A 113,528-nucleotide genomic window follows, 5' to 3' on the forward strand; every position below is an offset into this window, starting at 1 on the left:
AGTCACATTTCTGGTTTAAAAATGCTAACTCCCTCGGTATCTGATGGGAAGTGTGAAGAACGATTGCAGGATATGATGGGTTTAAAATTGTGGGTCCATCATTATTGTTGTTGGTGTGGTTGTTTTGGCTGCACAGGTTAACTAGTTTTTGCATTCAAATCATTTATTGTTTCAATTGTGAAGTGTTTTCATTGTTGAAATAGTGTATGATTCTGTGAGTTACTGGCTTTAAATCCTTGGGATGTGTTCTGTTTATAATAAGAAGAAACATAAAGTTGAGGTGAAGTTTTTGAGGAATGGAATTTCATAAAATATCTGAAGAATTTTCCCTCAGATTTTTGTTTCTTTCCTATTTTTTAATAAGCCAAACAGAGTTTTAAGAGGAGAAGGGGGGATGAAGAACAATTGAAGTATGGTGCATGGTTATGAAAGTGGAAGATGAAGAATTTTCCCTCAGATTTTCGTTTCTTTCCTATTTTTTAATAAGCCAAACAGAGTTTTAAGAGGAGAAGGGGGGATGAAGAACAATTGAAGTATGCTCTGTCTACCAACAAAAGAAGTATGGTGCATGGTTATGAAAGTGGAAGATGATTTAATTGATGACTATTGACAAGAAGATTGGAGATACGCATTAGTGCTAGTGGCAAACGGAGGATCACTGCTTAAGCCTTACGAGGCAAATTAGCTGCGCATGGTCCAACTCTTCACATCCCTTAGCTCCTAACAGAAGCTGTAGCAGAACATTTCTGCCTGTAGCACTTTTTTGGGGGGGATTTTAACCTAACATCGAATGCCCTGCTTACGGTCCCAACTTGCGCCCACTTAGCTCTAACAAATCCGTATTTTGAACTCTGTGGACACAATAATGGGCTTTGGTTTATGCCTACTAATCAGCTTCTGTAAGAAAATCTTGGAATGCTTCAAAGTTCAGAAACACGTTATTTGGAGATGATAAGAAGCTGAAGAGAAGCTAATAATTTGGTGAACCAAACCTAATTAGCACCTTATTTCTGCAGTCAAATCCTTATTTGACATAGAAGAAGATTGTACATGTCTACACTTGCATAAAGAAGAATATCCACTACTGTTGATTGTGGTGAAATCAATCATTCAAGCTCACAAGATAAGGGAGAAAAGATAAACAAACATTGTTTGCTGGGAAATTGCATACTTGATGGGTCCGTCTATCCTTTCTTGTTGCCACTGTTCTGCGTAGGCCAAGATTGTTAGGACACAGACATGATGAGACCCACTTGTCTACACTTGGCCAGCAACTATTATCGGGTTTCCACAGTAGCAGCTTCAATTCAAGACCTCCAAGAAATTAGATAGGATCCAGTATGAAGATCCCCAGATATCCCTGAAGTTTTGTCTCCCATCTAATAGGCTTATGAATAAGGAATTAGCTTTAATAGGTATCAATCCTCTCATCTGTTATGATCTTAATGTGTTTCTGGTTTTGTTAACAGGAAATCAATTCAGCCCCACAAAGTGAATAAGATTTCTATTTGTTAACAGGAAATCACCCACATATTTCCTAGTTGCTGACAAAAGTTGTGGGCCAATCTTCATATAATGGTCCTTTGCATCAAAACAGGTTTCAGTTACTATATCAGAAAGTTGATATTGGAAGTTTTCATCTAAGCTCACTTTGGAAATAGTACAAATACAAATATATACAATATAAATACATACAAAATAATACAAGATATAAATTTTTGCACTCTACATATTTATATTTGTATTCCTTCAAAACTGAGCCTTAGTTTCGAACCTCCTTTGCTTAGTGTATCTCATTTTATGGGACTTTTAGTTAAAGGCTTTCTAATGAGTTTTTAGGTAGGTCAGGCCTGCACCTAGTAGTTAGTAGTTACAGCTTAAAAGCCACTGGTCTTAATGGCGGGAAACCACCATCTCCTTTGTCACCAAATATTCCCATGAAGCTCCAAGCCAATCCGAAATTCCTTCAAAAGTTCAAATTATTATATGTGATTTATAAAAAGGGGGACAAGTCCCCAGTGTCCTGAGTCCTGACAAAAAGAAAAAGAGAAGAGGTCCAGACTCCAGAGATGAGATCCCAAATCTTGGGTGTCATTGTGTGAAAAATGGGGACTACAAACAATCAAAATTCAAACATACAAGGTGAGTAGGTGACTGCCAAAAAAAAGGTTTCAGTGCCTCGCTGCCTTGAGGCGTGACCGAAGAAGCCTGGAAACACCTAAAACTCCTCCAATCGTCCTTTTCTTCTTCTGACGACGTAAAAGGGACACTTGAGGCCTAAAGCCTTCCCCCTGCTGAGTCAATTGGCTGCAGCCATTCATTATTCCCCAAACCCATCAACAAGCAATATCACACCTCTCTTCTTCTGTCCAGATATTACTTGAAAAGAGTTATAGCTTCACCTTCCATTTCCATGCCCTCCTCCTCCTCCTCCTCCTTCTTCCCTTCAACTTAACCCCAATCAAATCTTCCCCAGGACCACTTTGCCCCGCCCATTTACGTTGCTGTTGCTGTGGCCATTATAGCTTTGCTGCTGCTGCTGCTGCATTAAATGCGGCTTCTCGTCTTCTTATTCTTTAATATTTTCCTTGTGAAAACTTGAACCAAGTCCAAACCATAGAGCCCACTCTCCCTTTCAAATTTCAATCCATCCCAGATGACAAAATCCTTTCTCACGGACTCTGCATTTTGGTTTCCTTAGAAGAGAATTGTTACGCATATGCTGGTCCCAGACTCCCAGTGATTTGTTAGGATTATCCTGCATGGCTGCATCCATTCCAGGGTCCAGAGACCTGTAGGCCAGGCCAGGTTTTTTCTTTTCTTTTTCTGGGTACGGCCGATCCAACCGGTGGTCCGATCCATTCGATATTGGACCACATGTACCATAAACCGTATTCGTCGTCGTCTTGTCTTGCTTAATCAAATAAAGATGTAGCTGTGCAGATTCAATGTTTGGCATTGCATGAGATGGTGACCAGCTAGAATTAGGACACGGACACATTGGATACTGATCGTGTGGTGCATTCAGAAAATAATTGAGTGGAACAGGGAAAACGAGGGCAGTCATTTGGGGCACATCCCATTTTTTTTATAAGGAGGGTACACCCTTAATTATGAGACAACAAGTTCATCATTTGAAAACTCAGAAGCGGCCTCATATTTCTTACTTGTAGCAATGGCGACAACAGGGTTTCATTGTCTTTTCACCCACCAGGGATTTTGCCTGGTTTATCAAAAATGGGATGTGCCCAAATCAATCCAATGACAGTATGTCAATCATGGATTCACCCATTCAGGAGGAGTGCACAATTATTAGACTCACGGAGAGAATGTGCTTGGCAGCTAAGTCCAGATATCTGTGTCGGGTTGATAAGATAAATCAAACTTGGGTCCTTTCTTTTACAGAACGGAATCCTATTCAACCAATATGGAACAGTTTTAACGCTCTTAGCAGAACCCGAATATCACTGATTGCAATAGCTGTAGCAGTTCAGTATCAGAAAACACCATGCACATGCTGGCAGCAGCTATATATCTGCAGAGTGCAGCCCATCAGAGGGCAGGTTGGGTCTTAAATGTACCAGACCCGAATGCAGGGCTGATGCTGTAATTGGGTGGGTGTTTGGCATAGATGCCGTTTTTTGAAAAAGTGGCACCACGTAGGTACCACATTACACATAAGAGAAAGCGGTGCTTCAAGTAATGCCTTTTTGTTTGATATTATTTTTCAAGAAAAAAAAATGTTGCTTCAGACCATACATTGAAAATTAGGAAAGTGTGGTATGGAGTAGCCTAAATTTAAAACGGTGCATTGCTGCCAATGTTACAACAATGTAGCGTCATCTTGGATATTGGATAATATAGACCATGTTGAAAATATTGCTACTAGCACTGATATAAACAAAACTAGTATTGTTTTCTCAGAAAACAGCCTATGTGGTAGCATCGCTTCTAAACAAAAAATAAGCACCGTTTTCTCCACATGCTCAGCACCATTTTTTGAAAAAAAAAATGGTGCAATGTTCCCAAAACCAATGTCAAACACCTACTAGGTCTTCTGTTAATACTCTAACTCAATAGATTGGGTTGAATGAATTCGCCTTGAGTTTGGCTTCAATCAGAGTAAAGTCCATTCGAGCAACCTTTACTGCTTTGCATTGAAAATATCTCTGTAATTATGTGTTTTATTTCATTGGAAAATATTTTCAAGGCCAAGTTGTAAAAGGCTGTTAGAACGATATGAGCACAAGTTTGCCCTGATGGAAGCTGATCTCATCTGCCTTTAGTCAAGAATCAAGATAGTCCCGGTCTTTAGCCAGGCCAGGCTTGAAATTGAAGCTAATAAGACCCAATTTTAACTAACAGGCCTTGAACCCTGCTAATTTGACAACAAATATTCAGAACTGACCCCATTAATAGTTTAATATAATTGAGATGAATTGGTTCGGGTGTGTTGGGTTGACCCGACGATTGACAGTCCTAGGGCAAGAAGAGCCAAGTATGAATCATGTTTATGTCTTTGGTTAAAAGGCTTGACATCGACATTAATTTCTAGAATAGGCATCTATAGATAGAAATATTGTCTCTGTCTGGACTCTGGGAACACTGGCCCCATTGGGGGGGTGTCCGGGTGGAGAGAGAGAGAGAGAGGAGGTGGGGGTAGTCTCATTTCTATTGTTGCCTTTTAACCTTTACAGCTGTATAAGGGAAAAGAGGAGAAAGAAGTAAGCGAGAGGCAAAGAGGAGGGAAAAAAGTGATAAGAAACAGATTGTAAATGAAGAAGAGTGGGTTAGTTTTAATAAAACAAGAAATATATATGGATGAGAGATTTGAGGGGAGGGATTTTGGGTTCCATCATCCATGAAATGAGGACTGGGTCAAAAGAGAGTTTTTTTCTTTGCCTTCATATTATTCGACAATTATTGGGTGGGGACTAAGCAAATCTTTTAGCTTTGAATCGGGCTGTTGCCTGTTGTGTTGAAAATCCAAAAGCCAAACCCTCAGACCCAAATCAGTCGATCAGATTTACATTATAAATACATATCTACTACACCTACCATATGCCATATCGTCTGTACTACGTTAAAGCTATAAAAAAAAAATGTAGGACCCGAGACATCCCCACAAAATCAAAAGATTTTATTGTCTCCCAATTTCCCAAATTCAAAATCCCCCTCTTTAACCTCTTGCCTTTTGTGGGTTTCTAGTGGGTGGGGCACTAGGATTCTCAGGAAACCGGATTCAGTCACTACAAAACCCGTTTCAACAGTTATTATAGCCCTTACATCGAAAATATCTACTCATAAAATAAAACACAAAAGTATGATAAAATCTTTATTAATTATGTGCTTCGCTTCTTGATGCTTGCTTCAAATTTTGATTTTAACACCCACTTACACGCGCGCCTGCTCGCATATAATGCATACAACATATTCAAAAGACACAAAGCCCGGAATTTGTATGTTGTGTCTCATACTCTCATGGCTGGCATCTGGACTGGAGGATGAAAACAAATGTCCGGAAAAAAAAAAAAAAGGAATAAAAAGAAAAACAAAAATCTAATCTCGCACATTTCACCTATAACCACATCTAAATTATTAATTAACATGTTTCTTTAAAGAAATTATTAATGAGAAGTTGGAGACCAAACGGACAATTTAGCTTGAATTTGAGTAAATCAGATTGTGACCTGTGAGGTACATCTATATAATCAAATCAAAAGACCCAAAAAATGAAAACCCGAAAGAAGCTAGGCAGACATCAGTGGGGCGAGATATAAATGATACAGTGGGTTCAAAAACAACTTTGGCTCAGTTTGGAAAGATTATAAATACAAATATATAGAAAATAATATAAAATACAAAGTTTTATATTCTATAAATTTGTATTTATACTCCTTCCAAACTGAGCCTTAATATTTTGTCCCAAATGAGTAAACCTGAAAGAAGTTTGTTAGACATTTATATTAAGAGAATTAATGGAATGTTTAACATTTCACTGAATGGGATGCTTCACTGCTCGTATTTCTCTCCATCAGAATTCAGAGATATGCACAATATATAGATGCTTCTTCCTAATTATTAGTAATTACCAGCAGATAACCATAACCATGGATTGACATTGATCAGCAATGAATTTAATGCAATCTGTTTGGATCTTCCAGCTGTTGGATATTTGATCGAACCCATTTGGCTGACAGCAAAAGGTTTCCGACAAGGACTAGCAATGAATGAAGAAAATAGGTATTATAACAATTTTGATCTGTACATTTTCCATGGATAGCAACCCATCAGAGAAAAGTGTCCCGAAATCAAACAATCCAGATTAATTGAGACGTACAGAAATCAGAGCAGTGAGAGATGGTTGGCCAGCGGACAGTGGGCGGGAGGGAGGGGACCAAGTCACCAAACCAAATCAATTAACAAACAATAGTTCAATACAAATATAGAATGGGGGGAGCCAGAGGCCCGGACCCATGCTCTTTCTGTGTGCCCCAACCCCAAAAGGTCTAAAATGCGCATGTCGTATCCAAGCGCAAATTAGAAGATTAATGGAGTAGGCAGTAGCTGGGGTCGGACAATTTGTCAAGGAGCGTTTCACTTTACTCCACCACACTCCTCACCCAAATAGTCCAAGCTACAGTAAACACAACATAAACATAAGAAGCACTATAAAAACATGGTTGTGGGTGGGTATTCCGTATCGCATTCCAAATCTAACCTCTTCACGTTACATATCAAAGATTGAATATTTTAAGTGCAATCAAATCGAGTTCGTCTTTTCATCTCTCCTAATATTTATGTTCAGTTAGTTTAAGATTATGAAAGCTGTGAATCATGGTTCCCATTAGTTCAAAGTGAGAGAAGAGCACATGCACCATGCATGTGTTCTTGTGGCTGTGGGTGTGGGTGTAGACTGTGGTCTGTGTAGAGTAGGGGTATATTAATTACTATTTTACTACTTCGTAGCAGCTTACGAACACGACCAAGTCCAAGTGGGCTACATTTATAGAGAGAGAGATCAGATCTCTCAAACCAGATCTAAAATTAAAATGGTTTCAAAGTTAAAATGAGGTGGGTTAAGTTGGGTTGGGCGGGATCGACTGGGAGACTGGAGAGGACGGACACAATAAGGAGAGACGCTTAGAACGAGGTCAAACCCAAAATAAAAAAGTTTCAAATAAAACCAAAACTAAAACCCCAGTGGCCGACAGCCCGTTCCACCCTCCACATGCAAACAAAACTCATCCCATGAATTTCCTTATTTTCTTCTTTCTTGTTCCATCCTTTCTCTCTCGCTGACTTGATTTAACGATTCGCGCGATTGTGATTTTAGACACCCACCTCCGTCTAGATTCTAGAATTCCATATCAGGTAATTTTATGAGATTGAATTTCTTCATGTAATACACAATAAGCAAATATGCAAGTCTGCAACTTATATTTTTATACTAAGTAATAATATATGTTCATGAACACATTACTTGAAAATTCTCTGAGACTAGTAGAGATAATTTATAAGCAACTAGTCTTTCATTGATGCAGCCATGGTTCATTTTCCGAGCAAAATGCCAGCCATCTCTGCTTTTCAATCTTCCTCCCCCACCTCGTCTTATCTCTCCCTCTCTCCAGGAGACGATGGGGACAATTGTCTATTTAATCTTCTCGTCTCATATGATACGTTTACTGGGCTTACACGCTGGAATTGCAGAGATGGAAAGCAATTTAACTTGCACTTAAACAACATAATTTCATGGAAAGAGAATGTACGATAGCATGGGTCTGATGAAATGGGTAGATTAAGATTGGATTAAGAACCGAAGAGGATGGATGGATAGTAATAAAATGGGGAGTAAAGAGTTCTAACTAGGGCTGCTAAGCACGTCCACGATAACTCGGCTGAAAGGACGCAAACCCATCTGCTGCTCCTGGGCTCTGCTCTTCTTAAGCAGAGGCTCCGGCGAAGACGAAACTGATGATGCCACCGCCCATGAATCGTTGGAACTGTCGCAGCTGAAAGACACATCAATGACGCCGTTTGGACTTCCCGGTACGGACAGATACTTGCGTTTTCGACTGTGGTTGAGACCTTGGCAGCCCGATGTCAATTCCCGGATGAGTTCATAGCAGTCATCCACCATGTCCTATTTGAGTACAACGAGAATTGATAATACATTGTTAATGGTTAATCATGGTGGGTGGATGCTGAAAGATGGAGTACAAACTAATCCATCCACAATGTCGTAAGATAAGAGACTACCAACCTTGCTGATTTTCAGGACTCCCATGAGCTGCTTTTGATATTCGATCGGATTACAGGGCTCAACTTCCTCGATAACATGCAGCATTGTAGCAGCAGCCAAAACAGAAGGAAGATAACGAACAAACCTCGAGTCTAAAAAGCAAACCCAAGGGTCATTCTCATTAAATAAAATGAATTGGACGAGAACAAGATAGGCCGTTCGTTTTAGACCGTATCATTGTCGTTGTAATGGAAGACAGAGATCGTTCAAATGCTTGCTTACCGGCAATGACGGAGAGGAGGAGTTGCTCGCAGCTCCTGAGAAACACCCAGTGAAGATGGTTCTTCAATCCCAGCCTTCTTATTATGTGATCGATGAACGAGAGTGGGGTCACGGGATTCATCTTCCACTGAAGGGTGGAGAGCACCAAGAGTTCCATTCTCTGAATAGTTTTCGCCTCGAACACATACTTGGTGTCCTCCACCTGAGCAAATAAAGAAAACATAGATCAGAAACCGAGACGACCAAGAACCCCATCCGACTTCCGGTTAAAAGGGGAAAAAAAATAAGGAAGACGAATGATGTTGCAAGACACGTACTTGCAGGTCTAAGAGAAGGGGAACTTGGGTCTCTTCCACCTTGGCAGCCAGAGAAAGACAAGCCACAGCGGCGAGTTGGGTCATCCATGGTTTGTCTCTCTGGAAATGGAAGCTATAGAAGAACCTATCGAGATAGTTAACTGCAAGAACACCGGTGAGAGCAGAGAAGGCGTAATGGGAATTGACCCTGAGAATCCAGTTCACGGCCTCCCGACGAGCCGACCCGACAGAAGGGTCGCCAATGTCGAGGTTTCTGATGAAGTGGTGATTCTGCTGTTCTTTGGTAAAAAGAGAGAGGAGCTCCTCGTCTTCCCAAAACAGGTCTTGTTCCAATAAGAATAGAGGGAAAAGAGATGGATTCGCTGTATTGTTTTCACTGTTTTCGCCCTTTTCTTCGTCTGCTGTAGCTCTTTCTTCTTCTTCCTCCCAACCGTTCTCTTCGCAATAGAGAGCATCGAGGAGGGATAGGGGGTTGGATTGTTGTTGGTGCTGTTGTTGTTGTTGTTGTTGTTGTTGTTGAGCCATCTTCTTCTGAGAAGAAGAGGTTTAGGCTTCTGTTCATTCTACAAAATAGAAGAAGAACCACTTAATTTCACACCCAAAGACATATCTAGAAAATCTCTCTTGCTCGTTCTCTCTCTCTCTCTCTAAACAGAGAGGGGGACTCAAATCAGTAAAACAAGGGAAGGGTTTTTATTTTGGTGGTTTTTCAATTTTCACGCCTGTCCTTTTTTTTTATATTGCAACAGTTTTTTTATTTTTATTTTATGTTTTTTGGTTTCGTTGGCGGGCAGGAAGTGTAACGGCACACAGACCAAGCAGGACCCATGAAAAGTTTGAAAACCACCCCGCTTGGCATTAAAAAAAAAAAAAATAGACGTTGCTACTACTAAGTTCTACCGTTCTACGTCTACGCTACTTAAAGGGGAGAGACTAGAGAGAGAGAGAGAGAGAGAGAGAGACGCTAACGAGTGTATTATACTGATTTAAAGGTCAACCGTAGTAGCAAGTAGCAACTAGCAAGCGGTATAGTATTTTTGAACATACTGATTGATTAGTCTCGTCGCTCGTTCTCTCACCCCAACTTTTCCCGGTTAGACCTCCGGTTTGAAGAGGGAAAGCCAAAAAGGAAAAATCAATCACCCGCGCTCTCTGAGAGAGTGAGAATGAGAGAGAGAGAGAGAGAGAGAGAAGAAGGGAAGTGTAGACGATTTCCTCTCTCACAACATTATTGTTGCCGTCTTGTCTGCTTGTCCAAGCCTGAAACAGGGGCCGTACGCTTTCCTTTGACATCTCTATTTTGATTCAATTCTATTAAACGTTAATCAATATAAAATGGGCACCACCCATTAATCAATTTTTACTTCATCTTTAGTTAAATTTTTAACTAATTATATTGGATGAATCCACGAAGCAAGACAAGAGTTAATGAGCTAGCTATACAGCAGCATACAACAAGCACACAGACATACACATACAACTTAGTGTATGTTTTGCCAGTAGTTCTTCTACCCAGTAGTTCTGTTTTGCCAACAAAAAGAAAAAGTTGAGGATGGATCAACTCATCAACCTATACCAGCCCAATTACGATCAACCACTGACATTGTGCTTGTTATTTGTTTTGTTTTGTTAAAGTTGTTTCTGTTGCCTTGGGAGTTCGTCTGCTGCAATCTGCCGCATTAGTAGCTGTGGCTCCTGCTGCTACATCTCTGTCATTAAACAAAAGAAATGAACCAATTAATGTGAGAGAGCCACCTAACTTTATCACAGACTTGTCCAATTCATTGTTGTTTCTTTCTTATACATCTGATTTTCTCATATTCTCTTCCCCAGTTTCTAAGAAGTATTCAGACATGTTTTCCCATCAAAACCCAATACCAAGTTCTGGAAATTATCCTGTAATTGAAATCATTGGAGGGATTTTTGCTATATGGAATGAGGAGTGAGGAGTGAGGAGTGAGGACCACCCAAGGCTTACCAGCTGATTTAAGAAGAGTTGCATGGTGAAGACATAGATTACCTGTAAATTTGTACAGGTCCGGTCCTCCTTTGTGTCCAGGGCAGCCCCCCCCCCCCCCCCCCCCGTGGACCACTGATCTGGTCTGTAATAGTAATGTAAGCAAATTAAATCTTTGGATTTTTCACCTTTTTCTAAAGCCCATATAATCATCTTTAGAATTCGTCATAACCCTTTCACCATCCGTATGCATGCTTCTCTGTGTGGCAGTAAGTACCCTTTTGTTCTTCTCTTTATTAATAAAATTCAAAACAGGATAAAACCACCTTCTGTTCGTTAATCTGTTGAGCCTTCGAACTTCAAAATCCAAGCAAATAAATGAGATTTCTGATCTGAATATCTGATTATGGATGAGAATTGAAGTGGGTCATCTTTTTACGTACCGGATCAGACCAGTTCTGAATTCTGGCGATCCATGCCCTCCTTTTCCCATCATCATCAAGGCGGGTTTTTTTCTTTTTCTCTGAGGATAATAAAGCTCTAGTGTATATGTTACTTGTAAAGGAGTAAGGAGGGGGGAAAAAGGTACTCCACCAGAAATATAAAGCATGCGCTGGGAAATGAAATCATGGGGCTATTGCAATTTTGACTTACTTGCCTTGTTTTCTTCTTGTGCATCTGTACCTCTGTGTCTCTTTTTTCATATATATATATATATATATATATGAAATTCCTGGCTTGCATGTGGACTATTGAAGTCGACGAAATTGGATTGGGTGTTGGCTCATGGGTCATGGCTGACTGTGCGTTCACGAACTCCCCAAGACGATAAGTCGGTGATCGATCGTATACGATTGAGAAAAATGGAAGGAAGAGGTAGAGGTTTGCCTTGTACAAAACGATCGAAATCCAGTGAATTGTCCATACAAGGAGGCAGGAGCTAAGGTAAGTGCATGCACAAAGCTAAAGTCTAACTAAAGCAATTGGATTCCGATTTCCTCTGGAATTGTGCAACTACGGAGCCTGAAGGATACATACATGAATAGCTACGGTTTAGCTATGGATGCATAGCTGGAGCTAAATTTAACATCAATCTCATGCAATCCAACCCCACTAGCTTGGCTTCAAGCGTAAGATGCCTAGCTCTCAGGCCCGGACTCTTATGTATATATATATCATTTGTGCATGCATGGCAGATTTTATATCTTAGTTTGCTCTAATTGTACCACCCTATTAATGTGTCTTGTCAACGCCATGAATTGCACTATTAGACTCTTGTTAAATTAAACCCCACTGAATTATTATTTTACTCTCACAACTACATATAAAACCACAGAAAGATTAGATTTAATTTAGGTGTAGCTATATAAATCCAATATTAGTGTTTTAGGAGGGAGCAGGCTAGAGCAACAAAATCTAGGGAACTGTGATCGAGCTCATGTATGAATATGAACCACAGACACAATATATAAAACATGGGTTTTTGTTTTAGTATTCCATCATTAATTATGTTTTGAAAAAACGTTCAATCATGCATTGTGTATTGTGTATTGTGTATTGTGTTGTAGACTCACAGTTGCCGTGGCTCGTGGCCCTCGATTAAGGGAGTTGAACCCGTATATGCGATTCTGGAGGAGTGAGGTGTCCTCCACGAAGGGACAGCCTGCTCTACCTACCTAGGGAGAAGGACAGACCAGGACAGCACGACCCATTACTTAGAGCTCACTTTAATTGAAGTAATTAAATTACAACTATAATGGATTTTAATGTGCTTCGTTTGCTATGTTCCACATTATGTGTCCGGTCCTTATTTGAGAGGGTTTTTCATATTGTTGCTTCTGGTTTTGTGAGATGGGACCCGTAAAAAAGAGCCTTTTAAGAGTGTCGAGTGGTTTTATACTGGACTGCATTAATGTGAAATGCTGCTCCCAAGATTGTGTATAATGGGCTGTGAATACATCAGTGTATTCGATAGGGGTTTTCATAAGTAACTGAATCAAACCCAATGAAATCGAATAAAAAATTGATTAATGGAATCTTCATTCATTATTTTTTAAAAACCAAAGGACCAGTTCAATTTTCCATTAACCTAAAAAACAGATATTAACCAAATCAATATATGCATTTTATATAAAGATATAAAAAAAAAAAACAAACAAAAAAGTTGAAGAACCAAACTGGTCAAAAGTCAAAACTGGTCAACCAATCAAATAGTTGATTCGGTTCAAAAACCTAAAAAATTTGAAAGACTGTTTTGGTTTCAGAATCAGAATTTTGCCCTCCCCTAGTGTTCTACACCTGTGGGGGGCAGCACATCCAAATTCTAATGAAGAATCCTTTTGATGGTATATATATTCAAAGCAACTAAATTATATGTAGGCAATTGAGGGCCTGTTTGGAAGGGGTAAAGCTTTCTTTGAGCTTCTTACATTGAATTGTTTGGTAGTAACCACTAAGGCTATGTTTGGTTTGAAAGAAAAAGTAGGGAAAGGAAAAGAAAGGTATCTAGGAAAACATCTACAATCTTGTATACGTTTCCTTACCTTTACCTACATTTTCCTTCAAATCAAACATAGCCTAAAGGAAGCTTCAGCCAAAGAAAAACATATTTTTAAGTGTAAGATAGTAGTTATTTTGGGCTTTTCTAAGGCTTGAATCAAAGATTGTTCATAGACTGTGCAGGTAGGGTGCACCTTTCTATTTTTTGGCCAACACAGGTGGAGTGCATCTTAAAGCGAAAAGCTACTTGGAAAGCCTCTCCCAAGGACCCAAACAGGCAATCAACCAAAATTTATGCCTTCCCAAAGGGGAAAGGCTTGGCTGTTTGTAACAAACAGATTGAATACTTCCTATACATGACACTTACCATGTTTCAGTGCTTTCTCAGTCACTCAGACTAGAGACTGAGCGAGATAAGGTGTCAATGGCCTATGCTGAACAAATAGCCAATCGATATCCTTTGCCACCGGCTGTATCTATGTACGCGTCAGTCTTCACTATACGAGTTTCTTTGAGGCCCAACCTTGCAAAATAAACAACTCTAGCTCATATATATCTATAATAATTAAAGCAAGATTTCTCCAAGTAACATACTCCCTCAACCAGCAAAAGAGTCACGAGTCATCAATTTCCATCTACTCAAAGCTTGTTCTCTCTACCGCCAAAGCTATCAATATCCATGAACATAAATTTGTTTGTTTGATGGTTTTCAAAATCGGATTGGACCGAATGGTGAGATCAGAAAAACTAGGAACCGGTTAGGTGATCAGTTCTGTTTTACCTTAAAATCATTATTTCACTAAAAACCGTTAATTTAATCAATAAACTATTGATCTGGGCATTTGAACTGTCTAATGATTTTGATCGTTTTCTATTTTTTTTTATTTTTTTTGTTAAAACGGGATATTCATTCAGTTCAAACAATAGAACTATTTGAGCCAAAAATCAGACCCCTGATCGGTTCGTTGTACAATTCGATTCTATTGTTATTCCTTCACAAAATACATTCTTTTATCGCAACATTTCTTTGCTGAGCCTTAAAATAGACCCAACCACCTTCAAAGCTGCGCAAAGATACGTTACTTTAATATACAGTTTTTTTTTTAACTTATGCATTAATTGTAGGATTTATATCCAATTAATCCAGACGGGGTTCGTGTATTGATTATTGAATGTCATTAAATAAATTAAATTGAAAATGATCAAAATATTATATATTATTAATAAAACATACTATAAGATGACTTTAATATTATTTATCATAAATAAAATGAATTGTAAATAATTTCTATGAGACCTAAGCATACCATTCTTTAATAAACATACAATGTTCAACCCAAATTCAATGATAAAAATAAATATAAATTTCATAAAAATATAATCAAATCATCGCCTTAACCAGATCAGATTTAAATAGAAAGGGCTATCATTATAAGTGAAAAGGAAGTGTGTCAAGGTCAGTTGGAACTTAATTTAGAAGTACACAAGAATGTCACATCTGCTGCTAACATGAACTCATTAAGCAATGGCAAGATAACAGCAAATAAAAGGGTTTTGGTTTCTTAATTCACGACACCTTACAATATAGGGTTTCGTGTGATTTATACAACTGATTGAGAATACAAAGATCAAGCGTAGGATCTAATAATGAAACCTAGTGAAGAACTATATTTACCACCATACATCCAAAGATTTTTTAGAAAGATGTGATGCATCAGTTGTTTTGTTTTCGGAAAAGACCTCATGAGGATATGTTCAGTTTGAGCAGTTCGATGCACGCATCCAACACTGTTCCAGACCTTTATGCGACTGCCGCTTCGCCCAGGCTTAGATAACAAGAAGTTGGCTTTTCATTTCCCGTGATGTCCTACTCCACCTTTCCTCTGCTTCTTTGCTCTTAGGTGGTGTTTGATAACTGATGAAATAAAAGTTGAAAACAAGAAAAAAAATAGAAGCTGAACTGTAAAATGGTTTTATCATATCTCAACAATTTAAAAGGAATCTTCTTACTTCTTAGCACATTGAATTCAATACCCATTTGGGTAATTAACAAACAGTCCCTTAATTTGAGGCAAAAGTGACAAGGAAAAGAGTTTGACTGGTCTAGCATTCCATATTTATGCGAATTTTCAAAGAAAGCCTGACTAATAACTCACACAAACAAGATAATTAAAAACTCATAAAACAATTGAAACCCATCGGTCAGGATTTTCAAGTCAAAGGCATGCGAAAGACTGAAGACAAAATTATGGTTTGTTTCCTCAGATAATTCTACTGAAGTATTTCTTTTCTTTCTAACGAGGTGTATAGTTTGTAACTTGTGTGTGACGTCTCCCACGATTTTACCCATACATGCATGGGGCCATGACTATCAAAATAAGGCATGAATGTTAGTGTAATGCATAAGATTGTCATGGAATCGAACTCTCTCTCTCTCTCACTCACTCTCACTCTCTGAGAGTGTGAGTGAATGACTTTAGGTTAAAGTTGTAACTTTGATTTACTTCCTTTTTTTGGGATTAAAGCTCAGAAGAATCTATCGTCAAAGAAAAGCTTAGAAGCGTCTTAATAAGTCTTAACAAAAAGCATCGAAAAGACGCATGCATATGTATGTCTTTAGTTTTCAGTTGGGTTCCTGCTTGCTGCCAAAGTCCAAAGAAGATTTCGAAAGTAGAGATGTAAAATATTATTCTCTTTCGCTTGTTCATTCTTTCTTTTGGTTGAGATTAGATGGAATAGATGTGTGAATGCACTTTCCGATGTGTCTCTGCAAATTCATCAGATTTTAAAGACCTCTCCCTCTCGCTTTTATGTACCCAAAAATAGGTTCCATCTGATGTTACTATTTCACAAACATCGCAGGCTGGGCAGAGAGAGAGAAGAGTAGAGCGTAGAGTAGAGACTGGAGAGAAAAACAGGTCACCATGTTTTTAATTTTTCCATTCTCTTTTGGCTCTTTGCTTCTGATGTACGAAAGTAGGTTTCAGTACCTGGACCTCCATGGAAATTGAAACTCTGCGTCTTCTTCGCCCATGGAGACGCGTGTAACGCTTCCTAGCTATTTTGATACTTCATTCTCCCTCCTCTTTCTTTCGAGGGCTCAACCAACGAGGCATGCTTTCTATCTAAAGACAGAGAGAGAGAGAGTGAAAGAGAAAGGGATAATGGATAAAGACGACGGAAAGGACCAATAAGAATATCTTATTGATCGATGGATAAAGAACGACGGAGAGAGAGAGGAATGGTGATGGCTAATGGGGTGATGACTGGGTGATATACAGCCAAACCCAACACTCAAGACCAACCGATCTAAAAGAAATGCGGTATACTACTATTTGTATGTCTATATATATACACCATTCAGAGGGCTACAAAGCTACTTGGCATCTTTACTCTTTCTTTGTCGTAGAAAAAAAACAAAGCTTGCCATTTATACACTGTTCAAACCACTCTTTGCATCTTTTCTTTTCTTTTTTTTTTTTTCTCTTCGATAGAAAAATCATTCCTTTACATCATAACCACAACAATCACGTAACCAACACACCCCCAGCACAAACAGCTGTCGCTACTGGCTAGCATTTATGCCCTGTTATATTTTGTCAAAGTCAAATACCCCTTCCCGCCCCTCCGGTCCTTCTACAGTTTCATTCATTGCTCCAAACTTTTCAACCGTGTTGATAGAATCAAAGCACACACCAAACTATTCTTCTTGTTTATTGTTTTTGTTGGTAATATACTAATATTCTTGTTTATTGTTTAGCTAACAGAGAAAAAAAAAAGACTAATTTTTATGTTTTTATCTCATCCATTGTTTTAATTACCTTAAATTTTTGTTTCAGATATAACATGTTAAAAATTTTCAGATTTTGACAATTTATTTTAGAGCTGCGAATGGATCTGGTCTGGAGACTATGGACTAGGGCAGGGTAGACACGGCCCAAATCTAGACCCATTTTGTCAAAGTAAAAACTAATCTTTTTTTTAACAATATAATACGGCCCATTTGATGGTGTATGCTTTTTTAAATAATAACTGTACAAGAGCCATGCATATGTAAGTAAATCATATATATATATCCTAATAATTTATAAGAATGCTTGTATATGTGAGCTATGGCTCAAGTAGCTTTGCCATGTGGACATCATAGTAAAAGATTCCTAATGGAGTATAGGAGATACATAATCTTCCAGGACCATGGGCATCAGGCATCACAAGCTGCCAAACACAAAATTAACCATGTCCTTGCAGGCACCTCCTTAACAATTGCCACTATTTGTCAAATTAGGTTGGGCTTGTCAACCCTAATCTAACCCGAGCTTTGAACTCCCAACACTAACCCCTAACCCAATCCAATGGTTTGGGTTGGATTTAGGTTGGCCCAGTTTTGAAAAAAAAAATGGTCTTTCTTCTTAGGTTTATTTAGAATTAACCAGTTAAGATTAACTAGCTTTTAGCATTAATTTATATAGGAGGACAGAGCTGTGTTTTAGGAGTGCCATACATAAAAGAAACTGACAATCTTAGCCTTTATATTTATATAATTGTTGATGCACGGAAATACATAAATACATATTCGTGTGTGTGCGTGTGGGTATAGACATTTTAAGTATGGATTTGGGTAGGGTTACCTGAGGGCTGAGCTTAGGCTCAACCCTAACCCTAACCTGACCTTTAACCCAACAACAGCACTACCTAATTTGTTTCACCCAGGTTTTCAAGATATTATTAAATAAAAAAAAATATTTGTGTAAGTACAAAATACAATAGATTCAAATTTTCACGTAAAATTCAAAAAAGAAAATCATCACGACATAATGGCTGAAATTTCTGAAATTGAGAACCTTGATCTCATTCATCATCTTTATTTCCATGTACCTATCCTAAACCTAGACTAATTAATTGATGGGAAGCGATCTAGTATATATTTAGGACTGTGACCCAACCATAAACACCATGGCTCATCTAATCTAGGTAAAGTAGTTAGACGAAATAATCAATAGAGAATATAGGGTGTGATTTGTTGGGTTGTTCAACCATAGTAAAGTATTCCATAGTCCTATACACTATGCAATCGATGGACGATGGACTCTTGATGACAGTATTACTAGTGATATGGAAATAATGGAATAATAATAATAAATCCCTCAGGCCTCAGACTCACCCTGGTAAGTTCCATCCTTCATATAGATTGGTTTGTTGTTGACAGTTCGGCTTTGGAAAGTTGGTAGTACACTAATACTAGTGCTGACCCCTAAATTTCATCAAACCAGTCCATTAGATGCAGTTTTTCGGTTTTTGGTTAAATTGATTCGGTTAATTCGATTTTTGATTAATTCGATTTTTGGTTTAAATTTTTAGAATTAGAAATTTGGTTAATCGAATTAATCAAACTTTCTATTATTATATATAATATATTATATATTATATGTAACATATAATGTATAATATTTTATATATTTATATATTAATATATAATATTTTATATATTTATATATTAATATATAATATTTTATATATTTATATATTAATATATAATATTTTATATATTTATATATTAATATATAATATTTTATATATTTATATATTAATATATTAATATGTAATAATATATAATAAAATATATATTATTAAAATTTGGTTTTAACTGAAATAACCAAAAATTTCGGTTTCAGTTATTTCGGTTTATCTATAATTCGGTTTTACTTTTTTTAGTTTGGTTTTTAAAATTTTGATTTATTTGATTCGATTTTTAACTGAATAAACTGAATGCTTACCCATATTCGCTATTGTGTCCATTCTCCATTGGGAGTCTAGTTTATTGGATTCCTAGTGAGATTTTAAGAAGAAAAAAAAATTATTTTTAACTTACACAAATCTAAACTGTGAACGACAAAATAAAAATAAAAATAAAAACTTGGACATCTATGATGAGAACTTAGAAGAAGATACATGGGTAGCTGGGGAAATTAGGTGTGGTTGATGAGACCATCATTTTTATTTACTAGGGGAGTTTGGACTGGAATCATTTCAAAATTAACAATGCTCATGTCATAATTTGGAGAGTTTGGGCTGTGTTTGGCACTGTTTGCCAAATGACAAATACCTTTTTTTAATTTTTGGGTAAATTTGGAGGCCAGGTAACCATGTCATGTCAAAATCTCTTGTTGCTTTGTCGTTGTTCCATTCTTCACAAATCACAACCCTCTCGAAGATAAGAAGGTTTGGATTTTGGAATGTTGGGGGCGGTGGAACTGGTCCTTCATCCATCCATTTATCGGGTATGGACCCCCCAGAGTTGGGTTGGGCACAAAGAAATTCAACATCTTGTGTCCTTGAATTTCTTACAATGACCAGATTGGAATTTGTATTTGTTGTTGTGTGGTCTGATTACTCCCAGCTGGAGGGTGATTTGACTTTTAATCGAGCAACGAGCTGAATTTATCTGTAAGACAGTGGATCAGAGAACTCGGGGTGGTTAACTTGGTGAGGTCGCTCCGATGTTTAAGTTAATATACTGCAATGCAATCTGAATACTTGAGAGTTTGAGAGCTTGAGAGCTAGGGAGTAGAGTAATCACGCATACCTTTGCCTTGAGGTTCCCGTCTTTATATACTAGAGTAGTCGTGGGTCCCACGAAAGAGCTCCAGGATCTCCGGGGTATAGAGATAGGATCCATTCCGCTTCCGAAGGAATACCACGTAGATAAGGCTTATCGTTTTACTTCCGACTCTAGCGGAGCCGGGATGAGTCCTTATTGTGATTTCGGAAAAGTCGGAGTCTATTAGCTCATCGTGATCCCTAAAGATTCAAGATCTGTTGGAGAGACCTCTGGAGTCGGTTATGTAGAAATTCGGGTTGTTAGCCCCGATTTAATATTTCGATTCTTTAGTTTCGAACTGGATTGGATACTGAGGTGTCTCGACGCCGAAGTGAGTTTTGGGCCGATGTGGCTGAATACCTGAACTCAAATGTTACAAACTGGGTTTGCCAGGCTGAGCTGTCATCCCTTAATCAGGTCATGTCCACATATTCCCTTCTCGCTAGGTCGGGCCAAATCACCCTTCATCAGTATTCGAGTATAGATTTCAGTCAACTTGCTCCCCCCATGTTTCGGTTTATACTTTATACAACTGCTGCACATCTAATGTTTTTACACTGCATCTGGATCCAACGGTATTAAATTCGCTTTCCGGATCCTACCCGTTTTACATTTCCAAATTCCAATAGAAATATCAAATGTAGATTCTAATCACTAGTCACTAGATCCGGTTCATGGGTAAAATCCTGAGTGGGGCCTATTTTATGGACTCAAGATTGTGTTGTCATTTATCAACAACTGGGTGTTTGACTTAGTTGCTTTGTGCTCAAATATTTTTAATCCCCACATCTAACTTTTAGCGATTACTCAGCCTCAGCCAAACAATTGAGAATGAAAGAATTAAACTATACTTGCCAATTAAACTGCATTTACGTATTCCACCCCCCATTACAGGGACATGACATACAAGAATCAACAATATCGACGAAAGCAAAACTCCATATCTCTCTCTCTCTCTCGGATGTCCATCTGATAACTCTGTTTTGTCTGAACCCCAGAAATCCCGCCAGTCGGCCTTTCTCATGAGGTCATTTCAATCTGAATCATTGATCGGATGATGGACCACCAGATATCATCTGTGAATGTAATTTTTCTAACCATCATCTCTTTTTGCATGTCCTTCAATATTCATCCTGGATTCCTTTTAATCAATACATCCAAATTAGAGCCCAAACCGGACTTATTTGGCTAACCTCTTGTGTACATACTGTACAGAGGAGATACAGAGAAGCAGACGATAGATACCTCAATGTGGAAAGAGATGAAGGACGACCCAAGCAAGAGCAACAAACGTTGGTTCATCTAGTAGTCAATACGTAATCTGGCCTCTTCTCTTTTATCTCTCAGCACGTTTCCATCACCAACAGTGTTTTTGTTACATACGAGACATATTTTCTAAAATTTAACTAAGTTGGTAGCCGGTGAGCTACCAACTTAAATGTTGTTGTGGCCTGGCCTCTGACATCACGTTGGACCCAACCAACATAATATACATTACAGGCCTTTCCCATGTACCATCGACAGAGAAAAGGATGCAACAAGCAACACCAGCACTCTTCCTTTTTCTCTTTTGATTTGGCTCAGACGGAGCCAAAGTTGAAACTAGACTGAGAAAAAGCCTAGAAATTTCCAGCTTCACGTTTAATTAGACATTTTTTGTTCTAGAATAAAACTTTCTTAGAAAAAAATATAAATCAAGATATAAGGTTGAAGGGTCGAGCTATAAATGTCATATATTAGTCTCTCTTGAATATGGTGGAATGCACGCCATCTGTTTGATCAAACTTTTGGCCAAAGTCGGGTTAGACAGACCCAAATCCAACCCACCTTAGGAATAATAACCATACATTCAAAGGCGATGATGGATGGATGCTCATTGCCCCCCAAAGCCCACAACCCAATGTCATCGTTGCTTCTTGTAAAATGGATTTGCTTATCTTTCTCAGTCTCACAATGCGTATGCGTGCTCTCTGTGAGTGAGAGAGAGAGTTCAACAACATTGTCAATGGGGTAATATAATACATTTTTTGTTTTTGTGTCATCCACTTCAACATCAACAAACAACAGCACTCACATGACCTTTCAAAACTCGACGATCATAGCTCCGTTATCTTGGACCACAAGACTACTACTCCACACTCACCTCGATCGACAAAGTGCCCACCTCAGATTGACTCTTTGACTCCCATCCCTATTATGGTCCCGTGCGTAGGATCTCGTTACGGGTCGGTCCACGGTGAGAAAGCCCTGCTTTCCTTTGCGCCTTCTCTTGTATCCAGACCCTATTGCGGAAACTGAATGGGTGATTTGTCTAAGAGACCACCCGAACTCTTCCTTGGGATGATTTGTCCAAGAGACCACCCGAATTCTCCTCACTCTTTTCTTGACTAGAAAACTGAATGCCTTTATTTCAATTCGTAACTCCTTAAATAGGAGATTACAGATGAAAATTCCTAATTAAACTCAAACTCCAACTTGAACTCAAACTCCTAATTGCCTACTCCTAATGGTAACACAATTCTTACTTAAGATAAGATAAAGATAAGGATAAGATAAGATAAGGGATAAGGAATGGTGAAGCTGGCGGCGAGTTGGCGGGTATAGCTGATGTGGTAAGATAAGTGTGGGCCCACCCTGATGAGCGTGGCCCCGCCCTACTACTGCTGCCGGGCAGTGCGCGTGTCTTGCAATGTTGCTGCCGTGAGGAGCGTGTTGCTGCCTAGTGCTGCTGTCGTGCGGTGCGTGTTGCGCGCTGTCGGGTGGTGCGTGCTGTGCGCTGCCGGGCGGTGCATGTTGTGCACTGCCAGGCAGTGCATGCTGTGCGCTATCGGGCGGTGCGTGCTGCATGCTGCCAGGCAGTGCGAGCTGCGCGTTGTCGGGCGGTGCGTGCTGCTGTGCACACTGCCGGGCGGTGCGTGCTGCTGGGCGGCCCGTTGTGTGTGCTGCTGCCTATGCCTGCGCTGCCGGGCGGTGTGTCCATAACATCACACCCCTCCTGGACTACGAGCTTGTCCTCAAGCTCGAATTCCGGATACGTGGCTTGGAACTCTGCGAATGGATCGAACGGCTACACACTATTTCTCAGTCCACCAACAGTATGAACAACAGGGTTGTCCCATAGCTCAGTGCATAAAGCTGGTTCCATTCTTTTGCATCAATCCCATTCACGATGCCCTTCAGCTTCCAATCAAACTCATTTATTATTTGATGCAGACCCTAGCCACCTCCTTTAGTTTCCAGCTCCCAGGCGTAACCATGGCTTACAGTGACTACGCAATCTGCTGCTCTCAGGCCAGCTGCAAGGACATTGAAGTGTTCCCTACCTCCTGGGTCATATAGTTTGAAGTAGTTTTGTGGAAGATCCACATAACAAAAATCACGTACTGGACCACGACCTCGGTGTGCTATGTTGTGGATCACAGGAATGCACCGGGTATACTTACAGAAGAGAACCTTAAGAGCAGCCTTACCGAAGCGAACCATGCGTTTTAAAATATCCCCTTGGCCTCCCCCATATATATTTTTCTCAATATTACGGAACATAGGGCTGTCTATGAACACAAAATCCATGCCATCAATATAAGCTTGAGAGAAAGTTACCTCCATATCCTACCCATCCACCTCATATCTCTTGTGCACTCCTGTTTCTTGGACTTTTACATAGTTACCCTCCCCGGCCAAAGGAGGAGGCTTTACAATTTCATCCTCCGTGTGTTGGTTATGAAAGAATTGCTCGCAACGGTATAGCCATCCCAATGGGTCGCCGCTGCCGCTGTATGAGGAAGACTCCAAATGGCTATCCTTGGAAATAACTGCGGCTGTCGAGGTAGCGATCTGCTGTTCGCTGGATGCCTCCGCCCTGTCCGGACGGCAACTGTTTGTGTTGGCGATTCCCTCAGAACTCCCTTCTTTGTTGGAGAGGAATGCTTCCAGCAGGCGTCGCATCTCCCGGACATCTTCCTTGACTTCACGAACCTCCATGCTGGTTTCTACTAGCCTATGTCCCAGTTCGTTGACCTTGAACGATAGCTGCTCCATATCGCCCGTGACGTTTGGCTCTGATACCAAATGTTATGGTTCCGCGCGTAGGATCTCGTCACGGGTCGGTCCACGATGAGAAAGCCCTGCTTTCCCTTGCGCCCTCCCTTGCGTGCAGACCCTATTGCGGAAACTGAATGGGTGATTTGTCTAAGAGACCACCCGAACTCTCCCTTGGGGTGATTTGTCCAAGAGACCACCCGAACTCTCCTCACTCTTTTCTTGACTGAAAAACTGGATGCCTTTATTTCAATTCGTAGCTCCTTAAATAGGAGATTACAGATGGAAATTCCTATTTAAACTCAAACTCCTAATTGCCTACCCCTAATGGTAACACAACTCTTACTTAAGATAAGATAAAGATAAGGATAAGATAAGATAAGGGATAAGGGATAAGGGATAAGGAATGGTGTAGCTGGCGGCGATTTGGCGGGCAGAGCTGATGTGGTAAGATAAGTGTGGGCCCACCCTGATGAGCTGTCATGTGGGCCCCACCCTACTGCTGCTGTCGGGCGGTGCGCGTGTCTCGCAGTGCTGCTGCCGTGAGGAGCGTGCTACTGCCTAGTGCTGCGCGCTGTCGGGCGGTGCGTGCTGTGCGCTGCCGGGTAGTGCGTGCTACGTGCTGCCAGGCGGTGCGAGCTGCGCGTTGTCGGGCGGTGCATGCTGCATACTGCCAGGCGGTGCGTGCGGTGCGCTGCCGGGCTGTTGTGCGGCGCTGCCAGGCGGTGCGTGCTGCTGCCTATGCCTGCACCGCCGTGCACTGCCGGGCAGTGTGTCCAGTGTGTCCATAACAATCCCACCCCTGTCCTTGAAAGTAAAACCTCAAAACTCTTTACATCCCATCAAATAATAGACCCTACGTTTTACACGCTGCATAAGAACATTGGATACGTGGATCCGGATCCAGCAATTCGGACCCACAGGCCTGTTGTGTTGTCAAATCCCAATATCTGAGTTGTTCATTTAATCGCCCACCCCAATACAAAAAGGCGTGCATTTCTAATATCCAAATCCAAAAGAGATTGAGAGAATTCGACTCTCTTACCAACCCAAAAAGAGACGGAGTTGAGAGTGAAGTGGGATATGTCTTTCATGTCCGTGTTTTAAAAGCGCAAGGCGCAAGATATCAATTTGCGCATTAGGCCAAGGTGCAAGGCGAGGTGTATGCATTTTTTAAGTAAGCCGTAAAAATATAAAAAAAATAAACTAAAAAAATAAAAAATTCAAAAGAAATATATTAAATATAATATTACTAAAAAATATAAAGTTAAATTTTAAAATAATGCTTTAAAAAACCTATTATCTAAAATTAAAATACATAAACATAAAATGTAAAGCATATTCAAATGAGAATTTAAATATAAAATCCAACATATAAAACATTTTCAAGCATATAAAACCTCTAATCTCTTTTTTCACTCAATTACAGTACTTCACATAGCTATGTAATGTAAAACATATTACATTCTTGATTCTATGAGCTTCCTTTGTGCCACGCCCCTCGAGGCAAGTCCAAACAAGTCTACATTAGGTCTTAATTCTTAGTTTTCACACAAAAAATAATGATTTTATAGTTTTAATTGTTTTTTAATAATACATTTTATTAGGATGAATGAATGAACAACATTACCAAATTGGGGGTTCATTCATTCATCCTAATAAAATACATTATTAAAAAACAATTTAAACTATAAAATCATTATTTTTTGTGTGAAAACTAAGAATTTCAGACCTAATGTGGACTTGTTTGGACTTGCCTCGAGCCCCCCGACCCAGCCATTATGTTAAAAACAAAAAACAAAAACGTCAAATTTTCAAAAGGCACACGCCTGGGCTAAGGCGCAAAGAACATCAAGCGCACCAGGCGTACGCCTTTTGAAAGGGCTGCGCCTAGGACCTAAGCGAGAGCCACATAGCCTGAAATGCGCCTCACCTATGTGCCTGAGGCACGCCTTTTAAATCACTGTCCACATCCCACCTAAAAGATGTTCTCAATGTCAAAGATTAGCTGTGAGAAGCAGATGAGCAATTGTTACAGCATAGTGGAACCCATGTTCCGTGATTGTCACTGAAGAAAAAGACTAGTAAGCCTACAGATCAGACTCGCCTCATCAAATGTGTCCATGGATCATTATTGTGGGCTTTGCGAGGTGGCCCCCATCCGGGCAACCTATGAGCCATGTTTAGTTGGAGGGTTTCACTATGATATGGAAACGATATGATATCCAAAAAATAATTGATCAATAAACTGGAATCATAAACGTGATAGCAAATCAGGTGTAACTTATCGAAATTCATGGGTAGGTTTTGATTGGTCAAAACTCTTTACATATCATATCTTTCCGTATCATAGATTTTTCCTTTTACAGGCTTCTCCGATACCTATACATTATGGTATGGATATGCAGATCAGATTAACATTATTTTTTTTTATTTTTTGCCATAGTATTTCTATGAATTCACATCATTTTTATTTTTGCCAAAACATTTGTATGAATTCTCGTCTGATGGTTAAATGGAGCGAAATTGCAGTTGGGTTGTTTGCGGATTGTAATCGTGATGCATGCCGTTTGGCACTCTTCTTTACCTCAAAACACAGTATCGTCAAGAGTAGTGCAAACGATAATTCCTGATGAAATTTCAAAACCAGGGAAGTCAGAATAGCAAGGAGAGGGTTGAAATTCTGCTTGAGGTTTAACATCTGATCTTCTATTGGTATTGGTATTATAGCCAATTTACTTTGTTTTTTTTTTTGAATTCAAGTATTCTGTGCGCTTCATCTTGAAGATTTTCTATAGAGAGGGAAAAGTCAGATTGGATAGTTCAACCATCTAAATTCTAAAAGACTAGAGTAATATATTTGCAACCAAGCTCATATTAGACCGGTACATCCGTATCTTTTCTACTGCTTGTACAGATCCAACTGTAATCAATACAAACTACAACCTCTTCAATCAGAGTAGACAATTGGCCTGCTTGGCATACTGCATACATCAAACTGCCTCCAGCAGATAATCTGTTTGACAGTTTGCAGTTCATCAAATTTCTCGAGAACCTAAAGGGTAATTTGGCCTAATTTGGCTAGTTTGCTGCACCTGCTCAGTGCTAACAAGTTTTGAAAGAAATTAGCTAACTATATTCCTGACCAAATTTAGATCATATTCTTGCTGATAAAATAACATAAACCAGATCAAAGTGATCATTTTCAATCAAAAGAAATTGCATCAACAAAAGAAAATTGCTTGGGATAGATGAAATTGCATGTATGAATCATTTCCCTGCAATAGGGAAAGATAAAATTCATCAAGAAGATAATCCAGTGATCTTCTAGCTACAATTTTTATCATGTTTTTTTTTTCTCAGTTAATAAATGAACAAGAGCATCCAGTACAAGGGCTACGCTACATAGGCAATAGATTTAAGTAGCATCTGAGCCATGGATAAATAGCAGGGTTACTCCACCCACAAGACTGATGAACTTCAGTAACTGACAGTCAAACCATATCAACCAAACCAGAAGGATTCTCGTAACTGTTAAACATATCACCACCATAACCTTTGTAACAAATAAATCTATTAGCCACTTCCACGTTTAAAATGTTCTCGAATGAACCTCTCTGCATGAGATGGGTACTTATTTCGAATGTATTCTCTAAGACACTTTTGATAGGAGAAGTCTATCCACCCACCATCTGTTCGTACCACAAACAAGCACCTTGAGTGTCTAAATTGAGGATGCCGATCAACCTTTGGAAAGGAAGAGACGAAGAGTCATTAGTTTGTTAAACAGCCTAATACTGTACACATATTCAACCTTTTTTTTTCTTCTCATACAATACGATCAGTTCTATCAATATTCAACCTATTTTTCTTCTCATACAATACAATCAGTTCTATCAGCTTTAATTGGCTAGCTAGCTTCAATTGATCAGGATCTCGGAGGCAAAAATGGCATCTTAGCTAAATGCCTCTCTTTGCAAGACTTAATCTTGTTTAATAACTAGGTTAATCATTCCATAAAACTCACAACCAATGTACATGCAAAACAATCCATCAAAAGCTTTAAAAGGTAAATAGTAGCAGATTATGTCATAATCGGTTGGTGTTAAGATAGAGGGAAAATGTAAACCATAACTATGCTGGCAGGAAACTATTTCAGATAATGGCCGCTTTCAAGTTAGAAAACCAACAACCCACAATTGATAATTTGAGGACTTGAAAACTTCACCCTATCAATTCATGGACACAAACAATATGTGGGACCACTTTGACTCCACTCTTTGATGTGTTTAGGCAAAGTTTACTACAGAGATTATTTCCTCTCTAATACATTTCTAAAAACCCCAAAAATAAAGTAATATATAATTTGAAAATAAGACCATGTGGAATAATGTTTGAGCATATTATAAAAGGAACAACTGCCCATGCTAAACTGGATGAATGACTACCTCAAGTGAGGATCATACTGCATCTCCAGTAAGCCCTATATGTATGCAATCTCTTATTTTCCTATGTCTTGCTACCAAAAACAACAATTGTATGTATGGTATTGGCAATACTTAACAGATTTATGGACAACAAAAGAGGATTATCTTAGGTCAGTGAGAGTTGAAAGCACAGTAAAATACAAATTTCAAATGAGCCCTCCTGCTACTGTGAAGCATCATGCCATGTTTCCACTAGAGTTAAGTCTGTTAAAAATATATAGCACAGATGGTGTATTGGCTTGAAGCTTGACTGATTTACAAGCACCCTAATAAGGAATTGTAGGTTTTCCATGCATAGTTGCAAATATACATTTACAACAGTATAGCATTAAAATATGAAAAAAAAATCAACAACCAAGTTATACTACATATCCAATGAAAGCCTATATATGATTTTTTATTGATTATATAGGATGGTATTTACCATAATAGAATCAAGGCCACATCCAATTTTATCTTCAGAATGTGGATGATAAGCAAGAAGCTTTTCTACCACAGCCTTTTCATCTTCATCTGTTAGACGTTCTCCATCTTTATACCTGGCAGCAAGCAAATCTGTCAAACAGGGTAAAACAATATCTGAAAGCTCCAAGTGGATGATTCAATTTACACAGGAAAAAAAACTGATAGAGGTCAAGTTTTATGCAAAACCTTCATAAGACAGAGATCACCCCCCACATATGATACTTCTTTTGCAGGTGACAGATAACTTAAGATTGCAATAAAAGAAAAGAAGAAAAAAAAAACAACAAACTTGAAACCCAATCCATTTGGTTTTGTTTTTCTTGGTAAAAGTAAATTATTCAGAGAAACTCCCTCTCACACAAAGGAGAAGGGAGATCAGCAGAGGTTACAGAAGAGAGCCAAGTGAGCTGAGGAGAACCCACAGGACAGAGGGCTATGAGAGCTTTTTGGGTAATACTATGAGCTACTCGACTAAACTCTCTAAAAACATGAGAAAACTGAATGCTGACAAAAGAAGCTGCCAAACTGATAATGTCTTCCAGGATGGGGAAATGTGGAACTAGCTTGCAGAGCTCAGCATGCTTGATATCACAGATGAGAATTTGTGTGTACTCCACAAAAAGAGAACTGATCTTGGTTCAAGTCATCAAGAATAAACAATAAGAGAGTGTAGAAAGAGTGTAGTTCAGGCGTGATATATTAATTTTTCTTTTCATATGTTCTGTATTTTCTCATCAAGTCCTAGGGTAATTGATTCATAAGTGTTTGATCACATTTTGTGGAAATATGCTTTCTGCATTGTTTTCCTAAGCAAAGTTAGCACCAGAAATTGCATATCTCCCTCACACTCTTTATGCTAATTTGGAAGTTAAGACCCACACAAGAAGTAGCACCCAAAACAGTTAGTAACTGAATGTGCATCTAATCAAGGTCTTTTGATGCAAATCAATGCAGCAGGTTGAATTTTCAAGTTTGTTGCACTTGTCTGAATGAAGAAGTCTTTCAAATCATCTTCATTTTCTAAAGTTAGGTTTTATCCGATTGCACATTCTATGAACGCAAGATCACAGGATTCTCAGTTGAGGTAATTTTGGGTTTTCATATTTACTTGCAAGATGAGGCATACAGCTTTTTGAAGTGAGGCACAAATTAAAAAAAATACATGAAAATGCCAAAAAAAATATTATTTTTATGAGTAAAAATAAAAAATAATATTAACTAAAAATGCATACTTAAATTTTAAACTAAATGTTCTAAAAAGCCTATTTTCTCAAATTAAAATGCATAGACATAAACATATAAAATATATTCAAAGTGAAAATGTAAAAATATAATTAAACATACCATCTAAAACATATTTAAGTGCTCAACAATTCAAGCACATGAATTATTAGCTTTTTTGTAAGAACTGAAAATTGGGAGGACTCTAAATTATAACAGTTGAAGGCAATTCCAGATTGGTAATCAGGTGGATGCAAAATCAAAGAGTAGGCCCATGGAGCAGCAGGTGTACTATAAGAGAAGTGAACAGAATTGCAAGAGAGTTGAAAGGACAACAAATGGTTAGGTAGATGCCTTGGCAAGACAAGGGGTTAGTAGGGAGCAGCTATTCTGGGGCACCACAACAGGAGTCTTAGCTAATGATGTAAATTAAGGAACAGTCTAGTTTGGGGGGAGGGGAGGGGAAGAGGGGCGAGTTTCAATCCCTGATGCAAGGGATGCACTAGCACTTGGCACTTGTACATTATTCATCATTCTCAATTTTGATTTTAATTTTAATAAAATTTTTTCATCCATCAAAATAAACAATTCAAGCACATGAAACTTTCAATCTCTTTATTTCTTTCCTAATCACGTTACTCTAAAAAGTGCACAATTCTAACCAAGGCGCACCAGGTGCACACCTTTGTAAAGGAGTTGCATCTGGGCCTAGGCAAGGCGCAGGCCTTGAAATGCACCTCACCTGTGCACCTGAGGCACGCCTTTTAAATCACTAGTTGGAGCAAGGTGTGTGAACTTACAAAACTTAGAGGACTGGAGGTAAGAGATATATGGAGGCAGGTCATTTTACCTAAATATAAAAGCTCTTCATGTAGTGTACAACGTGAAGAAGAATAAAGAAATCCTACCAATGGTTGTTAAAAGGTAACATACATAAAATAGGTGATGTTGGCTGCCCAGAATTGGGAAGCTCATTTGGCTGAACATTATGAGTTGAAAAAAAGGTCACTGTTTGGAATCGACAGTTTAGAGGATATCTGAATGACTGAGAAATTGGACCAATGGCTGAGCTATTGCAGAAATTTCAGAATGTGAAGCCTTGCCTCAATGAAAAAGACAAGATGGACTTCGGACAGGTCAGGATCCGTTTCTGTATACTCATTTTTTAATAAAATGAAATTCATCAACAGAAAGCACTTTCCCTTACTCAAAGGTATATGGCATCCCTCTGTGCCATCTAAGGTGATCTTTTTAGTTTGGAAAGAAACACTGGGCAATTGCCTAATGACAGGTAATCTTGACAGATGGGGTATGATGTTAGATGACAATGATAGTCTGCCAAACTCTACATTTCTGGAATTTATTAAAAAAAAAAAAAAACCTCTACATTTCTGGAATCAGCCAATCATCTATTTCAGAACTGCCATGTTTCTATAAACATCATCATCATCATCATCTAAGTCTCCCAACTATATGGGATCGGCTACATGAATCCTGCTTTGCCATTCCATTCTGTTCACCATCGGTGTTCCCACAATCTTATCAAAGAAAGGAGAAGTTCCTACAAGGTGTAGGTGATGTTCTTAGGGCTTTAGAGCAGATCAGTTGAAGCTTTCTTCCATGAATGATATCTGAAGGGGGTGAGGAAAGGGGATAGAGTTGTTTGAAATGTGCTACCTTCACAGTCATTTGGATTAAATGGAGCAAAAGAAATTCACAAATCTATTATCTATGAACAAAATATCAGTTCTGATGATATTAAAACAAGGAAAGTAAAGGGTGTCCTGTGTTCATGGCTGTCAATAAACATGGTTTGCAGGGGAGTTCCTTACTATTCTTTTTTTTAATGCCAAAAGTGTTATTTGTGAACAGGCAATCTTTTTGATACTATTTACTTTTTTCCCATTGCACAATGCCTTAGTGTACAGGAGTGCAGATTTAATCTTTGCGATATATATTTCTTAATACAACATTTGAAAAAGAAAAAATAAAAGAAAGAAAGATAAGAGGACTCGAGTCGAGAATGTTATGGGCAACATCAAATATTAAATAGGTCTATGACAGATATCAATATGCTTGCATCATTTCTGATTTAAGGCAGGTAAAAATTCAGAGCAACTTTCCATTGTTAACAAGACAACAATCATTGCAGTAATAGTCACTAAGCACCATTAGCCCATGATACAGGTCAATGTTATAAGAAAACAAAAGTTATTATGATGGGTGATGAAAATTATTGAAAACCTCTATTTTCTGAGATGCCTAGTGTCGACTTCTATAGTGGTGTAATACTGTCATGTCACCATTGACCACCAAGATTTTATCAGGATAGGTAAGGATTCCCATTCAAGAAGAAGCTAAAGCCACCTGATAATGGCCCTAAAGCTAGCTTGACCAGATTCTACCATCAACATAAAGCTAGCTGCAGCCTCTTTTGAAGCATTTAAGATCCTAATCAAGTTATACATTTACTGACCCAATCTAGCCATAATCCAAACCCTGCTATCAGCCTTAATCCTAGCTTCTAATCTGTTCATTAACATAACCGGATAACCCAGATTCAGCCTTCCTTCAAACCCAATGAAATCCTTCTTGACTATCCTAATTTTCAGTGATTAAAAAAATACATTTAATTTCACCATGTTTAAATATGGCTGCAGCATTACCTTGAAATCCAAAAAATAGTATATTTCTCCTACATCACCCTTGCTATCAAAGATATTTAAAAGCATTGAGACACTTCTTGAGAACCCAAGTTCTCTAATAGAAAAGAACACATCTTCCTGGGGGAACAAATGCCATTTACCTTTTGCAGGAGAAGCTATTACCCAGTGGTGATCCACCAATCCAGGATCTTGGGAGCAGTACACTGGAAACAGATTAACCTTTTTGGCATTCTTTTGCATAAAGTGGCTGCTCTCTCAGACTGAATTTTGCACCTGACATGCTTGTTAACCTGGGATTTTACCACTGCACCAAGCGAATGCCTGATAGGAATCAATCAGCACCCTTGAAGACATTCTAGAAAGAAGGCCTTATAACAGGTCCTGATATGGCAGAGTGGTGGTACTTGGGATTTGGACTGAATTGAAATGCCAAGGGTATTTTTGTCATTTTCTGTGGGGTCCAATGATAGGGTTTAAATTGTCTAATTATAGTTTGTTTATGTTTAAAATTTCAGTCATTGCATAAGTAGGATTAGAATTACTGAGTCTTCTTTGAATTGAAATAGAATATGACGGCTTAGCTTGAATCCTACTAGGATTATTGAGTCTAACAGTTTTACTCCTAAGACTATTATGAGTCTAACAGTTTGACTCCTAGGATTATTATGAGTTTAGAGTCTATAAATATGTATGGACGTTTTTTTTTTTGATGAATAATAATAAATTTATTGATTCAGAAACAAATTTAGAGTGAGTTCATACATCATCCCAGCGAGAGGCGTGAGCTGCAGCCCCTCCTTGAAACTTACAAGTAAACTAGGAAAGAAAAACAAGAATCACAACTGAGCCCAAAATAATTCTTTCCTATTTACCCCTTGCTTAGCTAACATATCTGACAAAGTATTTGCTGATCTCCCCACCCACTGTACAGTGACCAACATATTCCTTGTCAACCAACTAAATTTCTTCATTTCATTCTTGTATCGCCACATAGCCTCTTCAGAATTTTTCAACCAACCCACCACCACTTTGGAGTCCCCCTCAATTATTAGTTGTTGTACCCCCAGTTGGTTTGCAAATTTCACCCCTTGTACAGCAGCTAAGGGTTCTGCCCTGATGGAGTTCCCAAATCCCAAGGGACCTGAGTAAAGCAACAAAATCTCTCCCTTCGCATTTCTCAAAGAACCCCCCATTCCGGATAAACCTGGATTACCCATGCTACTTCCATCAAAGTTCAACTTTAGTGAGCCTTCGGATGGAGGAGACCAGCTTGTAATTGATTTGTCCTTTAGAGATGAACACCTCGCTATTGCTAACCAATTTCTCCAAAGGTCATTAAAGGAGAATTGATGAATCCAAGGTCTTCAGCCAATGTATTGCCCTATTTAACACACAGTCTTTCAAATCCTGACTGCTCCTTTCCTTTTCTTGAAAGATTCTAAGATTTCTTTCTTCCCAAAGAGTCCAAATCAAAGCAGCACGAGCACATCTCCACATAATTCTCCCTATTTTTGTAGGCCAATAAAAGGTAGAATGGTTGAAGAGTATGTGAACTTCTGCTGGTAGACTCCAACTACCCCCAAACAACGAAAGTAGCCAAGCCCAAAGGTCTACAGAAAAGGGACAAGATATTAATAAATGGTAACAATCCTCACCGTGAGCTCTACAAAGGATACACCAATTAGGAGAAATACAGAGGAAAGGTCTTCTCTTTTGTAGGTTATCTAAAGTGTTAAGTTTCCCATGGAATACTTCCCAACAAAATGCCATAATTTTTGGGGGAACTAGCCTACACCAAATTTCTTTTGACGGAAAGGGTTGGTGAGTAGAAAGTTGAGAGATGGACTTGAAGAAAGAAGCACAAGTGAAGGTTTCATTGGGTCTAGGAGTCCAAACCCTCTTATCTGGCTTGGAGGGATCCAAACAAACCTGATTAAGACAACCAAGCAAAGCAGAAAGAGAATCAATTTCATCATCCCTAAGACCTCTACGAAACCCAAAATCCCAAGTAGGATCTAAGGGTGTTCCCAAAGGTGAGACAAATTTTGAGACCACCTCTTTTTTGTACGAAGAAATAGAAAAAAAAACGAAGGGAACAAATCCTTTAACGGTGTGTCTCCTACCCAAATATCCTCCCAAAAAAGGACAGAGTTGCCAAAACAAACTTCATACCTGATAAAATTGAGGAATTGAGGAAGGGTGTTGTGAATAGCCTTCCAAGGTGCTGCTAGGTTAGCTTGCCTCGATACACCAGCATCCCATCCATTCTCTGACCTCCCATGAATACTTCCCACCACCTCATGCCACAATCTCTCTCTTTCCAAAGGCCATCGCCATAACCATTTCCCTAACAGGGTTTGATTTTTTCTAGTTACCCTCCCAAGTCCCACACCCCCCTCTTCTTTACTTCTGCACACAATTTCCCGATTAACCAAGTGATCATTTTTTTCTTGTCCCGGCTCCCATAAGAAATCTCTCATCAACTTCTCCAGTTTCCTAGCTTCCCTAACTGGTATCCTAAAAACAGACAAATAATAGGTAGGTAAGTTAGCCAAGGTAGCTCTTATTAGGGTAATTCTCCCTCCTAAAGAGATATAATTCCTCTTCCATGAAGCTAATCTCTTCTCAAACTTTTCTATCACTGGGGTCCAAAATCTACTCTCCCTAGGATTTGCCCCTAAAGGAAGCCCTAAATATGACATAGGCCAAACAGAAGTGGAACACTCAAGACACTCCGCAATAGCCTCGACCTCCCCTACCTCCAAATTTATACCTGCTATGCAGCTCTTTTCTAGATTTATTCTCAAGTTAGAGATACTTTCAAAACCTTTTATTAGCTCCTTTAGGTTTGCTACCTTTTCGCTAAGACCTCCTTCACAAAAGATCATTAGGTCATCTGCAAACTGAAGGTGGGTGATGGGAACTTGGTGTCTCCCTATTCTCCAACCCCTAATGGCATGTTCGTTGTCAGCCTTAGTAATGATCCTACTAATCACATCAGCTACTAAGGTAAAAAGGAAGGGTGAGAGTGGATCCCCTTGCCTGACACCCCTGCAAGTTGGAAAAAAGTCCCTCACCATACCATTTACCAGAATAGAGTAGTGACAAGTACTAATACACCCAAAGATCCAATTACACCACTTGTCCCCAAACCCACAGTTTTGCATAACCTCTAATAGAAACTTCCAGTCCACCAAATCATAGGCCTTTTCAAGATCCAATTTACAAATGAATCCTCTCTTACTAGACCTTTTCATTTCTTCCACACACTCATTCGCAACTAAAATCTGATCTGTTATCTGTCGCCCTTGAATGAAAGCCCCTTGTGTTTCACTAATGATAGAAGGGAGGACTATTTTGATCCTCAATGAGAGCACTTTAGCCAGAATTTTATAGATGCTTGTCATCAAACTAATAGGCCTAAAATCTTTTGGGTGGTTGGCATCAATCTTCTTAGGTATTAGGGCCAAAAAGGTGGCATTAATTACAAGGCTTATAGTGTGATTGTCTGCAAATTCCTTAAAGACTTCAACTAAATCCTCTTTCACCACCTCCCAACAGTCTTGATAAAAGCCCATCGTAAAGCCATCTGGACGTTTTACACAAAGGCAATGAAATATATTGAGTTTTCTTCAGCTTATGCTAGCTATGGTGAGTGATTCCCATGCCTTAGAGTGAATCTAGGCACCCTGTGAGTGATTCCAGGTATTTTCTCTCTTCTTTCTCTTTTATTCCTTCAAGAAGCCATTACAGCCATAAAACTTTGATCAATAAGACCATTCAACATTCTCTAAGGACTAGAACTGAGCTGGTCCTACATCAATGCCCCTATCCACCTTTTGCAGGAGAAGCTATTACCTAGTGGCGATCCAGAAATCCAGGATCTTGGGAGTGAATGAGCGATACACCGGATACCGACTAACCTTTTTGGCATTCTTTTGCATAAAGTGGCTGCTCTCTCAGACTGAACCCTGGAACCTGACATTCTCATGCTTGTTAACCTGGGATTTTACCACTGCACCAAGCAAATGCCCTTGATATCTTGTTCTTTTGCTCCTAATATTTGGAATTGGGTCTTTATGTTGCTTGGGTGCAAGTGGAACTTGCCCTCTGAAGTAAATTTGCTTTTTGATCCCTCAGAAGCCTTGCTGAAGTAAAGGAGTGCATAATGACAAGAACAATCTTTTGGATGAAAACTTCAAACCTTTTTGTGAAGTATCCTTTTGACAATTTTAGGAGAAATTGGGCAGAAGTGGCATCCACAACCTCTAAAAAGAATAGATTACAAACAGAATGGAGACCCCCTCTGGAGGGAGTGGTAAAGCTAAACTTTGACGAGAGAAGTCAAGGTAATCCAAGGCCCTTGGGTATAGGAGGGGTTTTGAGATATAAGGAGCACCATCTTATCCTTATTTTCAAGACCAGTGGGAGTTGGCAACTCTACAAGGGCTGAGATACTGGCAGCAGTACAAGGAATAAAAGGGGACTCTAAGGTGGTAGTGGGTTGGTTGTCGAATCCAGAAACAGTCTTTCGAGGCTACAGGGATCTTCTCAAGAAAGTTAATTGGCTTATAAGTGTAGAGAACACTTATGTGGGCCCCACAGCTGTGGTCCCCACTGTGTTCGTATGACAGCACATGTAATCTTTGTTAGTTATATCAGTGTTAGTTGGTAGTTATTTCAGACAGCTTGTTATTTCAGCTTATTAGTGTTTTATTTGCCATGTAAGCATTAAGGGCAATTCTGCCTTTTTCTACAATTAGTGAACATAACATATAAATATTAAGAGTGGGGCGGCAGATTCAATCTATCTGTCCCTCTCCTTTCTAAACCCTTGTGTACTTCTGCTTCTCCTCCTTTTCTCCTTCTTTTCTCCATCCGAAACCTTTTTGGATTCAAGACTGACTGTAGTCTTGTTCGACTACTATAACGAACATGTCAATTAGATTTCAATGGGTTAGTAGATCGACAAATGGCTAATTCTTTGGCTAAAGAAGGGGTATCAAGGGGTGGATTGTTTTGGGCTACCTTATAATTATAATTCTATTTAGACTTTAGAATGTGCTTATATTCTCAGTTTTAAGGGGAGGTAACATCTCGTGCCTCCTCTTAGGGTGCTTGTACACTTTTTCTATTCTTAATAAAACTGCCACTCATTTATCAAAAAAAAAAAAAAAGACCTTGCTAATGTAGCTGAAATAATCAATGTTCTGAGAACCGGACCGGGCATAGGACTAGAGAGGGGAGAGGTTCACAGGTCAGAGGTTCAACCAGGGTCGAACCGAAGGTCAAACCATGATGACGTGGCATATACATATATATACTAGAGGTCATATAAATATTATATGTAATATATTTTACATTACAACTTTTAATATACTTACATATGGTGCATTGATGGCAATTGGTAAGTTCCTTAATTTTTAAAGAAAATGATTAGGGTTCAAGTCTCTTAATTTACATTTTCTCTAAACACATGCTTAATAAAGTAATATATACAATAAAATAGTCATTAATTAACACAAGAGGTAGACTAATGGTAATTAAGCAATATATGAAAATAAGAGGTCATAGGTTCAAATTTTGATGAGCACATTTTATACTTTCTATTAGTTAAGGACCTAGGCGGTTTCATGAAACTGGGACTGGTTCACTGGTTTTCCGGTAAACCGGCCGGTCAGCCGGTTTTCACCAGGTTTTTAATCAAAACGATTATTGGGGTATGACCGAACCAGCTAGTGTCCCAGGTCCTGGCTCAACCGGTCCAACCGGCTGGCCCGGCCCGGTTTTCTAAACACTGGGGATAATAAACCATGTAGCTACAATGTCCTTCCCCACCTCAATAAGTTAGGAATAAACTTTTGAGTCATTAGCATATATCTATTCTTGGTACATTGAAACATTAAATTGAAGCCTATCCAATCATGAGTGAATCATATTTCAGTAAATATGTCTATATCCAATTATTATGAAAGCTTTGTGTAGAAAGAGAAATGAATAATTCAAAGGCCAGGTATTGACATTGTATATGGATCAATTACACATTCCAATTTGATGACAAAACAGTTAAAGATATATAGGAAAACTCCCTACAGACATCTTTAAATTTCAGCCTTAAGCCACAAATGCATCCCATGGCTACTGGTCCATTTTCCAACTGATCGAAGACCATGCCCAGTCATTATAAATTTGGATGTAGAAATAACAACAATTAATTAAAGTCAGGTGTTGAGGTTGTAATGTATCAATGAGGCACTCCAGTTCAATGCCAAACTATCTAAAGAAAGATGACGAGTTGGGTTCCAAATGACTTTTATTGAGATGTTAAATATAAGAAATTGGCAGGCATTTACTTCACAATTGTGAAGCATAACTTAGCTCATTGCCAGGGTCTTCTCAATATATTTAGGGAAAACGAATGCTATCAATTATGTGATGTTAGAAGCAAAGTATTCTTCAAAAGACCTTTAAATATTCTCTGGACAATGAAATTCCGAAATAAGTTAATTAACATTTAACAGGAGAATCTGCATTGGAAGTTATCCTTGCTATTACATTGTAATTTTCATGCTTAGTTTCATAGAAGGGGCAACTTTCCACTCCACGGTTAGTAAGCATCAGTCACAAACACAATTACCCTCTTCTGGATGTCTCATACAAGTTCCAACAAAGAAGAAATGAAGATGAAAGCTAAAATCCATGGAAACTCCAATTTAGCATAAGTATCCAACATGCTTTGAGGCAATAAAACGTGAAAGCACAACCATTTCTGAATCCACTAATAAAGTTAACTATGGAATTGTTTAAAAGAATGTATACTTGATTAAATATAAATTGGATTCGTGAATGTTTAAAAAGAACCTAGACAATGGCATAAATATTGCTGCGAATGCACCAAAAGTTGTTCATCTCCCTGACACTGTGCAATAATATGATGGCTCTGAAAAATTCTATAACTCGTCAATATTGCTACTTCAAAAAGGACATACTTGAAGCATTTTAGAAAATGCCATTACCATGATTTCATTGTGGTCCAAGAAGCAATGAGATAGAAGGTTAGCATTATTTAAAGAAGTTATTTATTGCAGAACAAACAAGCATTCAGTTGGTTATGCTATAATAGAGGTCAAAGTTCATTCTTGCTACGCTACGATGAAGACTCAAACTTCCTTCAGTTCTGATTATTTTCTAGAGCAAATGAACAGAGAAGAACAGAGCGATTCCTCTCTTTGACTCCTTGGACCCACTCTACCTATCAGAGTAGAACGGTATCATTTTCTTTGAATTCCCAGTTATTTCCTACTTCCGTGAAGGTTTTTTTTTTTCCTGTGAGTGGTTAAAATTTTCTAAAGTCTATCCTTTCTTTTCCTAAGAAAATGGGTCAGTGAGAAAATTCCAAAGTGGCTTTTCTTTTCTTTTCTTTCCTCTTCTACCATCGATTAGAGGAGATTGTGTCATATACTATTCATCATGTATTTCTGTTCAGTTCCATCCCAAACGAATCGGTGAGTGGTCAGTGACTCAAATTACGCGTCTGTGAGACCTCCTGTTTGCTCTGAATTATCGGTTCTCACTGACATTTAAATAAAATTGAAGAAACAAAATAAGCGTCAAAAAATAGGAGGGGGATGAGGAGAATAAAAAATTTAGCTTTCCGGGAAATTTACTTGTTAGAATGGAGAATCTCCTTGGTAAGAAAAGTGATGGGCTCGATGTCTCGAAGAATCTCCGCCTCTCTATCTTTCCACCGCCTGTATCCGGGGTCGTCCAACCGAGAGTGCCGTAGCGGTTCTTTGGCACTCCAATCAGCTGTGCGCTCTATCCCGGGGATCTCATTACTGTGTGGCTGACACGGCTCGGCCGCCGCACAATAAGACGGTCTGCCCACAGCGGCAAAGAAACCAGAGGCGGAACTGCGTTGTTGGAATCGGGTATAGAGGAGGGGGATACCTCTTAGGAGTAGCGGGGCGGCCATGAATGAGAGTAGGGAATGGGGGAGCGACAGTGTGCGCATCCTATGGTTTTCCTTCGTAATAGAAATTAGAAAATTAAATAAATTAAAGTAATGATATAAAATTTTACTTCACTTTTTTTCAGGGTAAGATATAAAAACCTCCCTTTTCACTTTCGCAGAAACGATAAACCTCCCATATAAAAACCTGCAGTTATATCTCTTTTATTATTGTCCTCTAAAAAAACCTAATGCATTAATTTTCCAAAAAGTATTTATTACCCTTATATCTAATTCAGATGAAAATTAACTAAAACAACCCAGGAAAAAGTATTTTTAATTAAAACAGTAGGTTTAGTGAAATTTAAATGGGAAAATCTGATATTTTGATTTTTGAATTATATTGAAAGATGTCTTTAGTGAACTGTAAGGGCAATTTTATAACTTTGAAGTCTCCATTTAGGATAAAGATAGAAAGGTCGTAATTGTAGACTTTTTGAAATTATAAGCGAGGTTTTTGTTAAAAGTGAAACCTCAAGGGAAATTATTATGATTGTCAAACATTTCAAGGGACGTTTGTATATTTTACCGTGACAATCCATGTGCTTTATTGTCAAACATTTGAAGTACCCTGTAATTTGGTTCGAGTGATAATTTGGTCCTCGAAATTTAAAATACAACAATCTAGTATCCAAACTTTCAAAATGTGACAATCCAGAATCCGAATTTTTAAAATGTGACAATCTAGTATTTGTCGTTAACTAGTCCGTTAATCAGCCGTTAAGTGATATTTGAAAAATCAAGAATGCCCTTTGAATGTCATCTAATTCTCTTTATCAACCATCCAAACGTTGACAAAAATCTGAAGAGTCCCAAATCGTAGCATCTTCTATTCAAAAAAAAAAGTTGGTGATTGTTTAAAAGAATCTATAATTTGGGACTATTTATTTTATTGTCAATGTTTTGATAGTTGATAAAAAAATTAGATGCCATTCTTAGGGCATTTTTTACTCTTCAAATATCATTTAACGGCAGGTACCGAATTGTCACATTTTGAAAGTTCAGGTACTGGATTGTCACATTTTAAAAGTTTAGGTACTGAATTATCGTATTTTAAAATTGGGGGACCAAATTATCACTCGAGCCAAAAGTACAAGAATTTTTCCTAACTAAAACACTCGTATACTTCGCATATTACTAAGGCACCCTCTTATGGTTTGCACTTTGAATCGGTTTATTTATTGTTCTTTCACTTTGATGAAGATGCAATTTGACAATTTTAGCCATGGCTTCTATTACCATAAGAAGTAAATGTCTATTTTGCTCCTATTTAAATGAGGGTGACAGTGGATTAGTCGTCCCTCAAAAGCCTTAATCAGAGAGGAATATCCCTTCAAGGATTAGGAAAAGAAAAGAAAAATAATATGCACGCATTTCATAACGCATAGTAATATAAAGTGGTTGGGGGCTTGGGGTGGTAGATGCTAATTCGGATCTCCTACCCACATGATACAGTAGTTCAAACAAAACTGAAACAAGTTTGGTTTAACTAACATGGTTTTAGTCTTTGAGCAAGGGGCAAAAAATGCTTAGCATTGAAAGTACAACAAAACAAAGAAACAAAAAGGGGAAGGATACAGTGGGCTCTAGTTTGGTTTCGAAAAATAGAGAAGGGGAGAATAAGGGGTCGGAGGAGAGTGTGCATGAGAGGACTGCTACTTAGATGTTGAGCGAGATTTCGCTTAGGATGGATGCTATTTGGATGTTGGAGAAGAGGGAATGGTGGGGACAAGGTGAGAAATGTCAAGTAGATGTTAATAGGGGTTTAACTTGCGCAGGCCCCAACCTGAAATTTTATATGGGCTGGGATAGGGTACAACTGGATCGGATTCGAGGTCTGGTCCCATTTGGTTGAATTTGGATCGCCTCTGTTCGAATTTTCGTGTCGGATGATAGGATCCAGTCAGGAATCGGATCACCCCTATCCGGTCCGATAAGATCCATTTTGTGATATATGTTATATATTTATTTGTATAAATATATATATAATATATATATGCTATTTATTTATTTATATTGTATTTTTATAAATTTGTTATATTCTTTATTTTTTATAAAAAACATGTATATATGATGATAAAAATAATTAAAAAATACTCATATTTCTTTGTTTTTCTTTATTTAAATTGGTATATTTTATTTTCTTTTAATACTTCATTAATTAAAAAAACAAATCAGGTTGAATCAGATCTAAAGATCCGACTTCTCGATCGGATTTGAATTCAAATCCTTGCCTATCAGATCCAATCGGATCCCCTAGGATTGGGCTTGGATTTTCGGTCCTTAGGCAATGCTTAGGTACAATAAATCAAGCTTCTTTGACCAAACTGAGCCGCCCGAGTGAATCAAATTACAATGTGGACTAGCTCGGGTTGGGAAGATTGGGCTTGGGCCTTAAGCCCAAATTTTAGGGTCAAAACTGAGGCCTGGGTTGACCATAACCCTGACCCAACCCACCCGACTTGCACCGAAGATAAAGTTTTGAGGGAGTGAGACAATAAACGCTGGGAGTAACACTGAATAGGGGGAATTGAAAAGGGGAGAGGTTGTTGAGATGATGCTTGTCTAAAAAAACTAAGATGATTTTTGTGGTTATGTGAAAATCATAAAGAACAATGTTACTAATTGGGCATGCTACACATTTCTTGTCAAGCCCAAGTTTTGAACATTTGTATGATTACGGGTTGCAATTTTTCCTGTAAAATCGAGGCCTCACCCTGCCCCAAATGGGCTGGGTTTTCCCTAACCTTAAACAAGGATAAGGCGGAGATAGGGAAAATATTTTTGCCCCAACTTGAGGATGGGGTGGAAACTGGGAATAGGATTTACATATAATTCCCTGATGATAAACTTGTAAAATATTCATAGGTTTAATATTAATTTTTGAAATACTTCTAAGTCCCCCCAAATTTTTAAAACATATGATAATTCCATTTTTATAATACCCCAAATTACCATAATTCAATTCTTAAAATACCCTAAATTCCAATAATTATATTTCTAAAATACTTTTAAATTAGATGTATTTTTAGGTGGCTGTGTCAGGGTGGGAAAAATTCAGGAATTCCTCATCTTTGATGGAGAGTGGATGCCCCACCCCATTGCCATTCCTATGTATGATTAGAGCTCAACATCTTCTTCCTCAATCTACACATGCATCTACAACTTTTGTGTTTGGAAACACTTTTTTAGCTTTAAAGAAGAGTAATACCCCTAAATTCCCATAATCTAATATTTAAAATACCCCTAAATTCCCATAATATAATTTCTAATCTATTCCAAATATGATGTATTTTTAGATGTTAACTTGGGACGAGGAAAATTCAGAGATTCTTTCATAATTTGACATCACACATCTCACCATGAGACTAGGACCTGCCATGTATGAGATGTGTGATGTCCCGTTGGTAGGGTGTTGGAATGTGCTGATGGTAGAGTGGGTGTGAGAGAGAGAGTAGGAAATGCTTTTATTAAGAGTCGCATTTCTTTTTCTAAATGAAAAAAACAAACGGTTATTAGCAGCCAAAAAAAAGTAAACCGAGTGTAAACTATAATGGAAACTATAGGGAGGGTTTTAGTTAATACGATAGAATATTGGAGTGTCTAAATGACCCTTTTTGTTATTTAAAACTTATTTTCCATTACGCCACTGTTATGGTCATGGTTTTTAAAACCAACCCATGACTCAACCGGTTGGGGGTTTGGTTATCGATTTGAATGGTTAATCGGCCGGTTCAGCGGTTTATTGACTAAAATCAATGATTTTGAGGAAAAACGAAACTGGTCAGGTGACTGGTTCCCGGTTTTTCCGGTCCAACCATCCAGTCCGGTTCAATTTTGAAAACCATAATTATAGCTGTGATCATTAAAAATTGTCCATTTAATCCTTTTTTTTTATTTTACTAAGTAATTAAATATTTTCAATGATCAAATTAACCCTGTTTCCCTATTAAGTAGTTTAAAAGAGAAACAGGTATCCTTCTATCCTCCAACCCAAAAGTCGGGAGCCCATTGTCATTTGGATGAAGTGATAACTCCCAACTCTCATATGGAGGGTATCATAAACAAACTTCATCATCTCACAATTTTCATGCAGCGCAAACTTAAAGGGACGGGAAGTATGCTAAACTTACAAAATCCATTCATCTCCTAATGTTAACCAGCGGTGCTTCGGAACAGGAGGTTTTGAAAAGTATGGATAAATATAATAAAATTGGAAAAAAAAAGTGAAAGTGAGTTTTAGATAATAATTTTAAATTAATTAATTAAAAATAAAAAAAAAATCATAAAATAAGTTGTGGATGAAGGCATTTTGGTCTAGATATAAAAAAACCAACATAATTTACAAATCTGGGCCTCTGTGAAAGTAGTAGCATGGGCCATACGGCCAATGGGCCGAGTTGAAAAATGGTCGAGAGTACACGCGCACACACAAAAAAAAAAAAAAAAAAAAAGAATGAAAAACTTGAAAACAATGAGTAAGCTATAGGATTAGAGCAACCCAGTGAAGGGACCATTCTTTTTAGTTTTTGTTTTATTTTGAATATGACCATTCCAATATGAATAATAGATTTATGCGGTAGGTGGAGATGCACATCTCATCCTTCCTTATCCACGGTATGGCCCAGGGCCTCTTCATATGTATATCTTCTCCGTATGAACGTTTATTTTGAATTTGACCTTTTAGCATGTTGCTTTGTTTGGTGAAGGAAAAAGTAGGGAAAGGAAGATAAACCTTTATAAAATTTATATAAGATTTTTCATTTTTTCTTTCCTTTCTCTACCTTTCCTTCAAATCAAATATAGCCTAAAGTTTAATTCAATACTATCAAATGCCATCTAAAATTGATATAAAAATTTGCAGTTTGAAATGTTTCAGTTATTAATTATTTCATTTTTATGGTAAAAAAACTGTATTTTCAACATGTATCATTTTTTTAAAGAAAAAAAAAACTTATCGCATTTTTTCTGTCGCTCTTTTCAATCCCACTTTTTCATAATTAACATGTTAAAAATGGGTTATACTATTTGAACATAAAAAAACCCAAAATAATCTATCATGACCTTGAAAATTGATACATATTGTTGCTGTCAAGGATGGGGCCGAGGGCAATAAGGTAACTTTGTTTCTTTGGCTAAGGCCGATGTGTCCAACCTGAGAATAAGAGAGAAAACGCTAGAGGCCCCAGGTGTTATCCCAGGGGTGGAGACTCCGACAGTCAAGTTAATCAAGCGTATGAAAGGGTCGAACCAAACTTGAGACGAGGGTTCAGATGAAATCACTAGATAGCAAAAGAGCTAAAGAGCAGTAATGAACAAGATGGATTTACCTTATGCTGGTCACCCCCTTTTATACTTAACTTTGCAATGGAGTGGTTAAGGGTTATTAGGAATGCCACGTGGTGCAATCCTGGGCCTGGCTATATGCGCCTATATTGCATATCAATGTATCATACAAGTTGGTATGATACAAATTGATAATTTGAAGTTTTTACCATGGTTTTCGGGCCTTACTAATCTGTTTAGAACCTTCCCACTACTTCCAATTTTCTCTTAATTTATATCGAACCAAACATATTTCATCTTAAAAATTTAGACTCCACTTTTTGTATTGATACAGACATTTACATTTACCGTGTTCAATGTTTGTAAGACTTACATTGGACACGGACTTGGAAAGCTTGCTCGGTCATGGGTTGAATACATGGTTTTTAAAATTGGACCAGACAATGAACTGTTTTGGGATCCGGTTCTCAGGTCAAATGGTTTAATTGTTTGGACCAAATGAACGGCCCGCTTTGGCAGAAAAAAAAAGGTTAAAAACTGTTGTCTGAATTGATAATTCGACTACTCAGTACAGCAGCTCATTGACTAAATCAATGGTTTTTGGTCAAAAAGCAGTTTTAGGGTGAAACAGAACCAATCATGTGACTTGTTCCCTGTTTTTCCAATCTAACCATATGGTCCAGCCCGGTTTTGAAAATAGTGGTTGGATAGTTCAATTATTGGCTCAAATGATTCAACCGGCTGGTCCGATCCAACCAGCTGACCTGTAAAACACTCTTATTCCTCAGCCCTTTTTGGCAAGACAAGGAGAATATTTCATTAAAATTGAAATCCAAAGCACATCAATTGGTTATTTACAAATAGGACTCAATAGAAAACATTTTTTAAAAACATCATATCGGCCGGCATGTTTCAAATAATATACCCATGACTTGCTTGGACTATAAGATTGACATGGAGCCAAAAATAAAATGACAAGAGAACAATAATACCTTGCCGGAAACAAGATTCTTTCCGGAAAGAACCATCAGCTGATAGATTTGCTTAAAATGGGGATCCATATCAGTTGCAGTTCCATTGTTTCATTGCCCCTTAGGCTCAGTTTCGAAGGAATACAAATATAAATTTACAGTGTAAAAACTTGTGTTTTGTATTTACATATTTATATTTCCATTTAATAGGAATATAAATACAAATAGATAGAAAATAATACAAAATACAAGCTTATAAATTTATACTCCTTCCTTATGAGTTATGAAATCTCCCTATTCCACATGTGATCCATGCTAAAGACTTCGCAAATTGATGGAATGTTTGGCTGGAGGAATCATTTGTCACGTCAGTTGATTCATCAGTTTGTGTGAAAAGTGCTATTTTGTAAGATTATTTTTCTCAAAAATAATAGTACTGGTTGATTGTGACCGGAATAAACGCATAGTGCCTACTGGCTCTCAATTGGTATGGTATTTGGTTGGTTGCAGAATCTCACTGCCACCACGGTTCGGGGATGGGCTACCATTATGATTTGTGGTTACGTTAAAGGTGCAAGCTGGTTTAGGTTTTAGATCAATTTAAGCCCCCTAAAGCCTCAACTTGAGGTGAAGCCTAAATTATCTAACTTAAGCCAAGTCCAAATCCATATTAAAGTGATATTTGGCATCGATGATGATTTTTTCTTGTCTATTATTTAGAAATTGGGGATTTTTGAAAAATCATCAAAAATTGTTGTTTAGTATCATTTATGTCATGTAAGTTGATTTTTAAGAAACCGGTTTTGAGTTTATTTAGTATTGATATTCAAATGCCAATTATTTTTGTATTAGAGTTATCATTCAATATCATGTTGGATGCCATGTCATCCTCAAAAATCTAGAATCATTTAAAAATTAATAAATCATCAAAAAAAGGTGATCCCTAAAAAGGATTGTTTCTAGTAATCGATTTTTGGCTGATTTTCCAGAAACCGACATAATCGACCAACCAAACATATATATATATATATGGGAAATCATCATCAGTGCCAAACATTACCTATTTGATGCATTGGGGTTGGTCTATTAGCTTACACTAAAAATTCTAAATATACACACACACACACACTAGCGAGGACTTGTGCGATGCATGGGCTTTGTTAAGTAAAAGTTAAACAATATACATAGGAGTATATAATTATTTTATATTTTAACTTTTTAATAACCAATCCAATCGAACTCAAACTCGAGTTGGTCGATTTTCTAATATTTCCGATCGGTTTTGGTTTAGCAATTTCTCAACTCGACCAAGTTAGGTCAGTTTCGATTTGGCCATTAATAAGCTAACCAAAACTGAACTAACCCGACCATATATATATATATATAATTTTTTAATACAAAAAATGAAAAACTCACATATTTCTTAGTCTAAAATATTTTACATCATAAATTTTATTTTTTTAATAATATCACTATAATTTGTTAAATTTAAATTTAATTTTTTGAACAAACAAACCAAACTGAAAATAGATCCAAACTGATACAACCTGAGTTGACAGGTTTTCAACTAATGGTCAATTGTATTGGGTGATAAACTCCCGACCTAACCAAGTTAATTTGGTTAGCGAAACAACTTGCAATTGAATTGAACCAATCCTTTAACACTTCTAATTTCAACTAAATTAATAGTCTAATGACTCTAATATCTAATAAATAAAAATAATTTAATTTCCTATAATTATTGAAGATTTATTGCAAAAACACACAATTATTGAAAATAAATTTATAATGAAAATACAATAAATACTGAAAATATATTAAATTAGTTAATAAATAGTATAATCTCAAATAATAGTTTAATCTCTAATAAATATTAATCAATAAATTATAAAAAATACATAATTACCAAAAATAAATTTATATAACAAAAATATAATAAATATGACAAATTAAATTTCAAAAGTTAAATAATAGTTGTTTAATATCCAATAAATGATTATTGAAAACATATTTATCAAAAATACAATAAATAATTACTGAAAATAAAATAACTATTAATTTTAGTGTATATATATAATGAATGTACACTGTTATTGTAAAATTATTACTAACAAATACTATTTTTTGAAAGTTATTTTTTATAATTATTAATTTATATAAGCGAAGTTAGTTATTTGCAATACTATTTAGTTATTTAAAATTTTTAAATATTAATTATTTAATTAATTTAATAATCCATAAAATTATAATTAGTACTATTATAACATAATTTGTCATTAATTTTGTAAATTAATAAATTATTATTAATATGAAATTTATGAAATCTATTATAATTATTTTTCTACTTTTAAGAATTTTTTAAATTTATTACATAATTTTGTTATTTAAACTATTTAAATTTTAGTCATGATATATTTCATTATTTAAATATTTAAATAATATGTAAAATATTTAAAATTTTCATTATTTGAATTTTATTTATTTTAATGTTATTATGTAATATTAAATATTTTGTTATATAATTATTTAGCTATTTTTATTGTTTTCCCATTTAAAATTTTTAGTTACTGAAATATTTAAATAATGTTTTATTTTTTAATGTTAAATTTTTAATATTTGAATAACATTTAAATTGGATAATTCATAAAATTATAATTTATATTGTTACTACATAATTTCATGATGAATTTTGTAAAAATATAGAATTATTAACAACTATTATAATTAATTTTTGTATTTTGAATAAATATTTTAATGTTAGTATACAATATTTAAATGATTCTAAATTTTTTTAATTAAAACTTTCTTTAGATGTATGTAAATAAAAAGTGGGGGAGAGGATAAGTAAGAATTAGAGATAATTTATGAGGGAGTCTCTCTATTGAAATAAAGATAATTTAAGAGATAAATAGGAGTTAGAGATGATTTAGGTGATAAATAAGAATTAGAGAGAATATAGGAGAAAGTGGTGGTACTTGGGCTATACATTAGAAAAACAAATCCCTCTTTCTTTATGGCTGTTAGAAATAGTTAAGCCTGTGTTATTTCCTTATTGATTTAATGGGTAATTATGTAGAATTAAAAAATAAAAAATTCAAAAATACATAAAATTAGGAAGGGGGTTTGGAGAAAGGAGAGGCATGGTGACATGGACTCTAATTCTTTGTTTGAGAAATGGTATAAAAGCCATTTTATTATAGCTTTAATGTCACCTTTAATGGCTACTAAAATGTCCATGATTGTGTATTTAATCCATATCTAATGGTAAGGTTGAAAATGTAACTTCAATTATTACATACCACCTCATTTAATCCCCTCTCATTAAATCTTATACTTAAATTATTAACTCCCATCTTTTCTTATTAAATTAGATCTGTGTCAATATTTTTGACAATATAAACCCATATATTTTAAAACAGACTCAACAACAAAACCATTTTTAATCCAAGTGGTGGCTAAGCAATTCAACTATCTGAATCAAATTGATTAACCTACGAAATCATAGTTAGGTAATAAAAATTTTAAAATAGAAATAAATATAGACAAAATTAGACACATTTATTAATCAAATTAAAAATAAGTGTAATAAATAAGCATTTTTTTTATTGGTAATGAAAATGAAATACATAATTTAGAACTGATCAAAAATAAAATTTTGGGTAAAACATGTTAACCTTTAATGACATAAATAAATAATAAAAGTTAATAAAATATAAAAATACATCAATTTTGAAAAAAAACACGTTTAGGCACATGTATAATATCATATATTCATTATATTAAACAAAAAGTAAGTGTGACATATTAGAATTATTTGAGCAAGGTTTAGCTTAATGCTTTAGTTGTTCAACGGGTTGCGGAACCAATGATAAGGTTTCTCGCCAGTATTAAATACATGGGGCCCGCATCTTTTATAGTGGGGCCCATTAATTCATTATTGGCACGGAACCTCGTTATTGATTCCACAGCCCGCTGAACAGCTAAAGCGTTCAGCCAAGGTTCAAAATATCGATATGCCCGATATGCTGGTATGGGTGTATCGAGCGAATCAATACTCCTTTTGGTGATTTTTTTTTTGCCAACTAGTTAAGGGGAACCAATTTAGGTCTTCGCCACACCCTGAACTGGTCAGACCACCGATACACCCATTGTAGGGGCGTATTTGTCGGGTGCCGGAATGATACGTATCGGTCGATACGCGCCGATACGTGTCGATACTTTGAACCTTGCGTTCAGCTAATTTGAATTTGAATTATTTTTACACACAAAAAATACTAAAAAATTATAGAAAAAATTGAACACATCTATAATTCTATATTTACACTACTATTAAAAATATGAATAAGATTGTGGAAATTTCTTTTGACTAAAATACTCATTTTTGAATTTAATCCCTATTTAATTACGAGGTTTAAATTGTAAATTAAACTACTACTTTTCACCCCATTAAATTCCTTCTATTTAAATCTTACATCTTTTTGATAAGTAAACAAACAAAAGATACACAAAAAAGATTAAATATTACAAAAAGAATAATCTAGCCAAGCAAGTAAGCCTATCAATGATACTTGAAACTTTACAACTTTATTCGATTATCACATATTTAGATGAGGTGCTTATATAATCAGATTTGGATTTTCAATCCACATCCGATTAATAATAAAAAACAAACAAAAAATAAAAATAATAATATTACATAAAGAAGAATCTAGCCAAGCAAGTAGACCTATCAATGATACTTAAAACTTTACTACTCGATTCAATTATCACATATTTAGATGAGGTGCTTATTGTAACCAGATTTGGATTTTCAATCCGCATCCGATTAATAATAAAAAACAAACAATAAATAATAAATAATACATAAAGTTCATAGGAAATTGTGGATACATTATTACTATTTTTATCATCATCTAGAATTACTACGTGCACACTGATACTATGTCTTACAATATGTGTCTATCTATATATGCATATATATGTAAATAATTAGGTTGAACATGGATTGGGATAAGTTTAGGCTTGAGCTTAGGGCGGGTTTAGGTTACCTAAGGGCTAAGCCTGAGTTCAACCCAAAAAATTAAAAATCCCAAACATTTGGACTCAAGAATAAAAATCCAAATCCAACCCATATAAAATTTCAGAGTGGGTTGATCCAGAATCGGATTGGGCCAGATCAAGTTGCACCCCTAGGTTCTATAGCCTAAAGCACACAAAATTTAATTTTGAATCGATGCCAAATTGTATCATTAACATTACTTCTACTAACCACAGCTTTTACTTGTACAAATCAATAATACCCAAAATTCCTCAAAATCACTTATCTTTAAGGTTGTGTTTGGTTTGAAGGAAAAAAGTATGGAAAGGAAGGGAAAATGTAGGGAAACCTTTACAAGCCTTTTGGTTCCCCTTCCTTTCCCTACTTTTTCCCTTCAAACCAAACATAGCCTAAAGGAAATGAATTTGATAAATTGATTCCTCCAAAGTCCAAACAGCGACCTCCTATTTTGTTTGCAAATGTACCATTTACTAAGGGTGTCAATGGATCATTTTTGGATTGGACCTCGTCCAGTCCAAAATCAATTTGGACAAATTGGATGAACCAACAAGACATATTGGATTGGACCAATCCAATCAAGGTATTGATTAGATTGGATTGGATTTGATCCGTCTACAACAAATGTATATTGGATTGGTGGATCAAGCCAATATCTGGTCCATTGATATAAGATAAGAATATATGTGTCAATGGACCGGGTTTGGGTTGAAACCAATCTAAATCAAAATGAATTTAAACATATTGGATGGTCCAGACATTGAATTGGATTGGTCCAAATTGGTCCAAAACATTTATTGGATTGGATTGGACATGGTCCATTTATAGTGGACTTACATTGGATTGGATCAGATTGGACCAAATCTAGTCCAATTGACACCCCAAGGCATTTACCATGCTGATTACGATAAAATCCATCACCAAATGACAAATTGAGAGGCAAGTAAGGGTGTCCACGTTTCGGTTAACCGAACCATGGGCAGTTTTTGTAAATCGAACCGGTACCACCGGTTAATCGGCCCCGTTGGTTTCAATTTTTGACTGGTTCCGTTATTCGGTTTTTTATATTTATAACATATATTATATAAATATATGTATAATATTATATTATAAATAATAAATGATATATAATATATTATAAATATTAAAAAAATATATAATATATTTATAAATAGATTATTACAAATATAATATATTTATATATTTATATATAATATATAGAAAATACATGATATATATTAAAAATATATATAAAATATACAAATAAATATATATACTAATCGATTTAATTAACCGCTGTTTTTTGTAGGTTAACCAAAAACCAAACGGATCCTTTAGTTTTTCAAAAATACCAAACCCAAATCAAACTGATCAATTCGATTAACCACGTTTTTCGATTTAATTTTCTTAGTTTGATTCGATTTTTCATGAACACCGCTAAGGGCCCCTAGCGACTTGTAATGCTTCATGATGTTGATGAATTAGGAGTGTAATATCCCCGAATTATGCATTATTCTGTCAGAAACACGTTTGGAGCAGACCATATATTGATTTAGGTGTTTTAAAGTACTTTATTTTTATAATTGAAAAGGGCCATGTTCCAAGAAAGACGTGACATATCAGAAAAAGAAGTATCATGCTTTTGTTTTTGTTTTGCCCTTTGTTTTTTTTTAACTTTGCAATGTGCCTTGCCACACTCAATATCTCAAGTCTCAAAGTCTCTTCTAACACGGTGATTCAAGAGACGTCAAAAATGTTGATTCAAGAATCGGCATCCTGTCCGAAATTCTAGGCTGTTGTCGTTGCTTAGAATCAACATTATCATTTTTATCAAGCACCACAGCCAAAGTGTTTATGTAGCAATAAGCTACATCGATGACTGACATGATGTTCTAAAGGCCAAAGGGTCATACGATCTTATCAGTGAAAGTACACGAATACCCTTACGTTGTTATGATTTGTGAAGCTAAATGGCGAGGGTAGTAGTAGTTAAACTAAGCTTTGACCATTGACTACGTAGTTATAATGATGCTGTAGTATGGATTAAATTAAATTAGAAATTCCTATCTATAACCTCTATGCACCATTCCTGGAAAGCTGAAACATATGGCGTTTGTTTGACTACAATGAAATGAATTTCGGACGGAGTGGAGGGGTCATTAGACTTGTCATCTCGAATCGCTGAAGATTGAAGAATGGAGAGCACCAGACGGTGGGTCCAGACTCCAGACCCCTCTCTCTCTCTCTCTATATATATAAATCTCACCTACTGTCCTATCTGACTGTCCGAAAACGAGAAAGAGACTGATAACGCCCGCCACGGCCACTGATTGGCTTAAAGCTCTCCTGCTTAGAATAAGGGAGGGAAGGGGGTATGACAATTTACAGAACACAAAATACAGATTGATTGGAAGCTGGAACTAGGAAGAAATCCGCGTTAGAAGTGAGAGAGCACCAGCCAGCCACAGGCCAAGGGCAAAGGTGCACCGAGACGAGACTTGTCTCCTGGTGGTGCTGAAGACGCGCCCCTCTTAGTTGACGGGGCAACTGCCCACCCATACACACACTTTCCTCTCTCATCATTATCTCTGAAGGGGCCCACTTTAGTTTTCATTTTCTTTTCTTTTATTCGTTTTAAAATAAAAAAATCAAAATTAAATTCAATTTCAAGTCCGTCTGTGCGACAGACCAAGATAGCAAAGAAGGAAAGGAGGAGCCCCTGCTCTGCGCAGCGAATAGGAATTATAGGATAACAAGGGTGAGGGTGCGGACGCAGAAAAACGTTTCTACTACGATCGCTGTGGATGGGCCAGTCGTCTTCGACTGCCGGAATCCCATCGGCGTCAGACCGCCGCGATACCAACTACAGCCATCGCACCAAGAATAGATCCACGCCTGTTATCTCGCCGATGCAAGTCGAGCTGAATCCCGAGATTCCGAGGAATGTCCCAGGAACTTGTGATTACATTTCTGATCTGCCCGATGAATGCTTGGCCTGCATTTTCCAGTCCCTTGGCTCCGGCGACCGTAAAAGCTGTTCTCTAGTCTGTCGGCGATGGTTTCGAGTCGAAGGACAGAGCCGACACCGTCTATCGCTCAAGGCGGAATCCGATCTACAATCTCTGATTCCCTCTATTTTTTCTCGGTTTGATGCTGTAACCAAACTGGCATTGAAATGCGACCGACGATCCGTCAGCATCGGCGACGAGGCTCTTGTCCAAATCTCTTTGCGTTGCCGAAACCTTACACGACTCAAACTTCGCGCTTGCCGTGAGTTGACCGACGCAGGCATGGAGGCCTTCGCTAAGAACTGCAAGGGTTTGAAGAAGCTTTCCTGTGGCTCCTGCATGTTTGGTTCTAAGGGCATGAATGCTATCCTAGATCACTGTTCTGCTCTCGAAGAGTTGTCGGTGAAGCGCCTCCGTGGCATCACGGATGGGACCGCTGCCAAGCCTATCGGGCCGGGTGCCGCGGCCTCGTCCCTCAAAACTATATGCCTCAAGGAGCTTTACAATGGCCAGTGCTTTGGACCGCTTATCGTCTGTGCCAAGAATCTTAGGACCCTAAAACTATTTCGTTGTTCCGGGGATTGGGATAAGCTTCTGGAAGCCATTGCAAATCGAGTTACTGCTTTGGTAGAAGTCCATCTCGAGAAGCTCCAGGTTAGCGACCTTGGCCTCGCCGCTATCTCAAATTGTTTGGATCTGGAAATCTTGCACCTTGTTAAGATTCCAGAGTGTACAAATGCGGGCCTTGTGTCTATTGCTGATCGCTGCAAGCTCCTGCGGAAGCTTCACATTGACGGATGGAAGACAAATAGGATAGGCGACGAGGGTCTTATTGCCATTGCTAAACGCTGCCCTAACCTTCAGGAATTGGTTCTAATAGGTGTCAATCCCACTTCTTTGAGTTTGGGGCTGCTTGCAGCCAATTGCCAGAATCTAGAGCGATTAGCTTTGTGTGGGAGTGAAACGATTGGTGATGCGGAGATATCGTGTATTGCTGCCAAATGCATGGCACTGAAGAAGCTTTGTATCAAGAGCTGCCCTGTCTCGGACCATGGTATGGAAGCACTTGCTAACGGTTGTCCTAATCTGGTCAAGGTGAAGGTCAAGAAGTGCCGGGCAGTAACCTCCGAGGGTGCGGAATGGTTGAGAGCATGCAGGGGGTCATTGGCTGTCAACTTGGACACTGGTGATGTTGAACATCAGGACGCCAGTGCTAGTGATGGTGGAGCCCAGGAAAATGGTGCCGAGTTTCCTCCAGTGGTCGGCCAAGTCAATGCTGCTGATATTCCATCGAGCAGTCATGGTCGATCAACAATGTTCAAGTCGAGGTTAGGCATTTTTGCTGGGAGGAGTTTCGTAGCCTGCACCTTCAGGCGATGGTCAAACAATAGTAGTAATTCCCGCAACAATTAGTGGGAAATTGCAGAGAAGGTTGAAGGAGGAAAAAAAGCACCTGATGCGTTAACATTATTTTGTGTTGTATTATTTGTTGATGTTTTCCTTGTTTCTAATATCGTGTGTTGTCCTTCAAAATTGAAACCCTGCTGTTGGAAATGGCAACTGCAAGAAATTTTCAGTTTTCTCTTGCTTGATTATATCTTGTATTCATGTGTTTCTGTGCTTCTTTTTTAGACAGCTTCTACAGAAGTTCTCATTCTTTATGTATTTCCTTTTCTTGATGCACCTATTTTGTCTTTATCTGCAAGAAAACATGGTTTACCCAACTGCTTGTGGGGCATATGAATAACAGCTTTAGCAGGATGGCTACAACATTTAGATTATATCTGTGCTCTATTCATTGATGATTATGTATACTGATCGAAATATCCATAGCAGGTCTTATGCATACAAGGTAATGCGTTTGAATATGATCCTTATGATGCTAATTGCTGACACAAGAGCTTATTGTATATTCTCCACTGGGTCAGAAATTTGAATGTTTGTTGTATATTCTTAACTGTTTGTTGGACTTGGTTAAGTTACATAGCAACATGATATTGGAACCTAACTTGCTTTATATTTTTGTAAAGTGAGATGATGCAATTAAGAGTCTCATATTTTTGCTTTATTCTTTTTGGGTACATGTGCATGTCGGGGGAAGGTTAGGATCATAGGCTATCCCTTGGTTGATGTTATCAGGGAGGGGTCTTTTTGTATTCTAACCATTTTCTATTCCCATTCTTTTTTCCCCTCATTGAAATCTCTGGTCTCTTGCTGATAAAGTAAAAAGAGGTTCATTGTTCTGTTAATGTATGGTATTTTAAATGTGGTAAACTGCACTTGTAGTTTGAAATAGCTCAATGTTTTTCTCCGTGTAAACCTCTTTCCATGTTAGAAGATTTGGCTTAAAAAATCTGATAATGCTATAGGGAAATGTCATTGAGTTGGGCACAGTACTGAAAATGACAGAAAGCCCCTCTTGTAGCTGGCTTGAAAGCATGGTGTGACAAAAAAAAATCACATCATATTCATTCAAATGAATTGAATTTATAATACTAATTAAAACTTCTACTGCATAGTATGATAAAAGACATACAATATCTTATTTACCATGTCCTTCCATTATATGATTTGTTTTATGGTTTCTCTTATTTTTATTGTTGTATTACTTCAGTAATGTTTGTAACTCAAAATATGCACATGAAATTAACCATATTTACTGATTCATCATCATTTGCCTTATTTAGGTTTGATAGTGTTGTTTCGTGTTGCATGTCATCTACCACTGTCAAACTTAGCATATTCTATAATCGTTTGGAATCGTTGTCAAAGAAGATTATCTTGTAACATGAGTCCTGCCTAAGGTTTGGATTGACTTTTGTCCATGCAAAGTCATACTTGGGGACATAATTAGGGGCCACTCTTTTTATCCCCTGTTCTATGTTTTTTTTGTCTTGATTATGAATGCTATACATCTGACCATGTTATGCACATAGTATATGGTACATCCCTTTGCATATACTTGCTCAGTTGCTCTGTACCTAGCACATGCACATGCACATGCACATGCACGTAAATAGTTTTACACATAGAAACATGCATGTGAGCAATTGCAGTGAAATGGTAATTAAGGGTACTGGCAGTTGTCATGGGGTTCTTGCATTATAAAACTACAGTGCATACTGAAAGCTCTTCTGTTTATATCAGTGGGGGATTTGATTTCAAGCCCTAGCAACTGGAATCAATCACCAGGATTTTCTTAATTCTCATCTCATCCCAGTAGCTCAATCAATTCTCTCAACTATGTTACTTCTATACAGTAGTATTGCATGGACACAGTGACAGGAATTGAAATCTGACACATGTCTAGGAGTTTGATTTGGCAAGATAGAAAACATGGACTTGCAGGCATATCTGTAAAAAGGTAAATACTAATGAAATTGTCCATATATTTCGAATTCTAACATCATGTATCAATAGAAGAAGGTTTTAAAGTTCCATATCTGTTACTCAAGTGTATGGGAAAAATAACATTCATCATTTACATTAGCTGTTCACTGGTATGAAATGATTAAGGCTCAGTTTGGAAAGAGTACAAATACAAATATGTACAGTGCAAATACATACAAAATACAATATTTTTCACACTACAAATTTGTATTTGTACTCCTTCTAAACTAAGCCTAAGGAGAGAAAGGAAAATGTTATGTACAAGCATCCCTTAAGAATCTATGAAGCATTGGTATATGGCATGTGTTTGAATTGCATATTTCAAATGGGTTATACCTCTTTGTTGGATAATTGAATACTTGAATAGATGGTGGGAATATCCGTACAATGACCTTCCTACTTATAAACAAGGGTATGAGAAAATGGAGCACAAATTCTTAGGTGTTTTGCATGGTTCTGGAAACCTTGTTAAGCAGATATATGGGGATAGGATTGAATTTAGACTCTTAATCTGCCATTCCTTGGTAGTGGTGCAAAAAGGGATCACCGGTATGAGAAAATGAGAATGCATTTTCAATTCTATGTTATATATTATATTACATACAGGCCCTTCTCACCTCCACAAGTTTAAATCATTTGATCCCAAGTTTGTAGAGCTACCTTTTCTGTATTCTCAATGGTATCGTTTGAATTCTGTTAATGTATTACGTTACTTTAAGTCAGCCCTTTATTTGCTATAGCTTGTCATATAAACTGATTAGGTTTTGATATTTATATAATTAGAATTGTGATCATGCATTTTTGTTGACAGTTAACTGTTTGTTAATTTCTAAAAAATACACATGTAATAAGCTTTAACAGAAGATAAGGTCCTATTTAGACTGGAATTGGGCTTGGGTGATGATAAGATGATTATGAAGATGGTGGTAGTGATGATGGTGATGATACTTAATTTAGCCTTTCCTCAAAAACAAGTCTGAGGACTTCCTTTGGTTCTGCTCTTCCAACTTGTGATTGCTGATATTCGTTTCTTCTTGAGGTTTATTTCCTTCTGATTCAAATGTTTGTAGGGAAATTGTGGTAATTACTCTTTATCCTTTTTCTTTCTCCTTTCAACTTCTTAGATAATTTCTTTATGATTATCAAATTCAGGAAATTGTGGTCATTACTCTGTATCCTTTTTTCCCCCCATTAGTACTGCATTTGTTGGTTGTATGTTTTTCCTTGGAGGTTGTACTACTTAAAGTAATGATTATGTGGACGGTTGAAGATGTTGGCCACTTGACTTACAACCAAATCTATCTTTGCATTGAAGGACAAATTGTTTTAGGATGTTGATGTCAGATGACTTGGTTGCTCCATTAGTTTTTCCATAGTTCAATTAGCACCTTAGGGTCTTGTTCATTATGCAGATGAAATTGTTTTTCTGCTGCTTGATTTGGCTGTTTTGGCTTTTACTACTCAATGCATCTTTTATTTACTTATCTACCTTTTTTTTTTCTGGAAAATACAGTAAATCAAGCAGCAGGAGCTTAGGAGCTACGTAATAATTTTTCTAGTATTGTTGGATTCTTTATTCTTCTCATTTGACTTTAACTAACCTGGAATTTTTATCCACGTAGACTGGTTTTGGCAATTAGATTGTGGAAAGAAGTGTGAAGTACTCTGGTGGTTCCATGGACTCCCAGGATGTCATCCTAAAATGGCATTAAGAGGAAAAAAGAATCTATCAGAGTATATAATTTATTAATTGTTTATAATTCCATGTCTATTTGTATTTTGTTTTGGCAAATAGATTGCCGAGCAGATGAGTCTTAGACTCTTAGATGCTCAGATCTCTGCAAAGCTGAAAATTGCTCCCCAATGTCTATTTGTTTGCTTATATGATACTTTTACTTGGTACAGAGGAAGAAAACATAGTTTTAATGACTGGGGGGCTTGGGATCCTACTACAAGTGCTAGAGTCGGTGAATGTTCTACCTATATGTATGGCTTTCATTACTGGATGCTGATATTAGTATTGGACTAGAGAGCTGAAATGAAGTGTTAGATGGGAGGGGGAGGCTACAGGGTGTGGTATGTCGCTTCTTTGCTTGGATAGGTGTATCATTCATTCTAGGAAGAACGTACCTAGTGTACTGTCTTGGTGGGGACATTAATTTATATGTTCTTCTGTGAGGGAAGACAAAAGCTGACAATGCTGGTCACCATTTATTGTATTGGGTGTGTTCTTCTGTAGGTGACATGTTTGGCGTGCAAGACACAAACGCCCCTTGTGGATGTTGTGGACTTGTGGTGGTTCCAACTTCCAAGATCCGTGCAGCTTTTTGAACTGCTCACTTGTTTCAGGTCCAAGCAAGCGGTAGGTGTTGTTCCATCTGGTTTGCTCTACAAGTCTGAGATTCTTGGAGTCCATTCGGTCAGAACTCAAAAGAGTAAACCAAAGCAAAGCTATAGCCATGGCCGCCACACACTTGGTGTACATCAAGACAATCACGTATGCAAATTGGCGTGTTAGCTGTCTGTTGAAAGACTGGCCATATATCATCACGAAGTTTCAATGCTCACATGATGTGCTTTGTGTATCCATCCATGCTTTTCAGATTCAGCAAATGGTGATAATTTTCACGACTCACAAGCAAATGCAAATAAAAATAAAGGAGATTCCAAAGGTCAAAAAGTGTGGTTCTTCACTTGAGAGCCCTGACCCTGCACTGCATTGCTTTATATAACTGCTTTAATAAAGAAAAGTAAAAAAAAGAACTTTTACAGCATGAACAATTATGTTTATAATTAGGGTTCCTCTCTCCGGTTTGCCGCTGATGGATTTAACAGGTTGTGAATCCCTGGCCCCACCATCCCCGGTTTGATGAGAATGTGTGAGTATATATACATATTATACTTAAACGGACTTTCTTAATAACAAGTGGGCCAAAAGAACAGAGTGGATCTACTTGAACCACAAATTGAACACCCTTTAGGGTGGATCCATGTTTAAATCAAATCAAATTGGATTGGATAAAGTGTGGATCTATATTTAATCTAATTATAAACAAATCTAATTTGGGTCACCCTTAGTGGTATTAAAATCAAATTCAGACAATCAGATGCCAATACCATTTGCAGCCCTAACAATAACCACAGCAAATCTCAATCAATCAAATGGAGCGGTAAATGGAAACTTGGAATGTGTTATCCCCCTGCATTTCGCTCTTTCGCTCACATGGATAGAAGCAATTCATCATTCACCATTTAACTAGTCATTTAGGCTCCGTTTGGGATGGGGATAAGAAAAAGGGAATATTTTAAAAATATTCTTTTTTCTCTCATTTGTTTTGAGGGAACTAGAGGGATGGGATGAGAAAAATGTGGGATGTCAGATCCCAAAATTGTGGATTTGGGGTCACATTAAAACCGTGCAACCCCGGTAGAAAAATTTGAGAAACCATTGTTACCATCGACGACAAACAGAGGAGGGAGAGAACCAGTGCCTTCCCCATTACCATCGACGATTTGTTACTTCCCCTTCCCCGTTCGAACCCAGAAGCAGAGTAGTGGCGGCGGCACTCCCTCTCTCCTCTCTTCTTTTCTTTTTTCTTCTTCTGTCTCTTGTTTTTCACCAAAAAAAAAGCACTATTCATCATCTTCTCAACAACGAACAAAGGAAATACCAACGGCGGTGACCAGGATCATTTACCCTCTAGTACCTCTCCGTTCATCATCTTTGCTTTCCACCGGTGAACTATTGTCTCCGGCGGCACTTTTTGCTTTCCAATGGTTGATCAGCGGCACTGTTCATCGTCTTCGCTTTCTGCCGGCGAACTACTGTTCGTCTTCCTCTTGGTGAAATAGAGCACTCCACAACGGCTATACTCCATCATTCCTACCGTCTCTAGCAACCGTTTCACTGGTTTTGACTAGTTTCTCCAATCATCCATTGTTTTTGATTCCCTCATTTTCCCTCTCTCTCTTTGATCGCCGTTGCAGTCATGGAGTTCTCTTCACCTTACATGAATCCGACGAAGAAGTAGCTCGTTACAGTGCTTTTCCCATTATTTTCCCATATATAAAACCAAACAATGGAAGTGTACATTTTTACACTTTCCTATCCCACCCAAATCTTCCCACAAACCAAACGGAGCCTTATTTATCATATATTAACAATAATATAATATGTTAAAGGATAAATATAATATATTTAAAATAATATATAGTATGTGAAAAATACATATAATATGTTAAAAAGCATATATAATTTAATAATTATTTTTTCTACAATATAGGTATGGCCCAAGATACACAAAATCACATGGCGGCATCAGCCTTCTTCCTGAACCATGTCTTTGTGTTTAAAAGCTATCTTCCTAAAAAATGAGGATTTTGCTAGTTTTAGAAATGGGTAGAATCTCCTACCCACAAGATGTTCCTAACACAGAAGTGGTGTTTTGTGGGTAGGGATGCGAGAATAGTCTGTTGGTAGCAGATCTGGACTAATCTAGAGGACTATCTAAAACTAGCAAGGTACTAACCAATTGGTTGGTAAGGTCTCCTGTTAGTCATAGTGGAGATTTGGGATTTAATCCCACCTACATTTGGGTTTTGTTTTTTTTTTTTATATCTTTTGAAGGGGGGTAGGGGTAGCCCCAACCCAGGTGCAACCGGGACTCCGCTACAACCAATAGGCAAGGGGTTTGGGTTGGGAGATGGGCTACCCCTGTTGTGTAACCCTTCTTAAAAAAAAAAAGAAAATATCCTTTATAATATTGGTTGCATTTATGAAACAACAAGGTTTTTGAACTGTTGCTGACTTGGACGGTTGGACCGTTTGGCTCAGGAACCATCCAGGTAATCGGTTCCGTTTTCCCCCAACCCAGTTTTGGTAAAAAACCATTGAAAAAGTCAACAATCCATTGACCCGAGTGGTTGAACCATTGACTAGTTCAATGATTTTGATCATTTTTTTTATTTTTAATTCTTTTTTTGATTTATTTGTCAGAATGGGCCATCCATTTGAACCAAACAATTGGACCGTCGATTCGAAAACCGGTGAACAGAACGGTTCTATTTCCGAGTCGTTTTTTAAAACGTTGTGAAACAGAACATACATACATGTAACCATTAACTGAACACCTCCTAAATCGTTGTAGCCATATAAGGTTCAAAGTTTCATACAAATAATTTTAAAATCATTTTATTATTGAAACACAATATCAAAGTCATTTTTAGTTTAATTTATTTATAGTATTCAATATCCAAATGCAATTCATTCAAATTCAAACACAAATGAATAGAATTGGGATCATACTAACAAGGACCCGTGCGATGCATGGGTTTTGTTAAGTGAAAGCTAAACAATAAAAGCACATAAGAGTAGACAATTGTTTTATATTTTAACATTTTAAACAATTAATAATTAGTTATATTTTCTATACTACTTTTAATAGTTTTTTACAATACAAAAACAACAATAATTAATTTCAGTTAGGTTGTTCATCAAATCAGTGAAATCGACCAACATGACCCAATTCAACTCGAGTTGGTCGGTTTTCTAGTATTTTTGGTGGGTTTCGATTCAGCAATTTCCCAACCTAACCAGGTTGGGTCAATTTCGATTTGGCCATTTGTAAATTGACAAAAACCAAACTGACTCGACCATATATATTAAATATAATTTTTAATATGGAAAAGTAAGAAAATTCTCATATTCCTTAGTCTAAAATATTTTTTATTGTAAATATAATTTTTAATTTATTTTTTAATAATACCACTATAATTTTTAAATTTATTTTTTTATTTTTAAGTTTAAACCTTTTGAACCAACCAACCAAACCGAAAATTGACCCAAACCAATATAACCCGAGTTGGTTGATTTTCACTAGTGGTTGGTTTCGGGTGACCAACTCCCTAACTCGTCTAGGTCAATTTGGTTGGCCAAACAACCTACAACTGAACCGAACAAACCCATGAGCACTCTTAATTTTAGCTAAACTAATAATTTAATCTCTAATAAATAACAATAGTTTAATTTTCAATAATTATTGAAAATTTTTATTAAATAACAAAACAAAAATAGATTTATACATAATTATTGAAAATATATTTATCACAAAAATACAATAAATAATTACTAAAAAACAATAAATATAAAATTTAGTATATATAAGTATATACTAAATATAGTTTAAGATTTTAAAATTATTATTAATAAATATGATTTTTCTAAAAGTTATTCTCTAGAATTATTAATTGATATAAGTGAAATAGTGTTTTTAATATTAGTACATTAATAATTGCAATTATTATTATATATTTTTAATATCTATTAAAACATTTTTTGAAAGTTATTATCTATTTTTGTTATTTGAAAGCTTCAATATCTCTGAATTATTTAATCTATTTTTATTATTTCAATAATATTTAAAAATTTTAAATTACTTATATTTTATATTCTTATTATCAAATATTATTAAATCTATTATAATTATTTTTTCATTTTTGATAAAAAATTACATAATTTCTTTATTTAATCTATTTTATTTGTTTGTAAATAATATTTAAAATATGATTTAGTTATTAATTTTTTAATACTTAAAATATTTAAAATTAGTTATTTACAATATTATTTATCTGTTTAAATAATATCATTATTTAGTTATTTTCGTATTACTTATTTATTGAATTTCATAGTCCATAAAATTATAAGTTATATTATTATCACATAATTTCGTTATTAATTTTGTAAAACATAAAATTATTATTAATTCAAATTTTTTGAAATCTATTATAATGATTTCTAGTTTTAATAAAATTTATAAGTTTATTACATATTTTTGTTATTTTAACTATTGAAAATTTAGTAATTTAAAATAATTAAAAATTTTCATTATTTTAAAGTTATTACATAATATTAAATATTTTGTTGTATAATATTTGGCTATTTTAATACTTTGTTATTTTAATATTTAGTTATTGAAATTTTTAAACAATATTTTTTTATTTTTTATTATTTGAATAGTATTTAAATTGAATAATTCATAAAATTATAATTTATTTTGTTAGTACATAAATTCACTATGAATTTCATAAAAGTATAAAATTATTAATAATATGAATATTATTAAATCTATGATAATATTTTTTGTGTTTTTAATAAATATTTTAAGGTTATTACATAATTTCATTATAATATTTAAATAATACTTAAAATTTTTAATTCAACCTTTCTTTTGATAGATATAGATGAAAAGTGGGAGATAGGATAAATAGGAATTAAAGATCATTTAGGAGAGAAACTCTCTATTAAATTAGAGATAATTAAAAGTTATATAATTTAGGAGATAAATAGGAATTATAGATAATTTAGGAGAAATTGGTTGGATTAGATTAGATTTTGGTAGAGATAGGTTTTAGAAATAGTTTTAAGAAGGGATATCTAAAGGGATGGATAAACATAGATGATAGAGGGATGGACCAGACCTGAGATTTCAAAATGAGAGAGGGAGAAGGGAGTGATGAAGGTGGCTTCATAAGGGAGTAAGGAAGACTAAAATGAAGAGGGATTAAGAGTTCTCAATTAGGGAAAGTTTCATTTTAATGCTTCCCCAGCAGTTAAGCATTTATTCACTATTCCACTGATGTGGCGCCTAATGGCACCTAGTTGTCAATAAACAGTTTATCAAGTACTTTTTTTCTCGTTTTTAAAAACAAATAAAATACAAACATTTATTTAATAAATGAAAACTATATCATACATATACATAATCAGCTAAATCTCAAATCACATTTGTGGAGCCTGGGAGGACAGGTCTGTTGCGTGCAAATGCTGTGCATACAATATGAACAGGACATACATCTGCATATCGGAACATCTCCTGTACTTTAGGCTCAGTTATACAAATATAAATATGTAGAGTGCAAAACTATGTATTTTATATTTTGTATTTGTACTCCTAAACTGAGCCTTATGTTGCCATTCCACCGATATGTTCCCGATGTACGCCTGTATGTCCTGTACACATGTTTGTGTCTTCATCTGTACAACATGGTGAATATTGATATTGCTTTGTCTATCATTCACTTTTCACTGCACATTTCTGATAAACCATCGACTGTTTACCGTTAGCCTCATTGACTGAATATAGTTAAACAGGAAAATAATCAAACATTAATCTTCAGGTATACTAATCATAAAAAAAAAATCAGGTGTACTACAAAGAGGAAAACACTGAGCACTTAACTCTGAAAAGTCTATAATTAACCTTTCATTGACAAATCTAATTAACAATGTGTATGGATTCCACTGACAATAGGATCCTATCTTTGTCCATTAACTTTTGATTAAATGACAGTAAACTTTTTCATCCGGTTGGCACCCTAGAAATCCTAAACTATTCAGGACTTAGAATACCATAAAGAGACTAAAATATAACAACAAAGTTCATAAATAGAAAGATCATTCATCCCTCTGTTAGATGACGATGATAATGGCAAGCATGGGTCACTTGCACCTTCCATTAAATTCCGCATCAGTACAAAACAAAGCTACTTGTGAAATCCAATCTACGTGCTTCTAGTCTACTTTCTTCTCTTTCTTTGCATGTGATTTCCAGTATAGAAGTATCTGACTGAGGATGGTGCCATTCATCACAATACCAATCATAGAGCCCATAATCACTTCAAATGAATCAAGGTAGACAGACAATCACAAGGACAATATTATTGAAGAAATAGATATTGTTAAGGTATTTGCATGCTGGCAGCTAAAATACCAACCAACCTGGCAGTACACATGATGGAAAACAATTTGATATGTCCAACATGGATATGGTCATTCCCGTGACTTCATGATAGACCAACCTTATAGTCTTATCCTAAGTGATGAAATCATGGAGTAAGAGTGGGAACAAAAGTTCAAGAGTGCCAAACCGAAAATTATTAGAATCCACTAAAGGTTGCATTGAAGGGGGTGGTGCCATTGTACCACCTTTATGACATGGGTGGGATACTAGAGCATAGTTTTCAAGGCGCCAAGGGAGCAGCTAGTTGCCTAGGTGACAACCTATGTTCCCTAGGTTCCATAATCATATTTCCTTAATTATTTTCGAAGTATAAACCTCATGTTAATGCATAGAAAATCAACATATTCATAAGAAAAAGAAGAAAGAAGAGAAAATTCAGAAAATATGGGGACTGAACCCCTATTTTGTTATAGGAAAAGAAGAAGAAGATAACATAAAAAGTTTAAATGATACCAATTTAAGAGAAAATTGTAGTTTTATATGGCCTTTCTTCTTCATGGCAGACCAAGAAATGTAATTTAAACCAAAAGTGTGATGTGTTCTCCTTGTACAAAGTTGCATAAACTGCTGTGGTAGGTGTCTTGCTGTTGCTATTTGTGGTTGATCATATTATTTTCTAATTCTGGATCCATTTAGGACTTCCAGGTTTTGAAACTTGCTTCCTAGTTGTTGGTTCACATTTGAAATTTGGATTGCTATGCTACCTGGAGTATTTCAAAGGGGTTCCTACCCATCTTATGTATTCAGCTTTTAGTGTGAATTTTGTGTCTGGCATATATTCCATGCCATGTCTAGGTAAGATGGTTGAATTCTATGTAATACTTGGTTACAGGTCTTATTAGGTGGATCTTTATACATTGTAATTCAGATAGTGGACATATCTGTCTTTTTCAATGGATATAATAACCAATATGATGAACAACATAAAAGCTTGGTATTTTACATGCTTGTTCTTTGAGTTGTCTTTTTCTTCTCTGCTTTTCACATTGCTTTCAACCTGTGTCTTGATTCTAAACAGCATGAACATTCAATTCTCATAAAATACGAATCATCTTCATGATTTAACATGTACTTATTTAGGTAATTAAGTAGCCTCTTTTTCCAAATATGTCAAAACTTCAAACAAATACTTTCTTTTTAAGGTAAAAATTTCGAGAGTTATGGAGGGTGAACTTCAATTAACAACTAATATAAAGGAACTCAAGGATACTGCTTGTTGGAGCCTTTTCCTGGATGCTGGTGAAAACTCTTACTGCAAAACATCACACTATAGATCAGGAACTATAATACAAAAGAACATCAAGTTTTTCCAATAACTATCCACATAAAATCTGAACTCACCAATGGAACCACCAAAATTCATAAAACATGTCAAGAAACTGAGCTCCCCTGTGCTTTTGTTCTGCTCCAAAGTTTTTTCAAGTAACCATGAGAAGGGTTGTAGAAGAAAACTTGAAACATAAATACTTGGCAAAAGAAAAACATAGCTATTTTTTGAAATACCAAAAGATGATTTTCTTAAAATTGGATTGAATAGAGAATAAGAAAAACTCTTATTTGCTTGCATGGTCTGTTGCATCCAAGCACATGAAACACAGAAGTTCAAACTTCAAATGGATTTCAAGACAATTTACAACATATATGGTTTTGAAACTACAAAAGTTTTCAAATTTAATGAAATAGCCTTACTTGAATTTTTAGTATCTTGGGATGCTAAAATGCTAAAATTAAGCAAAGTCGGTACGAAAAATCGAGAAACATGCCATTAAAACATATTAAGCATTTCTTAACCATAATAGCAGAATACAACTTCCAACTATCCACTTACAGTGTAGTTCTCCCATATTTGAGGCACTCTTGCAAAGAAAAAAATTGCATGCTGAGAAGCCTATAACAAATGATTTCTGGGCCAGATTATTTAAAATAAAAAAAGGAAGGGAACAAAGCACAAAAAGGTACAGAGACAACAGATTGCACTTACATATAGAGCTTCGAAAAGAACTGGATCAATCTGGCCAGCCAAAATGGTGGGTGCTACAGCACAATATCTTAATAAGAAATATAGTAATGGAAATGGAGTAGATCTCTTTGAAGAAGACAGGTTGCTCCCTCAAGATACTGAGTTCAAGAATTATTATTTTATAATTGTGATTATCAAGGTAACTCCAAAACAGACAGGTACTTGTATGAGTAATCATGGAGGATACAGTAATGCTCTAATCCATGTTTTAGACCCAACAGGTTGAGAATAATAATAGATGATAGCAACCAAAATTATAGCTGCAAAAGAAATTAAAAGAAAAAAAGATTGGTCAGATTCCATGAAATTGTGATATCAAGCTAATATATCCAAAGCACTGAACTCAACATAATTAAGCCTTAATCCCAATGATTGGGCTAAGCTACATAAATTCTTTCATTTTGCTCCATCAAGAGCCATTTCCTGTTAAATTCTAAGTTCTTGGGTAATTCTTACTACTTCAGCCAATGCCTTCTTTGGTCTTCCTCTTGCTCTTTTAGGCTTTCTACTTGCACCAAGTCACTCGATCCTCATTGGTGGTCATTGGTCATCTATGCATCAAATCATCTCAAGTAGAAGGGATTCTCCTTATTGCAATCCTCTTCTAATTATTTACTCATAATATTAATGAAACCACTTGGTGCCTAACAGGAAAAAAAAAGAAGACATCTGATCCATGATAGACGAGTCTTCTACTCTTTCCTGTTCATTACCCGGGACACAAAAAATAAATAAAGTGGAAGATAATTATAAATCAAATAATACCATCTGTCAGATCAAGTTTTGTCATGGAGAATTATAAATCAAATAAAGTGGAAGAGGATTATATTTATTAATCAAGTTTTGAACAATAAATATACTTATGAAGTGATGTATCAAATAAAAACAACTCATCACTTTATTTTTTATTTTTATTTTATTTTTTTTTTGTGTTTGCTTTTCTTCTTCTTCTTTTTTTTGGGGGGGCGGGGGGGGGGGGGGGGGTGTGTTCCTGCGTGCAAAAGTGGGAAACATAGTTTCTTTGCATGCATCCATCCTGATATAGCATTTATCATTATTGATAGTGCACCTAAAGACAAGAAAATATGAAGGTGCTAACCATATAAATGAGCATACCTTGAATTAAGAGAAAGACCAGCTCCCCATAAGCTGAAAAAGGAAGTCTTTTGTGAAGACAATATGCCAAAGCTATGGTAAAACCAATGACTTCAAGCTCAAATGCTGCAACGCTAAGGCCCTGGACACTCTTATGCTTCAAAATTTTTAATATCTGCATTGAAAAATTAATGGTAATTAATAAAATAAGTGAGATGAGAAGATATAACTTTTTAAATAATGTCTAGGCAAATAATGTGGTCGGATCTGCTGCCCACAAGCTGTTCCCACATCCCTGCCCACAGGACATTACAGCTGCACATTGGGAATACCTCCTTGTTATTCATGGGGAGATGTTCCAAATACATGGTCGTGTTCTGTGGGTGGGGATGTGGGAAGAGTTTGTGGGTAGCAGATCTTAAGTGCAAATAATGGTAATAATAATTGGGGTGCAAAATGAAGAATCAGATTTATGTTACAAATAACATAAAGTATCTCCTATTTTTAGTTATTCTATGCTGAATCAACTTTTGTGTATATTTAAGTTCCAATATCATTAGTTCAGCTTGTAAGAAGTTTTGTTTTCTACACAAATCTTTAATAGCTTGATCAGTTTGGCCTTTTACCACACTAGGGCTGGCTGCTCCTTTTTCCGAGAAAAGGTAAAGTATAATTGTATTAATAAAAGGTCCTGTGTACATGGCCGTGGTGTTCTGTGGGTGGGGATGTGGGAAGAGTTTGTGGGTAGCAGATCTTAAGTGCAAATAATGGTAATAATAATTGGGGTACAAAATGAAGAATCAGATTTATGTAACAAATAACAAAAAGTATCTCCTATTTTTAGTTATTCTATGCTGAATCAACTTTTGTGTATATTTAAGTTCCAATATCATTAGTTCAGCTTGTAAGAAGTTTTGTTTTCTACACAAATCTTTAATAGCTTGATCAGTTTGGCCTTTTACCACACTAGGGCTGGCTGCTCCTTTTTCCGAGAAAAGGTAAAGTATAATTATATTAATAAAAGGTCCTGCGTACATTGAGAAGCTGTACAATATAGAAGGACCTCACAAAAAGACCATCCTCAAAAAGTATAATTAGAAGTATTGTCTCTAAAATCAGTATGCATAGACATACAACTTCTAATAACCTCTATGGCCGAGTTAATGACCTCGGCTTCAGTAGAAGATTTTTTTTGATAAATGAAGAATTTATTAGAGAAAGAAATCAGGAGCAACTGTTACAGAAGACACTTGGAGAGGCACGAGCTGTGACCTCTCTAACCCATCAAACACTAAAAAAGATTACAGCTGACCCCAGTAGAAGATTTTTTTTTTCAAATATCCTATGACCACAACCCACAGAACTGCCGGAGGGATGGAAGACCAGCATATCTTTCCTTTCTTGGACAGCCCCTGAATATGCCATTCCTCTAACAGAACTCTCACTGAGGCTGGCATGCACCAGCTTAGGTTCAGGGATTTCAAGAAGTGAGTACAAACTGTACAAACTGCAGAACTAAACTTGCGGTGAAGGAAAAGATGCCCGGAGGATTCTACTTGCACATTGCAAAAACAGCACCTCCAATCTGACAAGTTAAAGCCTTTTTTCAGCAACATTTCTTTGGACAAACACCTCTCTAAAGCTGCCACCCATACAAAAAACTTGACTTTTGGAGAAGCCAAATTCCCTCAAATGGCCTGACTGGGAAAAGGGGCTTCAGACCTCCCCACTCGAATGTTCTAGAAAGATTTAACTGTGAACCCCAGACTTTGTCCATTTCCAAACTCTTGATGCTTGCATTTACAAATTTAGCTGCTGGCCTAGTAACAAAGTAAGAAAATTTGCCACCTGCTGAATTTCCCAGTCACTAAAACTTCTCCTAAAGGGAGGAACCCAGCATAGCCTACCTTCCTGGATCAAAAGAGAATCAGTCACTAAGGCCTCCTTATCTAAAGCCACGTTATACAAGGCAGGGAACAACTCTTTTAGAGTGCTGTCACCAGTCCAGTTGTCTAACCAGAACCTGGTCTTACCATAAGAGCAGGAGGGAATAACAGCATCCCACCCATTGTTTCTTAAGCCATATTTCTCCTCAATAACCTTCCTCCAGAGTTTGTTTGGTTCAGTTGAAAATCTCCACAGCCAGCTTCCCAATAGGGCTGGCTGCTCCTCATAGGACCAATACATTCCATACTTCAGTTAACTTATCAAGTTGATGGATTTTGCTGCAAACCTTACTCTAGTGATTCAGAAACTTTAGGAGTGATTTGCAGAAAGTTGTAGTGATATTGTGCAATTAGTCTGTAAGTGCAATTTATGTTTGGCTATTGAAGAAAAGCTTTAAAATTGGATAAATTTACAGCAAGTTATGCACAACTCTGTCTTTTGATTCTCATTGCTATGTTTTCTTGTTTTTTTTTTTTTTGAAATAGGTAAACTCTGCCTTTCTCATTACTATGTTTTATTGTTGATCTTCTCGTTACTTTGTTTCAGTCTCAACCAAGAGAAACCCATCCAACCCAAATCACCAACTCTAGGAAACCACATAAATTACAAGGGGAACTTAATCTCCTTCAGATGCTCCTTAGTGATTCATATCTAAAATCCTTTTGCCCCATCTCTTTCTGTCCCTCTGTGATGAAATTTCACACTGTTTCTGAAAAACCTGAAAGGTAACATATGAACTCTCTCAGGCCACATACTGTGATCTCCAAACCCAGAATAACTTCATTCCTACTTTCCCAACATAATGATGTAGGGCAGGCTAAAGAAATCAGGTAAAATAATGACTTTGGTCAAATTAAGGCTGGAGATGAAAGAAACTAGAGAGAACAGAAAAAAGTTGATAAATACCAGTGAGAGTAAAAAATGGTTGAAACTAACAAGAAATCCATTACCCAAACAAAAATACCGTATCCTCAATTTTATCAGGTATGATGTCAACTCTGGTACTTCTGTTTTGTTTTGGGAAGACATCTGGGTGGGCAATTCTGCTATTAAGGTCATTTTCCCTCCTCTCTATTCCCTTTCTCTCTACAAGGATAAAGCTATCTCTCACTTTCTTTCAACACTTGTTTCTCCATCCTCTCTGAATCAGGACTTTGGGTTTCGTAGGGGCTTGAGGGATCATGAACTCTCGTGTTTCAGACCTTTTGTCACTACTTGAAACTTGAAAGTGTTTTTCTGGACCCCCTCAGATCTGATGTGAGACTATGGTCCCCTCATCCAAAAGGTTACTTCACATGTGCCTCTTTTCTTTAAGTCCCTTTGCTCTTCCCCGGGACAGTTGGGTTTTCCAGCTAAGGAGATCTGGTCTAGACCTGTACCTCCTAAAATTATTATTTTCTGCTGGGAGGTGTTCTATAGGAAGATCAACACTTTGGACTACTTGTAGAAGAGAAGGCCTTCCATGTGTTTGTCTCCTAACTAGTGTGTACTTTGCAGGGCTAATGGTGAGGATTGCTCCCACTTACTTTTAACCTGTTCTTTTTCTGCTGCTATTTGGGGTTGGATCTTTGCCTTGTTTGGGTGCAGGTGGAATTTGACTACAACCGTAGATCAGCTCTTTGACCCATCCTTCTTTGTGTGGCCCACAAAAACTGGTAAAACAATGTGGAGGTGCATTAGAGGTGCTGCTTTGTGGACAATTTGGGAAGAAAGAAATGCAAGGCTATTCCAAGAGAAGGAAGAAATATTCAGGCTGTAAAGGATTGTATTTTGACTAGGGCAATCCACTAGCTGAGATCTTTGGACTCCTTTCACACATTCTCTTTTGATGACATTTGGAGGAACTGGATAGTTGTGGCTAGTAGCAGTACCAGCCTACTAGGAAGAACAGGGTATCAGCTGTGTGGGTGCCTCCTTCCGAAGGCTGGACAAAGTTGAATTTTGATGGTAGCAACCAAGGCAACCCATGTTCTTTAGGGATAGGAGGGGTGATGAGAGATAAAGACAGCGATATTTTAGCCTTATTCTCAGGCCCGTGGGTATAGGAGATTCTATAAGAGATGATCTTCCAGCGGCGAAACAAGGTATTCAGATTGCAGACCAGTTAGGAGTTCAGAATCTGCTTATTGAAGGAGATTCAAAAGTTGTTGTGGGTTAGCTAAAAAATCTAGTTTCAGTTATTTGGTGCTACAGGGACCTTCTGAGGAAAGTTAATTGGTTTTCAAGGAACATGACTGTTACTTCTCACTGGGTGGGTAGAACGGCAAATACCATAGCAGATGAATTAGCTAAGCAAGGGGCATCAAGGGAACATTTATTCTGGGCAGCTCTGTAAATTTTCATTTTCCTAGTCTGATGTAATACAATGTTGTTGTTTAGGAGGGGCACCAGCTTGTGCCTCTCCTTGGGCAGTCTGTATTGTATTATCAAATTGATGTTTTTTCAAATAAAATCTCACTCATTTTTTATCAAAATAAAAAAGATGGAAGACTTACTTTTGAATTGGTATTTCTAGTAGATGCTTGTTAAAGATTAGACTTGTTCATGGGCTGGGTAGCCCGACGGGCCGGCCTGGCCTGGCCCGCCCCAATCTAAGTTGGGCTTGGACAGGATTTCAGGTCCGCAGGCTTGGGCTCAGGCCTAAAATATCGGGCCCGACCTTTTTTTGGGCCCGAGCCCAACTTGATAATGTACTATATAATAAAAGAGCATATATATAATATATTGTTTCTTTATTTTTCTTCTCCTTTTTCAAGTAATAATGAGATCTTTCATTATTTTTTTTAGGTTTTGAGGTCTTTTAATATAAATAAAATATTTTTAATTGAATTAAAAAGTAAAAAAATCTTTTTTTTTCCAAATTTCTGGCCGGGCTCGGGCTTGGGCCTGAACATATTCTATTAATGTAGAGGGGCAAAGCCTGGCCTGGCCCGTAAACAGGTCTGTTAAAGATAATCTATTTTAGAAGTATAATGTATAACCAATGCTGTCAAAAGGAAAACAGTTCCTATGGTATACAATTAGTTTTCTACTTTACTCGACATTCAATGATAAGCCAAAACAAGCCAGCAATTAGACAACTATCATCGTCATCATCTAAGCTTTGTCCCAACTATATGGGGTTGGCTACATGGATCCTGTTTCACAATTCTGTTCAGTTCAGTGTCATATCCAGCAATTAGATAATGATAAACCAAAAAAAGTAAAATAAAGAATGACTTGATAATATACATACCATTACAAGATACTATATGGTAGAGGGCTTATGCAAGGTAAATGCCATTTTTTCTCAAACTTTGAAATTTGAATTATTGGAATTGGAACTTTGAAGGCATTTGATTCATATTTGTCTTTCCATATGAATGCCAAGTTTTTCAAAACCACATCATGTTTTTTATATTTATCTTTTACATCTTCTAAATAGTAGATTTCTATTAAGCGGTTAGGATGCAAGACTGTGATGCCCGGATAATGGATACCGATACAGACATGAATACTGGAAATGGGGATACTACTCTCTTTCCTAAAATCTTAGAGATTGATATGGGTACAGGTATCCCATATAATATGTTTATAACTGTATATCATGTTTCTATATCTAGTTTTTGAAGCTAAGTGTATCAAAACTTATGTCTTGCCAAATTTAATTAAATATCTAACATATAAAAATCATTTATAGTGTGTTTTGTTAAAATATACTATTTCATATATTTTTAAAGTGTTTATTCTATTGAGTATATAAAAAGTGTTCATGAGGTTTTTATCCAACCTCTTCAAAGTATTTAGGGGTTGAAATGAGATAAATCAAGTTTATCAACTTTACTGAATCTATCATTCTATAGGACTATTTTTCATAAGGGAATCTGTGGAAAAGAAAAGAGAATTATGTATGAGAGCACTTGTCCAAAGACTCCAAACCGGATTTCCTGCCCACCTCTCTCTACCCACACTCTACCTGCTGTGAATTGCAGCCACACATCGCTGTCTTGTATTTTGAGATGTGCGTGCTGCAGTGTACTGTGGGTAGAGAAAGTGAGTAGGAAATCTGGGTTCGCATTTGTCACAAGAATCAGCAACACACACAAATATTAATGAGCCTGGAGATTGAAGCATGAGCACTCCATTGTCCTAATATCTTATAACTTGCTCCATTGAAGACAAATTAGTAACTAAAGAAGGCACAATAAACATGATGCATAGGACCTTTTGGACCTTAAAGAGACCAAATGGAAGATTGGCCCATGTTTTGAGAACAAAGAACTTATCAAAAGACCATATTATCTTCAAGGAGAAGTAGGCTATGATTTTACAATTGATTAATAGTGATTTAAAAAAGAAAGTCCAATTGATTGGCATCAAGGGTAATTAATTTTCAATTTTCAACAACTAATATGCCTGTAAAGATTAATTTCTGGTGTTTCCAATTACTGGGTGCTACACCTCCATGGATATAAAGATAAAGCTCTAAGGAATCTCTCATGAAACTAGAAATGCCTTCTTTTATAATCTCATGAAACTAGAAATTGTTTCCCAAGAGGCAAGTCCAAACTCTCCCATTGCTAACACCAAAGTTCAAGATGAATATCTCCTCCCAACAAGATACAAGCACCATTTAAATGATTCTATTGCTAGAACCATCTAAATATATAAAAGTACAGCTTTTCTAGGATATCAACTTCATAAACCTAAGAACAGGAAGGTTGCAATTCTTTCCCTACATAAGTTATTAGAAGCAGTTCTCATAACCAGTTGATAAAAACAGTAAGTTTGTCATCTTTAACAGATGAAAAGTTCATCCAAATGATTTTCCAATTTACAAGTAAACTCCTGACCCTCTATATCGACTAATACATTTCTGACGGCACTCATAGACAACCTTTCTCCATCTCTTGGTCAAATGCAATTTAAAGGCACGACTTTTGAACTGATTTGCAACATAAGAAAGACTTGTATCTATTAGGATCAATCAGCGAAGTACAAGGCCAACATTGAGATGTTAGTTCCCTTAAGAGTGACAAAGAATCAATCAGCCATCCTTCCTTCATAAAAGAAAAGAAATTCCCGGAGAGACAATTGGGGGATCGTCAGAAACCCAAGTTTTCGAGAAAATGAAACCGGGAGACAATAAAAGATGAGGACCCTTTTAAGTATAAGCGCCCACTAGATCAACATCGAAATTCGAACAGAATAGCAAATTGAGTTGCAGTTGTCAGTCCTTTAAAACATTTTGAATCTAGGGTTTACCGGGATTTTTTTTTTCTAAAAGGGGTTAGACGATGATCACCTGTGGCACTTTGACGGTGGTGGAAGCGGCGACGATACAATAGCCGAGGAGCTTCGATATGAGAGGAAGCAGACAGTCTTTGTCGGGGAATTTGCCGTTGCCGAGCGATGCCAAAGCGCAGCTGAAATCCATCCCGAAGATCTCCATCTCTGTTCCTCTCCAACTGATCGATCACAAGTCAATAACCAATTAACTCACTGGGCCACCTTGACTCTCTGCAGCTCCAGGACTCCTTTGATGCCAGTCTGACATGAGAAGCATCCCGGGAAAAAATAAATGAATAAATAATAAATACAAAATTAAAGTAAAAAACCGGCTCATCGCCCACCGGGTTCAATTATGGGTTTGAGTTGGGCTGGGCTGGATAACTGAGGCTTGGGCCGGTACCGTGTAAAACCTAACCCGTTACCGTGAATGCATACATCTTCTGGTTCTAAGTTTCTAGTGTTTACAAAACGAACGGCCGCGCGGTCTAACAACCAGAGTTCCCAACTCTGATTTCCCTTTTGAGATTCATTCTCTCGCTTTCTCCTCATTTTTTTTCCTGGGACGACTGTGCAAATGGATGAGAAGATCGCCTGCGCGGAGAAGGAGGTATCTTTTTCCTCTCTCCATCTCTCTTCCTCTCTCTCTCTCTCTCTCTCTCTCGCCTACACACTCGTAGAGCCATACAACTTAGTTGATTTATATTATAATTTATTTTATTGTTCTGCCAATAGGACTCTATCAAAAGAGCATTACTTGTTTTGGGGGTTTAAGATGCGTTTTCTGTATGCGAGTTTTTGGGGATTCAGTTTGGCCAGATAGTGACTAAGACGGGAGTCCACTTAAAGTCTTCATATCACTCGATACTTCACGGTTTGCAATGCAATATTAAGCAATCAATGAATCAAATGTGTTTTTGAACCTCCTAATAATTAACGCTTACAGTTTGGATGAAGGTACTGCAAACTGAGCCATGTTAGAATTTGATTAGTCTGCGGTTGCATATAAATTGAACTCTGAGCTGAAACGTGAAGCTAGAATCGTGCACATCCCACTGATACTCAATCCTTCAAATGAAAGTCCTATCGTGCATATAGACACTATGGAATCGTTTGGTAAAGTTCAACAAAAAAATGACAACATTTTCAATGTTTTTCTTTTCCCAGGGAGCTGAATAGGAATCATTTCTGCTTCTGATAAACAAGAAAACAATAGAAATAGTACTTTGAAACATTTCCAACCACCAACTAGGTTTCTAAAGGACCAACCAAAACAGAATTGTATTCTTTTTCTATAACCATCTTTTCATGTGGATGCATAGCAATTGAGTTAGAGATGAATAAATGTGGTATCATGGGCATTAAATTATGCTTAAAGGTGCTTGGCTGTAGCAGATTTTCTATGATCTTGTCCGAGGTAGCAGCTACTGCTGGGCTCCCCCTAACACTATAGTGGAATTTATCAATCAATGGTCTGCTTGCAGGTTAGGGTCCAGGGGTAGACTCTATTGGAAACTGATTATGCACGCAATCATGTGGTGCATTTAGGAGGAATAAAACAGAAGGGTTTTCAAGAACACGGATAGAATGTTGAGTAAAGTAATTTAAATGTCTTAGAAGATTCTTTGAGGGTCTTAGTCCTTGGGAAAGAGTTATGGGCCTGATCAACTCCTGGTTATTGACTAGCAAGCAATTTAAATGTCTTAGCCATGGGGAGTTGGATAGAATCTAATAGAAGTTCTGCACTGGTTCAGCTTGCCATCTCAGCCCTGTCACTGAGCCTAGGCCTGCTACTGAATTCATCTTGAAGTTTGATGGCAGCTACAGAAGTGTCCATGGCCATTTGCTGGCTGCTGGCAGGGGACTAATTCTAACTCCGAGGGCATTGTGATTTGGGCTTTCAGTGGGTCAATGGGTGTAGTCAATGCCTCTGAAAATGAAATAAGAGCTCTCCTCGTGGGCTTGCAAGTTGCTAAATCTATCCAAGTCTGCTCCCTATATGCTGAAGGGGATTCCAGAAATGGAATTGGATGGGCTTTGGACCTGGAGAACGGTCCATGGAGATTTGCCAACTTCCTCAATGAAATTAGAGAATAATCAGCCTCCTTAAACTGTTCTTTCAGATGGATTCTAAAGGATTTGAATCATATTGCTGATGGGGATTCCAGAAATATAATTGGGTGGTTTTGGACCTGGAGAAGGGTCCTTGAAGATTTGCCAACTTCCTCAATGATATTAGAGAATTATCAGCCTCCTTAAACTGTTCTTTCATATGGATTCCAAAGGATTTGAATCATATTGCTGATGCTTTGGCCAAGTCTGGGGTGGGTAGGGATTTTTTGTATAACGCTAATTCTTTGCCTTTGTAATTCCCTGGGTTGCTTCCAGTTATTTATTTATTTGGTTGTTTCACTTGTTTGGTTTCCCTTTGTTTGTACATCATCTCATGTACATCCCTCCCCCCCTAACACACACACACCCCTTTCTAGCAATGAAAGTTGTCTTTTCTCAAAATAAGTGCTTAAAGGGTAGCCGTTTTGTAGATGTGGATTTGAATAATTATGAGATTGTCAACAAACAAATGACTTGCCACGATACATAGAGTTCCTTATTTCTTCTTGTTGGCGTAGTTTAGTTTGATTTGATCTGACATTCTTTGAATGATGTATACTATTTTTCTCAAATAACATTTGTTTTTTTTTTCTTTTATTTTTGTCTTGGAATATTCACATGTTAATATGCTTAGGTTCTTGTCGAAATTGTGAGGTTGGCCCAAAGGCGAGGAATGAAGGGTGCAGCAGGAGGCTGGAAGGAATTCTTGGATCATTATGATAAAAAGTTGGGCTCTAGTTTAAGTGACCCTGCAAGGAGGTCAATTGATGTATTGGCTGCCTTTTTGAAGACATTCACAAAAGAAGAAGATCTAAAGGTTAGCGTTTTTGTTGTTGTTCATGGTGTTATTCACTACCAAATATGTTATCAATTGACTGATAAAAAATAGATTATGCTGTGCTTCTATTTTTTTGCAGATTTTTGCTAAAATTTTGCAATGCCATTCCAACCGTAAAGCCATTAAAAGTCTTTCTAAGAACTCTCCAGATCTCGAATCCCCTCAACAGGTATGAACTAGACAAAACTTAATAGCTGATAGTCAATGGAGTTTATAATGCCTGTCCAATTAGTTAAGTTTTGTCATATTTTGATGTGTTTCTTTGTTTTCCGTTTTTTTTTCTACCTTTTTTTCTGTCTGAATGGTTTTAACAGCTTTGAAATAATTTATGTTAGTTGTGCATCTTTCTTTAAAGCTCTTTGCTCCAACCCCTCCTCTCAGGTCTTCCCTGTTAAAGAGGTTTGGTCAAGGTCAATACCCCCCAAAATAGCAATGTTCTGTTGGGAAGCATATTATGGTAAGATCAATACTGTGGAAAACTTGCAAAAGAAGAAACCTTTTATGTGTTTGTCCCCAAATTGGTGCTTTATGTGTAAAGTGAAGGGGGAGGACTGTAACCATTTGGTGATATTGTGCTCCTTTGCTACCAATATTTGGAACTGGATTGTTTCCTTATTTGGGTGCAAGTGGAACTTGCCCTCTGAAGTAAAGCTGCTGTTCACTCCGACTGCTTTTGGGAGATTGACAAAAAGAGGGAAGCTAATGTGGAAATGTATCAGAGCCGCTACCTTGTGGACTTTATGGGAGGAGAGAAATGCTAGAATATTTCAAGAACAGGAAAGAAGTCTTGCTGAAATCAATGAATGTATATTGACAAGGACAATCTCATGGTTAAAATCTTTACATTTGTTGGCAGATTACTCCTTTGATGACTTAAGGAGAAACTGGGCAGTAGTGGCTTCTACAGTCTCCACCAAGAACAATTCACAAGTTGAATGGAAACCCCCACCGGATGGAGTGGTAAAATTGAATTTTGATGGCAGCTGCCAAGGTAACCCAGGGCCATCTGGAATTGGTGGGATTCTGAGAGACAAAGACAGCAATATGTTGTCTCTTTTTTCAGGAAGTGGGTGAAGGTGATTCTGTAAGGGCAGAGCTACAAGGTATATAGATGGTTAGTCAAATTGGATTGAACAATCTGTTAGTAGAAGGGGATTCCTAGGTAGTAGTAGGCTGGCTGAATAGCCCAAAAATAGCTTGTTGGGGCTACAAGGAACTGTTAAAGAAAGTTAAATGGATGACAAGAAATATGACTTTCAGGTTTCAGTGGGTCAAAAGATCAGCAAATGCAATGGCTGATTCTCTGGCCAAGCAAGGGGTGTCAAGGGGAGATTTGTTTTGGGTTACTTTGTAATTGTGTTTCAGGCCTGGGCATGTTTAGTGTATGTGGTTCAGTCCTCGGGGGAGGTAACATCTCGTGCCTCCTCCTAGGCTGATTGTATTTTTGTTATTTGAATTAATAAAACCACTCTCATTTATCAAAAAATAAATAATTTATGTTAGTTGGCAACCTTTCTTCACATTGTTTCATTTTAATCAATCCATTCATAGATGAAGTTTCATCTGTGTTGCTGGAAATCATTATTTTGATTCTGTTATTTGCTGGAGCACCTTAAAGTGTCTTCATTGAGGAGAAAAAGGACAGACTAGGTTTAGTAATTGTCTCATGTTGAGGCTCAGTTTGGTAGCTATTATGAATCAAACTTTGTTGGTTTGATTTATGGGGATGCATCTAATCTTCTTATAAAATGGAAGATGAATCCATTTCACAACTTATTGTGATTGTCACCATTTCACTCATGGAATTTTTCTTCTGTCACACTTTCTAAGCATCTTATTAGAAACTTTACAAGCCTGTGAATTCATTTTTTTGGTACATAGGGGAAGAATTCATAGTTTTTTCTTGATCATATTGTTTATCTTTGTTAACTTGTTATGTGGTAGTGCAGAGACTGGTCCGTTTAACTCTTGAACACCCACAGTATCCAATATACTACTCATTTCCATCCTATAATGAGGTTTGTTACTCTCTTCTCTTTTGGACATATTCATCTTTATTTTGCTTCTATCTATCTAGTTTCTCATCGATTTATCTCTTAATTTTAGTTTTTATTTCTTTAACTATTTACCCTAGATGTAAATATTTGTATGATTTTTTGTTATATGGACATGAAACAAAAGAAACTGATACTAGTAGTGCTCAATTCTAGGGTTGTTATTTCATTGCTCCATTGTTTATGATTTATTTATTTCCTTTTAGAACTTATCCTTTTTTATGGCTGTTATTTCACTTTTCTGTTGTTTATGATTCGTTTCCTTTTAAAACTTGTCTTTTTTATCAGCAAACTTGTCTATATACACATGTTATACTTCTGATTAATCCAGATGTAGTTTTTCAAGAGAATTTTCTCTTTTTTTTTGGAAAAAGCAAAGAATTAATCATATTGCATCAAAAGCGGAAAGCATGTACAAGTCCAAACCATGTACAACAGGATGCTATAAAATGGGAACACAATAGTCTCATAATCGTAAAAATTAGGCGTTATCTATGGCTTACATGGAGAGGTCAATGAACAGAAAGGAGGCACAACCAAGTGCAATGGAATCATAGACAGGATATTAGGAAGATAAGAAGGTTAGCAAGGGAACTGGAAGTGACCTTTCAAGTTTCAATGGGTACAGAAGGAAGGAAATGGATTAGCAGATACATTGGATAAACAAGCGGTCAATAGGGAACAATTCTTCAGGGCCTCAATGTAATATACAACCAAATTGGTTAGGTGGAGAAATCCAGCCTACAATTGAACTTGTGAGTTAATAGTAATTGTTCACGGCACCAATTGCTTTCCTTAGGTCTGCTTCTTTTGATGATAGACTATGTTTAGGATAATGTGAGCATTCCTTTCACCCTAGATCAGCTAAATAGTTGCATTTGAAAAATATTCTAGAATACTTTTCCTCTTCTGCAAAGACTCTTCAATTGCCAGCAGGAGAAAAAAGTCCAAGCTGGAAAGCAACCCCATACTAAGCTCCAGAGGATGGATTTATTATTGGCTAGAGTATATGCATGATTATTGAAGATCTGTATTATATCTAAGTTCAAACTTTTCCCTTGGTTAAAAAAAGGTCCAAAATGGAGTATAGAAAGCACCCAAAGAATCTACAAAGGATGGATTTATTGGCTGAAATACATGTATGAGTATGACAATTGAAGATCTGTACTATATGCTGGTCTGAACTTTTCCCTTAGCTAAAATGGTTACCAGTTTGTGAAATTGAAAGTCCTTTGATGAATATTTAGCATCACCATAGCACTTGGAGGTAGAGGGAGATTCAAAGCTGATCATTTCTTGGGCTAGGAATAAACAGCTTGTGCCATGGATCTATAGGTATGAGTTTAGGGAAATAGAAAGCATTACACAAGATCTCAACATTACATTCATTTGGGTAAGTAGGACTGCAAAGGGGTATATAGGCAACAGTTGTTTTGGGCGCTGTTGTAACATTTGTAACTTATGGGGATTGGAACTGTTTCCTTTGTAATAACCAGATTTAGCATCATTTAATAAATTTTTAAATTTCTTGCTGATAAAAAAAATAATGGCATCACCATTGACAACAATGGTGCTTAACTCATGTAATAAAGCTCATGATGTTATCTCAAACATGTTTTTCTCATTTGTTGTTTTCTTTGTCTTGCTTTGTTTTAGAAGAGGGGGACTTACTCATGTGGTAAGGTAGTCTAACTCCCTAGAGATTTTAGGAGGTTGTATAGTCCTGGTAATACCATAGTTGGGAAACTCCTAGATTTATTTCTTCAAGAACTTAGTCATGGTTCTGAATGTTGGTATTGATACTTTGCAAATGATAAATATTTTCTAAATCTTAAGTTTTAGCGATGACTCTAGGTTCAGTTAGGAAAGTCTTCTGCGTTAAAGCAATAGTTGTAATTAGAATAAGGAATTGGAATTCTTAGTCCAGAAGTTAGTTTTTCATCATTCAGAAAAACATTGATTGAATATATTGTATGTTTCTCAACTCTATCCTTTTCACATAGCAATTTTCAGGGCAAAAGTCATTTATACATGGCAGAAAGGGTCATCTTGATTTGACGTGAACGATCAGGAGGTGGACTAGCTCAGTCTTCCAGTTAAGAACTTAGGATTGTCTTCATTCATACTCTCCTGATTGAAAATAAACACCTTTTGTCCACAGATCCAGAGGGCTTATTCTTGGTGATTTTTTGTTTTCCCCCATCATTTGTGGGTCTTCTGACATGTTTTCAGTGAAGTTTCCTTGGAGCTTACCCATCAAAAAAAGTTTCTTTGGAGCTTGCACAGAAAGTGGCCTTGCCCCCTCTTTTTTTTTCCTTATGTGGATTGCTTTTCTGAATAAAGTTCTCACTGTCATTTTAGCAACACTAAAACAAAAATGTATTTGCCATTCTGGGAATAGTTGTCAAGGCGACGCCTAGGTGACAAGGCGCCCTTTGAGGCTTGCCTCACCTAATAGCCAAGCAGTTGTTTACTTTCTATTATAAAATACTTTTTTGCTCATTCTTTTTTGAGATTATAATTATAAAATAGACATTATTAAACTAAAATAATCAATTTTTGTGTTTATATACTAATTTCTTTTTATTATTTTCTTATTTATTAGGGTTTAATCAACACAAACATTGCTAAATGCTGTATTGAATCCTCAAAGACTTCAAAACCTGAACCAATAAGCAAGGAAGAACTTGAAATTTTATCTAATCAGCACATTTCCTTATTGATAAAAAAAAACAGCACATTTTCTTCTTCCATATATTCTTCTACTTCTTCTACTACTACCAATACTTTTTCTTTTATTCTTTTCCTATAACAGAAATAAGGGTTCAGCCCCTATATTTTTTGAATTTTATTTTCCTTCTCTTTCTTGTCACGAATATGTTGATTTTCTATACTTTAATATGAACTTTATACTTTTCTTATGAAAATTATGAATAATTATTAAGGAAATATGGTTATGGTACCTAGGGAACTACCCTAAGATCTATGTTTTTAACATGAAAAAATCCATCGCCTAGGTGACTAGGTGACAAGGCGTCCCCCTGTCACCTAGCCTCGCCTTGGTGCCTTGAAAACTATAAAATCCACCTGAATGAACAATTCAAGCTATTCCCCAAATTTCTAGCATATCTGACCCAAAAGAGTACATAGACCAAGGTGGCCTTCCCCCCTCTTTTTTCTTCTGTGGAATGCTTTTCTAGATTATGTTCTCAATGTCACTTTAGCAACTGAATGAACAATTCAAGTTATTTCCCAGATTTCTAGCATAAGTGACCACAAAGAGTACATAGACCAATGTACACCTCCACTGGATCTCAGCCAGTTAATTATTTGGCAATACCTCTTGTGTTCCTTTCCCATTTATGGATGCAGCAAAAACCAAATGGAAGATTAGTCCAGATTAGTCTTCTTTGCTTGAAGTTAATTGGTAACTGATGGGTTGTGCTTCTTCCCCATCCAAACTTTTGCTTGGATGGATGAAAACCTTCTGCCTCCACATGGCTGCATACTTTAGAATCCATTACCTACTACCTGATGTTGGACTGTTTGGAATGGATGAAATTGGTACATTTTTGGAGATGCTTTTGGATCCTTTGAGTAAAATAGTCAATCAAGTGAATGTTTTGCACTTTTTTTAGTATTCTGTTCTTGGATTTTTGACGTTGGTTCTAATCTTTTGATTTTCAATCAATATGATCTTTTTTGTTATCAGTAGTTCAATACAATCTCACTGACATACCCTTACCCAAACCATATAAATGCACAGATATTGATGCAAAAAGATGAAATAAACCAACAATCAGCATCTATCCTTATCACTTGGCGCCTATTAGTCATTATCATCAAGAAAATTTGGCATCAAGACCAAACAAGAAGCCAAAGTAAAATTTTATTTCAGCTCTTATTCTCCTCTTTTACAGCAATAATGTGGACCTTGTATAGACAACTATCAAAAACAAAATATGGACCTTGTATAGACTTGTTTCCCTAATATAGTGGCTCCCAAAATTATCAAAAGAAAAAAGATATAGCGACTCTTACTCATTGTCCAACTCATACATATGGTTCAATGATTTCGAAACTGACTAGGACTTCTAAAGAACCTTCAAAAATTGGCTTTTTGATCCGTTACAAGGTTGACATCAATTTCTAATAATGATTGCTACTTGGAGTTCACTGAATTTTCATAATTACATATTTTCTGTTGTACTTTATTAGTTTCCTGTAACATGCTTGGACTATTTTATACATTCAGAGTTTCTATATCTTTTTATGATTGACATAATTGGATTACCTTGTCAATTATGGGACATGCACTCCTGTTAATATGTTAGAATCTCAAAAATTTTGAAGCAGGAATGGGTGGTTACAAATCTAGGTAAAATCTCAAAGATAGCAAATTCAAATGAAATGTTCGCTGTAGATTGTGAGATGGTTCTTTGTGAAGATAATACAGAAGCAGTAGTGCAAGTGTGTGTTGTGGACCATAACTTGAAGGTATTTCTTGGGCATATTACCATTTCTTATGCACCATAAGCACTTCTGGAAATTTGTCTCTTGTTATTGTTTATTCCCTTTTCTTTTTGATCAGCAACACAGAAATTTATTAATTCATTAATAGAAAAAAGAAAAAAGAAAGATTACAACCAGAAGTTGTGAAAACACTGCCCAACCCAAAACAAGACAAACCCACCTAGTTGAATTACAGCCTATATTGTACATATGCTGTCTTTTTTTTTATCAATAACAGTAACTTTTATTAAGAAAAAATATTATAGAAAAATACAATATGAAGGGAGGGGTAAAAACACTTAACCCTCCCTAACATTAAAGGTCAGATTACAACACAGCCCAAAAGAGATTTGCTCTTCCCACCCCTTGTTTGGCCAAAGAGTCTGCCAGAGAATTGGCACACCTCTTGGCCCACTGAACCTGAATTTGCATGTTTCGAGTAATCTGGTTGATTTTCTTTTTTTCATTTAAGAACTTCCACAGACTAGAATCTTCCTCCTGCAACCAGCTAACTGTCAGCCTAGAGTCTCCTTCCACCAACAGATTTCTGATTTTCAACTGCTGGGCTCTTTTGATCCCTTCCAGAGCTGCCAAAATTTCATTTCTCAATGAATCCCCCCAGCCTATAGGTGCTGAGAATATGGCAATAATTCGGCCTTCTTCATCCCCGAACACTCCACCTATATTTGAAGGGCCTGGGTTTCCTTCACTGCTGCCATCAAAGTTCAATTTAATGAATCCCGAAGCTGGAGGAGTCCAAGCTGGACTAGGGGAAGAAGTCAAGGGAGCAGACCAAGCCACTTCTTTCCATTTTCGAATGATGTCTCCTGCTGAATAACCTTCAAATATCTTCATAGACTTGACCCAGTGGACCACCCTAACATATATTAATTCAATGATGGTTTCCCTGCTTTTTTCTTTCTCATGAAAAGTTCTTTGATTTCTTTCCTCCCACACAGTCCAGCATACAGCTGCTCCAGCACATCTCCACAATATTTTACCTCGCTTTTTTAAACGCCTCACTGATTAGTACTAAACAAGCTCTGCACACTTGAAGGGAAGGTCCACTTGCAACCAAAAAGAGAGGGCAAGAAACTAATAAGTGATAACAGCTCTCACCATTCTTCTTACATAAAATGCACCAGTGCAGGGATAAACACCAATTAGGCCTTTTCTTTTGAAGTAGGTTACAAGTGTTACACTTTTCTAGGATAGCTTCCCAGCAAAAAGCACCCACTCTGGGAGGAATTGGTCTACCCCAAACTTCTGAGACTGGGAAAGGAGAACCAAGGACCAGATTGGACTGTGTTAATTCTTTGAAAAAAGAAGAGCAAGAGAAAATACTCGACGGAACAAGAGACCACGCCCTATTGTCCACTCTGGAGGGGTCAATAACTACCTCCTCCAGAATCTTAAGCAAGTTAGAAATGGACTCCAATTCAGAATTTTTGTGAGCCCTTCTAAAACCCAGATTCCAATTAAAAGCAGAATTAGACAAGGTAAGAAAGGTGGCTACAGGCTCATTTTTAAACCTTGAGAGAGAAAACAAAGAGGGGAACTGCTCCTTCAAAGGAATGTCACCCACCCAAATATGTTCCTAGAATCTCAGACATACCAAAAACAGAGATCATACCTGATAAAAGGAAGAAAAGAAGGATGGCATGAATAGACGTCCAAGGAGAAGCCCTTGTAGCCCTAGATGAGATCCCCGTATCCCAGCCATCTGCCTCTTGCCCATGAATAGTTAGGATTATTTTAGCCCACAAATTCTCCCTTTCTTTATTCAATCTCCATAACCATTTCCCCAAAAGAGCTTCATTCTTCTTCTGTAAGTTACTCAAACCCAGTCCACCATCACTTTTGGCTTTTGTAACCAAGTCCCACCTAACTCTATGGTCCCTTTTCTCCTCCCTTGGTTCCCATAAGAAATCCTTCATTAATTATTCCAAAATCCTACATACTCCCTCAGGAATTCTAAACACAGACAGAAAGTAAATTGGAAGGTTTGCCAATGTTGACTTAATCAGAGTTTTCCTACCACCCAAAGATAGGTAATTTTTCTTCCAAGAGGCTAACCTTTTTGTGAATCTGTCAATCACCGGGTTCCAAAAGCTCCTCTTGGTAGGGTTATCCCCTAGTGGAAGCCCTAGATATTTCAATGGCCATTAAGCGGTCTCACAACCCAAAACTTGAGCCCTTTCTTCCACCTCTCTGACACTCATATTGATGCCAATCACACAACTCTTATCAAAGTTTACTTTGAGGTTAGCCACTTGTTCAAACACATTGATCACCAGGCACGAAGTGATAGATAGCATACATGGTAGACTGGAAAATGGATGGGGTGCGGGTGTATCACGTCAAGCTACGTTGGCTTCCTCGTGGAAAGTAATCCAGAGTATCCTCCCTCAGTTTCTCAACTTTGTCAGGTATAATGTCAATCCTGGTACCTCTGTTCTATTTTGGGAAGACATTTGGGTGGGTAATGTTGCCCTTAAAGACTAGTTTCCGTATCTCTATTCTATTTCCCTTTACAAGCAAAAAACTGTCTCTCATTTTCTCCCTTCTCCTGTTTCATCCCCCTCTTTAAGTTGGGACCTTGGCTTCCCGAGAGGCTTGAGGGATGATGAACTTAACAGTGTTTCAGATCTGTTGTTCCTTCTTGGCCGTGTCTTTTTGGACCCTCTTAGTTTGGATGTGAGATTATGGTCCCCTCACCCAAAAGGTTACTTCACCTGTGCTTCCTTTTTTAAATCCCTTTGCTCTTCCCAGGGACAATGGGGCTTTCCAACCAAGGAGATTTTGCCTAAACCGGTTCCACCTAAAATTATTATTTTCTGCTGGGAGGTGTTTTATAGAAAGATTATTACCCTGGACTGCTTGCAGAGGAAAAGGCCTTCCTTGTGTTTGTCCCCTAACTGGTGTGTACTTTGCAGGGCTAGTGGTGAGGATTGCTCTCACTTACTTGTAGCTTGCTCCTTTTCTAGTGCTATTTGGAGTTGGATTTTCTATTTGTTTGGGTGCAGGTGGAATATGACCACATATTTAAGTCAGTTGTTCGATCCCTCCTTTTTTGTGTGGCCTACAAAAAGAGGAAAAATAATGTGGCGATGTATTAGAGCAGCCACCTTGTGGACATTTTGGGAAGAAAGGAATGCAAGGGTTTTTAAGGAGGAAAGAAGCTCTCAAGCTGTTGAGGAATGTATCTTAACTAGGGCCATCCATTGGTTAAGAACTATAGGAAATCTATAGTGTGGATGCCTTCACCTGAAGGATGGGTAAAACTGAATTTTGATGGAAGTAGCCAAGGAAACCCAGGCCCATTGGGGATGGGAGGGGTGCTGAGAGATAATGAAAGCAAAATATTAGCATTGTTTTCAGGTCCCGTGGGAATAGGAGACTCCAATAGAGCTGAGTTGTTAGCGGCGGTGCAAGGTATTCAAATTGCAGAACAAATAGGAGTTCAGCACTTGGTAGTTGAAGGGGACTCTGAGATTGTTGTGGGATGGCTCAAAGAACCAGCTTCAGCTATGTGGCGACATAGAGATACGTTAAGGAAAGTCAACTGGATCACAAGAAACATGACTATTACCTTTCTTTGGGTGGGAAGATCAGCAAATTCCTTAGCGGATGGGTTAGCTAAGGGACTTCAAGGGAACTTTTATTTTGGGCTGCTTTGTAATGCTAGTTCTGGTTAATTTTGGTCAATTCTGTTTTTAATTTGATGTAATACTTGTTAGAAGAGGTAACAACTCGTGCCTCCTCTTGAGTCTACTGTATTGTCTCATATTTCTGATTTAATAAATCATACTCATTCATAAAAAAAAAAAGCTTTAAATTACTAACCCACCTAATCTCCTCCCCACCACAAAACAGAATTGTGTCATCCGCAAATTGTAGATGAATGACCGGAACCTTGTCCCTCCCAACTCTCCAACCACTTACCAAGCCTCTAGAATTTACTTTCTCAATAAGCCTCCCTAACACTTCAGCAATCGGGATAAAAAGGAAGGGTGAGAGGGGGCCCCCTTGCCTAATACCCCTAGTAGCTAGAAAATGATCTACCACCCTGCCATTCACCAGTATAGAATAGTGGCATGTTCTGCTACACCCTTTTATCCACTTGCACCACCTCTGCCCAAAACCAACGGACTCTAATACTTCTAGCAACAAGGACCAATCAACCAAATCATAAGCCTTCTCCAGATCCAATTTGCACACCAGCCCTTTCTTCCCTCTTCTTTTAAAATCTTCCACTCTCATTTGCTATTAAGATTTGGTCTACAATTTGTTTATTCTTCACAAAAGCACTTTGATTAGGGTATATGATTGTGGGAAGCACCTCTCTAATTCTTCGGGATAACACCTTAGCAATGATCTTATAGAAGCTATTTACCAAACTGATGGGTCTAAACTCTTTAGGGTGGCAAGCTCCCTCCTTTTTTGGAATTAAGGCAATAAAGGTAGAGTTCAGGCCTGGATTTATCACCCCTCTTTAAAAGAATTCCGAGAAAAACACTTTGGATAACAGCCTTAATTATCTCCTAGCAGTCTTGATAAAAAGCCATCGTGAAACCATTAGGGCCCGGGGCTTTAGATCTATTCATAGAGAAGATGGCATCCTTTATTTCTTCCAGTTCAAACTCTCTTTCCAACCACTCAATCAACGCATGGGGAGCCTTGGTCAATCCAACCCTTTAATCCTTAATCTCTTGTTTAGAGGCCTTCTGAAGATAGATTTGAAATGTTCCACAAAGCCCCAACAATCTCATTTTGTTGGGTTAAAGTTGTACCATCAACCACCAATTTAGAAAAGAAGTTCTTCTTTCTTCTGCCATTAGCTATAGCATGGAAGAATTTTGTATTCCTATCTCCTTCTTTTACCCATTTGTGTCTGGATTTTTGCCTATAGCATGGAAAAATATTGTACATATGCTGTCTTTGAACTCCTTGTTTTGCTAAACCATCTACTAAAACTATTAGCAGATCTCCTAGCCTACTTGATTTGAATTATCATATCTCCTAGCAGATTACCCCCTCACCTTTCTTTATCCATCCCACTATCAGCTTGAATCTCCTTCAAGAATCAATCTTGCAATTCACATATCTCTAGCCAACTTAACCCCAAACACTGCAGCAAAGGATTCTGCACTTACAGCATCATCTTGCTCAATTGGGCCTGAAAACAAAGCACGTATACAGCCACCCTCATCTCTTATCACCCCTCCAATTCCTGATGGGCCTGGATTGCCCAGACTACTCCCAACAAAATTCAATTTTAACCACCCACCTATTGGGGGAGACAACACCTCAAGGGGTTTTGGTTTCCTAGAGGAGGATCGAGCATATGCCTCCCCCAAACTGTCTCTCAAAAATTCTTGAGTTTCTTTCTTCCCAAACTGTCCAATCACTGCTGCCCGAGTGCACCTCCACAGAATCCTGCCTCTCTTGGATGTGCAACTCAACATAGAAGGGCTAAACAACCTTTCCAAGCTTGGTGGAGGATTCCACCTGAAGCCAAAAAGAGAAACAAACCATTCCCAGATACAGTAAACAAAGGGATGGGAGATTAAAAGATGGAAAGCAGCCTCACCATGTAGCTTACATAAAAAACACCAGTTAGGGGCTAAGGACCAATCTGGTCTTTTTGTTAATTTCCTTCAAGTGTCAGTTATATGCCTTTTTTTTTCCTTTCAGATGGTGTAAATATCTGGAATTTTTTTCAGGTCAAAATTAATGAACTTGTGAACCCCAATAAAGCTGTTGCTGATTATAGAACTGATATTACTGGAATCTCTGCAAAAGATTTGGATGGAGTCACCTGTACGTTGGCAGATGTACAGGTAATATAACATCTCTTTGAAAGTTATCTGGAGCTACTTGTTTTTTGAGTGTTTTCTTGAACAGACTTAAGGCCTTTTACAGAGATCACTGAAGAAGCTATTAAAGCATGGGGCTATTTTAATAGGCCACAGTCTGAATAGTGATCTAGAAGGTATTTTAAGGATCATATTCACATTTCAATCTGTTTGAGTTTTCTACCCTGTGAATTCGTTGGATATATTTTAAAAAACTGCTTCTCTTTAAGATGCCTCAAATTGGTAGCTTTACATTCTTCTATTTCTGTTTTACAGCACTGAAATTGGATCATGCCAGGGTAATTGATACATCTTTCATTTTCAAATATATAAATGCTCCTGTTACCAGAAGGCCTTCCCTAAATAATCTATGTAAGGTAAGTTTCTGAAAGAATTCTTATCATCATTTGGGCATATTTTAACTTCTCTAGGTATAAACTGATTAAGTTTCAGTATACTAATTATTTGGTCTTTTTCTGTCCTTTGGCCATTACATTATCCACATTAGTGCTTGGTAAAACTGGCCAAACACTCTAAACATAGCCTTGCCAACATTCTGAGTCCTTTAAATGTTTGATTTGGATGATTTATCTATTTACAATTCATTCCCTCCCCACCTTCTCTCCTCAGTTCCCCCTACCCAGAAGAAGAGGAAAAGAATTGTTCTGTATGTATGTGGATCTATGTTGGTAAATGATTTGCAGCATGGCAACTAAACTTCCATTGCAGTATATTGCTATATCAGTCTATCACTTTGTCAATGATTTATGAAATAGATAAGGCATTTAATAGTTCTTCACTTCTTCTAGCATTGAAAATAAAAGAAAAGCATCATACTAATTTTATCCACAATGTTTTTTCCAATATAGGCTGATAAATAACATTTTGTGACATAGTGGGCATTGCGTTTGAATCAACTTTTTTTTTTCTTGGGGCTACACAATGGGGCAGCAGGATTTGATCCCAAGTCTCCACTACAGACTGCCAGAGGTCTTACCAACTGAGCCACCATCAGTTGGTGTGTTTGTATAAACTTTTAGACACAAAATTGATGTAAATTAATACACCATTTATGGTTGATAATGATGCTTTTTCATTAAGATTTGGTAGTGAGATTTTTAACCTTGTTTATGATTTACTAGAGTGACTGGTTTGTTTTGAACTATTAGAAACCTAAATGTTTTTCCATTGGTTTATCACTTGGCAGTCTGTTTTGGGGCATGAAGTTCGGAAGCAAGGTGCCCAGCATAATTGTCTAGATGATGCATTTGCAGCAATGAAATTAGTTCTTGCCAAACTAGAGAAGGGATTTAATGAGGGTATTACCATGCCTCACGAAGATGTAAGTGAATATATAAGATGTCCTAAATTTTATATCTACCAATCATAAAGCCTTGCTAATTTCATCATGTTCTTCAAAACTATAGATACCTGAAACAGAACTAGCGAAGTTGCTGATTCATGGAATACCAGTTGAGGTGCCCAGCAAAGAATTAAAGAGAATCTTTCCCACGGACTACATGGTTGAATTTCAGGTTGAATATTTTTACTTGGTTCATTTTTTGTGGGAATTCAATTTTAGGAATAAATGGATTCAATTAAAGCATTTCAATCATCCAGGGTTTTGGGTTTCACCATCTGATGGATTTATTAGGACCTGTGCAAAATTTGGCCTAGTTGGAAGATCAAGTAACCCAAAATTTGTGGCCCATTTTTAATAATTAACTCTTAGACAGTGACTCAGTGAGCACGTGGCTAAATGTTTTGTTGGCAGCCCAATTTAAAAGTTCGAGGACAAAAATATTCTACATTTGCCATTTTCAAGGATGCACAGGAGGCAAGTCAAGCATTTGAAAGAATTGAAGGCATCAGAGAAAAGGTACATACCAATCGAATTGACCCTAGTTCATTTGAAGTTTTAATAAGAGATTGCATATTGAGCAATATTTGAAGTTTACTTCACTTTTATCAATAGAAATTCAAGTTACACCAATTTAAAATTAAAAGAGTCCCAACTGCATTGTTGATAGATATGTCATGGTTAACCAAGCCATTAGGTTCTCACCTATTATATCGAATGGAGAATTACTCTCTTTCACACTCATACATGGGTGCATTTTGGTGTTTCCATGTTGTACTTGGGAGTTGTAAGGGTGTCCATGGACCGGTAATTGGACGGTCCAGACATTGAATTGGAACAGTCCAAAATATTCATTGGATTGGATTGGACCTGGTCCATTTATAATGGACTCACATTGGACTGTATCGGATTGGACCAAATCCAGTCCAACTGACACCCCTAGGGAGTTGGGACTTGTGAAGTTTGTGACCCTGCATTATTTATAAGTTACAGCTGAACTTTCTTTTTTTTTTTTTTTTTTTTTTGATAATTCAGCTGAAACGTTCTTTCTAGATAGGGAACAAACAATGTTAGCCCAATTTTTCAGTCGGAATATGGTAGAAAACTTGTGAGGCAGTGATGCTACACCATCGAGGAAATGACACTTAGGTATTTTGATCATTAATTCATCATACAGGTTATTGATGATTCCGGATCTGTGGCAAACATAGATCTGTATAGTGGGCCACCTAACCAATCACAATCACAATTTGTGTCCAATGCATATATAAAATTGGTGTGTTCACTCGTGGTTGGTTACATAATCCATCATTGTCCATGCATTTGTTTGCAGCAGATCGCAATGCATTGATGATCAATATGGAAATTGAAACTGACGTAATTTTTCGATCCTCCCTCTGTTAGGACTCGCGAGGACGACCCCAGAAATTCATCTCATTTCAACTAAGCACTGGAGCAACTACCAGCCTCTATGTTCGTAAGATGGCTACTGATGACCTTGATCCATCTGTTGAATCAAAGAAGAGATTGCTTCAAGAGGAGAGGATCATAAATGAGACTAAGAAGTCGAAGATGATGACCGCCGAGGAGTCAAAGCCAAGCACCGAATCAAATCAATGTGAGCACCTTATCAAGGAGATAGAAAGATTGAAAGAGGAACTTAGTAAAAGGGAAGAAGAAAACCGTAATTTGCAAACGATCATGGCTGCTCTTATAAGGAAAAGTGGGCTTTGAAATGTATTTTCATTCATAATGCAAACCATCTAGGTGTTGGTTTTTGACTTTTTTCATTATATATGATATAAACGTAGAACAGGAATTTCTTTCAGTCAAATCATGCATTGCATCGAACAGCTTGAGAAAAACAGGTAAACAGAGAATAGACACTTTCACGCAAAGAGTAAAACTGAGGAGATTTTATCTTAAAATTCTCCAGAGTTAACGCTAAATACAAACGATACAGGAGATAAAAAGGCACAAAATGCTAATATCACTATATAATAATGACACTATATAATAATGACAATGATGCCACTGCTTCACCAAGTGCAGAATCGTATCAATAAGGCGGTGGGGGATAGATTCCAGGGTATGGACCTGCAACAGCATTTTAGCTGGCAATCAGAAATTTTGCAAGATTTCTCCGTGATGAAGGAGGATAGAAGATGAGTAGAGAGTTAAAAAGTAATATACCTGGTGGATAATAAGATGCTGCTGGCGCAGGGGGATAAGGCTGTGGTGGGTATGCCGACGGCGGGTAAGACGGGGGAGGATAAGCAGCTGGTGGAGGGGGTGGGTAAGCAGGTGGTGGATATGCTGCTGGATTAGGTGGATATGAAGAATAAGGAGCTACCGCCGGGTAGGTTGTTGCCGGTGGTGGGTAAGCGGCTGTAGCTGCAGGGGGGAAGGGATATGGAGGGGCTTGGGGTATGGCTGGTGCTACATATGGCGGTGCTGATGGAGCAAAAGTTGTCGCCGCCGGCTTCTGCAATGTCCAACAAAGTAAAGTTTGATTAATTAGCATCTGCGATACTATTGTTACCTATACATACCTACAAGGCTACAATATATGGAATAGAGCTTACATTAGCGTTTTGGTAATGCAGTATGAGTCGAACTTCTCCCGCGTATCTACATGGAGGAGGGAATCAAGCAAGAAAGTTGTTCAGTTACGATTGATACATAAGCCTTTCCGCTGGGTTTTGGTTTTCCTTACCTCCCACTTTTGCCTTGTAGCGGCCAGGTCGTGTCGTCGAAACCCTGGGAAAGAACTTTTTGGAGTTGAACCCTAGAAGAAGCAGTAGAACCAGGGTATTAAATTATGAGATAGAAATGTATGAGGGGAGGGCGGAGGAGGGTGGAGACTGGAGGGGGAAGACTCACGTTCCGCTGCCAATGAAGTCGTCGTATGTGAGGGTGTTGCTATTCCAAACGTTGACTTTTAACTCTCGGAGGCCTTCAATTAGGATTATGTTGAACTTCTCCTGGAAGGTAGGGTTCTTACCACCGTCTGTGATCATACGGAGATTATGACAAATATGATTTACTAAAAGTGAATCAGGACAGAGTGCCTGATTTGAGAAACTGGATAGATAGACAAAAGAATTGTCCTGGTCCATGAGATCTGAGAAGGAGAGGGATGATAAAGAAATGAATTGGATGAAAAGCACATACCTGTACAGGTCCTGGTTCGGAACTTGGTACCTCCATACTCAAGGCAGACATATGGGTCCTGCCTTGAAATCCATTCTGTATCCTTCAACCTCGTACACCCGACGACTACAAGAAGAACACAATGAATATAACCAGGATGAGAATGAAGACGGTGTCAATACTCAGTAACAGTATTGAGATCGAGGAAGGGCATACCAGTGACCTCGAACAGCTGACCTTGAATCCCACTAATCGACATGGAATGGGCACGCTGTCGATTTATTTTCTGGATATTTGATTCATCAAACACTCGAAAGTCGAATGACGAAACTGTGATAGTGTGATGTGCCCTTTTAGAGAGAGAGTAGCAGGGGAGAAAGGAGAAGGTGTTTTTTTTTGTTCTTTCTATTTTCGTTTATTTAAATTTTAGGGTAAAAACTTTGGGGGTAGCGAAGATGTGTCACTCCAGTACCCAAACTTCAATTTGGCCTCTACCGTTAATATTCCATCCGTTATATCCATCACGTGATGACATGTGACGATTGAAAATTTTCAATATATCCGAAATACCCTTGAGCAAATTTGAGGACCATTTTAACTGGCGGATTTCTTTTTCTTGCATGGCGGTCAGAATCTTGAATCATATTCACCTTCGGAGCTCTTGTAAACCGTCGAAACATTGCCAAAAACCGCGGAAGAATTACAGTCGACAATGATTCCACTAGCCTTGCCGTAAACAGCTTCTCCGACGGTGCTACATGCACTATATATATAGCCTCTGTTGTTCGTCAGTTTCTCAGATTCTATAGCCTCAGGAGGAGCTAACTAATCTAAGGTTCAAATCGATACCAAACCCCCACTTCGTCGAGAACAAAGCCCATTTTTTTTAGTCGGACTGTGCACCTCGTGTTGTAATCCATTGTGGCATTGAGTACTCAATGGGGAGCTCTTTATAGATTCCGCAAAGTCGAATAGACGAACGAGAGGAAATGATGTCTATGATCTTTTTCGAGCACATTTGAGTAGTGGAACGGCCATGGATTTTATGAGAGACCAAAGAGCTTACATGATTCAAATGCTTGACCAACGAAGACAACGACGCCATTGCTGCTTGAACATATATAAATATGAATTGTGAGAAAGCAACAAGAGACTAGAGACTAACAAAGAGGAAGAGCGTACAACGGACGGGGAATGGGGAGCGGAGTTATGTCGTTACGTCGGAAGGGGCCACAAGGCCTACCACGTGAATAGAAGAAGCATTCACTCACTCACTTTCTATCTATCTATCTCACAGCAGCGCTTGTTCATCCATACATCCTTTTTAACGTCCCATCTTCCCCATTTTCTCCCTTCTTCTTCTTTTACTTCTTTCTTCAGTACTGTTTATTTCTTCCTTCCAAAAATTAACCCTCTCTCCTATCTCACAAAAACCTTATGACCAACCCATAAAAGATGATCAAAATTGAGGGAAAAAAAATGAAGAAATGATAGAGAAAAAAGAGAGGAAATCTTCTGCTTCTAAATGAAAGATCCTTAGCTGAGTTAGAAGAAAACCTAGCTACAGCTAGCAAATCCAATCTACAACCGGGAGAGAAATTGGAAGAAGAAAACGCACAGGAGAAATCAAAGAAGAGAGGGAGAGATAATCACCAAGGAACCCAGAGGAAAGAGGAAAGTATCAATACCCAGCAAGAGGAATAAAGGGAAAAAGGACAGAAGAGTTATGGAAAGAACCCTGCCAAACTCCGGCCAAGGTCCGTCGGCAACGGGTGGTGGGGCGCAGAAGGATCGTCGGCAGCTCCATTGAGTCGGTACGAGTCACAGAAGAGGCAAGACTGGAACACGTTCCTACAGTACCTGAAGAACCACAAGCCCCCTTTATCGCTAGCAAGGTTCAGTGGTGCGTAATCGAGTTCTTGAAGTACTTATACCAGTTTGGAAAGACGAAGGTGCACTTAACTGGGTGTGCCTACTTCGGACACCCATAACAACTTGTCGAGAAATCTTCCGCTTCATCCTTCACTCCGGCAACAGCAAAGCCTTCCTCTAATATTCTCCGACGACGGCGGCAACCTTAAAACTAGTCTCTTGTGTTAAATGGTTCGTAATGAACTTAAACTATCGTAGACAAGGGTTTCTTCTAAATTGATCATTGGTGGCGACTGAAAACACCGGAATTCCTCTCCGACAACGATTTCCAAAACAAACCCGCCTACGATGAATGCTGCAACTTCGAACAGACCACTGATGATTAAGTGATTCTCTAAGCAAATAGGGATTAACATGGGCAGTTTGACATTTTGAAAAACGCATTCTCTCTCTTTTTTGACCGCCAAATGTATTTATGTCATTACACTTGTCTGTTAACGACGGTTTGGGAATTGATAGTTTTTGAAAATTTAGATACTACAGTAAAACATTTTGAAGTTGATACTAATTTGACTAAATTTCCAAAGTTCAGGTACTAAACTGAACTTTATCCTAAATTTTAACTACGTTCCTACTCTATTGCACATCCCTAGTAAAAAGAATGTCAAAAGACGAAAAATGCCTCAAAAAGTATTCACGTTGACTAACTTTCACACTTTTTTGAGTTCATTAGAAAATTAATTAATTTAGTGATAAATAGCCACATCTTAGTCTAGTAGTAGCCTCCTATAAATCGCATCCTGCCTGTCTGTGAATTTGACATCAATCCATAGTTAAGATGGAGCTAAGTTTTCTAAGGGTGGATTGAATGGTTAAAACTCCTAAAATTTATTTAAAAAGCCTGTTCTGCTTATCAAAATTCGAAACTGTGATGTGCCCAAATTACTCCTATGGATGCTTGTTGACGAATGATGACATGGACTGCGATTTAAGGAAATGGAAGCTGGTGCAGAAATCCCTGACTGAATAAAATGGGCCAAAAGGAGAATGACCATTCAGTCCAGGGTTAGAATTCATATATAGGCTCAAAGTAAAGTTGGGGTAGGTGCCAGTTCGAAATTGATGCTAATTTACTGATGGATATGGGTGCATAAAATGTGGGTTTTTGACTTTTTAAATATTTATAAATTTGCAGAAGAATTCAAAGACCTACAGTAGGTCTGTTCGTACTTTTCCGCCAAATAAATTGCATATAACTGAGTACAAGTACAATCCAATAATCGGATATGCAGAAATTGCCAAATCCTATATGAAATACTTCAAAATTTTAATTTTTAACAAAAAGAAACTTCTTATGCTTAAATGATTATCGGGTACCTGGTAATTATTTGGATCATACTAGATTCGGTTCTATTTTAAATAATATTTTTTAGGTGAGTGGGCATGAACCAAAATGAGTGCAGCATTTGCTATAAATGCAACACAATATTACAGACAAAGTAGGCCCAAACCAAATGATATATTCTTCTTTTTTAAGAGAAATGGTACATTGATGAACACTAATCTCCAAAATGCCAACCAACTCTGCTGGTAAAGTCAAGTGTGTGACTTGAAAATTGGTGTGAGACAGGTAGACGTGCAATTTGGGTTGGGTTAACCTGAATCCAATGGATCGGGTTTAATACTGGTTTAGAATTGGGATTGAAAAATATGAATCTGAATTTAATTCGGGTTGTGTTAGGATTTGAGGTCGTGGGCAACCCGATCCAACTCAATCCAAAGCCACATACACCAATGATTTAAGTTCAAAGGGCTATGTTGTTCTTGGTGTAACATAAACATTAATGTTGATGGACTACCCTCACTCTAAGAAATGAGAACATTTAATTGGGAAGAAACAAAAAAAGAAGTGAAAAGACTGGGGCAACGCAAAATTGACTCCATTTCATCTTCATATAACGTTGGGTTAGGGTGGAGAAATTCTAGAATGGGTTGGATTAGGGTCAGTTTGGTGGTTCAAGAGCCAACCTGAGAAATGGTTTAGAGGCCCATGATCGATGGATGTGATATTAACCCCATATAATTGGCTGAATAGGGTTCTAATTTTTTTTGTGATCAACCCTGTATAATTGGGACAAGGCATATATGATGATGACTGAGGAGATGTTGGAATGTCTATGTGTTATGCATAAAAGAATCTATTATTGCTGAGATACATATACACCACATTTTCTTATCTGGCTAAAATAGTTCAGACCATCCAATTAGACTCTTTAAACCAAACGGTTCTTTTGCCTTAACTTTAACCCGTCTTATGAAATCTAGTCTTTGCCATCCACATGATTCCCCACAAGATACCTACCCATTAGTAATTTTCACAAGGGAGATATATTCCGGGCACTCTCCCCTGAATAAGTGGGGTATCTGCTTTATATAATCACTAGCGGAACCGTGCGGATTTATTTAGCAAACTTGAAGCAAAAGGAATTATTAGATAGGGTAGAGTCATTCTTAGTTCAATTAAAGCCTTAATAAGGGCATTATAATTATAAGTTAATTAAATTGATTTAGTGTGCAATGCACAGGAATTTTTATTATATTATGTGAATAGTATTCTTATTTTTAGTTATTATTTAATAAGTAGTGAGGACTGCTTTGAAGGTGGGCTGTCGGGCTGATGAAGGGAGTTAGTTGAAGAATTTAAAGGAATGGATAAAATTTTCAGAATTATCAACAACAAATAAAAAAGAACAAAATTATACCTTTTAATTAAATACAACACATAAAATTAAAGGAAGGTCCAAAAATAGGCATATAGAAATTTCAATTGGTGCAGAGAGTTTTTTTGGTAGAAAAGAAATTTATTGATAATTAAGGAGGATACATCATTTCTTAGAATTTCGATTAGCCAACTTGGAATGAGATTCCCTTGTGATATTAATATGATCGATGTTAAAGCATGTTGAGCTAAAGAGTAGGCTACCTGATTTTGAGTTCTTCGAAAATGCCAGATTGACAAGGACACAAAGCTTTCTTTGAGATGATCCAGATCTTTAATGAGGTTAGCCGTTGCCGAAAATTCTCTGAAATTACCATCTTTGAAGGAAGGCCTTAACAACCTTAGGTGCATCCATTTAAAATTTAATATGAGAGGTTTGCGATGATGCACCTTCAGTGAAACCCAATTTCCCAATTTTAGCGTGCATAGTTCTGCTCCAACACTCAAGTGCAGTGAATCGACTTTCCATTGGCTTGAACTGTGGAGCATCTACAAAATTAGAGAAATAAAACTGTTAGACCTGAATCACGAAATATAATTTAAAAAAAAAAAACAAAAAATTTGTTAAACCTGGACTGAAGAAAGGAGATCTATATAGAGAGAGAACCAAGGAAAACCTTCAACTGTAGAGCATATACAAAAGTAGAGAAATAATAATGTTAGACCTGAATCACAAAATATAAATTAAAGAAACAAAATAATTGTTAAACCTGGACCGAAGAAACACCCTTCTCCTACAATTAGCGAACTCCAAAAGTTAGCCACAACACCTGCAAAACTCCAACAACATAGAGAAACCAATAAATCTTTACAAAGATAGAAAACAAATAGAAAATCACAAAAGTGTATAGGAAAACCAAAAACAACCTTCAACCAACTGAACTAGAAAAAACAACCAAAAGCAAAAGCAGGAATACCTGAAATTGAAAGGAAGCAAGTGCGGCAGCATGCTCTAACGAAGCTAGCTAGCAAGAGGGTTTAGAAAGAGGAGATGCGGACTAATGGAGAGAGAGAACGAGATTAGACAAAAAAAAAAAAAAAAAAGAAAACCAAACAATTGGGTTTAATCCAAACATGGAGAGAGAACACAAAGAATGAAAACCAAATAATTGGGTTTAATCCAAACCTGCAAAGCCAAAGATATAGAGAAATGAAATGTTTCTCCCACAAGACAATATTTTTGAATTAAAAACAATAAATACAAATAAAAAAACTAAAAACAATGAGAAGAGAGAGGTGGATTAGGAAAGGAAATGTCGTATTTTGAATGAATACACTTGAGTTGAACAAACGAAAATCGGTAAACCAACCTCTTAGGGATTTTTAAAAGCTACCGTGCAACCGTTATAAGCAAAGCTATCATTACTAACAAGAAGGAGAGACTAACTTAAATTGAAAAACCGACCTATTAAGAGATTTCTAAAACCTACCATGCAACCATCAATGAATGGCGAGATTTACCAATTAAAACAATGTAGAATTTGGAACTGCACACATGCAAATGCTAAGAATGGAGATGCTACGTGTGAGAGCTGTGGTGAGAGGCCTTGGCCCTCTACACATTCCTCTTTATATTATAGATATAGATTGATGATTGATTTCTGAATTGATTACAAAGGCCAAACTCCAAACCTACCCTGCTACCCACTCACTCAAGCCCACATAGGCCCGGTTTGAAATAATATTAACTATTTTCTAGTGAAATCAATTTGATATCCATACTTGGTTGTTTTTTATTTACGTTTTCCTCTTAATAGACATGTTCATGGGCTGAGATCGGGCTTGGTTTTGCTAAAATTTGAATGGGCCTGGTCTGAAGTCCGAGCCCAATAAAATGTAAATTTAGGCCCAAAGCCCAGCCCATGAACATGCAATGTCTACCTCTTATTAATGAAAAGGGTTAGTCACTTATATATACGTGGTACATTTGAGAAACTATTTATATATACCCTAAATTTTCAAAAACAATTTATGCATACCTTATTGACCTTTCAAATATTAACTCCAACTTATAAAACTTAAAGAACTGAATTATCTTTAATTGTTGATTAAATTTTCAAACCATGCCATTCTTTCCTTTCCCATTGAATTGAACAACAACATAAGTAAAACTCTGTTGCCATTAGTGAGCTTCAAACTATTATATTGTCACTTTAGAGAAAAACTAGATGACAACATAAAGCCTCAAGTTTTTCCAAGGTTAATGTTTTGAGTCATTGCCTTCCAAATTTGCTCCCATCAAGTCCATTGATGATACTATTTTGGTGTACCTAACAATGAAAAGGTTACCTCCAAAAGATTATTGAGGATAATAACATTGCCACATCATCAGATGTTGCCACATCATTAGAAGTTGATGTACAAATAGATATGCGTCGTATCTCTATTTGGATTGTGATAGAACTCAATTAACTTGATAAACTTTATCAGATAGAGTTCAGCCTGGATAAACTCTATCCGATAGAGCTCAGTGTAATCTAATCTTCTAATTGAGTATTGTACATAAACTCTAACTCTGTATCTATAAATACACAAGGTTCGACTGTTTCTCCATTGAATCGTTCTCATTTAATTCTAGTCTCTCTTTATTTTCTTAACTTGGTATCAGAGCCACATTATCATGGCTTCATTCAACAATTCGACAAGAGGAGAGATCAACAACCTAGGATCATTGACTCCAGTAGCTACTCCAGGTATGCCAGGATCGATCCCCAACATCACTCATTATCTACCCATCAAGACAATTATCTACTATAGTGTGCACAGCTTCTTCCCATTCCCCATACTCACAAACTTATGGGAATAGTGGAAGGAAAACCCCTTGCACCTCCTAAAGAAATTGATGATCCGGAGGATCCGTCAAAGAAGATTATCAATCCAACATTTGATCATTGGTACCAATTGTACTTAGATGGATCGTTTCATCCCTCACTGAAGGTATACTCGCTCAAGTCGTAGGTATGTCTTCATCAGCTAGAGTTTGGAGTGCGTTGGAAGAGTTGTTTGCTTCACACTCCCGATCCAAAATTTTGTAGTTGAAGAGACAACTCCAAGGTCTCAAGAAAGGTACCCTTTCAATTTCCGAATATATAAAGAAAGCCAAAGGTATTGCTGACAATCTTTCTACTGTTTCTGAACCCGTCTCTTGACAAGATCTTGTTATGTGTATTTTGAGTGGACTCGGATTTGAATATGAGTCCATTGTTATTGCTATTGCTAATCAACCTGATTTTGATAGACTGAGAATTTATTTGATGTAAAAATTAAATTTGTTCAATCTGATTGGGGAGGGGAATACCGGCGGTTCTCACAATATCTTGATTCATAAGGCATCGGACACCGACTCGCCTGCCTTCACCTTCACCTTACTGGCATCCGCCTCTCTTCCCCAGAATTTTTGGTCTGACGCAGCTGAAACTGCGGTTTTCTTGATTAACCGCATCCCTTCTCTGACTCTCAAAGGCAAGTCACTATATGAAATTTTATTTCAGCACACACCAGATTACACTATGCTTCGTACTTTCGGTTGTGCATGTTACCCATTTCTACGACCATACAATCGACATAATTTGGATTACAGGTCTTCTCTTTGCATTTTTTGGGGTATAGTTCCTCTCACAAGGGTTATTGCTACTATGATGTCAAGACAGGTCGCCTCTACATTTGCCGCCATGTTATCTTTGATGAAGAGTTGTTTCCTGGTTTGCCACAACCGACACCATCTCCGGGTTCTAGTATTGATGGCGTCACCCTCCTTCCCGTCTGTATAAATTAGTAAAGGGGATATGCTCCTACCTCTCCTTCTTCTTCTTAGACATCTCCTGGGACTAATGCACCTAGATCGGGCAGTTGCAACATTGATATTGAGAGTGCTGGACTTGTTTCTACTTTAGATGAACTACCATGCACTCGACCCTAGACTCGGTTGGTTCAAGATCTCTTGGACTCCACACAACTGGTCCTTACTTCTGTTCGGCGCACTCACTTTATGGTTACCCGGTCCATGCGCTCTGAGGCTTCTCTAGCCACTCGGTATTCTCTTCCTCTTTGTTATAATGCATCTGTTGCTGCTATTGAATCTGAACCCACTACTTACTCCCAAGCCTCTAAACATCGTCATTGGTGTGATGCGATGTCCGAAGAATTTCAGGCTCTTGTTCAAAATAAGACTTGGGATATCATACCATATCATTCTTCAATGAATGTGGTTGGCTCTAAGTGGGTGTATAAGATCAAAAGAAAACCTGGTGGATCTATGGATCGCTATAAAGCCCAGCTTGTTGCTCAGGAGTTCACTTAGATACTAGGTGTTGATTTTTTGACACCTTTAGTCTAGTCGTTAAACCCACTACCATTCGTACTATTCTCTTTATTGTGGTCTCCCATCAGTGGGTCATTCGACAACTAGACTTTGATAACACTTTTCTCAATGGGCTTGTCACTAAGAATATCTATATGCGGCAACTTAAGGGTTTTGAGGATGCTGATCGCCCTACTCATGTGTGCAAACTGTCCAAGGCACTTTATGGCCTTTGACAGTCTCCTCGGGCTTGGTTCTCACGCCTTAGCTCTAAGCTTGTTGAACTAGGGTTCTGTACCTCTCATTGTGATCCCTCTCTATTTATTTACTCTCATGGTGCTCATCATATATATTTTCTATTATATGTGGATGATGTTATACTTACTGGGACTTCACCAACTCTTATTAAATCTGTGATAACCAAACTGAGCCGAATGTTTCAGCTTAAGGATCTTGGTGACCTACATTATTTCTTGGGTATTGAAGCTCATAGAGATCACACTGGACTTTATCTTTGTCGATGCCGGTATATCATTAATCTCCTTTATTGTGTTGGCCTTGATGGCATGAAGCCTCTCTCCACTCCCATGGTGGAAACTACTAAACTCTCCAAGCTTCATGGATCACCTTTCTCTGACCCATCTCAGTACAGGAGTGTTGTTGGAGGATTGTAGTATCTCACTTCCACTCGTCCTGACATCAGTTTTGTAGTTAACAAGGCTTTCCAGTTTTTACATAATCCTACAGGCGAACATTGGATAGTAGTCAAGCGTATTCTTCGGTATCTTAAACATACCCTAGATCATGCTTTATTCTTCTCCTATCAATCCTCCACTCGTCTCATTGCCTTCTCTGATGCTGACTAGGCTGGATGCCTTGATGACCGCCGGTCTACTGGTGGCTATTGTGTTTATCTTGGCTCTCATCTAGTGAGCTGGAGTGCCAAGAAGTAGCAGACAGTTGCCAGATCAAGAAGTGGCTATTGTGTTTATCTTGGCTCTCATCTACTTCTTACGGGATCATCTTATTAAGAAATCCCTCCAGCTTCATCACATTCAGTCCCTAGGTCAGCTAGCTGACATCTTCACCAAACCATTATCTTCCCCTTGCTTCACAACCATAGTTCACAATCTACATGTGCTTCCAATGCCCATTCACTTGAGGGGGTGTATTGAGGATAATAACATTGCTACATCATCAGATGTTGCCACATCATCAGAAGCTGATGTACAAATAGATATGCGATGAACTTGTGATAAGTTCATCACATATCTCTATCTGGATTGTGATAGAACTCAACTAACTTGATAAACTCTATCAGATAGAGTTCATCCTGGATAAACTCTATTTGATAGAGCTCGTGTAATCTGATCTTCTAATTGAGTATTGTACATAAACTCTAACTCTGTATCTATAAATATACAAGGTTCGACTGGTTCTCCATTGAACCATTCTCATTCAATTCTAGTATCTCTCTATTTTCTTAACTAAGATTAATAATGATAACATTATTTGGTTGTAGAGCAGCAGCACACCTCCTATCAAAACCTGAGCCTTCGAGTATCAAAGCATATATGTATATGACAATTTGGTTGGTCGATGTTGTACTTGAACGATGTTTGAACTTTGAAACGAGCTCTAGGGTTTCGTTTTGAAGAAGAAGATGAAATGTTTTCAATAAAAATCGATGAGATGACTATCTCGATTTAAGATTAAACAATTCTGATTAGAAACCCATAGATTGAATACGATTGATTGACAAAGAATATAAAAATTGGCGAAACAACTATATCTAGATTTAGATTAAATGTTTCTAAGTTCTAGGTTTTGGTTTATTGTCATAGAATCAAGAGCAACATTGCTATTATAAAAGTATTTGGAGCAAGGTATTAATGGCCCTGTTTATGTCACGTGGGGTTGATCATCAAAGCATGTGTGAGTTATTTTTGAAAGTTAAAGATACACATGTAAGGGATATATATAAATAACAAAAACAAAGTTACAGAAAAAAGGGAAAATTGTAGGTGAGTATCTTGTACTTTGGGCCTACTCTCACTTTGGTCCCCGAAACTTCAATACGGGTCAATTCAGTATCAAAACTTCCAAAATGTGTTAATTTAGTCCCTGCCATTAGCAGTCCCTCAGCTATCTCCATCACATGATGACATGTGTGACTTAACACTTTTGAAAATGTCAAAATTATCCTTAAATACTGTTCATCATAGGAGTCAATATTGAACCAAAGCAATGATTAACAACCACAAATCTGTCAAAAAATCTGTGCTGTTCGTGCTCCAATGAACTATATCTTCGCTTTGTCTAACAGATAGCTTCGGGTTCTGTGAACCAAGCTGATTAGCGCCTAGTGGTTTGTGTTAATTGTCAATGGTTGTCTGGCTAACAGATTTTTGAAATTTGAATTCTAAGCAACCGTGAGAAATTAGTCCATTATGAGAGCTGTTTAGATGGTAACATGGTCTTCTTTAAAAGACCTAACAACTGCGAGAAACTGAGAATTTAGTTAGTGCCTTTAAATGGTGGTTTGATCAATGGCTTCGTCTTTGTTTGTGTTCAAGGCTTCTAGCGTTGGAAAGATAAAAAGTTACTCATTCGCTTTCCAATTTAAACGGGTCAAGTGGATGTAGTAGGAAAGAGATCATTAGAGCCAGGAACGTTTGACTACCAATTGTTCAATGATTCATCTCTTAGCCTTACATTTGAGAACCAGCTAGGTATATCAAATTGTTCAATATCTGATGCAGCGTTCATTGGTTTTCCAAGTTCAGCAGCTAGAATTGTGATTCAATCCAACAACGCAGAACTTACAGTTGAATGGCGGTAATGTTCTCAAGAAGAAGCTTTCCATTATCAGGGAATTTTACTCCTCTTTACGTTCTGTTCGTGGGCGTCCAAGGTTCTTGTTGATAAGAGTGCTGATAAGCAATCAATGTCAAATGACAACAGTGGAATTGGTCTCGCCGTTGGTTCTCCAAATTATTTGAGCCAGGTTCATTATCTCTCTTCTATGCTTTCTTCTGATAGAGTTCAACTAGAGGATGTTAAAATCGACCCTGTAGACATTGAAACTTGGCAGGATTCTTCTGGATTAGCTCAAGCATGCATGGAGAGGAACGTATGAAACAACAGAAACACAATCGTGCTCAACGGAAAATTTAGATGGACTGCTGCATGTCTCCCATGTAGTTGAGAGATGAGGGCCATGAGGCTGACTTTGATGAGATTGAGGGCAAGAGAATTCGGGGCAATCTCTTTTCTAAACTGGATACTATAGGGATTCTGAGGAGTTTGAAGAATACAATACGACGTTTTGCTTGGACTAGCAAGGTTGTTGCATTGTTAGATCCCGTGAGCCCATCAATAAAAATGGAACACGACGGCATTTCGAATCACTGATAACTTAACAGCTATTCAGCCGTTAGCTGAAGAAATCCAGTTGAACCACCCACAAAAGGACAAAAAAAATCTTAAAAGGATTTCTTTTAAGGGATTCCATTCGAACTTCTTCCCGTTTTCTCCTAAAAACATCCCACCGGTCACCCACCACACACCAGCGTCCATGAACATGAAATCCACCGTTTCCACCGGCGGGGTAAGAATTCATAGAAAAGTTTTATCCAGTCTCCCCAAACGACTCCTCTTCTTCTTCTTCTTCATGCTTGGTTGCTTGTCATAGCATTTTATTTTGATGACAGATTTATCTTTAGTTGCAATTCAGACAAGCTGCCAATTTGGACAGATCCCAGCGACTGATGAAAACTACAGTACTCTAGTATATTTCAGCTTCCAAGTGGAACTAGCTAGCATTACATAAAATAAGGAAATTCAGAATTCAAGTACCATAGTTGAAAAAATCTAGGGTTTCTTGGAGATAAAGGCAACTTTTTGCCTTTAATATGAATAAAAAGTAATAATTTTATATAATAACTAAAATAGGATAAATTTTTTGAAATAATATAAAAAAAGAGCACTATTTCGTCTTCTTCCTCTGCTCTCTATTCATGCGAATGTTTCTAACAATCTGGCGCTCTACCCCTTTGAACCCATCGTAGCCCTCTAATATCGCCTTCATGAACGGTACGAATGGCACGGATACCCCCAACATGGCCTTTTGCATTAGCTCCGAGGAGCCATCGACGATGTGCTCCGAGAAGGCGTCGTAGCTGGTGAGCATTCGAAAAATGCGCTGGAGGTTTTCGGGATCACCGGTTGGGTTGGGAGGACACGTGCTAAGATCTCGGAAGCGGAGAGAGGGACGTTGGAACTACCTTGCCGGATGGCATCGGTGATCTTGAGGTGGACGCTGGCATTGAGGGACATCGGGCTGCTGATGATGTTGGCGAGCTCCAGTATAACCGGTCTGGTGTTGTTTCGGGTTTCCGTTTCTCGTCCACCATGGCCGTAGAGCTTTGCTTCTAGGTTTTCGTTTTCCGTTGTTTCGTTCACGAACATGATTGTCGCCGGCGACCTTAACCTGTCACAAATACAAAGCGAGAGAAGGAAGACGAGAAGTGCCATTTCTTGACATATATTTTTTTAATTTTACCCTAATCTAGAAACCCAAAAATCTATTCGTGATCATTTCCTATCCCTGCTACCTCCTACCAAAATAATATAATGTTGTACATCAAGAAAGGGTGCTCATACCACCTACAACCAACAAAGACAAACAAAAATGTTTATTTGTTTCTTGCCAATCCTATGATCTCCCATTTCTGCTTTCTACCATAGAAGCTATTCCATATCTATTATCCCTATCTTTGGCCTTTCCCGCAAAAAAACCAGTTTCGTAAGTCCTGAAGAAACACTTTCAGACTTCTTGGAACTCCATTTTCCAATTCATTTTATAACATTTCTAATGATCTCCATCATGATATAATGATATGAATATCCCATCTACCAGTATTTGACTTGTTTACCAGTTTTAGAAGACCATTGTGGTCGTTGTTACATAATGTGTATTGTGTATGACAGACATTATAGGGGCTGAATTAGGTGGCAAGCAACCCACAACACAGACCAAATATCAGGTTTTTGTTGCTTATTTGATTAATAAATACTTAATGTCAATGAAGAGGAAGAAGAAGATGGGAAGAAAAAGAAGAAGAAGAAGAGTCATTGAGAAGACTAGAGAGAACTTTTCTATATTTACCGCCGGTGGATTCCACGTTTATGGACACTGGTGTGGGGTGACTGGTGAGTGGCCGGTGGCATGCTTCAGAGAGTTCAAATGAAATCCTTTTAAGATTTTTTTGTCCTTTTGTGGGTATTTCAACGAGTTTCTTCAGCTAACAGCTGAACACGTTAACTTTATCAGATATTCAAAACGCCGACATGTTCCATTTTTATTGGCGGTTTTATGCTTCACAGGATGCAAACTCGACATGAAATTTGACTTAGTGTCGATCAAGGATTCTATGCTTGTGCTTCTGTAGGAAGAATTCTGGCTCAAAGGTATCCATGACGTTGTTTATGCACCAAGAAAAGGGGAGAAATTGGAGGTTGATAAAGAAATTATTTATACATAGGTTTTTGACAAATTAGTTATCTCTAGAGATTTAAACATTTGGATGGTTAATAAAGAAAATTAGATGACATTCCTAAGGTGTCATTTTACATATTACTTAACCATGGTTAATGGTTTTATACTAAATTAATATATTTTAAAGTTTAGAGTTAGAGATCAAGGTGAGATTTAGGCCCAAAATATAAAGTATTAATATACAATTTTTCAAAAATAAAAATAAAATAAAAACAATGGAAGAATGTTGAATGTGGCATCCATTTCCGTTGATTATAGAAATCTCAAAACGGATATGGAATATACTTCTGCTTCAGATAGAGGTGTAAAGTGGGCCGTGTCGTGCCGGCCCCGTGGGCTGCCACAGGCCATGCCATCCTCCCTGGTGGAAATTTTGGGGGTTGGCCAAGCGGGCCCATGCCATGCCGTGTTGGCACACGGGCCTAGGCCAGGCTGGGTTGCAGGCGTTTTGTGGGCTTGGGCCGTGCTGGGCTGGGCCATAGGGCGGGCCTTGGGCCTAGGCCGAACTGAACCAGGCTGCACTGTTTTTTTCTATTTTTTTTTATTTTTTTGAACATTTTGATTTCTTTTCTAAGTAAAATTGTAAAACTAAAATATTTAACTTTCCTATGAACTTTGGGAATTAGGAACTATTTAAAAATTAAGAAATGAGAAATCTAAGTTATTTAATACATAAATGAAAAAAATACTTAACCAAATTGAAATAAGAATGATGGAATAACAAATTGGAAGAAAAATAGGAATTTTATTTCATTTAAATTTGAATGGTACAAATTAGTGAATTACAAATACAATGATTGGATCATTGCATACTTGGATGAATGAAATATAAAAATGGAATAAATTAATAAAATATAAAAAATACAATATGGTTACAAATTGAAAATACAAAATTACATTGTTAAAAAATTAAAAAAAATATATCAAATAAATAAAATAAAATTTAAAAATTTTACAATAATTTGAAAAAATGAAAATTTATACAAGTAGTCAAATTCATGAATCATCATTCATGACTTTCATCATCTGCTTCGGGTGAAATGTCTGGTGTTGTATCATGCCCTCCCTTGTATTGTAATCTATCTTCTGCATCTAGCCAATCCTTAAAGAAGATGCACATCTCTATGCTCTCATCGTTCATGCAACTTCTTTTGTCATCCAGCACCCTTGTACCTGCACTAAAACAAGACTTCGATGAAACTATAGACACCGGAGGCTTCTTTTCGAATTTCTTTTGTCATCGTTCATGCAACTTCTATTATCCAACTTCTTTTCGAGTGTTCACTCCACTAGGTTAAAATATCAAAATTATTTGATACTTCACCTAAATTAGAAAAAATGCTTGCAAATAAAAATTAAGTTCAGTAAATGAACTTGTTGTAGAACTAGCATATTTTTGCTTTCTACTTATTAAATAAAAAAGCTTTTCTCTTTTACTACTGGGCTCAAAGTCAGAAGGAGAAGAAGAAGAAGATTAACAAGTTGTAGGAATATTCCTACAACTTCAG

At 37.2% G+C, this 113,528-nt stretch overlaps 6 protein-coding genes and 1 long non-coding RNA gene across 11 annotated transcripts; 2 read left to right on the top strand and 5 right to left on the bottom strand.

The window, feature by feature from the left end:
* Positions 1-7,421: 7,421 nt before the first annotated feature.
* LOC104607102 (cyclin-D3-2-like) lies at positions 7,422-9,544 on the bottom strand. The gene is made up of 4 exons (XM_010272621.2): positions 8,842-9,544; positions 8,525-8,726; positions 8,264-8,394; positions 7,422-8,143 (listed from the first exon to the last, which is right to left on the bottom strand). The coding sequence occupies exons 1-4, from the start codon at positions 9,364-9,366 to the stop codon at positions 7,862-7,864; spliced, it is 1,140 nt and encodes a 379-aa protein (XP_010270923.1). The 5' UTR covers positions 9,367-9,544; the 3' UTR covers positions 7,422-7,861.
* Positions 9,545-27,157: 17,613 nt separating this feature from the next.
* Positions 27,158-40,810, bottom strand: LOC104607095 (DCL-like protein). Its single transcript, XM_010272607.2, has 3 exons — positions 40,440-40,810; positions 28,845-28,959; positions 27,158-27,680 (listed from the first exon to the last, which is right to left on the bottom strand). The coding sequence occupies exons 1-3, from the start codon at positions 40,784-40,786 to the stop codon at positions 27,510-27,512; spliced, it is 633 nt and encodes a 210-aa protein (XP_010270909.1). The 5' UTR covers positions 40,787-40,810; the 3' UTR covers positions 27,158-27,509.
* Positions 40,811-54,484: 13,674 nt separating this feature from the next.
* LOC104607088 (F-box protein At1g47056-like) lies at positions 54,485-56,699 on the top strand. The gene has a single exon (XM_010272595.2). The coding sequence runs from the start codon at positions 54,901-54,903 to the stop codon at positions 56,515-56,517; it is 1,617 nt and encodes a 538-aa protein (XP_010270897.1). The 5' UTR covers positions 54,485-54,900; the 3' UTR covers positions 56,518-56,699.
* Positions 56,700-66,726: 10,027 nt separating this feature from the next.
* Positions 66,727-77,899, bottom strand: LOC104607077 (Mannose-P-dolichol utilization defect 1 protein). 2 transcript variants are annotated; one of them, XM_010272575.3, is made up of 8 exons: positions 77,639-77,897; positions 70,429-70,582; positions 69,500-69,572; positions 69,274-69,340; positions 69,121-69,180; positions 68,634-68,694; positions 68,503-68,544; positions 66,727-67,167 (listed from the first exon to the last, which is right to left on the bottom strand). In XM_010272575.3, the coding sequence occupies exons 1-8, from the start codon at positions 77,783-77,785 to the stop codon at positions 67,064-67,066; spliced, it is 708 nt and encodes a 235-aa protein (XP_010270877.1). In that variant the 5' UTR covers positions 77,786-77,897; the 3' UTR covers positions 66,727-67,063. The 2 variants fall into 2 exon arrangements, with proteins under 2 accessions (XP_010270877.1, XP_088743574.1); XM_088887448.1 differs by lacking the exon at positions 66,727-67,167 and adding an exon at positions 67,239-67,270 and having other exon boundaries at positions 77,639-77,899.
* A 172-nt stretch (positions 77,900-78,071) lies between these two features.
* Positions 78,072-96,190, top strand: LOC104607051 (small RNA degrading nuclease 1-like). Of its 2 annotated transcripts, none has more exons than XM_010272540.3 (12): positions 78,072-78,232; positions 80,369-80,551; positions 80,652-80,741; positions 82,522-82,590; positions 86,980-87,123; positions 92,865-92,981; positions 93,064-93,133; positions 93,273-93,373; positions 94,204-94,338; positions 94,424-94,531; positions 94,771-94,875; positions 95,761-96,190. In XM_010272540.3, the coding sequence occupies exons 1-12, from the start codon at positions 78,200-78,202 to the stop codon at positions 96,088-96,090; spliced, it is 1,485 nt and encodes a 494-aa protein (XP_010270842.1). In that variant the 5' UTR covers positions 78,072-78,199; the 3' UTR covers positions 96,091-96,190. The 2 variants fall into 2 exon arrangements, with proteins under 2 accessions (XP_010270842.1, XP_010270848.1); XM_010272546.3 differs by having other exon boundaries at positions 78,073-78,232; positions 86,983-87,123.
* Positions 96,191-96,251: 61 nt separating this feature from the next.
* Positions 96,252-97,909, bottom strand: LOC104607061 (elicitor-responsive protein 3-like). 2 transcript variants are annotated; one of them, XM_010272556.3, is made up of 7 exons: positions 97,726-97,909; positions 97,531-97,635; positions 97,240-97,366; positions 97,073-97,144; positions 96,942-96,987; positions 96,550-96,841; positions 96,252-96,470 (listed from the first exon to the last, which is right to left on the bottom strand). In XM_010272556.3, the coding sequence occupies exons 1-7, from the start codon at positions 97,766-97,768 to the stop codon at positions 96,301-96,303; spliced, it is 855 nt and encodes a 284-aa protein (XP_010270858.1). In that variant the 5' UTR covers positions 97,769-97,909; the 3' UTR covers positions 96,252-96,300. The 2 variants fall into 2 exon arrangements, with proteins under 2 accessions (XP_010270858.1, XP_010270865.1); XM_010272563.3 differs by having other exon boundaries at positions 96,252-96,453; positions 97,726-97,907.
* Positions 97,910-102,249: 4,340 nt separating this feature from the next.
* On the bottom strand, positions 102,250-103,416 carry LOC148791224 (uncharacterized). Of its 2 annotated transcripts, XR_016076025.1 has the most exons (4): positions 103,078-103,416; positions 102,871-102,930; positions 102,731-102,783; positions 102,250-102,649 (listed from the first exon to the last, which is right to left on the bottom strand). It is a non-coding gene; the product is annotated as an uncharacterized LOC148791224 (long non-coding RNA). The 2 variants fall into 2 exon arrangements; XR_016076024.1 differs by having other exon boundaries at positions 102,731-102,930.
* Between the last annotated feature and the right edge of the window lie 10,112 nt (positions 103,417-113,528).

The sequence above is a fragment of the Nelumbo nucifera genome, chromosome 5 (assembly GCF_055504915.1).
Source record: "Nelumbo nucifera cultivar China Antique chromosome 5, China Antique-T2T, whole genome shotgun sequence".
Lineage (NCBI taxonomy): Eukaryota > Viridiplantae > Streptophyta > Magnoliopsida > Proteales > Nelumbonaceae > Nelumbo > Nelumbo nucifera.

Coding starts and splice junctions, on each gene's coding strand:
- LOC104607102 (XM_010272621.2), bottom strand. CDS start 9,366: ATGGCTCAACAACAACAACAACAACAACAACAACAGCACCAACAACAA. Junction 8,727..8,841: donor CCCTTCTCTTAGACCTGCAA/GTACGTGTCTTG, acceptor TTATTTGCTCAG/GTGGAGGACACCAAGTATGT. Junction 8,144..8,263: donor GAGTCCTGAAAATCAGCAAG/GTTGGTAGTCTC, acceptor GTACTCAAATAG/GACATGGTGGATGACTGCTA.
- LOC104607095 (XM_010272607.2), bottom strand. CDS start 40,786: ATGCGCACACTGTCGCTCCCCCATTCCCTACTCTCATTCATGGCCGCC. Junction 28,960..40,439: donor GAGATTCTCCATTCTAACAA/GTAAATTTCCCG, acceptor GCTTGCTGCCAG/GTATAAAGATGGAGAACGTC. Junction 27,681..28,844: donor GTGGCCTTGATTCTATTATG/GTAAATACCATC, acceptor TCCTTTCCAAAG/GTTGATCGGCATCCTCAATT.
- LOC104607088 (XM_010272595.2), top strand. CDS start 54,901: ATGGGCCAGTCGTCTTCGACTGCCGGAATCCCATCGGCGTCAGACCGC.
- LOC104607077 (XM_010272575.3), bottom strand. CDS start 77,785: ATGGAGATCTTCGGGATGGATTTCAGCTGCGCTTTGGCATCGCTCGGC. Junction 70,583..77,638: donor CCACCGTCAAAGTGCCACAG/GTGATCATCGTC, acceptor TTTTCAATGCAG/ATATTAAAAATTTTGAAGCA. Junction 68,545..68,633: donor GAATTTTGGTGGTTCCATTG/GTGAGTTCAGAT, acceptor GATGTTTTGCAG/TAAGAGTTTTCACCAGCATC.
- LOC104607051 (XM_010272540.3), top strand. CDS start 78,200: ATGGATGAGAAGATCGCCTGCGCGGAGAAGGAG. Junction 93,134..93,272: donor TCTGAATAGTGATCTAGAAG/GTATTTTAAGGA, acceptor TCTGTTTTACAG/CACTGAAATTGGATCATGCC. Junction 94,339..94,423: donor TTACCATGCCTCACGAAGAT/GTAAGTGAATAT, acceptor TCAAAACTATAG/ATACCTGAAACAGAACTAGC.
- LOC104607061 (XM_010272556.3), bottom strand. CDS start 97,768: ATGTCGATTAGTGGGATTCAAGGTCAGCTGTTCGAGGTCACTG. Junction 97,367..97,530: donor CCGAACCAGGACCTGTACAG/GTATGTGCTTTT, acceptor GTATGATCACAG/ACGGTGGTAAGAACCCTACC. Junction 96,988..97,072: donor CTACAAGGCAAAAGTGGGAG/GTAAGGAAAACC, acceptor TCCTCCATGTAG/ATACGCGGGAGAAGTTCGAC.